Genomic DNA, 130,320 nt, shown 5'->3' on the forward strand with positions numbered 1-130,320 from the left:
TATATTTCTGATAGTTTGTTATCCAAAGTCTACAAAAAGTCTTAAAACTCAATAATAAAAAGACAATTAATTAAGAACTGGGCAAAGGATCTGAATACACATATCAACAAAACAGACATGCAAATAAGTCAATAAGCACACGAAATGATATTCAATACCATTAGTCATTAGGAAAATGCAAATTAAAACCACAACAATTATCTACTTAAAACAGACAACTGTAATGTATAGTTGAACTACACACACAATTTTGTTCTGTTATTTTCCAAGTCTCCTGTAAATGTGTTAACATATTTTCATAATTAAAAGAAAAGATAAAAAGAAAAAAAACATAAAGAGATGCCACTTCACTTTCAGTAGGATGGGCTATAATCAAAACGACAGACAATAACAAATGTTCGGAGGATGTAGGAAGTCAGAATTTTCAAAACTGCTGGTAGAAATGTAACATGGAGCAGTCACATTGGGAAACAATTTTTCAGGACTTCGAAAAGTTAATTAGAGAGCTATCTTATGATCCAGCACTCCTAGGTATATACCCAAGACAAATGAAAACAAATGTCCATACAAAAATCTGTACCTGAATGTTCATAGCAGCATTACTAATAGCTCCAAAGTAGAAACGACCTAATTGTCCACCGACTGATGAATGAATAAATAACAGGTAGTGATTCTATAACATGGAATATTATTTGGTGACAAAAAAGGAATGAAATGCTGATATATATGTGCTACAATATGAATAAAGGTTGAAAACATGCTAAATGAAAGCAATTGGATGCAAAGAGCCACAAATTATATGAAGTAATTATTGAATATGTAATAAGTAAATCCATGGAGACAGAAAAGAGATTAGTAATTGCCAGTGTCTGGGGACAAATAGGAATGAGGAACAGCTGCCAATGGGTATAAAGCTTCTTTTGGAGTGATGAAAAAATTTTCTGGAATTTGATAGTGGCAATAGTTACATAACCTTGTGAGTATGCTTTAAAAAAGTGAATCATACATTTTAAAAGAGTGGATTTTATGGTATGTGAATTACATCTCAACAAAAAAACATGGAGTCATAACAACTTCCCTAAAGCATTCTCTATATGCTTCCTGCAAACCACTGATACAATCTTCTGTCTCCTCACCCAGTCTTATAAGATCCTTAAAATTAGAATTTATTAGAAAGACTTTGTTTTCCCAGAGTCTAGCATAACACTTAGCGGAAAGTAGGCTTAAGGTATTTAAGCAACTGGAACGAATTTGTTGTTGCTGGAGTCAGGTGAAAGAAGAGAGGCCTGATCTGAAACCCTAGAGGTCGTCAGAGTCCAGAGAATGGCTGGGCATAACAGGAGGAGACGTCTGAACTTTGTCCTGCAGGTACTGGGGAACCCTTGAGAGTTTTTAAACTGGGGAATAAAATGATAACATTTGCATCTAGAAATAAATCCCTCTGAGGGCAGAAAGATGGCAACAAAATAGAGATGTTAAGTCAGGAGGCACTAGGTGACTATAGATGTGCAGTGAAGTGACAAAATAAGCCCATGTATCAAAAACCTTCCTCTACTCTCAGCCTCAAGCCAACTGAATTGACCAATGACAAAGAAAAATGTGTTTGTTTTCTAATTCACACTGGAACTAAGGGGTGATATTATCCATTTGTCACAACCTGCAGAGGGATACAAACTGGAAGGCACCAGGAGCCAATTGCTTTTAATGATAGTAAGAATGGGATATATGTTACAGTAGGTAGGTATAAAGAACTTCTGCAACTCAGAAACAAACAAACAAAAAAAACTCAATAAAAAATGGGCAAATTACTTGAATTGTCATTTCTCTAAAGAAGATCTACAAATAGCCAAAAAGCACATGAAAAGATGCTCAGCATCACTAATCATTAGGAAAATACAGATCAAAACTATGATAAAGTACCACTTCACACCCTTTAGGACAACTATAATTTAAAAAATCAGAAAATAACAAAAGTTGGTGAGGATGTAGATAAATTGGAACACTTGTACATTGCTGCTGGACATGTAAAATTGTGCATTGGCTATGAGAAATGGTATCACAAATTTAATTTTAAATTAACTTCTAAATTTTAATTTAAATTTAATTTCCTCCCAAATTAAACTTATAGTAACTACCTGATCCAGTGATTTCACTTGTGGGTATTGTACTCAAAAGAATCAGAGCAGGGACTTGGACAGGTATTGCATGCCCATGTTCACAGCAGTATTATTCACAACAGCCAAAAGGTAGAAGCAATCCAAATGTCCATCAACAGATGAATGGATAAACAAAATATAGTCTACATAAACAATGGAATAGCACACAACCTTAGGAAATTCTCACAACATGCAACAACGTGTATGAAGCTTGAAGACATTATGAGTGAAATAAGCTAGTCACAAAAGGACAAATGTTGTACAAGTCCACTTGTATGAAGTACCTAAAGTAGTCAGATTCACAGAGTCAGGAAACAGAAAAGCGGTTCCCAGGGGCTGGGAAGAGAAAGAATGGAGGCTTAGTGTTTATTAAATGGAGTTTCAGTTTGGAAGATGAAAAATTTCTCAAGATGGATGGATGGAGGTGATGGTTGTATAACAATGTGAGTGTACTTAATGCCACAGAACTGTACACTTAGAAATGATTAAAATGGTAAATTTTATGTTATGTATATTTTATCACAATGAAAAATACAACATATAGAAAAAGATAGAAAATTTATAATATGGAAAGAAAACATATAAGCCAGGAAACATAAGATGACAGAAGTCCAAAGCAGCAATTATGACAATAAATATCAGTGGATTAAACTCCCTATAGACTCTCATATGGAACACAATTATCTCAATTTTCTGCTGTTTTCAATAGGCACTGTAAATATGTAGTAGTCAAGCAAGAATCTTCATGTACCATTACTAATATTAAGAATAATGACATAAAGCATAAACTACTAGAAGTACAAAAAGAATTTGGCATAAACACAACTGTGATAGGAAGCTTTAACACACCTCTTTCAGTCCTTGGCAGATCAAGTAGGTAAAAATTAAAGTAGAAACATGAACGGTCTTATCAAATGCTCACAAAATATATGGAAAAATCATGATGAAGAGAATTTTCAATATTCTAAAAAGAAACTGTACTGACTACATCTTTTGACCAGCACAAAACAACAATAAAAAATAATGATTATATACAAAATAATTCCAACTACTTGGAAATTTTTAAAAAATAACTTAAAACAACAGAAACACAAAGACACTTCAGTTAATCTCATCAAATAAAAAGACAATTACAGGATGAAAATTTGAAATCAGAAAGATATAGTCACAGGTATAAAGAGATTATTCTTTTAAACCATATGCTAATTAATTCAACATCTGAAATAAAGTGGATGAAGTCCTAGAAGAAAATTAATGAGGAAAATCAACTCAAAAGAAGTAACAGCATTTTAAGGGCAACCACTATAGAAGAAATAATAAAATTGTTAAGAAGATGCCTGACTCCATTTACTGGTGACTCCAGGGACTATACAGTTCCCATAAATTTTTTCACAGTGCCAGGAAAACATAGAAAATACTTCTAGGTCCAAATATTCAGACTTTACAAATGAAAACATTTGTCACTTTTGCTACTTTTTTTTAAAGTGTAATTGATACAATAATTCTCATAAAATTGAAGTCTCCTCACTGACTGCCTTTCTCAAGCCCCATTCCCTCCCACCTACCTCCCTTCTTCCACTTTAACAATCCTGACCACGCATGAGTTCTGGATCCTTATAGACTGTTTTCTTTTTAAAGGGGAAGCTTTTAATCTGTGAGGATAACAGGAACCACTGAGATGAAAGAAAAATGCTCAGCTATTTAGGAAAAAAAAAATAATAATAAAGTCAGTTCCCTGTATCCCTTCACTGTGGTTTAGTCACTAAGTCTATCTGACTCTTTGCAACAGGGACCACAGACCTCCAGGCTCCTCCGCATAGGATATCCCAGGCAAGAATACTGGAGTGGGTGGCCATTTCCTTCTCCAGAAGATCTTCCTCACCTAGGGATTGAATCTGCATACCCGAGTTGCAGGCGGATTCTTTACCACTGAGCCGCTGGTGAAGCCCATATTCCTCATACACCAAAATAAATTCCAAGTAAATGAAAGAGTTACATACAAAAACAAATCACAAAAGGAACCAGAGGAAAAAGGAGGTAGGAGGTCAACATTTACCTAAACTTGGGTATATGAAGAACAGATGCTGAAGGTCCTGAAAACATCAAATAAAAATTCAAAACTTCAAAATTAGAAAACATAATTTCACAATGTGGGAAAAAGCAGAGAATCTGAGAAGACAATCCATAGAAGAAGAAATACAATTAATAAACAAAAAACTCCCAAACTGTTATTATATCTCTAGTTACAGAAACAGGCAAATTAGAGTCTAACAATGAGACAGTCTTTCATCTGGTCCCTCCCCTAGTTTGATAGTTTGGCAAAAATTAGAGAAAGGTAATAATGCTTAGAAACCGGTGGGGAATATGGCCCTGATATACTAACAACGGCAATGTAAACTGACAAAAAAATTGTTATCAAAATTTTTAAAAATCATGCCCACTAACTCAATGACTCTGCATCTTAAAATTTATATGACAGAAACTTGAAAGGTATGCCAACTCTCTGTATGCCTCATTTTTAACAGGAAACAATGGATACAAACTAAATAAAAATTGGACACTGGCTAATAAGTTATAATCATTTATATAATGGAAGACTTTGTGGCCTTTAAAATTATACAGTAAAGAATATTTAATAACAGGAAAATGCTTATTACATTATTGACAGAAAAAAGTAGGTCACAAAACATTACCCATGAAATAAAAGTGGTCTTCTCTGGGTGGTAGGAGTGCATCGAATTTTTACGTTAGATTTTTTTCCCATTGATTTTTTTTTTTTACAATTAACATACTTAAATTTTTATAATCAGAGAAAAGATATAAATACAATTCAGTAGAGTAGAGATTGCTCAGGAAGAGTATACACAGTGAAAAGGGAAAAGGGCAAAGAATAGAACTCATGTGAACAACTAGATACAAATGACTAGTAATATTTGCTTGTTTTCAAAACACTAAGACCTGTTCATCAGCCTTAAGTGTGGTCCACATATTGTAACTGAATTTGCTTCCTGTTCGTTCACCTAAGGCTCCCTTGAGTTTCAACGATTCAATCACAGATGACACTCCGACCAGATCACACTCTCTCTGAGTACACCTACAGACAGAAAGAATCCTCAAGAATCATTCTCCCTGTGACCCAGAGAATGGTGCAAGCAGCGTTCCTCTCCCCGGCTCCCTTGTGGAGCTCTAGGTGAGAAACACACACTTCCCAATTACTTCACTTTCCCAGTTACTTTTCTCCCACACTTACCCTTACAAGCTGCTTCCAAAAGGGAGAGAGAGAAGATCTGGAGTCCAAGGCTAGAAGAAATGGATTTTATAGTCCTTCCTCTCCTCCCACCGGAGGCTACTGTCTCCTCCCCAACCTGGGATTCCTCAGGAAAGTGGGAGGGGATAAGGGGAAGGACACTTCCAGATATTCAAGGAAGATAGAGAAAAAGGAAATGGTCTTACAAAAGTCTTATGTCCTCATTTACATGATTAGGTGGCAAATGAACTGGGCCAGATTGAAAATATGTTTTCTTGAAACATTCAATATAAATTTCATTTTGGAAAAAAAAAAATATGGCACCATGAGAGTTCACTTTCTTTAAAACATTTTTTGGGAATTTGGGGGCAGTCCCGAGGTTGGTTAGGACCTTGTGCTTCTTCTCCAGAGGGTGCGGGTTCGATCCCTGGTCAGGAACTAAGATCCCACAAGCCTCACAGTTTGGCCAAAAAAGTAAAATAAAACATGTTTTAAAAGGTGTGTATTAAATCCTTGTTCAAAAATCTTTGGCACTTTCTAGGTAGTAGAATTTACTGAAGCGCTCCTATTTGGCAGCTGGAGTTTTATATACATATTACTCAATAATCAGCACAGGGACACATGATATCTTAATATTTCATGTTAAAGAAGAGGAAAAGAAAATTTTAAAAAATCTGATTCTAAAGCTGTATTCTTGCAATACTGTGAAGATTTCAGAGGGTCCTTAAAATGTCTTTTGGGAGCATGTTGAACTACTCCAAAGTCATTAAGTTATCAAACAAAGAATTTTAAAGAGGAATATGAAAAAAAAAAAAAAAGATGGCAGTCCTGGTCTTTGCACAGGACTTTGAAATGTGGCTAATCTGATAAAGAGTATTTACAAGAGGAAATGTTTAGGTGTCTCTTTGCTGATAGCAGCAAGCTTACTCTCCTCAGATAACAGGCTGTATTTAACCTGTTAGTTGTTGGCATAATTAACCACTATCAAATGAAACCACTTGAAACCACTATCAAAAGTCTCAGCCTGAGACCTCACCTCTCAAGAATTTCTTCATTGAAAAAGAAATCCATTTCAGTCACCAGTCAGTTTCCCAAACTTGAATCCCAGAAGGTCTCTCAGTTTTACTAAGTTCTTTTCAACTTGTTGGACTTAAACGCCACCAATTAGGCCAAAGACTCTGGGAAGACTGACAGCTTAAGAAGCCCACCCCCACGATCTCTGACAGCTCTAAGCTTATGAAAGTGCCTGGTACACAGTAGGTACTCGGTGAATTTTTCTTGAATATATTTGGTGGAAAGGTAGCTTAATAGTTGCCCTAAAGTGAATAATGAAAGTAACCCCAAAGACTGTTCAGAAATGGAGAATTTTTCCATCTCCTCTATGAGATAACTGGATTTGATCCATTAATGAGCCATATGAATCTTAATGAGCTTCTCAATCCATATTTTTGACTGACAATTATATTCCTTTATTGATTTAATTCTGGAAAGGAAAAAAAAAAAACTTAATGGTTCTAAAATACATGGAGTTATCATTAACTAATTAGAATCCTTTAAATATTCTGCCTCCTCAAAGAGCCTAATCAAAATGTCTGGGCCTTGGCAAAATGCAATCTAGACCTAACAGTGGCTCTTACCAGCTGTGACCTTAAGAAAGTTACATAATGCCCCTAAACTTTGCTGTTGTCATCAACAGAGCAAGAAGTATACACCTACCTAATAGAATTGTTGTCAGAATTTTAAGACATAATCATAGACTGCATAGACATGGTGACATGATGTATGGTAGTCAATGTATAGTAGTTATAAATACCACCATCATTATCATCAAACAGTACATGGAAAATACAAGGTCTGCTAAAATTTAAGAACCCCTTTAGAATTGTAGCAGTATAGCTTAGTCACTTAAGAAGTGACTTCTGAAGTCAGATAATCCAGGTTTTGCCAACAATTAGTTGTCTGAGCTGGGGTCCTTAACTAGGGCCTCAGTTTTCTCATCTATAAAATGGGATCCATAGTATACATTCAATAGTTTTCTTCTGAAGATTGTATATACCAAGAAATATAAACTGTTTAGAATAATGCTCAATACATGTTCTCTTTAAACCCAGCACCAAGAATAGGACACAGCACACAGTAGGCACTCTAAATATTTTAGGAATAAATTATTTTCCCCTGTTACTTTTCCTCTTGAATATAAGAAACTAGTTAAGGAAATCTTTTGATATTTTGTGCACATCTTCCTAGGGTAATCTTGAAGCTATCTGGGGTGGTTTGAACGTAAACATGCAAAACCTAGATGGTCACTGTTTTCACTGGATGTCATTTTATGACACCTTTGTCAACGAAGCTTGTTAATGATTCTATACCTCTGCTTAACTTGGGCATTTTGTTCCATAAGACAAAACAACACTACCTTTGTTCTGTTTTTTTCCCCCAAATTCTCTCCTGTTGTCTAGGTCTTCCAACTTTTTACCTAGTCAATCTTAATCAGTTAAATCCTTATCAAGCCTCATCTCTCTCCTGATGGACTGGATTGGGAAGATAATAAATTCTTTTACTGTTGGAAATGCATCTTCTATGTTCTGACTTTTGATATTGGCAAATCAATCATTATAGAATTCTATAGCTCAACAGCATCTGACTGCATTTTCTGGCCTTGAATTCAAGATAGTTTGGAACCTACTTACCAATAATAAATAGTTTCTGCACATAGCAGAATGGAGAAGTAAATACAACTAGCCTAACTACCCAGCTTTCCCCTTGGGCTTTACTCTGAGATGTTTTCAGGTATTTTTGCATTCCTCTGATAAATTAAGGGAAACATAGACAACACCTGAGAGCCAGCTTCTGAATCACCTAGCAAACAGGAAAATCAAGACATTGACCCAATTCCTAATAACTTTTTTCTTAATGGGCTGAGCTCTCAAATGCCTGGAATCGAATTGACAGCATTTCTGAAATTTTTACACCTTGTTTCCATTAGATGAGTTATATTAGGAGAGCTGAATATTATACATTGATGGTTATACCAAAAACTTCCCCAAAGAATATCCTCTGGGAGAGGCCTCAGTGAGAAGAAAAGAATCACTAAATTGATTTATTCTACAACTCAGTAGGATGAATGGTGTTTTAGTAATAGATATATAAATACATGGTTGGGGGTGGGAGGGAGGCTTAAGAGGGAGAGGGTATATGTATAGTTATACACGATTCATGTTGTTGTAAAGCAGAAACTAATACAATATGGTAAAACAATTATATTCCAATAAATAAATACATGGATAAGATCATTATTTAATAATTAATCCCTTTTTGCTTACTTCTATTTTCAGGGTAGACATTTTAGACCTTGTTAAAAAGGGATCATTTCTCTCTTGAACATACTCTAATCCCAACTTTAACTTTGCTCACAATGGTGATTTAGGTAATAGGAAGGTTAATGTGGAATGAAAGTTTTTTTTTAAGTAACCTATAAGTAGCTTTTCAGAGCTAAACACTCTACAGACCTTCTTTTCAAACTGACCTTGGGGAAGAATATCCTGTTTGAGAACATTGGCTGATAGGTCAGTTAAACCAATCTTGAATCCCTTGTGTCTAGGTATTCACTCATTTAAAAATTTAATGAATGCCTACCATGTCCCCAATACTGTGCTAGTTCTTAGAGGTACTAAGATGAGTAAGATACAGCCTCTTTGGTTGCTTATGAGTTCAGTGTAGTGACAGAGCTCATAGTAAAGAGTGGTGAGGAATCCATGTATTTCTTCAAAAATACCTGTTTGCGATGGACATGTACAAAATGGATAACCAACAAGGACTAAGTGTATAGCACATGAAATCTGTTCGATGTTATGTGGCAGCCTGGATGGGAGTGGAGTTTGGGGGAGAAGGGATACATGCATATATATGGCTGAGCCCCTCTGCGGTTCACCAGAAACTACCACAATGCTGTTAATCAGCTATGTGTGCTAAGTCGCTTCAGCCATATCCAGCTCTTTGTGACCCTACCGACCATAACCCAGCAGGCTCCTCTGCCCATGGAATTCTCCAGGCAAGAATACTGGAGAGGGTTGCCATGCCTTCCTCCAGGAGATCTCCCCAACCCAGGGATCAAACCCACATCTCTTACATCTTCTGTGCTGGCAGGCAGGTTCTTTACCACTATTGCTACCTGGGCTATAATCGGCTATACTCCAATATAAAAAAAAAGTACCCGAATGCCTAATAACACTGGGTCCAGTGCTGCGGGCGGACATTTAGTAGGAAAAAAGACAGACATGTACCCTGTTTTCATACAGCTCATGACTTAATAGGGAAGTCATCATCATTTATTAGATTACTCAATAAATACTATAATTATGGAAAAGTACAAGATGCTTAAGAATATACAACAAAGGTAGAGATAACAACTGTTTTTGATAAGAAAACTAAGGGAAGTTAAGACACAGCAACAAATAAAACTCAAGAGACAAAGTCTTAGTAGGCTTAAATTCTTTTGTAAGTACTTTATTCTTTTAAACAATAACTGGGAGGCTTCAGGTTTAGCCAACTGTGTCTATAAACTCATTAATAAATGTAGATTTGCGGCTGTTGCCCATGGTCTGAGTCCAGCTTATCTTGATGATGACTAGGTTTTCCCATAAAACTTACAAGTATACACTGATGATGCCAGCAGGTCCTGTCCACTTAGAAAACTTCAGTGACATGCACTTAAGACACCCGTAATAAGCTGACTGCTGGCCCCCAAAGATATTCACATGCTAATCAGAACCTGTGAATGTTACCTTTTATGGCAAAAGGGACTTTGCAGATAAGGATCTTGAAATGGAGAAATGAGTTGGAATTATCTGGGAGGGCCTGATGTAGCCACAGAGGTACTAATAAGAAGGGGGCAGATCAGAGCAAGTAAAAGGCCATGTTAGACAACAGGAGCAGAGACTGGGGTGCTGTGGCCAGGCCCAAGGAATGCTGCACTGTCTAGAAGTTGCAGGAGACAAAGGAACAGATTTCCCCCTGAAAACTCAGGGGGAAAAACAGCCCTGCTGACATCTTCATTTTAACCCCTTAAAATTCACTTTGTCATCTTACTCCCAAATATGTAATAGAATAAATCTGTGTTGTCTAAAGTTTGTGATATTTTGTTACAGCAGCAATCGGAAACTAATACAGCATCCAATTACTTATGTAAACTAAAAAGGATCTTGGGGGCTTCCCTGCTGGCTCAGTGGTCAAGAATCTGCTGGCCAATGCAGGAGATACCAGTTCCATCCCTGATTTGGGAAGATTCCACATGCCATGGAGTCGACTAGCCCGTGGGCCACAACTACTGAGCCTGTCCTCTAGAGTTGGGGAGCCGTAGCTACTGAGGCTATGTGCTGCCACTACGAAGCCTGTGTGCCCGAGACCCTGCACTCCCATCAAGAGAAGCCACTACAATGAGACGCTCGAGCATTGCAACTGGAATGTAGCACCTGCTCGCCACAACCGGAGAAAAGTCCACACAGTGACAAAGACCCAGCACAGACAAATAAACAAAAAAAAATTTTTTTTAAAAGGAGTCTTGGGAATCTTTATGGAAAAATTAGTTTGATTGACATCTCCTAACCACCAGTGTATTCTGCTGCTATTCTACCTGTAGAAGCAAAATACTCTTTGTCTTCTCTCTTGGTTATAGTACACATTCAGAGAAAACTACAGTGGAAAACATAATGATAATACATAGTATGGGAAGAATTTTATTTGAAAGTGAATCGCTGCTGTTACAGTCCCTCCTCTGTTACATCCACACACATATAACTGGATCCTGCTATACAACGAAATGGATGCATGCCACCTGCTATAGCAAATAGCAATGCAAACATCCTATACATGGTGAAATGTACCTATAATAGTTAAAGGGGCTCTAGGAAGCAAATGAATCTATTGTATCATCACCAGCAAGCATATCGTAGCTTCTACAATTTAAAACCCATAATCTGGTGTGACAAATATTTACCAACTCTCAAATGTTTCCCAGTGCTGAACAGTTTACCTCTGTGGATCCAGTCCTCAACCTGTGCTGGGCCTAGGAGGCTGACCTGTGCAGACTGTATCAATGGGCTTCCTTCTGCATACTGCCTTCTCTTCTGTGGTTTCTGGAAGCTCTGCCCACATACTGGTAAATCATTCATTTATTATTAAATTCACCTCCAAGTTGAGTGTGCATCTTTACCTATCTTACACAATCATTTCACCCAGTTATATTTTGAAGCAAAGCAATTCCATCAGAATCTAGTCTATTCAAAATCAATTGTTCTGCAAGGTCCAGACTGAAGTTATTTTAATACTCATTTGGCTACATCTGCCCCTGATGTTTTTCAATAAATAACTAATCTCTTCTAAGATTTATATTACAGAGCTCTAGGGTCTCAGTTGAGAAGTGGTCTAAATGTTTTCACAGATGCAAAGCTCTTTTCCAAGAGAAATTCAGACGTGGAGGGAAGGGGGATAACTCTTCATTTGGGTAGGGATAATGGTGAGACTTGTATTTCTGCAACAGAACAACGACAGTCTTGACTGTAAAGTATGGCCTAAAAAGCATTTGGATCTCTTTAACTGGCAAATACTCCTGTCACTCTACTAAAGAATTTAACCATGAAATAACTTTGATCTAGAAAAGATTAGCTAACATTTGATTCAACATTGAACATCCATCCACCTCAGTGCATGGAAGTCCCAGGTTTAATTCCATTTCTGGAGAATATAAAATGGTATCCATACATTTCCCTACTGAAGGTATTTAATTTCATTGTTTCATTACAACTATAATGGACATCTCTGTACATGTCTACTTGCAGACAAGCACACTAGGCAAGTACTAAGGTAAATATGAAAGGTATTATGTTTCACTTCCTGCAACTGCATGCTTTTATCTGCTTATGAATTGTGAAATCATTTTTGTGTGTCTTCACCAATATTCATTTTAAAGCAAAATATAATAGCATAGAAAATACAATGCAATGCATCTAGTAATGGTATTATTGTATAAAAAATTATTGGTGATATATATGTACATATGGATATGGATATGTAGGTTTCTGTACTATGTGTGGCATGGTGTAAAACAATTTTCTTCAAAATATCTGAAAACTCTTCTATGACATATTAATAGATATAGAATTTCTGTATCACAGAACATTTACATTTTTCAACCTCACTGACTATTGACAATCTAGTTGATAAGTAAATTTATACTTCTATCAGAATGTAGAGAAATTCCTTCTTCTTTGTATCTTTAAAATGTTGTCTTAGAACTCTTCTTGTCTTCCAATCTAATGGATTTTGAATAACTTAACATTGTTTCAATTTGCATTTCTCTGATCCTCTACTGAGGCTGTAAATTACCTAAAAATATATTTTATAAGTTTCCTCCTTATTTTTCTTTCTGATCGGCACTAATTCTTTCTACATTCTGGATACTGATCTTTGTCTTTTACAGAAGTTGCCAATATTCTTTTCCTAATCTATTGCTTTGCTTTTAATTTTGTGGTGTGTCTAGTCATATAGAAAGAAGTTTTAAATTTAGATGTAGTGAAACATATCAACCTATCTTCTTTAAAATGATTTGTGATTTTTACTTTCTGTCTGAAAAATTCATCTATCCCTCAAGGTCATAAGAATATTCTCCTATATCATTTTATAATTTTTTTAAAAGTTTTGCCTTTTTCCATTAAGTTCTTCAACACATTTGGAACTTTTGTTATGGTGTGTAGAAAGGGTATAATTTTATTTTATTTTTTGATATGGAAACCCAATAGTTGCCACAACAATAATTGTTCAGTTTTTTCCCCACTGAGTTGTCATACCATCTTCAAAAAATGCCAAACCCGTTATATATCCTTTATCTTGTTCTGAGATTTTTATTATGTTTTACTGATCTGTTTATCTATTGTTACACTCATACCATAGCTTCAAAAAGTTTTAATATCTGGGAAGTCAAGTCTCTTGCTTGTCTTATGTTTTTGGGATCGTTGAGTATTTTTGAATCTTTACTTTTCCTTAACCAGAGTTATTTTTCCAGGTTCTGTGTTAAAAAAAAAAAAAAAAATCTTATTAAGGTTTTAATATGTGTTGCCCCTGACTGTCAACATCTCTGCTGAAACTGCCTCAGCAAAACCAAATGCCTCCATCTTTGTAAACCCCAGTAGGAAAAAATGATCCACCACAAGTACAGCCTCCACCTCACTCCCACATTCCCAATTCCATCTGAATCTGAGTGACAGAAACTTCATTGCACCTAGAAGCCTAGTTGCAAAGGGTGTTTGGGAAATGTACATCTTAGCTTTAAAGCCTCTGCAGTACAAGAAGACAGAGAAGAACCATGGATTTTTATGTTCTAGTAGGTCATGACATTGGTTTAGTGGATCACAAATGGCATTTTAAAAAACAAAATGGGACAGAATATAAGCTATCTTAAGAACAAACATGTTTCATGAAAGTTTTATATACATATTTTAAAGTATTTTAAACATTTTCATCTAGTAGGTATTTGTAAGGCAAGAAGAAAGAGAAACAGAAACAGAGATAGAGATTAGAAAGAGGTGGAAGAAGAGGGACGAGAAAGAATCCATTTCTTATTGTGGTCATTATCAATAAAGTCTGAAGGCCAAAGTTCTAGGAAGGTGACAAGATCTTATGTCTCAATTAACCTTATGTACTACAATACCCCTTATCCTGCGAAGGAAGTTTCCTTTTATTCCTTGACTGCTAGTAGCTTTTATTTTAAATAGGTGTTGAATTTTGTCAAGTAATCTTCATGTATCTATTGAGATGGGCTTCCCTGGTGGCTCAGATGGTAAGGAATCTGTCTGCAATGTGGGAGACCTGGGTTCAATCCCTGGGATGGGAAAATTCCCTGGAGGAGGACATGGCAACCCACTCCAGTATTCGTGCCTGGAGAAGCCCATGGACAGAGGAGCCTGGCAGTCTACCGTCCATGGGGTCGCAAGGAGTCGGACACGACTGAGCAACTAAGCACATACATTGAGGTAACCATAAGGTCTTTCCCTCTAATATACTACACAGATAAATTTTCTAACCATGCCCTATCTTTGCCTTTTTCTCCCTCTACATATATTTTTATAGTTATCTTCTGCATCCACCAACTCCCTAAACTTGCTATAGCCCCTGTCCCACACACCACCCATAGTTTCTAGCATATTCTATATTTGCTCAATTTGTCAAAGATGCTACTATATACACTCTGACATATTCTGTAAGAACAAAAGAAAAAGCCTGTTTTACAATTCTCTATCATATTCACAAGAGGCCAAAAATGCTGCATTTTATTTACCGAAAAAAATCCTTTATAGATGTCCAATTTAAGAACTAATGATCTAATAAAAAATTGTAATGGAGGAGTCAGTTCTATTAGAAAGCTGCATTTTAATTCTGGTTTAGTAGGGAGAATTACTGCAATGTTTTTGTTAAGAACATAAATCTATTAAAGTATCTTTATCAATTTGACCTCTATAAAAATACTTGTCCAGATCACATTTACTTGGGCAGTGTCCCAGGAAAATTTATTTGCTTCTTACTTATTATATTTGTGTTTATTTCTTTATTTTTAGATACTAAAGAATGTCTGTTATCACTTGAAATCAGCCAAATGACAAATACTGCATTTTCAATGGGCAGTGGTTTTTAACTCACTGATCAAAAAACTATAGCACAAAAAAAAAAAAAAAAAAACTACAGCATAGTTTCTTTCAAGACATCTGTGTGGTACTTAAGTTCTGGACAAGCTGTTGATAAGACCTTAGATCCTGGAAACCCTGGGATTTCTCATGTGTCTTACATTTTTCTTGTTGCTTTTTTGGAGAAAAGAAATTTAATTTTGAATACAATAAAGACATTTAAAAGGAAACCTTTTACAAATCATCTGAGCAAACAACATATGTTACCTATAAATTAAGAGTTTTCCAATAATTTAATCAACACAAATGTACTCCTGTGCACAATCTCCACAATCACTATTTTTCAACAGTTAACAGCAAAAGGAAACAAAATTTGTTTTTACAAAAGGCAAATTATTAAACTTTGCCAAAAGACCATTGAGAAAGAAACACTAAAGAAATTTAGTGACACATCTGACATGAGCAGCTGGTAGTCCAGCCTTAGCAACATGTATTCAAACTGTATTTCCTTCCCTCCCTTCTTCTATCCTAGAGTTGGAAGAAGGGAATACCCAGGGACAGAACTAATGGAGTCCTTATTTATCTAGTCAGAGGCAGAGGGAACCCCAGTGCCAACAAAAAAGATGGATTACCAGTTAGCCTTCAAAGAGAACAAAGCCACAGCACCGGCTGTCTCTGGGTATTGAGTCTATGAGTAATACATTTTTTTTAACTTCTAATTTCCACATTTTTTGATAATGGGGTTATTACTCTTATGATGCAAAGAGGCTGACAACTAGCCAAGAATCACCTATATGTTAGCTTGTTGGTTTACGTTTAACTTCACAACAAAGAGCTTCTAAGTGTCCTTGTAAGTTCTTCCTTTCTTCTTCTCTTGATGGTGGGCAGGGTCTCCATCTCCCAGAGAAAGATGCCAAGATTCCACAGTTTAGGGGTTTGGGTCAGATTCGCCTGTGATGGACAAAAACGATACTGGCAGGAGTTCTATAACTTCCTTGATGGCTAGAAACAGCAATACATGTTGTGTTCTGGGCACAGTGGAGAGAAATAAACAGTAGTAGAGATGCTTCCTATTTATAAAGAACCCAATACATAAGGGCATGAAGGATATAAAACACTTTAACAAATACATAGGTTCAGGCTAGTATAGTACAAACCAAGAGGTAACTGGAAGAAGACAGGAGAGGGTTGGAGCCAATCGAGGTGAGTCCTCCAAGATTTCCAGAAACAGACACAGTGATGACTTCTATTTCTAACGAAATTTCTTTTTCTCCAAGAGATTAGCAGAAATGGAAATTCTGAAAACACAGAAACGGTCCCAGTCGGGAAACTACCTAAAGCAATGCTGTCCAAGCTTGTTGACTCCAAGATAACACTTCTTTTTGAGGTAACACTCGAGTTTCACAGGAAACACTTCCAGCACATGATTTGAGGAAACAGAGTACGACAGATTTTATTTGAAAGCCAGTAGTACTTAATGAAAACCAACATTTCCTAGGAAATTCCTGTGCCTTCCATTCTAGCTAAGCTCAACAGGCTGGGGATGACCTAGGACTAAATGAGTTCAAGCCCTTAAAGGTTGCCCAAGTCCCTCCTTGCACAACACTGAAGACAAAACAAACATAACATTGTGAAAGGTAATTTTCTTTTCTTCCTTATTAAAAATGGCATCTTTTTCCTCCCCTTTAAACATCCAAGGGCTCAACATGTCACTTTTTAACTGCCCTTCCCCTTTATAAAATGTCATCATTTACTGGGCATGTCTGGAAGTTCTGCTGGTACTAGAATCTGAGATGGAAATTTGAGTATCAGAGGGAGCTGCTGAGGGGTTGGAGGGGGTGCAGCCACACCTTGGACTCTGAACGTTACTTTGGTGCAGCTGGATTTTTCTAGTGGGTCATCTGTCAGACTAACACAAGGAGCTGGAACCAATCACTGGACCAGGGACCAAGCTGAGGGCCCAGATTTCATCTCCTGGGCTAAAGCTGGAGGGCCTCAGGTCACACAAATGATTTCTCAATGCTTTTCTTCTGGCACAAAAATGAATGCAATGCTAACATCAACTTGCCTCCAAAGATTCCTGGTGAGGAGCAATCGCGAGAGGGGCAGATGTCAACTCTGGTATACAGATTCCATCTTAATGGTGAGAAGAAATTTTACATATTTGCCTTTAGGTCACAATGAAGTCGAAAGGCAACATAATCAAACTTCTAGAAACAACTGAGCTTACCACTCTGGCATGCAGAATTGAGCAATCTGGCCAAAGGTCATGATTCTGCACTATACCTCAATTGTAGGCAAATAATAGCTTTTCACTCAAGGCAGTGATGTCCTGTTCATGGAAATCTCTTCTCCAACTTCCTTGGTGCCTATAAAACATCAGGCCACACTGAGTACCTTCTGTTTGTTCAAGCCTTTCTTTCCACAGCTCTCTGCAATTACCCAGGAGCACCTGCCCTTGACAGAGGCACAGAAAATGATCCTCTGTTTCTGAGGAAGAACCTGGGGGCTCCTCACTTGATCATCTGAGTCTCTTCATCCGCATCATAAAACTCTTCCTCTTCGTCACTCTCGCTCCCTAAAGGGCTCTCCTTGTCCACAGACTAAAGCAGGAGAGAAGAAAAGGGCAGGGAAATAGTGTCATGACATTTCTAAAATAAATTACTGTCTAGCTTTCAACTGACAAAGGTACTCTGATGACACTTATTCCCCTAAGAATTAGTCCCTAAAGTGTTCTAAGAAAGCTAATGAATCATCTTTATTTTCCCAAAAATCAGCTGCAATTAGATTCCACCTTTGTTTTCCAGCATTTTTGCTCAGTTCTATTACTCTAACCAGGTGGCTTTCCAGGTGGCTCAGTGGTAAAGAATTTGCCTGCTAATGGAGGAGATGCAGCTTGGATCCCTGGGTTGGGAAAATCCCCTGGAGAAGGAAATGGCAACCAACTCCAGTATTCTTACCTGACAAATCCCAGTATTCTTGCCTGAGAAAGAGAGGAGCCTGGCGGGCTACAGCCCATGGGGCTGCAAAGTCTGTGTAACTGAGCACACACACATTACTCTAACCAGACATTCTTTCTTTTTATTCCCCCCAAAACTGTCATCATGCAGTAAACCAGAATAATTAAGAATAATTGTGTCATACCTGAGGGGGATCCAAGGTCTGCAAAGACAATGCTTCCTCCCCTAGCCTCCGATATGAGTATACTTGAAGGTCAGAAAATGTCTCCAGCAATGGGCTGTTAAGGGTTTCTGGCAATAATAAACTCAGGAGGCCTGAGGTCAGCCCTGTGGCTCCAAAGACAATGAAGGGTAAAGACCACTGCACATACTTCTATGGGGGCAGGGAGTGGAATGAAAACAAACAAAAACTCAGTGTTAGTTTCCTAGCAGATGACATCAGCAGTCTCATGACTGAGGACCTGCCCCGTTCACTGTCCAGGCCCTGCTTTCCCGCTAGAATATACCACGCAGCCCTCCTCTTCCCACAGAGAACTGCCGGGGAAACTGGAGCCAGTCCTCAGGCACAGAGACGCAACCGGGCAGACAAAAGGACTTCTGGTGTCCAGCAGAAGCAGCAGAGGGTGCTCAGGGTGGGGGCTGTGGGGCGGGGGCGACGCAGACACACGGCCAGGGCGCATGCTGAGCCACACACTCAGCTGCCACTTCAGCGAGTGGCCTGTGACACGGGGACCTCCACGTGCGGGCAACGTTGCAAATGAACTTTTAAAGTTCCCAACCCTGGAACTGGCCTAACAGTCTCATACACGAGTGCTGATTCCCTAAACACCAGAACGGAGAGGCTCAGGGGTCAAAGGTGCAAACACCCTTAAATATTCAGGACTGATTTCCTTTAGGAGGGACTGGCTGGATCTCCTTGCTGTTCAATGGACAAGAGTTTGAGTAAACTCCGGGAGTTGGGGATGGACAGGGAAGCCCGGCAGGCTGCAGTCCATGGGGTCGCAAAGAGTCGGACATGACTGAGAGTCTGAACTGAACTGAACACCCTGAAAAGGAAGAGAAAAGCCTAGAGAAACCTACGCAGATGGTTTCGATATGCTAGCAGGCTGATCCAAAAGACATTCTCAGGAAAATTTATATACAAACATATCATTTCAAAGATAACATCATGCTCCTTGCAGGACTTGGCGCCAGGGGATTCTTGAACTGATTATCATTCCTGAATTCCTGCATGGGAACCACCTAACTTTGTCATCTCTGGTTTGGGCTTCCAAATTCTGTGGCTAGTTAGAATGTCTGCTCCGGTCATCTTTTCCTGATTTTTCAAAGGTGACGACATAATGGGGGAGGAGAGGGAGGCATGGGGAGGAGAAGAGGGGGACTCCGACCCTCTGCATGCTAACACGAGTGACTGAACTCAGGGGAACACTCGCCTCTTCTCAACTTAGCAGGACTCAGGGGAAACACCATGTTGGGTTTTATAACGTTCTAGGACAGCCATCCAAAATTGGGCGTCTTTAATGATAAACACCTAATGTTGGACACATTTTGCAGAATGGAACTAGTAAAACCCGTAAGAAGGGTCTTGTGATCTAAAATTGAGTGTGAAACATGGAGAGATGTTTCAGGGAAGACTTAATTCTTACTTCATGTTGGATCTCCTTCTTTGACTTGCTTTTCATTGCTTTTGTCATTGCAATCATACATAATGGCCTGCCTCAGAGAACCTTGGGCTTCTCAGGTGGCGCTAGCCGTAAGGAACCTGCCTGCCAATGCAGAAGATATAAGAGACACAGGTTCGATCCCTGAGTCGGGGAGATCCCCTGGAGAAGGAAATGGCTACTCACTCCAGTGTTCTTGCCTGGAGAAATCTAAGGACAGAGAAGCCTGGTGGGCTACGGTCCACAGGGCCGCAAAGAGTCAGACAGGACTGAAGTGATTTAGCATGCATGTAGCATACAAAGAACCTTGCTCGAGGGTGAAAATGCCTTCACTCAACTCACAAAAAGATAATCTGACCCTGCCCACCTGTGAACTGCTGCAAGAAAGAAGAGATTAGCACATCCCATCTCCAGGCTGGCCATTCTGGGAGATATTTGCAAGATTAACAGCCTTTTTATTTTATTTCTTCATCTCCCCCGACTCTGTGTTCCATGAAAGAACCTAGCATTCAGACCCTGACAAGATGGTTCTATTGAGACATTAGCGGTTAATTGGCCTGTCACTCAGCCAGCAGAGAGAGCTTGGACTCAGTAACAGAGATACTCAGAAAAAGGAAGTGTGTCCTGCTTCCTCAAGAAAAGAAAAGGCCAAAATGGCACTTCAGAAATATCCTATTCTAGGGCACGGTGAATTGTAGCCTGAGTGATGAGTGGTTGTCTGTAGAACAGGCTCACAGCCTCACATCAAACCTAGTCACGTTTCGGCAAGTCTTGGCTGGGAAGGTCCTAGAGGAGACCAACAGAGATGTGCCCAGGGGGGCTCCATGGGATCTTTCGCAGAACATGGACATGTGAAGATGGGATGGAATTTACACTATTCATATCTCCCTTTCACACATTTCTCTTGTAACTTGCTTTTCCAAGTGGTATGCTGTGTTCTCCTCATTATTTAATTCAGGGTACCAATGCCTAGCATATAAAGTTATGGTGAAGACTGCATGAGATGATGTGTGTAGGAGGCTTAGCACAGAGCCCAGCATACAACAGAAACTTAGGAAATGCTCGCTAATCTGCTAACTTACAAATAGGGACAGGAAGGTTCAGGCTGGCATTAGCTGACTGCAATGAACACAGTCAATCCCTGGGAAGGGTCCATCTGCACTGACAGACCCTTCATCTAAAAGGCACAGGGTTCACATCTGCATCAGGCTGATCTTCAATGGCAGCTGTCTGCTGCCTCTTTCTACTCAAGAGCACAAACATTTACAAAGCAGAGAATCAAGAAAAACAAAACTAGGGGGTACAAACCAACCAGTGAGGGGATGAAGGGAGCAATGATCCCACCAACTCGGGAGAACATGGAGCAAGTTCCAAGCCCAACATTCCTGGAAGGTATAAGAAAAAGAAAAAAAGAAAAATCAGTAAGTTCTAGGGGGACAATTTTAAGACTCTAAGAGATAGTGGGCTCAGAATAACAAATCCCAAGCTGGAAGTACAGGATACTATAAGCAATACTGCCCATTAGAACTTTTTATGATGCTGAAAATGTCCTGTAAGTTCCCTGTCCAACATGGAAGCCCCCAGACACATGGAGCTACTCAATGCTCAATGTGAGTAAGAATGAGGAACTGAACTTTTAATTAATTTAAACTTACACAGCCACATGCAAGATTGGACAGTGCAGCTATAGAGGCTGGTGAAAATGTAAGCATGTGAATATTTCTTGTTAAATGTTCTCATGTTATAGGTCTCATATTAGTTCAACTAGTCAAAGAAAAGCCAGGGCTTTATGGTCTGAAAAGTCTGTTCATTCTTTTAAACTCAACTAATTAGCTACAGAAGGATCAGGCATATAGATAGGAATTGGCTGAACATATATTCTCAGGAAACCATAAACACCTTGGTTACCTTTTTGGGAGTGTGGGTATCAAGGAGAGGGGAGGAAATGAAAATGATAATGATTATAAGTAGCGTGATCATACAGCACCCTGTTATCCCAGCTGAATTGTTAACAAGTCCACTTGTACTCTAAAAACTGTCCCAGTTTGGAACCAAATGGCCATCCTAGTTTTATAGGCAATAACCAGAGAAAGCAGTTTCTGGGAATAACCAGCAAATGACAAGCCAATTGCGGATGATCTGATCTCTTACTGGGAAAAAGATAGACAGAACCATTGCGCTTCTTGCATGGATGAATGAAACAGAAGGATCCATTTGGAATGATCCTCAAAAAAGACTGGGAAAATGCTAAACGGGGAACCAAGACCCAGCACACAGAGCCAGTTCTGCAAAGACTAAGCTGCATCTCTTCCCTTCAAATTGGGTTTGGTTTCTTGTTTCCAAACTTATTTTATGAAGGGAAACTTGGAAAGAAATATGCTGAGGCTTTTCTCGGTTTGTTTTTGAATATGTTATTTTTGATATAAGCACGTCCTCGTTAAAAATTACTTTTAACATGAAAGTATAATATTCACTTATAACTATAAAGGATTATCTTTTTTGAAACATGTATATTTTGTGCCGAAATACAGACTCTATGCTAACAGGGACCTTGTTCTCTGGTCCACTGCGTGTCTGACACAGGAGGGAGGGGTGTCTGAGTAACTCAAGTGACTGAAATGAAAGCAACATACAAGCACCATCTGGGCGCTGGGATACGCTTAGTGCAGAGTCATTCTCTCACAAGATGGACAGGGGATTCAGCCAAAGATAAAGCAACATGTTCCTCAGCTAATAGGGCAAGACTGAGGCTCCACAGGCCCTGGGTTCATGACTGCTTAATGTGTTGCTGCTGGCCCGCACTGGCTGTGCTCTAGAAGTGAGGACCACGCCTCCGTCAATGCAAAAATCTACAACAGAACGCAGGAAATGGGGAGGAGGAGGCTGAGTGCCAGGCATACCTGATGACTGTGGGGTACAGCTCCGAGGTGTAGATATACACAATGTTGAAGGCAGCGCTGATGGTCAGCTTTCCCAGGAGGGACAAGGAATGGCTGTTCACCACGGCGAACACACCTGTGTCTGCGGAAGACAAGGGCCACACCTGTGAGGTCCTCGGGAGAATACTCCCTCTGAACCACACACTTAATTCTGGAGGAGCAAGAGACGTTCCTGGTGATCTCAAGCAGCAAAGAGGTCGTATAACTGGACACACATGCAAAAGGTTCAGTCATCACAAACAGCACACACACACAATTTCTCAGCATTTTGGCCAGCCCCAGGAAATCTTTCACAGTGGCTATCATGAGGGGTGATTAAACCTGCACAACCTAAATGTCCGTTGACAGATGAACGGATAAAGAAGATATGTGTGTGTGTGTGTGTGTGTGTGTGTGTGTGTTTACATATACAATGGAATATTAATTTGTTGTAAAAAAAAAAAGCCTTTGCAGCAATATGGGTGGGCCTAGAGACGATCATACTAAGTCAGACAAAGACAAACACGATATGATGTCACTTATATGTGGAATCTAAAATATGACACAAATGAACATATCTACGAAAGAAAAACAGACTCACATATATAGAAAACAGACGTGTGGTTTCCAAGGATGAGGCTGGGGGAGGGAAGAATTGGGAGTTTGGGATTGCATATGTGCTCTGTCTCTTAGCTGTGTTAGGGATTAGCAGATGCAGGCAATTATATACAGGATGGATAAACAACAAGGTCCTACTCTATAGCACAGGGAACTATGTTCAATATCCTGTGATAAACCATAATGGAAAAGAATATGAAAAAGAATATATATGTATAACTGAGTCACTTTGCTATACAGCAGAAATTAACACAACATTGTAAATCAACTATATGTTAATTAAATAAAAAAAAAAAACTGCACTCACTCCTGAAAGACAGAGCTCCCTGAAAATGTCTGTACTGGAGTCAAGTAAGCTCCACAGAAGTCGTAAGTTCCACCTATCTACAGGTATTACCTGCCTCTCCTTTCTTCCCAACCTCATTCAACAATCAATGATGTAAAAGGCTGATCAGCATGACAAGCCCTGATACATGACAGGAGTAAGTTCCCCCAAACTCCTATCTTCAGTTTGTATTCCTTGGCGTTCCACTGCAAAGGTAAGGAATAATCCCACTAAACTATTACCAGAAGATATACATTAATGATCCTTAAAGAGCAAGATTCTAAATATGGAACTACTTTTCATCCTTCCTCTTCCCCAACTTCTTACTTGGATTACTAATCAATAATGATATTTGAGTTTCCTAATGTAACTTTTTTTTAAACATACAATGCAAAAATATAGTTTATGCCAGTTCATTTCCCTATCAAAAATGCTATCAATTGTCCAGTGGTTCTTTCTTTTTATTAATACTATCTTCTCTGGGATCTTACAATGTAATTATTCCTCAAAAATATTTAACCTCTTCCCTTCAGCAACCCACTAGCCTCCACCTTCAAAATAACACTTTTCTCCTTCTACAAAAATACCAAAAATTCTCATTGGCTCCACTGCTCTTTTGCTCATTTCACAATCAAACATCTCCAATGAATGACTGACCATCCCTTTCCTTAAATGCATCTGCCTTGTGACACTACAGTGTGGCTTCTAATACCATCCTCTCCTGGAACTTCTATTCTTGAAGGTCAACAGCAATGTCCTGATCACCAAAGTAATTGCTTCTCATTCTCCTTGACATTTCTGCATAATAGAACATGCCTGTCCATTCCCTGGGACTGCATACGTGGCTCATCAAAACCACTCTTCCCTTAAATAACTCAAATGCAATATCCTCTCCTGCCCTTGACTTTCATGGTCCCTATTCCCCAACCCACACAACTGGCATGTTTCAGACACTCTTGTAGTTGCTTACTTTTCCATTTTGCCTGCCCCAAATATATTTTGACTTCTCTGAGGCTAAGGCTTTGTTTGTATCTGTTTCCTTCATGGCATCTCCCATAGTCTGATGCACAGAGGTGCTCACTAAATATTTAATAAATGGATAAGTGTAAAGACTATGACAGGGATTAATTTAAGTGAAGAGCATCTGTGTTCATGCTCTCTCAACATCTGAAGAGGGAGCACATAATACACCCCATTCCAAAATGCAAGTTTCACATTCCCAGTTTGATTATGAAATAAATCTTCATCTACTTTAAAGATGGCGTTCTAAAGATGATGTTCTGAATGCAGTGGCCCAGACACTGCCAAACTCGACCATCTGGGGCCTGCTTCTCTTCTGCCAGGCTATTTGGAAGACTATGTCAGCGATTTTAAGTGCTGAATATATTATTTCAAGCCATGAGGTGCTTGCTTCTGGAAAAAGAATCATGTTCAAGGTACAAGACTGGACTTTGATATCTAAAAAATTCAACTAAACCAATAATGAGGGCAAATTAAATTCATCAGTAATTTTTCAGGAAACTGGGCGAGTCAGGAAGTGGTCTTGAGTGGCACTGAAGCAAACAGAAATGTGCACATTTGCTTGATTACAAATGATCTTTGGGACTGTTTTCAACCCACACAGGATGGCATCTTTCAGAACAGTGCTGGAGACATTCTACAACATCTTTAAAACAGGTTAGGGAATTGTCATCCTGAAAATTAAATTCAAATAATATGTCTGTCGCAGAAGGCGACATCTAAACACCCACAAGATCCCAAGCTGGAAGACGTCTCCCTGGCAAGTATCAGGACACTTTCAGCCATGGTCCATCTGGGGAGCCCGGCTCCAGCCACATACCCACAGAGTGCTCCCATCAACCTGACTCCTCATCTGCTGCTTGAAACTTCCCCCCATGTTCCTGCCAATGGAGTCTGCAGTGGCCACTTGAGTGTGGGGAAGCTTACTTTCCCCAAGGTAGCCCACGTCAATTTGAGACAGCTCTGATTACTACAAAATGATTTCTTAGCCTTTTCCCTGTGGAGCTGCTGGGCTGTTGGTCATCATGAGTCAATGATGAGGGAGGCTTTGCAGCCACTGGGCTGGTTCCCTGGATTTCTGACCTTGGTTCTTTATCCGAAAATGAAATCATACATTATTGGCTATTTATGAATGTTCAAAGTGACTGTTGAGAAAAAAGAGTGTTTTAAAAGGAAAAATTGAGCTCAATTATCTTTGTGAGGGAAAAAAAAGAGAATTTTCAAAACATTTATATCCTTCAAAGTAATGAACTTAAAAGGCTTTAAGTTGATTCCAATGATGTAGCTACTAAGGATGTCATTTTCAGAACTAGTTATCTGAAGTTTTCTCAGAGTTCGTTGGGGTCACCAGAATGCATATCTCAGCATATTATAGTCACATTGCACTGACCCAAACAGTAAAAGTTCACATTTATCATACACTTCGTTCACTGGGTGATTACAGTAAATTTCTACTATTTGTGAATATGCTAAAAATCTATTTTGTGAATATATTAAAAATCTATCAGAGAGCTCCAATGCTTCTGAGATTCATCCACGACCCTGCATGTATCAGAAGGCTGTAGTTTCTTCCTTTGTTGTTGAGTAATTCATTGTATGGATATAACACAATTGGTTTACCCATTCCTCAGCTGGGGTACATCTGGGAACTATTATAGACTATGAACATTTTAATCAAAGTCCTTTCGTGGATCTATGCTTCTGCTTCTACTGGGTATATAGGAAGTCCTATACATTCACTCTTATGCCAATACCACACTTACTGTTTTTTTTTTGTTTTTTTTTTCTTTTTCTTGTTTTTAGGCCACACTCTGTGGTTTGTGCAATCTTAGTTCCCCAGCCAGGGGTTGAACCCTGGCTACTGAAGAGAAAGCGCTAAATCTTAACCACTGGACCACCGGGGAATCTCCCATGTTGTCTTGATTAATACAAGTTTGTAATAAGTTTCAAAATTAGGTAGGATAAAATCCTCCAACTTAATTTTTCTTGATAAAAAATTATTTTGGATATAATTTGCATTTCCATAGCAATTTTAGTATTAACTTGTCAATATGGACCAACAAAAAGAAGCCTAATAGAAATTTTACTCGGATTGTGCTGAAGATAGATTGATGCAGAGAGAACCTGACATCTTACACAGTATTTCCTGATCCTTGAGTACAGTAAACTTTTCATTTATTTTATTATTACCATTACCAGCAATTCATTTATTTAGTCTTCTTTAATTTCTCTCAGTTTTATATTTTATAGTTTTATATAGGTCTTATACAAATTTTAAAAATTTTATTCCTAAATATTTAATACTTTTATTTTTTCAAAATGGCATTGTTTTGTTTCAATTTTTTGTTTATTGCTGCTGCTAAGTTGCTTCAGTTGTGTCCGACTCTGCAACCCCATAGATGGCAGCCTACCAGGCTCCCCCGTCCCTGGGATTCTCCAGGCAAGAACACTGGACTGGGTTGCCCTATCCTTCTCCAATGCATGAAAGTGAAGAGTGAAAGTGAAGTCGCTCAGTCCTGTCCGACTCTTCACGACCCCATGGACTGCAGCCTACCAGGATCCTCTGCCCATGGGATTTTCCAGGCAAGAGTACTGGAGTGAGTGCCATTGCCTTCTCCGCCTGAAGACAACGCTGCTGCTGCTGCTGCTGCTAAGTCACTTTAGTCGTGTCCGACTCTGTGCGACCCCATAGACAGCAGCCCACCAGGCTCCCCTGTCCCTGGGATTCTCCAGGCAAGAACACTGGAGTGGGTTGCCATTTTCTTCTCCAATAAGTGAAAGTGAAAAGTGAAAGTGAAGTCGCTCAGTTGTGTCTGACTCTTAGCGACCCCATGGACTGCAGCCTACCAGGCTCCTCCATCCATGGGATTTTCCAGGCAAGAGTACTGGAGTGGGGTGCCATTGCCTTCTCCGTGTTTACTGCTAATATACAGAAATAAAACTGCACCAAAGACTGCTAAATTCATTTATTTATTCTAATAGATTCTTTTTCTAGGAATTTCTATGAAGATAATCTTTATGAATAAAGACAATTTTACTTCTTTCTTTTCAATTTGAATCCCCCTAATTTCTTTTTAATTGCCTCACTGTATTCACTAGCAATTTCCGTAATTTCAGTAAAATGCTCCAGAGAAGTGGCAATCCTTGCCTTGTTCCCTGACCTTAGGGAACAATAATTTAGCTTTTTACCATTAAGTGTGATGTTAGCTATAGGTTTTCTTTTATCAGGCTAAGGAAACTTCTAGTTTCTGTGAGTTTTTTTTCCCTTGCATTTGCACCATACTATTGTCTTTTTATTCATGTTTTAAAATCTTTAATTGGAGGATAACTGCTTTACAATGCTGTGTTGGTTTCTGTCTTACATCAACATAAATCAGCCATAGTATACATATGTCCCTTCCCTCCTGAGCCTCTCTCCCATGCCCCCATCCCACCCCATCCCACCCTTCTAGGTTGATTGCCACAGAGCACCATGTTGAGCTCCCTGCCTCATATGGCAAATTTCCACTCCAGAACTCCTGCCTGGAGAATCCCCAAGGACAGTGGAGCCTGGCAGGCTACAATCCATGGGGTGGCAAAGAGTCAGACACGACTGAGCACCTAAGCACAGCCCAGCACCTTTTTACATGCGGTAATGTCTACATGTCAACGCTACCCTCTCAGTATGTGCCACCCTCTCTTTCCCCTGCTATGTCCACAAGTCTGCTCTCTATGTTTGTGTCTCTACTGCTGCCCTCAAATAGGTTCATCAGTACCATTTTTTCTAGATTCTACATATAAGCATTAATATGATTTTTTTTCTCTTTTTGACTTACTTTATTCTGTATGACAGGATCTAGTTACATCCACCTCACTAGAGCTGACTCAAATTTGTCCCATCTTATGGCTGAGTAATATTCCATTGTATATATGTACCACAATTTCTTTATCCATTCATTTGTTGATGGACATCTAGGTTTCTTTCATGTCCTGGCTATTGTAAATAGCGCTGCAGTGAACACTGGACCTGGAGGAAGCACAAGCTGGAATCAAGATTGCCAGGAGAAATATCAATAACCTCAGATATGCAGATGACACCACCCTTATGGCAGAAAGTGAGGAAGAACTAAAGAGCTTCTTGATGAAAGTGAAAGAGGGGAGTGAAAAAGTTGGCTTAAAGCTCAACATTCAGAAAACTAAGATCATGGCATCCGGTTCCATCACTTCATGGCAGATAGATGGGGAAACAGTGGAAACAGTGGCTGACTTTATTTTTCTGGGCTCCAAAATCACTGCAGATGGTGACTGCAGCCATGAAATTAAGACACTTACTCCTTGGAAGGAAAATTATGACCCACCTAGACAGCATATTAAAAAGCAGAGACATTACTTTGCCAACAAAGGTCCATCTAGTCAAGGCTACAGTTTTTCCAGTGGTCATGTAGGATGTGAGAGTTGGACTATAAAGAAAGCTGAGCACCGAAGAATTGATGCTTTTGAACTGTGGTGTTGGAGAAGACTCTTGAGAGTCCCTTGCACTGCAAGGAGATCCAACCAGTCCAACCTAAAGGAGATCAGTCCTGGGAGTTCATTGGAAGGACTGGTGTTGAAGCTGAAACTCCAAAACTTTGGTCACCTGATGTGAAGAGCTGACTCATTGGAAAAGACCCTGATGCTGGGAAAGATTGAGGGCAGGAGGAGAAGGGGATGATGGAGGATGAGATTGTTGGATGGCATCACCGACTTGATGGACATGGGTTTGGGTGGACTCCAGTAGTTTGTGATGTACAGGGAGGCCTGGCGTGTTGTGGGTCATGGGGTCGCAAAGAGTTGGACATGACTGAGCAACTGGACTGAACTGAACTGAACACTGGGGTACATGTGTCTTTTAGAATTGTGGTTTTCTCAGGGTATATGTCCAGCAGTGGGAATGCTGGGTCATACAGTAGTTTTATTCCTAGTTTTTTAAAGAAATCTCCATACTGTTCTCCATTGTGGGTTTATCAATTAACATTCCCACCAACTATTCAAGAGGGTTTCCATTTGTCCACATCCTCTCCAATATTTACTGTTCATAGATTTTTTTGATGATGGCCATTTTGACCAGTGTGAGGTGATACCTCATTGTAGTTCTGATTTGCATTTCTCTAATAATAAATGATGTTGAGCATTTTTTTAATGTATTTATGAGCCATCTGTATGACTTCTTTGGAGAAATGTCTGTTTAGGTCTTCTGCCCATTTTTTGATTGGGTTGTTTGTTTTTCTGATATTAAGCTTCATGAGCTGCTTGTACATTTTGGAGATTAATCCTTTGTCAGTTGCTTCATTTGCAATTATCTTTTCCCATTCTGAGAGCTGTCTTTTCATCTTGTTTATGGTTTCCTTTGTTGTACAAAGGCTTTTATGTTTAAGTAGGTCCCATTTGTTTATTTTTGTTTTTATTTCCATATTGTAAAGAATGGGTGTTGAAGTCTGACAAGTGCTTTCCCTACTTGCATTGAAAGGATCATATGGTTTGTTTTTCCCTTTTGGTCTTTTAATATGGTGAATAACACTGATTAGCTTGTGAATGTTAAGCCAACATTGCATTTGTGGGATAAATCCTACTTGATCATAATGCATAACCCTTTTTATTTATTGCTGAATTGAATTTGCCAATATTTAGGTAATGATTCTTGTATCTACATTAATGAGAGATACTGATCTGTAGTTTTCTTACGTCTTTGGTTTTAGTATTAGGGTAATTGCTGGCCTCACATGCTGGGTTGGAGGAGTATTCTTTTTTTATTTTCTGAAAGAATGTGTAGAACTATATTATCTCTTCCTTATGTGTTTCATAATTTACCAGAGTTTATAATTATGTGTTTCATAATTCCAGCCATCTGGGCCTGGAATTCTCTTTGTGGAACTGTTTTAAACTACCAATTAGATATCTTTACTTGATAAAGTGGCTATTCAGCTTATCTTTGTTTCTGTACAATTTGGTAGTTTGCATCTTTCAAGGAATTTATCCATTTTGCCTAAGTTGAACTTATTGGCATAAAATGTTTATAATATCTCCTTATAAAAGCCTACAATTTCTATAGTGATGTTCCTCTTTCATTCCTGATGTTGGTAATTTGTGTCCTCTTTCTTTTTCCTTTAATAGTTTCAGTTCAGTTCAGTGGCTCAGTCATGTCTGACTCTTTGTGACCCCATGAACCACAACACGCCAGGCCTCCCTGTACATCACAAACTCCCAGAGTCCACCCAAACCCATGTCCATCAAGTCGGTGATGCCATCCAACCATCTCATCCTCCGTCGTCCCCTTCTCCTCCTTCCTTCAATCTTTCCCAGCATCAGAGTCTTTTCCAATGAGTCAGCTCTTCACATCAAGTGGCCAAGTATTGGAGTTTCAGCTTCAACACCACTCCTTCCAATGAACACCCAGGACTGATCTCCTTTAGGATGGACTGGTTGGATCTCCTTGCAGTCCAAGGGACTCTCAAGAGTCTTCTCCAACACCACAGTTCAAAAGCATCAATTCTTCGGTGCTCAGCTTTCTTTATAGTCCAACTTTCACATCCATACATGACCACTGGAAAAACCGTAGCCTTGACTAGATGGACCTTTGTTGGCAAAGTAATGTCTCTGCTTTTTAATATGCTGTCTAGGTGGGTCATAATTTTCCTTCCAAGGAGTAAGTGTCTTTTAATTTCATGGCTGCAGTCACCATCTGCAGTGATTTTGGAGCCCAGAAAAATAAAGTCAGTCACTGTTTCCACTGTTTCCCCATCTATCTGCCATGAAGTGATGGGACTGGACGCCATGATCTTAGTTTTCTGAATGTTGAGCTTTAAGCCAACTTTTTCACTCTCCTCTTTGACTTTCATCAAGAGGCTCTTTAGTTCTTCTTCACTTTCTGCCATAAGGGTGGTGTCATCTGCATATCTGATTTTTCTGCATATTGATATTTCTCCCAGCAGTCTTGATTCTAGCTTGTGCTTCATCCAGCCCAGTGTTTCTCATGATGCACTCTGCATATAAGTTAAATAAGCAGGGTGACAATATACAGCCTTGACATACTCCTTTTCCTACTTGGAACCAGTCTATTGTTCCATGTTCAGTTCTGTTTCTTCCTGACATGCACACAGGTTTCTCAAGAGGCAGGTCACGTGGTCTGGTATTCCCATCTCTTTCAGAATTTTCCACAGTTTATTGTGAGCCATGCAGTCAAAGGCTTTGGCACAGTCAGTAAAGCAGAAATAGATGTTTAGCTAAAGGTTTATTGATTTTATTTATCTCAAAAAATCAGCTTTTGGTTTCATTGGTTTTTCTCTATTATTCTCCTGTTTATATTTTATTGATTTTTACTTTTATATTTATTATTTCTTTCCTTTTACTTTCATTGTGTTTTTCAGTCTTTTTTTTTTAACTTGCCTTCTATTTTCTTAAGGGAGATGCTTAGATAACTGATTTGAAAACTTCCTTTTAAAAAATTTATTATTTTTGGCTGTGCTGGGTCTTCATTGCTGCATGTGCGCTTTCCCTACTTGCAGTGAGCCGGGATAACTCTTGGCTGGAGCATGGGCCGTAGGCACGCCAAGCTTTAGCTAGTTGTGGCACACGGGCTTAGTACCCCCGCGGTATGTGGGATCCTCCTGAACCAGGGATTGATCCCATGACTTCTGCATTGGCAGGCAGAATCTTAACCATTGGACCAAGAGGGAAGTCCCCTCTGATACATTTTTTAACTACACTAATTTCCCTCCAAATACTGCTTTACTGCACCCCACAAACTTGATACATTGTACTTTGATTGTTTATTTTAAAATATTTTCTAATTTCCTCTGTGATTTCTTCTTTGACCCATGTATTTTTTTTAAGAATAGTTTTTAAAATCCAAGGATTTGAGGATTTCCTGATATCTTTCTACTACTGACTTCTAGTTTAATTCCCCTTTGGTCAAAGAACTCATTTTTGTAAGAGCTCAATCCTTTTAAATTTACTGAAACTTGTTTCATGGCCCAGAACATAGTCTCTCTAGGTACTTGTTCTGGGTGCACTTCAGACAGAATGCATATTCTGCCGTTTTAGGGACGTGTGTTTGACAAATGTCAGTTCATGTTGGCTGTTTAAGTCTCCATATCCTAATTCTTTTCTGTCTACCTTTTCTATCAGTCACTGAGTCATTACAAATATCCAATTGTAATGTTGGATTTGTCTATTTCTCCTCCCAGTTCTGTCCATTTTGCTTCCTGAACTTTGATTCTGTTATCAGATGCACACACAATCAGGACTGTAACATCTTTCTGATGAACTGACCACTTTTTCACTAAGCATTTATAGTTCTCATCAAATCTGGAAAGTAGTAGACCATAATTTTTGCAAGTATCTTTTCTTTTTTTTTTTTCTAACTTTCTCCTTCTTAGGTTCCAATTGCACACATGCTGGGTTTGGTGTTGTCCTATAACTTTTATTTCATTGTGGAGTGTGTTTTGCTATGTCTTCCTCACTGATTTTTTAAAAAATTTAATTAGTTTATTTTTGGCTGCACTGGGTCATCATTGCGATACTTGGGCTCTCTTTAGTTGTGGTGAGCAGGCCTCTCATCGTGGCGGCTTCTCTGGCTGCAGAGCACGGGCTCTAGGTGTGTGGCTTCAGCAGTTGCAGCTCACGGGCTCAGTGGCTGTGGTATACGGGCTTAGTTGTTCTGCAGCATGTGGGAACTTCCCAGACCAGGGATTGAACCTGTGTCCCCTGCACTGGCAGACTCCTGACTGCTGGACCACCAGGGAAGTCCCCTCGTCATTCATCTTTTTTCTGTTTTTCATCTCAGTCACTGCTTTTATTTTCATATAACGTATGTTTCATCTCTAGATGTAACGTGCACCTCTTTTTCTGTCTTCTATTTCTCTGCCCATTAAGATCATGCTTTCTTCTGTCTTTGTAAACACATGGCATACACTTATAATGGCTGTTTAAAGGTTCCTGCCTTCTCATTCTGTTATCTGTGCCATTTTTGGTTCTGTGGGAGATACTTTCCTGCTTATTTGCACACCTGGTAAACACGGACTAATGCCATAGGTTATGAATGTTACACTGTTAAGTGCTAGATTATGTCATATTCCTTTACATACTGGTGCTCTTCTTCTTAGAATGCAGTTAAGTGACTTGGAATCACCTTATACTCTGAGTGTTTTAAGCACTTTTAGATCAGGCTCTGCTACAGCAGAATAGCCTATAATGTTGGGCTACTTTGACCCAGGAAGTCTCTACCCAATGCTCCACATTTGCCTAAAGAGAACACAAACCAGGCATGGCCCTATGTTCTAAGATTTGTTCTACTTGTCCGTTCTGATCCAGCTTCAGGTGCTTCCTCAAATGCATCCCAGACCAGAAAGCAGCCAAGGGCTCAGAGATCTTCTGCAGATCTCTGGGGTTCTCCCTAAATAGATCTTACTCCTCTCCAGGATTTGGCCCAGAAAATTCCAGCTATATTGGCCTTCCCAAGCTTTACTACCCATCTTCTCAATTTGGCTCCTGCTTGGCAGGCAGATTCTTTACTGTCTGAGCCACCAGGGAAACCCTTAATCAAGGATAGAGATCTGGTAAAATGTATGATGACCAGTCTGTGGAAGAAATTAGTAACTACTTGCTAACACTGCCCCCAGAGGAGGATATCTACTTAGAGGCAACCAGGGTGCAAATAGGTACTGAACAGACACTTCTGTCTAATGATGATCAACCGCAGGCTAAGGAATGCCAAGCAATCTATTTTCTAGCTTACTGGTTGTCTCTTCTATAGGCATACCTATGTCTGTGCCTCAGACACTGAGCACCACGATCATACGCAGATGCTAAAAAAGAGCTGGGAGGTAGAGGGCCACCTAAGTGGGCAGAAAGGAAAGAGTGAATGTATGCCTGAGAAGGAAAAGTGAGGGCAAATGAGCATAAAAGCAGTAAGACAGTGAGCGGTCACCAAGCTCATGCACAAGATGTTAACACAAGTTTTTGAACAGCCAGGTCTCTTTCTTCATATACGTTTACTGGAACTTTCATAACAGGTAGCCTAAACCTCGACCCTTTGAAAAAAACTGAGCTTTATAAGAAAGCCATCAGAATATTTTAAAGAGTAAATATGAAAGGTTCAAAGAAAGTTTAAAGAACAATTATTTTTAGCTCAAAGTAGAGAAGACTCAGGAATAGCTTAGATGACTCCCTGCAAAGACAGAAAGGATTATGCAAAAAAGGGGTGACCATATGTTCACTATCTCTAGTGATGAATAAAATGAAAGGAAATGGGCTCAGTTGTAGTGGAAGAGGCTCATTCTAACACTGTAATGGCTATTAAAAATAGAGACAATTTGCTAAGGAACATTACGGAAAGTCTTTCTCTGGAAATCTTCAAAAACAGACAACATCCACTTTTCTACGGATGTCAGAGGAATCCTATTCCCGGGGCACATCCGTGGGTGTGTGAGACTCTGGTGTGCTATGTTTGTTACTCAGCGTCCACCAAGGGCACGGTCCACGAGGGGCTCAGCTGCTCTCTCAGGACAGACAGGCGGTGAGCAGACAGTGATGACCAGTCTAACCCGGAGACCACAAACCTGCATTCCCTTTGGCTCTGTGTAGAAACGGCTGTGTGCAGAGTCCCACCGTGTGGGTTACCTGGAATTCAGATATGTGGGAGCGAGGAAAGACATGAAGTGGCCAGGCTTGCCAAAGGTGTGACAGCTTATAGATGCATTTAGAGTAACAGGGAAAAGTTTCTCTCTATAAGAGATGATTACAGGTAGAAAACACCTGAATTTCCAGGCTGCCTATGAGAAACAGAATCTGTTGAACTGAAAACTGCAATGATTTGAAGCCCATCAGTGTCTCATTCCAGACAAACAGAACTGGGCACTTAGTTCTCCAAGCTCAAGGCAGGGCAACGGTAGAGGAGTTTCTCCTTCTGCTAGCAGTAGCACAGGTGACAACTTTCTTAGAGGTGAGAAGTAGGCAAACTTATTGAATTCTCTAGTTTACAGGATTCCATGAAAATCACTATAAGGCTGTTCTAAACACTGAGTAAAATCCTAGCTAGAACCAACAGTGCTCTGGCTTTAAGGCACAGAACCTCAGGCAACAGCCAACAGCACAGCAGGTGCACCGGAGGCTACAGAACTAGGACTTCAGTGACCCTTGAAGAGAAGCCATCACCAAAGCAGCACTCAATACATGATATGCTCTGACAGGAAATGAATACTTCAGCTGCATTTCTAGCAGTTATCAAAACTTTGTCTTAGGGTGAGCCTGGATGGGAGAATGGATAGATGTATATGTATGTATGGCTGAGTCCCTTTGCCGTCCACCTGAAACTATCACAACTTTGTTAGTTATACTCCAATATAAAATAAAAATATTTTAAAAAATAAAATAAAATTACTTTCAAGCAACAACCACACAAAAAAGTTCAGGTTAGAGAGTTCCCTGGCAGTCCAGTGGTTAGGACTCAGAGCTTTCACTGTTGGTGCTTGTATACTAAGAGGCTTCGGTCGTGTCCGACTCTTTGCAACCCTATGGACTGGAGCCCTCCAGGCTCTTCTGTCCATAGGATTCTCCAGGAAATACTGGAGTGGGATGCCATGCCCTTCCTCAGGGGATCTTCCTGACCCAGGGATCGAACTCGTGTCTCCTATGACTCCTGCACTGCAGCAGATTCTTTACTGCTGAACCACGGGGAAAGCCCAACCTCCTGGGCCTGAGTTCATTTCCTGGTTGGGGAACTAAGACCCTATAAGCTGCCCAGCTTAGCACCCCCTTAAAAACATTTATGTTAAACCATTTCACAATGATTCTCACCTAAAGAACAAGCTCCATGATGGAGCCCTAACAAAATCCAAAAGCCTCTAAAACAGGGTTTTCATTGTACCCTATGCCCCAGAAGCAGAGAGCTCATTATGACCCATTTCTTATCTTTGAAAAAGATCAAACTGCTAAAAGAAAAAACTGCTAAAACCACAGTTTTTGATGCAATAGAGGGCATGCCTCAGGTGTGCTACTGCAGAAAAGAAATTGAGAAACAGCATTATCAATAGAATTTCTACAGAAGGGTAGAAATCATGTTAGAAATGAATGCCAAAGGGACTTTTCTTTAAAGCTGTGTTTACATAACAATGCGACAAATATAAAAATAGCGACATTTCCTAAGGATGTTTTATTCACACTTTTTACAAAAGGCTGAGAGAAGGTCAATCATCACCAATATTATTCTTGTTCTGCTCTTGCTATTATCAGGGTGTCTTGGAAGTACTGATGGAGACGCTGAGGGTGCCAGAACCACCGTGGAGGACCAGTGCCTCTCATCTCCAGTCTTGTGATTGGCTGGACCGAGGAGGGTAATCTGCAGCCTTGGACAGAGTTTCCTTCTGTGCAGAGCTAAATGGCCCTCATCATCATCAAATAAACAACTCTAACAACACCAGTACTGCAGTCCAGACACCCCAGATGGTAGCTTAATCGCCTGAAAGAATTAATAGTGCACCTCTAAGCACATTATTCACCCAGAGAATAGTTTAGGCAATGGAAAGAATCTGGCCCATTATACCCCACACAATTGCTAAATAATATGCAATCACAGAAATGAAGCATGGCATATGGTAATCTCTCCACTATATTGAGATTCATTGTAATAAAAGTGCTGTTCAAAACCCTCATGGAGAAATTGGAAAGGCATACCTTTCTTTTCTGGAAGAAACATGACAATAAGACAAGCCAGTCCTCCGAGGCATAGAAATGCTGCCAATGTCCGCTTCCGACCAAACCTAAATAAAACAAAGAAGTTCATGTTTCTCTCGAGAAACTTACACATTCATTTCCTCCATCCCCCTAACCTTCCTTTTTAAATGTCCCCACTTTTATTACATGTTCATCTTTTCTTAAGGAGTGGGTAGTAAATGTGACTGACCAAGACATGACTTAAGTAACCATCACAAAGCAATGGAAAACCAGCAGGATTAAATGATGTGTGCGGGACAAGAACAGAGAATCATCCCATCTACTTTTGTGAGTGCTTACTATGTTCTAGGTACTATTGGAAATGCTTTCTGTCTTTATCATCTTACTTAATGCTAATAATCAACCTTTAAGACATGTGCTTAAAGGTTCTCCATCTTCTAGAGAAGAAAACTGAAACACGGAGAATTTTAGCTCACTTATTCATTTTCTGGTTATTTACATCTTAAGCAGTTAAAATTTTATATACCTTTTTCTCTCTTAAAAAGACAAACAGAAGGAAATTTCTTGTTAGTGTATCAGAATTAAGTGATATTCATTGTGCACTTTCTCAAGGGAAATAATTTTCAAATAAGAGCTCTAGACTTGAAAGAAAGATATGACATTCATAAGCCTTCCTTTACTAGGCAATGTGCTAGGTCTTCTGTGGGGAGCTTCAACGTTACTTGGTACTTTTATGATAATTTTTCCAGGGGACTTTCATAATCCCTGGTTAAGGATAAATACATCGAGGAATGTTAACTTCTCAAAGTCATTAAATTAACACGTGGCTAGGACAGGTCTGCCTGACCCCCAATGCGGTGCTCCTTCCCTCTGCTTCAGGTTTAATCCTGATTCCAGTGGTGGTGGCTGGGGGACAGGGAAGGATGCTACTCTCCAGGTTACTGTGCTTAATTTAACGGTCAGTATCCAATGTCCCTCAAATGACAGGCATCATTCAAGGCAGGCATTAGGGATTCAAAGGCATACAGGACACCCCATGGATTATGTCCTTGTGACACTTTACAAGGTCGTCAGAGGGGGACACAGGAAGCTAACAACAGGAAGAACACCTGAGGGGGGTCTGGCCCCCTGAGGATGTTGGGACAGATTTCTGAATACGTTGCCTGACTCAGCCCTTGGACCATGATGTGAGGACAGTCAGTCATGAAGAGAGGGGTCAGCAGAGGCATCCTGGACCAATCCCCAGAGAAAAGCCCATCAACTGAATGGAATCTAAAACTGACCTTTAAACTAAGCTGACTGACGATGACAGCATCCAGTGCATGCTAAAGGAATGCTGTTTTTTAAATAAAAACAATGACTTCTAGAAAATGAGAAATGGTATAAGCTGATTGATTCTGAGCTCACAATTTCCAACTGACCTGGTCAGGGGTTCAGTAATAGAAGGAATCTGAGAAAGCCAAGGAATGAGTGCTTTATTAAAAAATATTTCAAAACTGTGCTGACTATGATTGGCAAAAGGAGGATCTATTCTTCCCGTCAACAAAGTCCGGTGGGACTTGAAAGAAAAGTCTTTCTTGTTCCTCCAGTTCTTTGTCTTGTGTGAGAGTTTCTAAATGACCATGACAGGGTCATGAAATTCTGATTGGGTCGTGGAGTTCTATATAGGTCAAGCTGATATTCCCATGTGTTGGGATGAATGAATTACACACAGCCTGCTCAAAAACAGTCAGGTGGTAACGTCTTTTAATATTGGATTAAAAAATCTAAGAAGACCTAAATAGACATTTCTCCAAAGAAGACGTGCGGATGGCCAATCAGTATAAGAAAAGATGCTCAACATTGCTAATTATTAGAGAAGTGCAAATAAAAACAACAAGATATCACCTCCCACCAGCCAGAATGTTCATCATCTAAATTCAACAAACAATAAATGCTGGAGAGGATGTGAAAAAAAGGGAACCCTCCACACTACTGGTGGGAATGTAAATTAGTATAAGCTGCTATGGAGAACATGTACAGAGGTTCCTTAAAAAGGTAAAACTAGAGATACCATATGATTCAGCAATCCTGGGCATATATCCGGAGAAAAACAGAAAAGATACCCTGCACTCCAATGTTCACAGAAGCACCATTTACAATAGGTAAGATATGGAAGGAACCTAAATGTCCATCAACAGATGAATGGATAAAGATGTGGTACATAAATACAATGGAATGCTACTCAGGTATAAAAAAGAATGAAATAATGCCATTTGCAGCAACATGGATGAACCTAGACATTATCACACTAAGTGAAGTCAAGTCACTTAGAGAAAGGCAAATATGATATCACTTATATGTGTAATCTAAAATATGATCCAAAGAACTTACTCATAAAATGTGAACCTAGATATTGTCATACTAAGTGAAGCCAGTTCCTTAGAGAAAGACAAATATCATATTACTTACATGTGGAATTTAAAATATGACACAAATGAATTTATCCACAAAACACAGACATAGAGAACAAACTTACTGTTACCAAAGAGGAAGGGTGGGGAGAGATAAATGAGAGGAGTTTGAGACTGGCAGACACAAACAACTAAATATAAAATAGATCAACAACAAGGTCCTACTGAGACAGTAACAGGCACGAAGGCTGCTGCTGCTGCTGCTGCTGCTGCTGCTAAGTCGCTTCAGTCGTGTCCGACTCTGTGCGACCCCATAGACAGCAGCCCACCAGGCTCCCCCGTCCCTGGGATTCTCCAGGCAAGAACACTGGAGTGGGTTGCCATTCCCTTCTTCAATGCATGAAAGTGAAAAGCGAAAGTGAAGTCGCTCAGTCGTGTCCGACTCTTAGCAACCCCATGGGCTGCAGCCTACCAGGCTCCTCCGTCCACGGGATTTTCCAGGCAAGAGTACTGGAGTGGGGTGCCATTGCCTTCTCCGGGCACCAAGGCTAGGGGTTTCCAAATGGAGGAAATAGGCTGCGAGTGTCAGATATATTTTATCTCTCTCTTAAGTGTCAGGAGGAAACAAACTACAAGTCTCAGATTTTTTCCCTTCTCTATACAAAATTAAAAAGAGGTTTCTCTTAAAATTCTGTGTTGCCATGATGACACCTGGTTCCACCTGAACTTAACATTTCTCAAACCTTGAGCTAACCTATGTGTTTTTCTTATGTAAATGTTTTTCTTAAGCTATGTCAATGAACTACATATTTACCCTAGACTCTGTCTTTCTCCAAGTCAGTTCTACTTAAGACTCAGAACAGATAAGAGCTCAACAAACCAGTATGTTTGACTCATACAATTATTCTCCTAATCTATGTTAATGAAACTATATGTTTGCTTGAAAACCTGCCTTTCTTCAAGATTCATATCAATCATTTTATGGCACGGGATGATTCACTTTGGTGTAGTCAATAAAGCAGAAGTAGATGTTTTTCTGGAACTCTCTTGCTTTTTCAATGATCCAGTGGATGTTGGCAATTTGATCTCTGGTTCCTCTACCTTTTCTAAATCCAGCTTGAAGTTCATGGTTCACATGTTGTTGAAGCCTGGCTTGGAGAATTTTAAGCATTACTTTGCTAGCGTGTGAGATGAGTGCAATTGTGCAGTAGTTTAAACATTCTTTGGCATTACCCTTCTTTGTAATTGTGATGAAACTGACCTTTTCCAGTCCTGTGGCCACTGCTAAGTTTTCCAAATTTGCTGGCATATTGAGTGCAGCACTTTGACAGCATCATCTTTCAGGATTTGAAAGAGCTCAACAGGAATTCCATCACCTCCACTAGCTTGTTCATAGTGATGATTCCTAAGGCCCACTTGACTTCACATTCCAGGATGTCTGGCTCTAGGTGAGTGATCATACCATCATGGTTATCTGGGTCATGAAGATCTTTTTTGTACAGTTCTTCTGTGTATTGTCGCCACCTCTTCTTATTATCTTCTGCTTCTGTTAGCTTCATACCATTTCTGTCCTTTATTGTGCCCATCTTTGCATGAAATGTTCCCTAGGTATTTCTAATTTTCTTGAAGAGATCTCGAGTCTTTCCCATTCTATTGTTTTCCTCTATTTCTTTGCACTGATCACTAAGGAAAACTTTCTTATCTTTCCTTGCTATTCTCTGGAATTCTATGTTCCAATGGGTATATCTTTCCTCTCCTCTTTTGCCTTTAGCTTCTCTTCTTTTCTCAGCTATTTGTAAGGCCTCCTCAGACAACCATTTTGCCTTTTTGCATTTCTTTTTCTTGGGGATGGTCTTGCTCCCTGTCTCCCGTACAATGTCACGAACCTCTGTCCACAGTTCTTCAGGCACTTTATCAGATCTAATTCCTTGAATATACTTGTCATTTCCACTGTATAATCATAAGGGCTTTGATTTAGGTCATACCTGAATGGTCTAATGGTTTTCCCTACTCTCTTCAATTTCAGTCTGAATTTGGCAATAAGGAGTCCACGATCTGAGCCACAGTCAGCACCTGGTCTGTTTTTGCTGACTGTAGAGAGCTTCTCCATCTTTGGCTTCAAAGAATATACTCAATCTGATTTCGGTACTGACCATCTGATGTCCATGTGTAGAGTATTCTCTTGTGTTGCTGGAAGAGGGTGTTGCTATGACCAGTGCGTTCTGTTGGCAAAACTCTGTTAGCCTTTGACCTGCTTCATTTTGTACTCCAAGGCCAAATTTGCCTGTTACTCCAGGTGTTTCTTGACTTCCTACTTTTGCATTCCACTCCCCTATAATGAAAAGGACATCTTTTGGGGGTGTTAGTTCTAAAAGGTCTTGTAGGTCTTCATAGAACCATTCAACTTCAGCTTCTTCAGCATTACTGGTTGGGGCATAGACTTGGATTACTGTGATGTTGAATGGTTTACCTTGGAAACGAACAGAGATCATTCTGTCATTTTTGAGACTGCATCCAAATACTGCATTTTGAACTCTTTTGTTGACTATGATGGCTACCCCATTTCTTCCAAGAGATTCTTGCTCACAGTAGTAGATATAATGGTCATCTGAGTTAAATTCCCCCATGCCAGTCCATTTTAGTTCACCAATTCCTAAAATGTCAATGTCCACTCTTGCCATCTCCTGTTTGATCACTTCCAATTTGCCTTGATTCATGGACCTAACATTCCAGGTTCCCATGCAATATTTCTCTTTACAGCATCAGACTTGACTTCCATCACCAGTCACATCCACAACTGGGTGCTGTTTTTGCTTTGGCTCCATCTCTTCATTCTTTCTGGAGTTATTTCTGCACGATCTCCAGGAGCATATTGGACACCTACTGACCTGGGGATTTCATCTTTCAGTGTTTCAGAAAAACATCTACTTCTGCTTTATTGACTATGACAAAGCCTTTGACTGTGTGGATCACAACAAACTGTGGAAAATTCTTAAAGATATGGGAACACCAGACCACCTGACCTGCCTCCTGAGAAATCTGTATGCAGGTCGAAAAGCAACAGTTAGATCTGGACATGGAACAGACTGGTTCCAAACCGGAAAAGGAGTACATCAAAGCTATATATTGTCACCCTGCTTATTTAACTTATAGGCAGAATACATCAGGCGAAATGCCAGGCTAGATGAAGTACAAGCTGGAATCAAGACTGCCAGGAGAAATATCAATAATCTCAGATATGCAGATGGCCCCACCCTTACGGCAGAAAGCAAAGAAGAACTAAAGAGCCTCTTGATGATACTGAAAGATGTCAGTGAAAATGCTGGCTTAAAATTCAACATTTAGAAAACTAAGAGCATGGCATCTGGTCCCATCACTTCATGGCAAATAGATGGGGAAACAATGGAAACAGTGACAGACTTTATTTTTCTGGGCTTCAAAATCACTGCAGATGGTAACTGCAGCCATGAAATTAAAAGACACTTGCTAGCCTTGGAAGAAAAGTTATGACCAAGCTAGGCAGCATAGTAAAAAGCAGAGACATTATTTTGCCAACAAAGGTCCATGTAGTCAAAGTTATGGTTTTTCCAGTAGTCATGTATGGATGTGAAAGTTGGACTATAAAGAAAGCTGAGTGCCAAAGAATTGATGCTTTTGAACTGTGGTGTTGGAGAAGACTCTTGAGAGTCCCTTGGACTGCAAGGAGATCAAACCAATCAATCCTAAAGGAAATCAGTCCTGAATATTCATTGGAAGGACTGATGCTGAAGCTGAAACTCCACTACTTTGACCACCTGATGCAAAGAACTGACTCACTAGAAAAGACCCTGACACTGGGCAAGATTGAAGGCAGGAGGAGAAGGGGACAACAGAGGATGAGATGGTTGGATGGCATCACTGACTCAATGGACATGAGTGTGAGTAAGCTCCAGGAGTTGGTGATGGACAGGGGAGCCTGGCATGCTGCAGTCCATGGGGTCGCAAAGAGTTGGACACAACTGAGGGACTGAACTGAACCGACTCACTTTGTGCCAATGTTATTTCAAAATGCATGTTGTGGGTGAGGGACCTGGTGCCACTCTGAGTTTTGAGACATTTCCTTTCTCTAATTAGCAGCCTGCGGATCGGTATATAACACACTACACTGCTAAAGGCTAGCAGGTGGGGCACTCTTTCTGCCCCCTTCTGATGTCTATGTCAGAAGCTTTGTCTTATCTCTTTTATACTTTAATAAAACTTTATCACACAAAAGCTCTAAGTGATCAAGCCTCGTCACTGGCCCCATATTGAATTCCTCTCCTCCAGAGGCCAAGAATCCTGGTGTCTTTCATGGCTCGGCAACAACCTTTCACTACTGTATAGCACATGGAACTATATTTGATATCTTGTAATAAGTTATAATAGAAAAAGTTATGAAAAAAATATATATGAAAAAAATATATGTATAATATATGTAATATATATACATGTATATGTATATATACAAATACACATATGTATATACATACATATATACATGTATATATGTGTATATGTGTGTATATATATAATATAATATATGTAATATGTAATGTAATATGTATAATATATGTAATATATATATGAAAAATATATATATATATGTATAACTGAGTGGCTTTGATATACACCAAAAACTAACACAACACTGTAAATCAAGTATATTTCAATTAAAAAAAATCTACACAATAACTTATAAACTTGAAACCCAAGGAATCACACGCTAAAAAATGAATTCTCACTGTGTTTGGTCTGAAAAGAATTCTAATCACCATGGAACACTTAGCAGATACTGCATATGGACAAAGGCAGTAATATTTAGGTATTCATGCACATTAGTGTATGTGTCCTCCACATGGTACATTTCATATCCACCCATACTCACCATCTTTGGTTAATCAAGTAGATGCAGACAGGGTAAGATGGAATCTCTATGAGGCCAGACAGGGCCAAGTTGGCATAAATGTTTCCACCTAGATCACCTGCACTCAGGGTGAGGCCATAATACACCAGGCTGCACACGAACCTGCAATTGGAGTGAAAGACAAGACAGAGATGGAAAAGTCCATAAGAATTTGCCAGAAAAGTTAAAATACTGGTTCAAATAATGCCCTCTCTCAAAAAGTAAATGTGACTCCCTCATTAGGTTTTCTATCCTAATATAATTTCTATACTAGGACAAAATTAAAAAAAAAAATAAAGGGGCCTTGGAAACGATGCGCTGCTGCTGCTGCTAAGTCGCTTCAGTCGTGTCCGACTCTATGCGACCCTATGGACAGCAGCCCTCCAGGCTCCTCTGTCCACAGGATTCTCCAGGCAAGAATACTGGAGTGGGTTGCCATTTCCTCCTCCCGGAAATGATGTGAGCTACGTCTAGATGCTCCATAAAGCAAATGAGTGGCCAGGTCCTGGCAGAAGAGATGTCATTAGTGCCCTCATTACACACTTCTGCATTTATTAGAAGACAAAGACTCTATTTTAAATTTATTTAATTCAACTATTTATAAACACTTGCCCTAAGCAGTCATTGTGATGTTATGAAAATGACTCTAGAAAAGAAACCCCAGGGAGCAAGCCAACAGGGGATGGTGTTGAGAACACATGCTAATAAGTGCCTGAGTTGCCAGTGGGTGGCCTGCAGGCCAGAGTGACAGGGACTCTAACACCAGGCCAGAGTCTCAACCCCTCGTGGCATTCAGCAGGTGCATATGCTGCAGACAGCCAGAACAGGGAAGAGAAAATGAGCCCATGGTAGAGGCAGGCTCCTCTAGGACTATCGAAGCCCGGCACTGATTTCTGCGCAGCGTTGCCGAAACATTGAGGCAGCATCCCTTGCATGGCAGATATTGTGCCGGGCATGGAGCCTATGTCTTACAGCCCTGAAGCTACGCAGGAGAAAGGGCCATCCTGAAACTCCAAACTGGGGAGTAATAGGAACTTCTTCCAGAGTGAAGGGAATACAGCACTCTCTGCTTATCCACAGGGGCTACATTCCAAGACTCCCAGTGGATGCCTGAAACCATCGATAGTATCAAACCCTTTATATACTATTTTTTGCCCTAGACATCCACCCCTATGATAAGGTTTAATTTCTAAATTAGGCCCAGTAAGAGAACATCTGAATTGCTGGCATCACTACTCTTACGCTTTGGGGTCATAATTAAGTAAAATAAGGGTGATGTGAACACAAGCACTGGGATACAGATAGTCGATCTGATAAGTAAGACAGTGACTAAGTGACTAACAAGCAGGATATGCTGGGCAAAGAGATGATTCATGTTTTAGGTGGGATGGAGTGGGAGGGTACGAGATTTCATCATACTACTTAGAATGTCATGCAATTTAAACTTACTTTCTGGAATTTTTCATTTAATATTTTCAGACTGCGGTTGACCTCAGGTAATTGAAACCACAGAAAACAAAACCTTTTGTGCCTAGGAAACTGCATTATTTAAAATAAAACGAACTAGAACAGAACATAAATAAACCCTGAAACTAGGCTTTGTTAAACATGAATGCGTTTTGTAAACCAAAAATTTCTACACAACAGTAAAACACTTGGGTTTTGGAAATTCATTAGTTTTTATGTTTATACAGTTCATTTTGACAAGTGTTAATTACGAGGAAACTCCCACTTGCATACCTTTTCCTTAGAAAAAGTCCAATAAGCTACAACTATGAGGAGATCAACAGGAAAGGGAAAGCTTTATTTCCATCTCTGCCAAAAAAGTAAGGGGGGCCAAGTGCCCCCCTTATTATTAAGAATGGGCCACAGGAACCAAGGAGAGGGCAGGCGAGGAAGAGAGGTCCCTGGACATGGCCTGCTTACTGACTCATCCCTCTCTGGCAAATGAGCTCCGGCAGCAGCTACTTCCCATTACTTCATCCTAGGTGGAGCTGTCACTCATAAACTATGGATGATGAGCAGAGTCACAGCTGGGAGATCACGGGTAAGGAGGCAAGGCAACAGTGAATTGTCTGTTTTCCCTGCCCACTAGTACTTTGCTGTGAGCAGCAAGCTATGCAAACTGAAATATTTTCCTAATTTTTTTTTCCTGCACCCCACACAGCCTGTGGGATCTCAGTTCCTCAACCAGGGATTGAACCTGTGCATCCTATATCAGAAGCACAGGGTTTTTTAACCACTGGACTGCCAAGGGAATCCCCTTCCTAAAATATTTTTAAAATCCTTTTCATCTGCAGTAGAGACCCTCTTACTTAAAGCTATTCCTAATGTATTTTTTGTATGTGTCGGTATGTATCTATTCTGCGTTTAAAATAGAAATCCTAGTGAAGTATTCCAGACACAGAAATACACATACACATATTTAATTCAGGCTGTGAAGGTAGTAAGAAGGGCACAAACAAACAAAGCCAGTTCAAGACACTAGAGGAGCTTAGTTACCAGCTTGTGGTAAGATAAAATGGGGAGAACAGGCAAGGAAAGCCTCTGGTCCAGAGACGGGTACTCCGCCTACAAATTTCCTTGATGGAAGAGTTGGTCATTTGGATGCATAATTACAGCTATTAAAATCATTTCAATCCTCTTTATGGGACGCAAACAAAAATTTTAAATGCTTGCATAATATTTAACAGTATACTTAGGGCACCAAGGAATTATTTAAAAAGGCACTACTGTGGGAAATAATCAAAGGAACAGATGTTAAACACAGAGGTATAATTTCATTCCCTAGTTAAGGCTTTCTTCAATGACAGATGCACAGAAAAGATTTTAGAATTTTATAGCATCTTCAAAAAGAATGGCACTATATGGAATGACACTGTCTCTGTTATCATGTATTTTAACATTCTGAGCCCTGAGGCAAGAAGTTTATTTGAGAAGAGCTCCTCTGGCTGTGTAAAAGATAAAATGAAACAGGAATATTCTCCCTGACTCTGGGTCTAGTTTGTCTTTTTTTTTTTTTTAATCTCCTGAAGTCCAGAACTACAAAGTTAATATTCTGGGAAAAAACCTTAAAAACTCTAAGTAAGTAACTCCTAAGAAAGTAGATGCTTCCTTCAAGGCAGAGGGTTTGACTGACTATCTACATGAAATGCAAATGTAGTTTTATGCAGCCTTAAGTATCTGAACATACTTTTTAAGTATTTCCTTTACAACTGATAGAACCTCAAATTAGTAGCTCCCAGGGAAGGACATAGAAATTGGCATACTGAGTGAAGTGAGTCAGAGAGAGAAAGATAAATATCATGTGATGTTGCTTATGTGTGGAATCAAAAAAAGGGTGCAAATAAACTTATCTACAAAACAGAGGGTTACAGATGTAGAAAACAAACACGGTTATCATGCGTGAGGGGGTGAGACAAATTGAGACTGGGATTGGCAGATACACGCTGTGTGTGTGTGTGTGTGTGTGTGTGTGTGTGTGTGTGTGTGTGTGTGTGTGTGTGTGTGTGTGTGTGTGTGTGTGTGTGTGTGTGTGTGTGTGTGTGTGTGTGTGTGTGTGTGTGTGTGTGTGTGTGTGTGTGTGTGTGTGTGTGTGTAGGTGGGGGGAGGGTGCAGTGTGTGCTCAAACTCATTTGGTAAGTCATGTCTGACTCTCTGTGACCCTATGTACTGTAGCCCTCCAGGTTCCTCTGTCAACAGGATTTTCCAGGCAAGAACACTGGAGTGGATTGCCATGGGATCTCCCCAACCCAGGGATCAAAGTGATGTCTCCTGCATTGGCAGGCAGGTTCTATACCACTACCACCACCTGGGAAGCCCCCATACATATAAAATAGATGACTAACAGTCCTTCTCTGTGCTACTATATAGCACAGGGAACTTTGCTCAAAACTCTACAATGGCCTATATGGGAAACGAATCTAAAAAAAAGGATATATGTATAAGCATGGCTGATTCACTTTGCTGCACGCCTGAAGCTAACACAACAGTGTAGACCAACTGTATACCAATAAAAATTTAACAGTAATTAATCGATTATTTAAAAAACAGGTTCCCTTACTCCCTTAATCCCCACGCCTCCAAGCTTGTGTCCTTCATTCAACATTTCCTACGCATCCAGGATATTCCAGCGGCAAACTGGCTCAGTGAGCTGGTGTGACCTGGCCCATAACCACAGAGGTGGTAGCCAGGGTTTGATTGGGTGGGCAAAGAGAATCGTGCTATAGAAAACTATCTTTGCAGCTGCTTATTCTCAATCTACTATTCTTTTTAGCTTTATATATATATGATTAACTTCATATAAAATGACTCACCTCTACTTCCCATGTGAAAAATACAAGTTTCTATGTAGCCTTTTTTTTGTTGTTTGTTTATTTTTTATTTACTTATTGTCATATCTTTTTTCTCATTTATTTTTATTAGTTGGAGGCTAATTACTTTACAATATTGTAATGGTTTTTGCCATACATTGACATGAATCAGCCGTGGATTTACATGTGTTCCCCATCCTGAACCCCCCTCCCACCTCCCTCCCCATCTATGTAGCCTTCTTGCCAAATACATGCAAACCACAGCACAATCATCCTTTAGGGCAGTAGATATGATGTTCGTGTCCAATCCTAGACCAAATTACACTTATGGCACTTTAACGGAATGAACAATATTAAAACACATGGGTACTCTACAAATTCAACGTATGGATTATCCATTTCTCCCTTTTCCACAATTTTATTCTTTCAATGGAACCATTCTGAACCATTCAGTGCAATCTACATTAATGCTAAGAACATTTTGAGGGCAGGTCAGTCCCAGCCAAACTAGAAAATCAGGTTTGGAAAGTGCTAACCCATTCACTCACTGACTGGCACCCAGGTTTTGAGGGTTTTTTGAGGCTGCCATGTGGCACCAGGACAGCCCGAGGATCTCATTCATAGGAGGGACGACAATCAGCTCACTTGCTGAGTCAGTGAGTGGGAATGTTCAATTAGAACGTGCTACCTGCCTGCGGCCAAAACCAAGGGGAGGTGCCTCCGAGTCCTCCTTAGAAACTCTTGTCCTTGGTGTGCCTGCTGCTTTCCTTCTTTTTTGGAGGAGGGTTGGGGGACTTAGGTCTGTCTGGTCAAGGCTATGGTTTTTCCAGTCATGTATGGATGCAAGAGTTGGATTATAAAGAAAGCTGAGTGCAGAAGAATTGATGCTTTTGAACTGCGGTGTTGGAGAAGACTCTTGAGACTTCCTTGGACTGCAAGGAGATCCAACCAGTCCATCCTAAAGGAGATCAGTCCTGGGTGTTCATTGGAAGGACTGATGTTGAAGCTGAAACTCTTAATACTTTGGCCACCTGATGCGGAGAACTGACTCACTGGAAAAGACCCTGATGCTGGGAAGAGTGAAGACAGGAGGAGAAGGGGACCACAGAGGATGGGATGGTTGGATGGAATCACCAACTCAATGGACATGAGTTTGGGTAAACTCTGGAGTTTGTGATGGACAGGGAGGCCTGGCGTGCTGTGGTTCATGGGGTCGCAAAGAGTTGGACACGACTGAGCGACTGAACTGGACTGAACTGGTGGATTTAAAATTTACATTAGATACTTCATAAGCAAAGATGTGTTTCTGACATCTATAAGTTAAGTAAACCTCCTGGCAGGCACCATTATTTCCTCCTTGAAAGAGAGGATGCTGAGAAAGCTCAGGTGAGTACAATGCCTAAGGGAGGCAGGGGAGGGTTGTTTTTTTGAAAAACAATCTCATGCTGAAAGAAAGAGTGAAATTTTCTGTAACCCTGAAGAAAGAAGAGATTATCAATAACCTGGGTTGCAGATCAATAGAAGAGCCCTTAGAGAGAATTACCAGATGAACATCAGGGTCAGAGTGTGCCCCAAGAGGACCCGGTAACGGAACAGGTCCAGGAAGCTGCCGGTCTCCTTGCAGCTCCTGTTGGCCGGGTGTGTTAGTGAGAAGGTGCACTTGAGCTGGCGGTTCCTCTTGGCGATGAGGTACAGAGCGGCTTCAGCCTCACGCAGTCGACCCTGGGAGTATAACCAACGAGGTGATTCAGGAATGAATCTGAAAGAGACGTCATCAAAGGCTGTATATTCGTATAGGTACATATGCACCAGAAGGAGACAGATCCCCCACGCAGTACATGGTCCCCAAACCACAAGTGGATTCCATGTTAGGTTTAAAGCTTGATTCTCCCAATGACATGTGGAAGAGAGAGAGGGCTACACAGGGCTGTTGTCAAGAGCTGCCAACATTAATAATGGCCTCTTTTATGAATGGAAACCAAAAACATGCTTCCAAAGCTGCAGCCAAAAAAGCAGACTATGCATTTACTTTTTTTCACTTATTTTTAATTGAAGGATAATTGCTTTACAGTATTGTGTTGGTTACTACCAAACATCAACATGATGCATTTACTTTTCAGCAAATTTTAATATATAAATAGCAATTTATAATTTACAAATTATATAAGTAATATATAAATAGCAATACAATACTGAGTAATTCGTCATAAAACATGCATCAGAGATGAGGCTCCAAATCATGGTCAAGTATTGTTAGAATAATATTAATAAACATAAGACAGAGTTTTTAAAGTTCTGAAAAAGCCTCACAAAGATTAAAATCTCTATTATACATCAGAAAAGAATTTTTAAAGTGTTTTTAACATAGTGATGCTATTTAAAAGGTAGAGATTATTTTAAGACTACATATAAAAATGAAAAAGAAGTGATCACATTTTAGCAGCTTTAGAGCTTTTAAAGCTTTAATATTCTCCAGTCAGCTGACACATGCACTTTAACATGTCCTGAGGATATTTCCTGATCTCCCAAGTCCTTCAAGTATCAAAGCTTACTTTCTGGTTAACTTTCATTTCCAAAAAACAAGTTATTTCTTACTGTAGCTATAAAGTATCGAACATTTCTATTGCCACAGCTCTCTCTCATCAGTTTCAAGACAGGTATTATGCATCTTTTCTCCTCTTCACAGCTCTGCATATTTTTAGGGGACCTTTCAAAAACCAAATGGGGGCAGGAACATGGACACCTTGTTTATAAAACACAGCATCAAACCTTTTGATCTAATTTGATATTATTTGACTAAAATGAAACTTGTATGCATTTACTTTTCTTTGATTTACTTGTTTTTTTTTTTTTTTTAGAAATGGTTTACTTGTTTTTAATTGAAGGATATTTAAAGTGCCTTTTAGAACTCTCCACACCTTTCAGTAAGGAGAGTGAAGGGCAACAAACCCCACACAATTTGTAACTTCATGGAGAGCCAGTTCGTCAATAACCATTTGAGCACGCTCATTTTGCATGAGCAATGTAATAGGCGCTGAGAGGAAAGACAATGGAAACGAAAAAAGGCAGGCATTTTCCCAGGAGTTCTGCTCTTGGGGAGAGACTATTCAGGCACAACATTCGGTTAACAACAAAAGCAGGAACAAAGGCCTCTATAACCTGAAAAAATTCCTTTATCCACTTTTTCACTGCTATCTGATTACTGTTACTAATACACAAGTAAATAATCAAGTAAAATGCCATTTTGTTGGATGTTAGGCCAGTCGATGATTATCATCAGATCAACCGGTCCTATCGACAGGGCCATATATGAGGTACAATGTAAAACTGTTCAAGCCTAAATACAAATAAAAAGAACATAAGACTGGGGGGGGGGGTGAATATGAAGAGTATACATGGGATAAAAATGACTGAAATAACAGAAAATCTATATATATTTTACTATATATTATAGTAAAAATTAAAACTGAGGAGGACTAAAGGAGTGGAAAAGGACCAACAAGGAAATAGTCAACATATTAGCAGTCACTATTATTATACCTTTGACTAATTTATTTCCCTCCTTCCTTTTAAGGTTCTCTGTGTTTTCAGAATTGTTCACAAGCAATAAAGTCACTTTTTAAACTTTATAAATCATGTTTAAAGATGGTATTTGAGAAATACTCAGGTTTTAGAAATTTGATTCTGTGTTAATAAAACTATTTCTACTTGGATTTATCTGGATGATTTAAATTTAGGACCTGACATTTCTCCACATTTTGAGAAGCCGATAAGCTTCTCAACAACGAAGCCCCACCCAGTTGCCAATGGACAGATTTAGGAATATGAGTTCTAATGCAGCTGATTATTCCCACAAAACCGTAGAGCATGTTTCTAAAAGGAAAAGGGGGCCCTTGAATATGCTGCCCTCTACACAGTGTCCTGATCACTTTTAGAAGCTATATTGCTAATTTAACACTGAGGCCTCTGCTCAAAAATGTCCTGTGAATTTCTTTCAAGATGGAAAACCTTTTTAAATTAAGGGGGCACTGATTTCTAAAATAAAACTGTTCTAATTCAAGTATTGTGAAAACGAGGAATTTTTGAGCTAAGTAACAAGGTCTCTAGTAAAACAAACAAGGTATGTCTCTAAAATGACATGACTGTTTCTGATGTTGCTGCTGGTTAATGAAGGCTAATTCTAAAGGTTTTTGTGCCAACATCTGTCCAATGGACAGGAGGCATCTGTTCTATGGAAGGGCCCAGGGCTTTGGTGCTGGGAAGTGCAACTGAGCAAAGAGTCAGGGCTGTTCAGAGCTCGTTTTATAAAGAGGTTAGGCTCCGTGTGAGGCAGAAATAAGGGACCACTGGAAGGGCACCAGGTAAGCACTGCAGGATTCAGACAAGAAAGTGAATGACTGGGTATCTGACCAGGAAAAGCTTGGAGCGGGTGGCAAACTGGGAAGGCTACTAATAAATATGAGAAATGTGAGAAGGGCCCTGAAGGAGCTGGCCATAGCACTGAGTAGGAGGCGCTGAGGCAGACCAACCTAAGGGGTAAACTGGAACAGTGAGCAGCTTAGTATGCTGATGGGAACACAAGATGGGACAGGAGATAAACTGGAGGCTGACTGCATGCAGCAAGCCTCACTTTCCAGGCTTGATGGAACACACACAGTGTGATTTTACGTGCTTTCTTCTGTTTCCCATTTTTCACAACCAGAATTAATCTCTCATCAAGTCAAAGTCCCCACCGAGCACTAAGCAGTAACAGAATATACATTCTGAAAACTACAAGAATGCCTCAGATCAACCAGTGAAGTCACTCTACTATAGAAGAGGGGGTGAGAACCAGCCTGGATTAAAAAGGATGCCTGCATGCTCATTCACTCAGTGGTGTTTGACTCTTTGCGACCCCGTGGTCTCTGCATCTCCTGCACTGGCAGGCAGATTCTGTACCAACTGTGCCACATGGAAAGCTCTAAGAAGTATGCAGTTCATTAAATATTTAAAAATAAAATTCATTTATTTACTAATACGAACAAGAATGCTTATTACTTCAAGGAATTCGTTTTTTCCCAAAAATTTACAATATACAGCATAATAAAATACGGCTAGCTTTCTTTTCTAATAAAATTATCTCACTCTAGTTCACATAACTGAATGCATTTCATAAATTTTACCTTTCTAATATAGGCTGGGGGCTTCCCTTGAGGCTCAGTGGTAAAGAATCTGCCTGTTAAGCAAGAGACATGGGTTCGATCCCTGGGTAGGGAAGATTCCCTGGAGAAGGAAATGGCAACCCCTCTAGCATTCTTGCCTGGGAAATCCCATGGACAGAGAAGCCTGGCGGGCTACAGTTCATGAGGTTGTAAAAGAATCAGATATGACTTAGAGACTAAACAACATCATCAATAAATATAGGTTAACTATTTCTACTATATTCATTTCTGCACTTAATAATTCTCCTAATTTCAAAGACAGAATGAAAACAGATTTCAGCTCAATCCCCACCAAATCTCAATTAGTAGAACTTATACAAAGAATTACTAAATCAAATTGCTACCTCAATGAAAATACTATTACAGGTATCTCACTTTACAGCACAGAAGAAAGCTGGCACCACTGGATGAAAACTGTATTTATTCCAAAGATTTTGATGTTTAGGATTAAAGGTCTGTTATCTGAGTGGAGAAAACCTTTCATAAGCAAAGTAAAACTTCTGGAGAAACAGGCCTAAGCTGGCGGCTCATCTTACAGCCGTAAGCGGAGCATGGTGTGATATCCTGCCGTGACCAGGGCATCATCCTTGTACTGCTTTGAATCCATGCACTCTAAGGATTTCTCCCATATCTGAGCATCTTCCTATGTCCACCTTTAGAGGCCCTGAGATGACAGTCATCTGTGGAATGAGGAGGTATCACTATATATTCAATGTACATAGACTGGTCTATGATATTAGACTTCGGTCACACCCCTAGTAGGTGATCTGATCCAGCCTGAAGATTTTTAAGCTTAAGGCATTAGGTTAAAAAAGAAACTGGTACCCTCCCTTGAGAATTTGAAGGTTAAAATGCAGAGGTTGAGAGGTTACTTTAAACAAGGGATACCTGCATTCTGAATTAATTAAGCATCTCTCTTCCCAGGAGCTGCCAAGCATTGGAGGGCTTGCGGAATTTAGTTCTTCACCAAAGTCAGTTCAGGCAAACTCCTGAAAGGGAATAATGCTGCTCATTGACCCGCATCCTCTTAAGACATTCCTTCTGCTTATTAAATTAAAAGTCTAAGAGGAAAAACTACTTACAAAGATAAGAGAAAGACCACTGTTCCCTGCAGGTTAACCAGTATGGCTAGGGTCCTCCAGGAACGGATGAAGTATCCCAACAGTGCATATTGGGCGATGCCGACCGCGAAGAAGAGGCCACCAATTGACCCTAATTCAGGAAGAGAGACTTGTTACTGGAAAAAGAACCATCTGCAACCCCATTTCCAACCCAGGTCATGGAACCAATCCTTTCTTTGTGAGATGTCAGCAGAAAGAAAAACCTACACAGATATCATCGAGGATCAGATGATAAAACCAGGAGAGGCCAGGAAATCAGTGGGAAAGGGAGGACGGATGAAAAATACAAACCACACGTGGTCAGGATAAATTTTAAGGGCTGCCCAAGTGCTTTCTGCATTGATGTTACACTGACATCTGCCTGAACTTGTGGCTGAGGTTTGGAAATATTGCTTGCTGCGTGGTGGGAGGTTTTTAGGTCCTGAGACTATGGCAGTGGTGGGGCTGCATCTCCATCACAGAGGCTGTCCCTGAAATCCTTATCCTGAATCACAGCCTACTCCCCAGTTCTCCATACTGTCCTTCCCCATTTACCACCACCAGATACCTGACATTTTATATTTGTTTCTTGTCTTTCTCTTCCAAGTAGAATGTAAGTTCCACGAAGCATGAATTGTTGTCAGCACACTGACAGTAAAAACATTAACCATGGGGTTGTTAAGGTCCTGTGATTTTTGAAATAAATAACGAATGAGTACAAACCCACTGTGCTGCCCAGTATACTTGCAAATTCTGTACCTCTGACATGCTTTCTATAACTGCTACTATTAGTAAGTCTATCACTATTTATCTATATAATATTATATAATTTATTTATATATAATAATATATAATACTATTTATTTATATAATATATATAATATATATTTATATATAAATATATAAAATTATATATTATTATATATATATTATTATATTATTATTATATATTATATATTTATATATAATTTAATATATAAAAATATTAAAATTTATATATATAATATAAATATATATTTATTTGTATAATATATATATTTTATATATATAATATAATCTAACTCCAATATCTGTTAAGTATTAGACTTTATAAACATTGCCCTATAAAGCCAGTACCACTATTAGCTATCTACAAAAGAAGGAAATAGCTCAGAGAAAGTTAGGTGCTGTGGTCTAAGACATGGGGCTGCCTGTGGCCCAACCAGGAGGCGCTGTCCCCCAGTCTGACTGGACAGCCTGCACTCGGTACCGTTCCTGCCCCCGTCACCTTTCTAGGGAAAGGTGGGCTCCTGTGGGCATCCCACAGAAACACGACTTTGTTACAGGAATTTTCTACAACAATTCTGCAAGACAAACATTTCTCTTATTGCTGTCCACAGATTATCAACCTATAACAAAACACAATGACTTGTTTGCCGTCTGCCCTAGTGAGGAAAAGGGGGATGCGGAAGGGAAGGCTAATGTGACAGTAAGTTCAGCACCAATAGAAAACCAGTCAGGGCATGTGGTCTGGTAAGTAAGGGAATGGGATTTCCATTCCCTGTGATTTCCCTGGAAACTTAGATAATCAATAGCTATTACAGATTCATTACAGTGCACCAAATAGCACCTGGTTTCCAAGAACAAGGCTTTCTGTCATCGCTCAGAACTGTTCCGAGTACTCGGTATCCATTGACAACAACATGGGTAAAAAGACAAAGGACCACAGGATGGGACCACTTCAGCCGGACCAAGTTCAGACCCCAGTTCTTCTATACACTGCCATGTGATTTTGGGAAGATCACTAAATATCTGAGTCTCTGTTTCCTCATAAATGAAAGGGAAATAATAATACCAACCTCAAAAAGTATAGTCATTAGTTTCAAATGAAACAATGCATGCTGTACAAATGTTAGTTATACGATCCTACTGTAAAAAGGGTATAGCCCCTTTATCTACTAACCTCCCCAAAAATGCCATCTGGAAGCCTCCTCTGGTGAGTGTCTGTTGTAAACTATTGCCTACTTAGCACTCCTTTCTAACTCCAAGAATCCTTTCCTTTTTTTGGAAAGATGACCTCCCCATATTTCATCCCTTGCAGTTCAAGGGGGAGATGTCAATCATGGTTCCCCCATGGTGACCCCAGCTGAGACAATCAGAGCTCCTACCAGTATTTCAGGATTTTCAAATACTGAACTTGGCCGTGAAACCAATGACCTGCTGGGCCTCATCCCTGACTGAGCAGAGGAAGTTTCTCAGAGACAACAGGAAACAGAAATGAGACGCATCTAACTTCCTGGTTCTAAGCATTGCCAAGGCCTGGCTCTTCTTGGTTTGGTTGTGTTAACAAAATGATTTCCCTTTGTATCTAAGCTCATCACAGTTGAATCTCTGTCACAGAAAGACCTGGTATCAACTGGATATGGTAAACAGGAGGAAAGAATTCAAAGTTTCTAGCTTCATGACTTAAATACCATGATGACATGGCTATAGATAGACGTCCCAAAAAGGATGCAGATTTTAGGTGAAAGAAAGCAATACCTTTAATTTGAGGGGTCAACAGACATCTGTATGTGATACCCAGCCAGAAGTTGCACACATATACCCGGAAATGACAACAGAAATGAGGTGAGGAGATAAAGATGCTCTAGGCTATTTGGTTAAAAAATTTAATTAAAAAAAATGAGCATTTCAAATCACCTCTGCCTGCCAATGCAAGAGACTCAGGAGACTCAGGTTCCAACCCTGGGTCGGGAAGATCTCCTGGAGGAGGAAATGGCAACCCACTCCAGTTTTCTTGCCTGGGAAATCCCATGGACAGAGGAGCCTGGCAGAGTCCATGGGGTCAGACACAACTGAGCACACACACACGCACCCATGGTCTTTAGTTATTTATGTCTATTTTTCAGATTTCTTTTCTGCTTATTTTTAATTAATTTCAAGTCTGCAACCCTTGGTCAGTTTGCACTAGTAAAAGTCAAATTTCAGCAGGTGAGAATATAATGGACAGTGATGACTTCATTTTTATAAGTAGCACCAATGATCCATCCAGCTTTCAAGCAGAAGGCCACGAAACCCCCTTGATTCCTTTTTATCTTGCCTTCTCTGCTGATTCTTCAGCAGGTCACCACGCACACTCTTTCCTCCTGTTCCACTACTCCCACTGGTGTAAAACATCTGCAGTTTCCACAGGGGTAACCGCACCAGCCTCCTGAATGGCCCCTCAATTTCTGCTCTTGCTTCTCTACGATCCATCCTGCATACACCTACCAGAGTAATCTTTCTGTAAGATTCTATGGCTCCTCTCTTTAATTCAGTCACTGGCTACTCACTGCATTTTGAGTTTAAAAAAAAATCCCTAATCTGGCCCATCATGCACCCTACATCACTCAGCCCGTCCAGTCTGATCTCAGCCCAGCCTCCTCCTGCCTTTCCACGCTGCATCTTTTAAGGTGCTCAGAGAAGCTCATTCCTCCCCTCAGGGGCCTGGTTCTTGCCACTCCATCTGCCTGGAATGTTTGCTCAGAAAATCACACCCCCTAAGTCTTCTGCATCATTCACATCTTTGATTAAATACCTACATCAAAGTTTTCTCTAACTATCCTATTTAATGTAACTGTCCCCTGCACTTACTGCCTACTCTATTATCTTGTTTAATTTTCCTCACTGCACTTAAGGTTTTCGGAAATTACTTCATATTGGTTATGCCTCTCCTGATTAAAACATAAGTTCCTTAAGAGCGAGGTCCCTCCCCCACCCAGGCCTGGCATGCTCACTCTTTTATCCCAATGTCTGTCTATAAAAGCAGTATCTGGATAACACTGACATATACACATACCATGTGTAAAATGGAGAGCTAGTGGGAAGCTGCTATATATATAGCACAGGGAGCTCATCTGGGTGCTTGTGATGACCTAGAGGGGTGGGGTGGGGGTGGGGGTGGGGGTGGGGGGAGGGCGGGGATATACGCATACAGGCAGCAGACTCAGTTGTATAACAGAAACTAGCACAACATCGTAAAGTAATCATATTCCAATAAAAAAATAATAAATGCGAAAGGCCAACTTAAGAGATTGGGATTGACAGACGACAGCTAACTAACAAGGACCTACTGTGTAGCACAGGGAACTTGACTCAGTCCTCTGCAACGGCCTAATGGGAAAAGAACCTAAAAAAGGAGTGGATATACGAACACATACAACTGATTGACTTTGCTGTCCACCTAAAACTAACACAACATTGTCAAGCAACTATATTCCCATGAAACGTTTTTTAAAAAGCAGTGTGTCTGGTCCACGGCAAGGTCTGTTTAATAAATGAATGCTGCAGAACAGATGTGCAAAGGAGAAGCTTTGGAAGGACACACAGCAATCTGTTTACAGTTGTGGTCTTTGGGTGAGCAGGAGTATTATGTGTTCTTTATGTTTCACGTCTATATGTTTCTTGATTTCTTTTACAATGAACATCAATAACTTTTGAAATAAGGTATTTATATAATAAAATTAAAAACAAATATATTAGTATGACATTTTTCATAGCTTTAGCATTTTACCTTTTCTACTCTCAATAATTTTCAATCAATTATACTTATTCTTGTTAAGCACTACACTGCAACTGGTTAAAAATGGATGTTTTCAGTTTGCACGTATATTTTTTTATATGTACTTTATTTAGTATCTTATACATACTGCAAATTTTATGTGTAATCAGGCACAATTTTTCAAAAAAATTTTTTTTACTGCTAAACAATCAGGGTGTCGTGCTGTGCTAAGACGCTTTAGTAGTGTGTGACTCTTTGCAACCCATGAACTGTATAGCCCGCCAGCCTCCTCTGTCCATGGGATTCCTCCAATTAACCCCCTATTGCTAACCATTTAGGTTTTTCCCTCTCAATTTCTTTCAGTCTGAGCGTATCTGAAGTTATAGGAGTATAAAAAATCGTGGAGAGCAACATGGATGGACCTAGAGAGCATCATACTGACTGAAGTCAGTCAGATAGAGGAGAAAGATCTTATGACATCCTTTATATGTGGAATCTAAAAAGAAATGATACAAATGAACTTACTTACAAAACATAAAGAGACTCACAGACTTACAGAACAAATGTCTGGCTGCTGGCGGGGGAGGGATAGTTAGGGAGTTTAGGATGGACAAGTACACACTGCTACATTTAAAACAGAAAACCAACAGGAATGTACCATATAGCATATGGAACACTGCTCAATGTTATGTGGCAGCCTGGATGGGAGGGGAGTTTGGGGGAGAATGGATACATGTATATGTATGACTGAGACTCTTTGCTGGTCACTTGAAGTTATCACAACACTGTTCATCAGCTAAACCTCAAAACAAAATAAAAAAGTGTTTTGTTTTGTTTCTTTTAATTGTGCTGGAGAGAACAGCCTGGAAAGAAAGGTGAAGGACAAAACTTTCGGGAAGACTACTCATGGGAGAGGGAAGGAGGAAGTTCCTCACAAAAGAGTTTTAGGAGCAGCAGAAACTTATTTCTGTCCTGGGTGCAGGTCAAGTGCACTGGCCTTCCAGGAACTCTCTCAAGCTCCTTCTGAATTTCATACTGAATTGAGAAACCATCTGGTACCACTGTTGCAGGTTTTTTTTTTTCCCCGTCTCCCTTTTCCCTTTGCTATAAAAATTTTAATAGCCTTACTTTAACTCAGCCTCAAGAACAAGAACAGAAGGGGGAAGTGCTTTAAGAGAAATCTTTTCACTGGAAAGGGAGCAAGAGACCAAGAGGTCTTTCTTTTTGCTGAAGATATGCAACAGGACAGGAATCATCCTAAAGAACTTGGTAGGATGGGGGAAATACACATGTCTTGTAAGAAAGCATCTTCTTCATGGAACAACTAGAGTCAAATGTGAATATTTTAATAGAGGAATGTGCCAGGAACATGAAAAACATGTACTCATGATGCTTTGCATAAGCAAGATTTTGGACTCAGGGAAACCAAAACCCCAGGAGAGGGTGCTTTTGTGTCTTCCCCTGGATAATGTGAGTGGTCATGAACACCATCATCACTCATTTCTGGCAAAATCCCAGCAAGTCTGAACCCATTACTTGCAAAAATGACTTTAAAAGTCTCAATTCAAACTGAAGACTCAAAGGATGTTTTCTCACTGATCCTAACTTAGGACCTGGGCTAGGGGGAAAAAAAAAAAAAAAAAGCCCATCTCTAAAGGCTTTTCTGAAAGCTATTATAGACAAAGTGAATTATGAAGCACGATGTGTAAGAGGCAGGGAAGAAGTCTATCCTGCAAGGATGGAGCTGGGGTCCCTCCTCCCCAGTTTAGTTCTAACTTGTCCAACCCTCTGTGTCCTTCAGCTTGGACAGCAGTTTGGTGGAAATATGAATACAGCAGAGCTTATTTTGCCTCTGTCTTCCAATTCAATACATTGCTGCTGATGCTGCTGCTAAGTCGCTTCAGTCGTGTCCAACTCTGTGCAACCCCATAGACAGCAGCCCACTAGGCTCCGCTGTCTCTAGGTCCTTTACCAACTCCGGAGACACGACAAGTGACAAAAAAAGGTCAGGCAACCAGTATTCATATGAGGTGACCCATGACAACACCCTAATGGCAAAAAGCAAAGAACTAAAGTGCCACGTGATGAAGGTGAAAGAGGAGACTGAAAAAGCTTGCTTAAAACTAAACATTCAAAAAAACTAAGATCATGGGATCCCATCACTTCATGGCAGATAAACGGGGAAACAATGGAAACAGTGACAGTTTTTATTTTCTTGGACTCCAAAATCACTGAGGACAATGACTGCAGCCATGAAATTAAAAACGCTTGCTTCTTGGAAGAAAGGCTGTGACAAACCAGACAGCATATTAAAAGGCAGAGACATCACTTTGCCGACAAAGGTCCGTCTAGTCAAGGCTATGGTTTTCCTAGTAGTCATGTATGGATGTGAGGGCTGGATCATAAAGAAGGCTGAGTGCTGAAGAACTGATGCTTTTTAACTGTGGTGTTGGAGAAGACTCTTGAGAGTCGCTTGGACTGCAAGGAAATCAAACCAGTCAGTCCTGAAGGAAATCCACCCTGAATATTAACTGGAAGGACTAATGGTAAAGCTGAAGCTCTAATACTGTGACCACCTGATATGAACAGCTGACTCATTAGAAAAAATCCTATACTGGGAAAGACTGAAGGCAGGAGGAGAAGGAAGCGACAGGTGATGAGATGCTTGGATGGCATCACAGACTCAAGGGACATGAGTTTGAGCAAACTCTGAGAGATGGTGAAGGACAGGGAAGCCTGGCATGCTGCAGTCCATGGAATCGCAAGAGTCGGACACGACTGAGTGACTAGACAACAACAAATGGAAGCTACAAGAGGGGAGTCCTCATGGAAAAGTGGGATGACGTGGGCCTGGCATCATCCTGGCCCTGTCAGTCATGAGCTGTGTGAAAACAGGCACACAACCTCTCCTTTTGTTAGGTGGAACACACTGACCAAAACCACCCACTCTGGCCAGGCACCAGTAACCATCTGCAGTATTTCATGACACGAGGTCCTAGTAAGGAACATGGAACTAACAAGCCACGACCAACCAGAAGAATTTGGGAAAGGTCGAAAGGAGACACCTTGTGTCCGACCACCTCCCAGAATTCTTCTCACTAGCATCCGTCTTGGCTGAGCAACGCACGTGTCATTAGGAAGGACCCCGAGTCAGAATGACTGGCCAAAGACGACCCGGAAACTAATCCCATCACCATAAAGCCGAGACTGCGAGCCACGTGGCAGAGCAGTTCTCCTGGATTCCCTGACTCTGCTGCTCTCCACCCGGGCACCCCTTCTCAAAAAAGTCTCTAGCTTTGTCCGCATGTGTGTCTCCTCCAACGGTTCACTTCTGAGTGTTAGACAAGAGTCCGTTCTCCGGTTCTAGAAGGGCTCCCCTTCCTGCAACATTTTCAGTGGTGAAGCGTCCTCATTTGTAAAATGAAGGTAGAAATTCTTAACTTTTGGTTCTGGGAAGATTAGAGGCATGGGCCAGATTGGTCCTGGTACATAACAGATGCTCAGCAAATGGTAGCTGGCACTCTTCTCACCTACATCCTCATGCAGACACATTTCTACAGTTGTACAATCAACTTGTTCCCATATTAGTATAAGAACATCTATAGTACTCAATAACTTTTAAATGAATGGAAAGCATAGCAAAGTTCTCACTGCAAACCTATAGTCCACAAAGTAGAATCTTTGTGCAATCGCCCTCCCAAGACATTAAGTCAAAGACGCTTTTAAAATCATTTATGGTTCTCGAGAAGATGATGGGATGATTAAAAATAATACAGAACATGGCCTCCATTTGGAAACTTAAACATCACTAAAGAAATACTATGGCAAACCTCACACAGCACAGGAGACCGTCAGCAAAATGGAAAGGCTGCCCACCAAATGGGGGGGAAATGTTCAAGTCACATGTCTGATAAGGGTTAATATCCAAAATATTAAAAAACTCAAATGGCTCAACAGGGAAAAAATCCATTTGAAAAATGGACAGAGGAACTAAATAGACATTTTCCCAAAGAAGACATACAAATGGTCAACAGATACATGAAAAGGTGCTCAACACCACTACCATCAGAAAAAGGTAAATCAAAGCCACAGTGAAATATTATTTCACATATTCTAGAATGACTATTTTTAAAAAGACAAGTTATAATAAGTGTTGATGAGGATACGGAGAAAAGGGAACCCTTGTGTTCTTTCAGCAGGAATAGAAAGTTGGTGCAGCCTCTATGGAAATTCCTCAAAAAATTTAAAATAGAACTGCCATATGACCCAGCATTACTTACATACTTTTGGGTATATATCCAAAGGTAATGAAAACATGACCTCAAAGAGATATCTGCATTCTCATGTTCAATGCAGAACATTATCCATAGTAATTATGTGGCCACGATATGGAAACAACTTAAGTGTTCTAAGGGCCCATCAACAGATGAAGAAAATGTACATGTATGCAATGGAATATCATTCAGCCATTATAAAGAAGGGAATCCTGTCCTTTGTAACAACATGGATGGACTTTGAGGGCATTATGTTAAGTGAGATAAGCTGGACATAGAACAATGCTTTATGCTATCTCTTACATGTGGAATAAAATGATGGTTACCCTGAGTTGAGGTTGGGGAAAGGAAAGATGTTGATCAAATTGGATGTTTCCAATTAAAAGGTGGCTAAGTTCTTGGGTTCTAATGTGAAGCATGGTGACTATAGTAATAATAGATAAAACATACTTGGGCTTCCTAGGTGGCGCTAGTGGTAAAGAACCCGCCTGCCAATGCAAGAGACCTAAGAAACACTGGTTTGATTCCTGGGTTGGGAAGATCCCCTGGAGGAGGGCATGGCAACCCACTCCAGTTTTCTTGCCTCGAGAATCCCATAGACAGAAGAGACTGGCAGGCTACAGTCCATAGGGTCACAAAGAGTCAGACACGACTGAAGCAACTTAGCACGCATGAAATATTTGAAAGTTGCCGGGAGGATAAATCCTAAATGTTCTCATCACACACACAGAAAATGGTAATTGTGTGAATAAAGGAGGTATTAGCTAAAAAAAAAAAAAAAAGAAATACTAAAGAGTACTACCTGTTGATTTGAAGAGAACATTATAAAGGTCTATGAGACAAAGATTTAATAAAATACAATGCCAAGGCACTGAGAAAGGAGTTTCCCGTATTTCCTCTGCACTATTTTTCACTTTATGGTAAAAAGCAATTAACAAATACCTTCAGGCAATCTGTGAGTTTAGGGACAAGGTCACTGTCTGTAGGCCACAGGGGAGACTACCAATAGGGGAATAGAAATAAAATGACTAATGACTCATTCAAGGCCACACAGAACTCAGGAAAGGAAATCTAGGGATTTCCCTGGCAGTCCCATGATGAAGACTATGCTTCCAAGGCAGGGGATGCAGGTTGGATCCCTGCTCAGGGAACTAAGAGCCCATATGGTCAAAAAATTAAAAAAAAAAAAAAAAGCCAGAAAGAAAGAAAGCAAATCTAGTATTTGGATAGAGCACCTCCAGTCTAGATGCATTTTTAGACTCGAGGGCTCTGGTTCCTGCATAGATCTCTGGAGCCCCTCCCCATCTCCAAGTCTGCGTGGATTGAAGCAGTACCTGCGAGTGCCCAGTAGGCGGTGCCCACACATTCGTTCAGCAGGACAAAGGCCACCAGCGACATCCCTCCGTTCATCATGCCCACCAGGAAGCGAGTTATTGCAAAGAACTCATATGAGGGGGAAAAGCCATTTGCGATAGCAAACAAGATGTCAAGAGCAAAACCTAGAAAGAGAAGAACAGTATGCAATAGTCCAGAGGCAAAACACACTTGATGAATGTAATATATGTGTTAATTTGTAAAGATAAATCTTTGTGAATTTAAATTGCCTAAGCTATGGTTTGTTTTTTTTAAAAATCAGTTTCTCTTAAAGATTATCAAGAAAAACTGAGGTTTTCTTTATTACAAGTTGATTTCTGTCCTCATGTGCAGTTTTCAACTATTCCCAATAATGCTGAAAATTGAAAAATCCTAGCTTGTACTCAAGCTTGTCAAGTGGACGATGCTGAGTCCTGTGGAGCTCATCTGAAATGAATCAACACACAAGGTATAAGGAAATGGATATAAGGAAATGGATCTAGCAAACTGCCTCAATCTTTGTTCTCCTCAGAAACATGGCATGAATTAAAATTCACAGATTGTAGAAGGCACCACTAGGAAATGCTTATAATGCAAATACCTGGCCTTCCTCAGGTATGTTTTAAAATGCTTGGCCAGAAGCATTTGGCCTCTCACCAGTGAAATAAAAATCAGTTCTGGGTCCACACGGCAATTTCCTGAGAAACTTAAGAAAATGGTCTCCTTACTATTTCTCTGGGAACCTTAGGAAAATAACTTCTCTTATTCAGTTCATGAACACTAACAGATTACCTGTGAGATAGACTTTTTTCCTCCCGAAGCGATCTGAGAGTTGACCAAAAGTAATAACTCCCACAAACACACCACTGAAGAAAAAAGAGCTTGCTGCGCTCACTTTGTAAGATCTGTTGGCAATTAAAAACCACTAGAGGAAGAAACAAACAAAGGGGAGACATTTAAGTCAGAGAAAAGATGGATGGATGGAGTTAGCTATTTAAAAAAAACAAATGTACAACAAAAACTTGTACACTAGAATTTCTCCACTGCATTACCACTGTTAATCAGAATTCAACAGAACATCCATCCAGGACAACACCCAAGGAGATTCTGTCTTCAGAAACCCCAGAAACTGTTACTGTAACATGCTCCCACAGTAGTCTACAAACATCCTGTTACAGCACTGAACACAGTACAGTATGTAATAGCTAATTACTTACCCATCTGTTGACTATGTCCTTCACTCCAAGTCCCCACATTTCTAGACAGGAAGAGCTGTATGCCATTAGTTTCCGTTTCTCTGACACCTAACGTACTACATGACATATATGAGGCCAAAAATGAACGGCCCTTTTCTCCAATAAATTAATGGATTTTAAATCCCTTGAATATTTTCCTTGAAAAATTATACACACAATAACAATTTGATTGGGCTTCTCAGGTGGCTCAATGCTAAGGAATCCTGCAGTGCAGAAGACTTGAGTTTGATCCCTAGGTCAGAAAGATTCCCCAGAGGAGGAACTGGTAACACACTCTAATATTCTTGCCTGGGAAATCTCACAGGCAGAGGAGACTGGCGGAGTCCACAGGGTTGCGAAGAGTTGGACATGACTTCACAATTAAATAAAAACAAACCATATGATACAGTGATTCTGAGTATAAACACAAAAGAACTGAAAGCAGGGATTCAAACATGTATTTGTGTGCTAAAGTTCATAGCAGCATTAGTTACAACACCCAAAAGGTGGAATGAACCCTAATGTTCATTCACAGATGAACAGATAAACAAAATGTGGTATATACATCCAATGGAATATTATGCAGCCTTAAAAAGGAATGAAATTCTAGCAAGCTACAACATGGATGAACTCTGACCTTATGCTAAGTGAAACAAACAGACAAAAAGAAAAAATATTGTATGATTTATGAGTGTGATACTGCAATTTATAATAAGAAATATATATTTGGTTTTCAACCATTGTTCCTATAACATAGCTCTTGAAGCCCTTGTAATTTCCTATGTAAGAATTAAAGAGGTATCTTTAAAAAAAGAAAACTTTGTATACTATATTGGAGTAGAGCCAATTAACAATGCTGTGTTAATTTCAAGTGAACAGCGAAGGGTCTCAGTAACACATGTGCATGTACCTATTCTCCCCTCCCGTCCAGGCTGTCATGTAACACCGAACAGTTCCACGTGCCATACAGTAGGTTCCTGTGGGTTACCCATTTTAAATATAGCCGTGTGCACATGTCTATTCTAAACTCCCGAACTTTCCCCTCAGGGGGTATATTTTTTTTTATAAGATTTATTTTTCCAGTTCCTGAAAAAGCTTCAGAGCAATAAAGCTAAAACAGGTGTCTTTTATTATTTATAACAAGCCCCTTTCAATGACACTGAGCTTATTATGTTAATGAGGTGACTTTTGGAAAGCCTCATAGATGGGGTGGAGAAGGCAATGGCAACCCACTCCAGTACTCTTGCCTGGAAAATCCCATGGATGGAGGAGACTGGTGGGCTGCAGTCCATGGGGTCGCAAAGAGTCGGACACGAACGAGCGACTTCCCTTTCACTTTTCACTTTCATGCATTAGAGAAGGAAATGGCAACCCACTCCAGTGTTCTTGCCGGGAGAATCCCAGGGATGGGGGAACCTGGTGGGCTGCAGTCTATGGGGTCGCGCAGAGTCGGACACGACTAAAGCAACTTAGCAGCAGCAGCACAGATGGGGGCTGGTTGCCAGGGGAGCCAACCATGTACACACAGGGTTGGAACTTTCAGCCCTTCCCTCCAGGCCTCTGGGCAGGGGAGAGCGATTGGAGGTTGAATCAACTGCCAAAGGCTTAATCAATCATGCCTTCATAATGAAGCTGCCAAAAAATCCAAAAAGATGTGGTTTGGAGAGCTTCCAGGTCACTGAACCTGTGCTGGTACTAGGAGGGCAGTTGAGCTCTGAGGGCATGGAAACTCTGTTCCCGTCCATCCATCTACACCTTGCCCTGTGCACCTCTTCCACCTGGCTGCTCTGGAGTTACAGCTTTTTATAATAAATCAGTAATCTAGTAAATAAAATGCTTGAGTTCCGTGAAATTCCCTAGCAAATTAATCCAACCAAAGGAGGAGGTCAGAGGACCCTCTGATTTACAATCAGCTCATCAGAAGCACAGGAAACAGCCTGAACTTGTGACTGGTGTCTGAAGGGGGCAGTGGGGGCAGTCCTGTGGGATGGAACCTTGACCTGTGGGACCTGATGTCAACTCAGGTAGACGGTATCAGACCTGAACCAAACTGTAGTACACCGTGCTGGTATGGCAGAACAGCCTGATGTGAGCCCTGCCCCGCCCCCAACTCCCACCCACACGTATCTGTCGGCAGAGGTGTCTGAAGGGAAGCAGCTGCCAGCAGAGGAGACGCTGGAGGAGTGTTTTTCCTTCGCCTGCACTAGTCAAATCCCCAGAGACAAAGTAAACAGTGGTTACCAGGGGCTGGGAGAATGAGGAGCTACCTATTAGTCTGGGATAATGACAGAGTTGTTGAGGTGGAGAGTGGTGATGTTTGCACAAGGATGTGAACGTATTTAATGTCCCTGTACTGTACCCTTTAAAATGACCCTTTATGCTATGTATGTTTTGTCACAATAAAAAAAATAATCCCTGGAGTACTGTATGTGTTAGTTGTTCAGTTGTGTCCGACTCTTTGTTACCTATGGACTGTAGCCCCCCAGGCTCCTTGGTCCATGGGATTTCCCAGGCAAGAATACTGGAGTGGGTTGCCATTTCCTTCTCCAAGGGATCTTCCCAACCCAGGGATTGAACCTGGGTCTCCTGCATTGCAGGCAGATTCTTTACCATTAGAGAAACTTACAAGCTCAAAGAGAAAGTAATCACCTTCTACTTAAAATGCCATTATCTTTAGACCTAGCTAGTGACGTGTTACAGTGACATTTGCTTACAGAGACGAAAGCCAACCTGTATCTCAGATGTGACCTCAGAGAACAAAAAGACTGCTCATCTCTCCCCTCCACAGCCCCTTTCCTGGGCTCAGCAAAGACAAGTTTAAGAAAGACCCTTTTCGAAAACTCGCATGGAGACACCCCTTACTTGTCCCTTATCTATCCTTCAAACTGCTCCTATCCCATGCTTTGACAACCCGTCGTTATGGCCCAAAGTATATCTAACTTCTCTCCTTCTCTTGTATTTCCTGCAAGAACAGATGGATAAAGATCTTGACAAGACATCTTTAGGCAACAACAACACACACAAACATTTAGGCACTGGAAAATAAACAAGGATGAAGCCCCTCACTAATACTGCGCTTTACTACTTCTGAGTTCTTCTATCCTTCACATGCAGTTCTTAACAAGATTAATTAACTATTTTCCTAGCCCTTCATGGATTAGAAACAATAGCCTAGGGTGCTACTGCCCTTAAAAATAGTAATCAGAAGGTTACTGCTCTCAGTGGCAGTCGTAATTTAAGTTAGAGACTGATGGAAGCTCTATGACCAAAAACTGAACTATATGCCAGGTTTTTTGGAAGCTCTCCAAACCACATCTTTTTGGATTTTTTGGCAGCTTCATTATTTGTATAATTAATAATATAATTATTATTATACAAATAATTAATAAGTATTTGATTAGTTTTTACTAGAGGTTAATAAAATTATTCTAAACACTGGGAATAGCTTCCCTAGTGACTCAGATGGTAAAGCGTCTGTCTGCAATGCAGGAGACTGGGGTTCGATCCCTGGGTTGGGAAGATTGCCTTGAGAAGGAAATGGCAGCCCACTCCAGTATTCTTGCCTAGAAAATCCCATGGACCGCGGAGCCTGGTGGCTACCATCCATGGGGTCACAAAGAGTCAGACACAACTGAGCGGCTTCACTTCACTTCCCTTCAAACACTGGGAATACAGATGCAAATGAGCTAGACTTGTCCCTGCCCCCATGGATTGTAAGTTCTAGTAGAGTGAGACATTAAACAAGTAAACATATAGGGACAGACTGGAAGAAAAATCTCTTTAAATAAGGTATCCAGGAAGGCTTCTCTGGAGAGGTGACATTTGTGACCTGAATGATGAGGAAGTGATCAACACCAAAAAGCTGTTTGGGGAACATGAGGATAAGTGCAATGGCCATAAGGTCCTTGAAGACACGCCAGAATGCCTTTTGCAGGGTGGGATGTAATGAGACCAGAGAGCTGGGCAGGCATCAGGTCATGCAGGCCCTTGAGTCACAGTAAGGAGCTGGGATTTCAGTCCCGTGCACAGGGAAGACATTCCATTCCTGGACTTACGTTTCTAAAGCTCAGCATTCACACTTCAAGAATGCAACACGACAGGGAAAAGTGGGAGCAGGGAACCTCCTACAATAGTCCAGGAGATGATGTGGGCTTGGATGGAAACAAGAGTGATGGAACTACATGAATAACAAGAATGTGGGCGGGATCTTGAAGGCAGAACCGGCAGGACTTGCTGATGAATGAGATGCGGAGCGGGGAGGAGAGAAAGGGAAAGTGAAGGATTTAACCCAGGATGTTAACTGTAGCCATTCAGTAGATGGTGGTGACATTTTTAAAATTTTTATTTTTTTATATTGAGGATATATATTTTTTTAATTGGAGGACAACTGCTTTACAGAGCTGGGTTAGTTTCTACTGTACAACAATGCGAATCAGCTGTAAGTATACATACATCCCCTCTCTCTTGAGCCTCCCTCCACTCCCATCCCACCCCTCGAGGTCCTACAAGTGCCGAGCTGAGCTCCCTGTGTTACACGGCAGCTTCCCACTAGCCATCTGTTTTACACACGGCAGTGTATACACGTCAAAGCTATTCTCTCAGTTCGTCCCACCCTCTCCATCCCCCACTATGTCCACAAGTCCGTTCTCTATGTCTGTGCCTCTTCTCCTGTCCTCCAAATAGGTTCATCAGTACCATATATATGTGTTAATATACAATATTTGTTTTTCTCTGACTTACTTCACTCTGTTTAATAGAGTCTAGGTTCATCCACATCACTATTAAATGACCCAATTCAGTTCTTTTGTGGCTGAGCAATATTCCATTGTATATATGTGGTGGTGACATTGTGCGGTAGAGGAAGCTGCAAAAGGGTTATCAGGTACATAGTGGGGAAGTAAGAGTTCTGTTTAGACACATTTTGAGGATGAGATGGAGATTGAGATGCCTATAAAAACATTCATACTGAAATGCTCATCAAGCATTTGGATGTGTCTTGAGCTCAAGGGAGAGGAAATGAGAGCTTATGAAAACAGAGATGAAGGAGGCGGCTCAGGACAGGAGCCCAGGACACGTTCACGTTTGGTGGCTGAGTAGAAAAGAACTACCACAGAAAACTCACTACTGGTAGGGGGTCAGCGGAGAAGGCAATGGCACCCCACTCCAGTGCTCTCGCCTGGAAAATCCCATGGACGGAGGAGCCTGGTAGGCTGCAGTCCATGGGGTCGCGAACAGTCGGACACGACTGAGCGACTTCACTTTCACTTTTCACTTTCATGCATTGGAGAAGGAAATGGCAACCCACTCCAGCGTTCTTGCCTGGAGAAGCCCAGGGACGGGGGAGCCTGATGGGCTGCTGTCTATGGGGTCACACAGAGTCGGACACGACTGAAGTGACTTAGCAGCAGCAGTAGGGGGTCAGAGAGAGCAAGAAACAGAGCGGAGGGTGGTGTCACAACCACTACAAGAAGAGATGTGACTGAAGGAGGAAGGGGGTAATCAAGTATATCCAATGTTGCTTTAGAGGTCAAGTTAAGATGAGGACAGAGGCGTGCAGTTATATTTGGAAACAAAATGGACACTTAAAAAACAGCAATTTCAGTAGAGTGCTAACGGCAGCTGGGTTGGAGAAGGTTGAAGAACTGGACAAGCTTAAGGAACTGCAGGCAGCAGATGTACACAGAATGGGTTCCATAAGTTTTGCTGTGAAGAAGAGTAAGGAAACAGGACAGTATTTGGACAGGGAGGTGGGGGTCAGAGAAAACTGACATGTGTGCGCATTAATGAGAGACAGTAGAGAAGATATCCTTGTAGGAAAGTACTTGGAAAAGCAAGAAGGAAGGGGCTTGAAGGTACAAAGTAGAGAGGGTGTGCTCAGTCATGGCTGACTCTTTGTGACCCCATGGACCATAGCCCACTAGGCTCCTCTGTCCATGAGATGCTCCAGGCATGGAAACTGGAGTGGGTTGCCATGCCCTCCTCCAGGGATCTTCCAGACCCAGGGATGGAACCCACATCTCTTCATGTCTCCTGCACTGGCAGGCAGGTTCTTTCCCACTGGCGCCACCTTCAGGAGAAACAAACCTGGAGAAGCAAAAGGAAGGGTCCTGAGTGCACAAAGTAGAGAAGGGAGCCTCTCACAGACCTGAGGGACTTCCATGCAAATGGGAGGAAGACAGAACGTGGATTCCAAAGCAGGCAGTAAAACAACCTTGCTGGATTGTTTCAGTTCTTTTTCACTGAAATCTCAAGTGAGGTTGACGGTTGAAGGGAGTGTGAGCGGAAGGGGAGCTTAAAGTTAAGGAGGAAGAAGACAGGCCCTTCTCAGAAGGGTACATGGCCCATTCAGAGGAAATGTCACAGGGCACGGTGACTGCACACTTGAGTTCTGTACTTACTCACTCTGTGCAGAGAAGGTGGGGAGGAGTCAGGGGTTTCCCAGGAGTATTACACAGGGAAGGAGGCACCAGGAAGTTGTGGGCATTTGCAAAGGAGTGTTTACTATAATAACAAAATCTATGCTGAGAAAAAGAAGACACAAGGGGATGGTGGGTGGTGAAACAATGTCCCACCTGCAGGAAATCCCCTACTTCTTTAACTCCTCTGAACTTTCCATTCTCGCTCTTACTGAACTTTGTCCACAGAGGAAATTCACTCACTGAACCTCTCAACTGGAGGCTACTTTTCCTTTTTACCCAAGGACCTGAGAACCTGAGATGAGAGCAAATAACTAAATTCCAAAATTATCAGCTTGTCCGAAGACCACATCATTAGACTGTAACCTACTAGCTTTCTGGGGCAGAGAATCTAGCCTTCTTTGAAACAGCCACTCTTCCTTTGTTTCATAGAAAGAGAATGCTTAGCTGGGCATATGGCTCCCCAGAATAAAGGCTAAATTTCCCAATCTCCCTTACAGTCAGGATGGCCACACTATCAAGTTCTGCACAATGAACATAATTGGAAGCATCACGCAGCTGTGTCCAGGAAATGGTCTCAAGAGATGGCTGATCTGTCCTCTCTCCCTTCTTTATTTCCACTAATCTACTTAGAATGTCTACTTGAAAGCTAGATCTCTAAAAAAACAAATGCAGAGTTATCATATTATCCCACAATCCCACTCGTGGGTATATATCTGGAGAAAACCATAATTTGAAAAGACAAGTGTACCCCAGTGTACACTGCAGCACTATTTACAATAACCAAGACAGGGAAGCAACCTAAATGTCCATTGACAGATGAATACATAAAGGAGATGTGTTATATAAGTACAATGGAATATTACTCAACCATAAAAAAGAATGAAGTAATGTCATTTGCAGCAACATGGATGGACCCAGAGATTATCACACCAAGTGAAGTAAGTTAACAAAGACAAATACCGTATGATGTCACTTATATGTGGAATCTGAAAGAAAAAAAAGAGATACAAATGAATTTATTTACAAAACAGAAATAGATTCACAGACATAGAAAACAAACTTATGGTAACCAAAGGGGAAGAAGAAAGCGTTAGTCGTTCAGTCGTGCCCAACTCTTTGCAACTCCATGGATTGCAGCCTGCCAGGCTCCTCTGTCCATGGGATTTTCCAGGCAAAAATACTGGAGTAGGTTGCCATGCCCCTTTCCAGGGGATCTTTCTGACCCATGGATAAAACCCGGGTCTCCCACATTGTAGGCAGATTCTTTACTGTTTGAGCTGCCAGGGAAGGGGGAGGGATAAATTCAGAAGATGGGACTAACATATATACACTACTGTATATAGAACAGATAACCAACAAGGATCCACTGTATGACACACCTGGAATGCTGCTCAATATTTTGTTATAACTATAAGGGAAAATAATCTAAAAATGTTCTTCCCCAACTGGAGATCAAATCCACATCTCTTATGCCTCCTACACTGGCAGTGGGTTCTTTACCACTAGCACCACCTAGAAAGCCCATATATATATAAAACTGAATCACAGTGCTGTATATTCCTGAAACTAACACAACAGTGTAAATCAACTATAATTAAAAAATAAAAATAAAAAAGGTAATGTGTCTATGTGAAAAAGAAAGGAAAGCTGGGGCTATACCTGAGTCCATGATGAAGAGGGTCGCATGTGAGTGATGGTAAAGTCAAAGGCTGAATCCCTGATGACACTGCGGTAGAGCCCAGGCACTGCATGTTTTTAAGTTCTCCAGATGATTCTCACAGGCAAGAATAGGTTAAGAAAACCCTAACCCCCTCATCTGGACCATGTCATCCTCAACAACAGCATCATCTCTAAAATCTTGATTATGCACATTCCACTCTCAGGCCACCATTCCCCAGACTCCCACCCACTTCCTCCAGGGCTCCTACTCCCAACATTATTCAACCTCTTCAAGACCTCCAGTTAACCAGATACTTCAGGAAGCATGGCCTGAGAGGTCAAAAAAAATTAAGTGATGCTAAGAAACTCTGATTTAAGGATCTGTAAGGAATGAGTAAATACATTTTAAACATCACATAAAATAGATTACAAGTTTTGGAATTTGAAGGAGAAATTCTGTTTTGTGAAAAATTAATTTGTTTTGAATGTATGGATAGTTCTGTGGTAGAACTCTCAACTTACAAGGAATGCATGGGGGGCAATTTTCAGGTTGAAAAATGAATCGAATATTAAATATTAGGTTGGTTTATTAGTGAAGAAAGGGCTGTATTTGTCACAGGGGTATATCCCTTCCCTTACAATGGCCAATAATAAACAAGTGCAGTCAGGTCTTGTTAACACCTTGGAGTTCAAACATGTGCTTTTATGTCTTTCATATGCTCGATGCTTGTTTTGGCGCTCTCATGCCTTTAAAATCTGGCCTGCGAGTTTAGCTTTGATTATCCAGCACTTCAATTCTGCTTTACATTCTGTTTACATGGCCAAGAGGTTCAGACTTGCATTGATCAGTTTTGCGTTTAATCAGTAAGGAGAGGCCAACATGGCTGCTCCATCACCAACTATCCTGTGAACCACATTTGCAGAACTTCTCAAACTCATCAAAAAGGCTGCAATACTAACCTTCCAGCCACTGGACAGCTATCAGATTGGATGGCAGTTTTAGGAAGACATGGCCCCAGGGATGTTTCACCAGCAAATTTCAAATTCTAATTCTCAGGCTGCTAGTTCTAAGTGTCAAAGTAATTTCTTGTAATTCTTCTTCAGGTCAATGCCGGCTGGGCTAATGTATCTTCCTACATCTCTGGAAAACAGTTAAGAACTGATAGAAAAATTGAAAAGCACTGCCAGATTTTTAAAAAGCAAATTAGAGAATGTGACAACTGGAACCTGGGAGACCCCACTGACAAATCTAGGTGAACTAGGGATGGCTGACTCAGGGATGCCAAGTCAAGTGCTTAGGAAAATGTGTTTACAAGTCAGTTTTCCACATTCCCTGTCCCCTGAACTTATGCAATTTTGGTTTGAATGTTTTGTCCTATTTTCAATATTAAAAACTTTCCAAATATAGTTTACATGCTTATCACATACCTACTATATAATCTAAAGAGTTTTATTTTGTCAAAGCGCAGACAAAATACACTGGGAGAGTGATCCCCACAGTATTTGAGAACATTTATCAGGAGATGACCATTTTCACAGTTTTGTTTATTTACTTGCTTTTGGCTGTGCCGGGTCTTTGCTGCTGTGCCGTCTTTCTCCAGCTGTGGAGGGTGGGGGCGCTTTTCAGTTGCGATGCTCGGGTTTCTCACTGTGCTGGCTGCCCCAGTGGAGCAGCGGCTCCGGCATGCCTGGGTTTCAGCAGCTGCGGCAGCGCCCCAGGAGTTGGGGCTCCTGGGCTCTAGGGCACGGGCTCAGCATTGTGGCACACGGGCTTAGCCGCTCTATGGCATGCAGGGTCTTCCCAGATCAGGGATGGAACCCATGTTTCCTACACTGGCAGGTGGATTCTTTACCACTGAGCCACAAAAGAAGCCCTTACAGTTTTAGAAAGAGGTCACCCACCAAGTTAGACTAAATTACCCAGGTGGATTCTTTACCACTGAGCCACAAAAGAAGCCCTTACAGGTTTAGAAAGAGGTCACCCACCAAGTTAGACTGAATTACCCACCAAGTTAGACTAAATTACTAAATAATTTTCTTGCCCTTTGGCCAATACTTAGTACCAGGGCAAAACCCAAACCAGGGTATCAGAAATTAAACGCTAAGAAACCTAAATATGATGACTGTGACTGTCTTGAAAAATGTGTTCTTTATGAGGCTTTAAATTTTAAAAATCATAAATTTATAAGTCACTCAAACCCTTAATTGGCTAGAGATTATAAGTGATGACTCTCCTCTCATTTTTAATGACAAGCCAAATTCTAAAGCTACAGAATATTCCTTTCTATACTAATTCATTTCAAATTGAAAAATCACTTGCAAATTGAAAAAGCAGGAAATCTACTTTTCTTTTCTCATACAGAAAAGGAAGAATGTAAAATTAACATATTTTCAGTTCATCAGTTTGACCTATCTATTTTCATTTCATAACCAACATCTGTATTTCTATTCATATGCTTACCACAATCACTGTATTGAGTTCTTAAGTTAATAATACTGTGTTCTTAAGCTAATAACACTGCATTTTCAGAAAGGATTTAAGGGGCCTGGCATTAACAGCACTGGTACAATCATTCATTCTACTAAAGAGGGCAGACCTGAGAGAAAACTGGGCACACCTGGGAACAGACCCCAATAGCAGGCATCTTGAAAGGAACAAAAATACAGTAAATAAGAGATTGAGTGCAGGGCCAGGTGGCAGGCAAGGCCTCCAGCTCTCAGAGGGTAAAGAGGCAGGTACACAGAAGTGAAGAGCTGAGACAAAACCACTGACTGGGTATTGGGAAGCAGCTGGGAGGTTTCTGTTTAATATTAGGATTCTCACTGATTAGACACTGAGAATGGCACCCTTCAAAAAGGGATAAAGTATTACTGTATGTCAAGAAAAGTTGAACTACTATTTACATACAGAATGGATAAATAGCAAGGTCCTACTATATATGGCACAGGGAACTATATTCAGTATCCTCTGAAAAACCATAATGGAAGAGAATATAAAGGAGAATATGCATGTTCTCCTTCATATTGAATCACTTTTGCTGTACAGCTGAAATTAACACAACTTTGTAAATAAACTATACTTCAAGAAAATAATTTTTTTTTTAAGTTGATTTAGCTGCAATCCAAAGAATGCAAGAGTGATAGTAAGTATGGGTATGGAAAGACCTGTCAAGGTCATTGCAGTGGTCCAGGCCAGTCTGGACAAGGTGGAGATCTCAGAGAAGAGAACAAATTCAAGCTGGAAATACTTAGGCTGACTCATCCGTGAACAAGTATTATCTCATCCATTAGTATGGATGAGATCAACCTCAAATTGAAAGGAACTAGAGATAAGTTTTAAAGGTGGTAACAAAATATGTTTTAAGAAATTCCCTTGAAATCAGCAAACCTTATGTCTTAAGGGACCATTACAAATCAAATCAATCGTTTTTTTTTTGACATGGCAGCAATATAATTTGAAAAAATAAATTATTACTTTAAAATGGATTGCATGCTTATATAATCCTAAAAACAAAATTAATACCTGAGTAATAAAAATATATATCAAAGCTATGTCACAGACATACAGATCAATGGAACAGAATGACAGCCCAGAAATAAATCCACAGGTATATGATCAGGTAATTTACGAAAGGAACCAAGAATGCATGATGGGGAAAGGACAGGCTCTTCAATAAATGTTGTTGAGAAAACCAGATACAAAAGAATGAAACTGGACCTCTATCTTACAACATATACAAAGATCTTTTAAAAAACCAAAACAGATTAAAGACTTAAACATAAGTAAAAATAAATAAATTGGACTATATCAAGCCAAAAAATTTCTGCATAGCAAAGGAAACAATCAACAAAATGAAAAAGCAATGTACTAGACAGGAGAAATTATTTGCAAAGCATATATCTGATAAAGGGTTAATATCCAGAATATATAAATAACTCATATAACCTAATAGCAAAACCCCCAAACAATCCAATTAAAAATTGGGCAGACGACCTGCCAAATTTCCAAAGAAGACAGACAGATAGCCAATAGGTATATTAAAAGGTGCTAGAAATGCAAATCAAAGCCACAATGAGCTATCATCTCATACCTGTTGGAATGGCTGTTATCAGGAAACAAGTGTTGGTGAGGATGTGAAGAAAAGGAAACCTTATGCACTATTGGTGGGAATATAAACTGGTACAGTCACTGTGGAGAACAGTGTGGTGGTTCTTCAAAAAATTAAAATCAGAACTATCATATGACCCAGTAATTCTAAGTATTTTTCTGAAGAAAATGAAAACACTAACTAGAAATCCCATGGACAGGGCAGCCTGGCAGGCTACGGTCCATGGGGTCACAAGAGTCAGACACGACTTAGTGACTAAACCACCACCAACTAGAAACAACATATGCACCCCCATATTCACTGTGGCATTATTTATAATAGCTAACGTACGGAAACAAGCTAAGATTCATCAATAGATGAACAGATAAAGGAAATCTTGTGTGTGTGTGTGTGTGTGTGTGTGTGTGTGAATATTATTTAGTTATGAGAAAGAAGGAAATTCTGCTATTTGCAACAACATGGATGGGACCTGAAGGTGTTACGCTAAGTGAAGTAAGTCAGACAGAGAAAGACAGACAAATACTGCATGATCTCATTTATATGCAGACTCTAAAAAATAAAAAAAGCTCATAGATACAGAGATTAAATTAGTGGTTGCAGAGAGGGCAGAGGAGGGGGGGTACAAAATGGGTGAAGGGAGTAAAAAAGCTCAAACTTCCAGTTATAAAATAGGTAAGTCATGGGATTGTAATATACAGCATGATGTCAATAGTTAATGCTAGACAGCATATTTGAAAGTTGCTGAGAATAGATTTTAAAAATTCTCATCACAAGAAAAAAAATTTTTTATAACTATATATGGTGAGGGATGCAAGCTAGACTTACTGTGGTTGTCTTTTCACAATATTATTGCATAAATATTGAATTATTACGTTGTACACTTGAAACTACTATGGTGTTGAATGTCAATTATACCTCAATTAAAAAAAGATGTATCAAATGGAGGTATGCTGCTTAGAACCAGATAATGAGTAACCGTCCAACTTTTATATAATATTCTCCTCTAATCTCAAATAACCACCTTTCAAAATAAGTATTTGCTATTTCCAATTTATAAATGACCCAACTGTAGCTCAGACACAATCTCATTAAAGAGGGCAGTGGATTATGGTCCTAATGCCAAGACATCTGCCTCAAAATCTTCCTTGAGCATTACATGCTCAAATTATTTAAAAGTTTTAGAATTCTGGAGCTAACTAGTGATAAAACGGTGTACTTGAGCGTGTTAAACGACAAGCACAGAGATTACAACATGCTGGGTGAAGGCTATTTTTTAGCATGTGTTCCATTCAGGAAACTATGGGAAAAAATTAACTGATCATTAGAAGGAATACTAGAAATAAGCAGGTCCTTGTGGCTTAGGGTAACAGCACCAGGGGTTGGCAGAAAGGAGAGGGAAAAGGTAGAAAAGGAAGATGGCATGTCAGATTTGGAGTAGAGGTTCTGTGGCCTGGCTACTTGGGAAATGATAAGAAGGCTGGGGGTGAGGAGATAGGAATAATTCATTTTAAAGTCAACTTCCAAGTTGGTTTTGTTTATTCATTTATTTTTTTAAGAGTAGATTTAGCTCCTTCTATAGTACATGTTTTAAATACAGATACTTAATAAAATTTCTAACTTTTAACTGAACTTTTATCCTTTACACACTGTCTGACACCCTGGTATAGCCACATGGATACAAACAAACCATCCCCAGGTTGCTTTCTTGTCTTCCCTCCTCTGAATATGGCTGTGCTGCCTTAACCTTCCTCACTGGCCTAGAATGCGATTATAAGAGATATTTCTTTAATTGGTTACACATATTAGGAAGACTTCTTTAGAGCAAGAAGGATCTTCAGACACACAACCAGCCTCTGCTCTGAGCGACTTCTCATTGGCTGTCTATGTCACGAGTTTGTCCGCCTCTGCTTCAGTTTCCTCCTGTGACCTGAGCTGCCCCTTTCTTCCCACTAATGTATGGTGACATTTCATGAAACAGGGTTGAGAAACGTGCTGTAACCACAGACCACTCTAATGGAAGGGGTGGTGCATGGTAAACAAAAACCCTTTCTCCTAAGCTTTCTGGAGCGTGAGTCATGTACCTCCCCGAGGAGGCTGTGACCTTCTGGTCCTCCTTGCTTTGGCCATCGGTGGGTGAATGACTCTGCATTAGCCACACATGAATAATGTAGGACCGAGCCTTGCAGGTGAGCTCCCCAAAGGAAAACAAACATTACTCACTCCACTGTTGCCGAGAAGCCTGCCACCTTAGAGAAACTGACTACCCTTAGGGCAGGCTGGGCCCCTGCCTCGCATACCCACCCCCAGCCCCACCTGGTCCCCCGGTGGGCTCCTATTCATCTCTCCTCCTCTCCTGGGAAGTCCTGCCTGACTTGTAGGAGCAGGGCTGACCACTCTAGTCCTTCTGCCATCTCTTTCCTATTTTTGCTTCTGTTCCATAGGGTCACAAAGAGTCATACACTGACTGAGGCAACTTAGCATAACAGACAGTACCAGCACAAATTAAGTATCTGATGAATTATCTATATGATAGGAGTTCATATACACTATCTCATGAAATGTTATAGTCTTACAGGCATCTTCACATACACTATCTCAAAGTCATGACTTCAAGTATCAAGTTGTAAGTTGATGGACAGGTGGGGGGAGCCACTGAATGGCTTTCTTGTATGAGAAAAGATTTGGTGTATGAGACAGATTTGGGATTTGAGGGGTTTTCTTTTCTCCTAGCACCAATCTGACACATGGAACATTCTGGTTCCAGCTCAGCCCTACATCAATGAGAGAGAAAGCTAAGGAGAAGTGTAAGTATGGCAGCGTACTGGCAACCTGGCTGAAAAAGCTGTCAAGGCAAACTCTGCCACTGAAACATCTACTTCCCAATGCCCCAGTGACTGAGCAGTATGGCCCTGAAAGCACCTTCCCTGGTTCACAGATACCCCTCTGAGAGAAGCACAAGGATCACACAGCCGTAAGGACAGTGCCGAATATAATACACAGAACATCAACGAGCCCACAAGCCAGGCAGGGGCCACAGCAGGACAGAAAGGCACTCAAGCCCCCCCACCTGCTGTGTCCCTTTCAAAAGGCACACTCGCTCACTGGCCCAGAGGAGATCACTAATCCAATGCAGCCTTCCCCAGAAAGGAAAATGAACCCATGGCTACTTGGGGACACAGCCTGCCTGACCTTAAAGAAAAACTAAGACTAAAGCAGCTTCCATGGGCTGACTGCGTGGCCAAACAAGACTGGGCATGTGTTACTGATTGAGCTCCTATCACCCAAAGTCCTGCTTTGGTGAAAACCAAGTCAGACATTGTATTAAAAAGCAGAGACATCACTTTGCTGACAAAGGTCCACAGAATCAAAGCTATGTTTTTTCCAGTAGTCATGTATGGATGTGAGAGATGGATCATAAAGAAGAGCACCGAGGAACTGATATTTTTGAACTGTGGTGCTGGAGAAGATTCTTGAGAGTCCCTTGGACAGCAAGGAGATCAACCCAGTCAATTCTAAAGGGAATCAACCCTGAATATTCATTGGAAGGACTGATGCTGAAGCTGAAGCTCCAACACTTTGGCCACCTGATGCAAAGAGCTGACTCACTGGAATAGACTCTGATGCTGGGAAAGACTGGAGGCAGGAGGAGAAGGGGGCAACAGAGGATGAGATGATTGGATGGCATTGCTGACTCAGTGGACATGAGTTTGAGCAAACTCTGGGAGATAGTGAAGGACAGGGAAGTCTGGTGTGGAGCAGTCCATGGGGTCATAAAAAGTTGGACACAGCCTAGCAACTGAACAACAACAACAAAGAAGTCAGATTACCAGCACCATAGCCCCATCCAGACTGGCTCCTCACTTGTCAGTACTTCCAGGCTCTGGGGCTGAATCAGACAGTGGCTTCCCCTACACCACTACAGCACGTCCCCCAGGGCTCGGCACAACTGGTGTGCTGGGTACTGTGCTGAGAAAAATTCTGAACGGTTCTGGTAACAATTCCAACCAAACTTCAGCCCTCCGCTGTCCTGTATATCCCACAAAAATATAATATTTACGGCTTTGTACACAGGAAGATCTCCCTTCAGTAGAAAGTCAGGTCCTCAGGGGCCTCCTGTGATTACAGAGTGCTTGGACAGGGTAGTTCAGGAACGGTTTCATGGTGATTAACTAACTTGCTTCACTTCAATGTAGTTGTCACTCTGAATTACCACTTAATGGGTGAAGTGTGTAGCCGATAACAATCAGTAGTACAGGCGTAAGGAAGCAAGACATTAAAAAAAAATTAGCCCCTAAAGCAATTATTGCAGTGAATTTTTCGAATAGTTTTAACACTCTGTCTTTTGACCCCAGGGTATGGCTTGGGGAAAATATATTAATCTCCAGATAATAATCAGTCAATTTCGGTTCTTCAATATCCACAATGATATTAGAGATTCCAACCTCACTCTTTCTGGCGGCAAACATTAATTAGGCATGATAATTGTGTGTCTCCGTGATATTTGGCGCTTTCTGAACGAGTCAGAGCTCGGGGAATAATCTGAATACAGCAGACAGCAATTTGCTACATAAATTCACCCCAATGGCTATTAGCTCATTTTAAAGTAGTCAAGACTTCTAGATTAGAGGGGGGTTTTTTTGCATTAATACCAAGTTAATCACATCTACATAACCTTTTATTCACCCTTCCTCAAAACCCTCCATGAATAACTTCTGCAAAGCCTGACCTGAATGTAATAAGGGTAGGAGTCTTCAAGTGAGTGTTTTTAAGACAATCTCCTTAAACTCGAGTTCTGCAGACTCTGCCTTGATATTTATCTTCAAGTATTTTATATGAGAAGACAAAAAGACGTTATACTTGCTTTTTTACATTTTTATTTATTTCTTTATTTGGCTGAGTTAGGTATCAGTTGAGGCACATGGGATGTTTGATCTTTGTTGCAGCATACAGGATCTTTAGCTGCGGCATGTGGGGTCTAGTTCCCTGACCAGGGATTGAACTGCGGGGGACCCTGCATTGGAAGCCCAGAGTCTTAGCCATTGGACTTAGCCGCCATAGAAGTCCCTCTACTTGCTTTTTTAACTCTCATTTTATACCAAATAATTTCAGTATGTACTACATATTGTCTACAAACACAGACTGTATACCAAGGGTATTTACCAACTTACTGGCAAAGTTTGGGTGCTGCTTTTACTATTACCACTTTGGAGTTTGGGAAGAATAACTGAAAAACCAGAGTAGTAATCAAAACTAAAGTAACTCTAAAGAGGGGGACTAAGATCCCACATGCCAAGTGGCAGTCAAGAAAAAAAAGGAATTTTAAGTCTTTATGTGGAATGCTAGGCTGGGGTTGCACTCCACCACTGTAACTGTGGATGAACCTCGGAGTGAGTGCAGAGAGCAGCAGTTTCTAAAGGATACTGGCTGAAGAGTGGCCACCACCACCATCCCTCCTGGCACCGCTGCCCCCTGATCATCATCTCATCGTTCTGCCCCTGCTGCTGTTGCTCTGCTAACTCTCATCACGCTGGTAGAGGCAGCAACAAAACTGGACGCCACCCACACCACCTGCTCCTGTTCCAAAACTTGGACACCCCCCCCAACTAGGGCTCCAGGGCCCAAGGCAGAAGTGGAGCCTGTGAACCCACATGGGACTCACACGCTGAGTGCTGGAGGTGAGAGTGCATGGGGGACACTTTCTTTGACCCTCGAAATAAATGACTTCAGGTAAAATAGGAGATTCTGCACTAAAATACACAGCAGACATGCCCCATCTTGGTACTCCATGGACACATGCAAAGAGATGGGGTGACCCTGTGAACACCAGGGCAGAGGCGCCGAGTTCTGAGTATGCAGGTGAACGGCGGAGCGGCACGGGGGCTATTGCTCATTTTAGTTGATTCTTCGTGATTTTTTGTTAGATCAGGACACCTGTAAGTTTATTGGGGCTTGACAATTATGAAGGCTGAATGGAATCATTACTACTTCTGTAGTACTTGTGTGATTTGTTTGTGTGGGACCACTCGCCAGGCTCCTCATGAACTAGATACAAACATCCTGATAGCCACATCACTTTAGACAAGACCAGAGCACGACAGATTCCTAAGTGGGCTGACTCCCTGCCTCTGTCACATGCCACTGGAGAAAGACCACAGAAGTCAGTGGCCACACACCTCCACTCGCCACTGTGACACTAAGTCCTCCTGCTACTCTGAACCTGTGCACTCTTACATTTTTAATTTGCCAGCCACAATACAAACATTACAATTGTTTGCTCTCTCCCCTAGAATTTACTCTGTCAGAAGCAATTTCAAGCAGGCGACTGGCAGCTGGGGGAGATGAGAATCTACATTGCTTTCAGTCCAATACGTGTGCACCCACGGTCCCCCCACGCATCTTCTCTCTCACCGCCCCACACACCCACACTCCCACCTCTCCTCCCAGACACAGCCAAGCTCCTGCCCTGTTCACCACTGCTGCAGCACTGGCAGGGCTGGCTGGCGGCGGCGGCAGAGTGTTGGGCCCTGGACTCTGCTCCTCTTCAATGCAACAGCACAGCACCCAGCTCTTTTCAATATTGAAATGTCAACTGAGATGCCATTCAAAACAAAAGCCTTCTGTTTTGTAAGAAAAAAAAAAAAAAAGGAGTCTGAAGACCACTGGTACAATGGGAAGAATATGGGCTGGCTCACTGAGTCCCATATCAGTGGCTTATTAAAAAGCGCTAATTTAAAAAACTCTTCATGTCAGTTGTTGAATGCACAGCGTGGGGCTGCTGGCAGGAGTAAGCAGGCAGCACACGGGAAGGCTCCTGGGGGAGAGCCTCTCCCAGGATCCGCCGGGAAGCAGTCGGGGTCATCTGCCTCTTGACTCCCCTCTACCGACTAAACCTTGTAAGACTCGTCATCTCACGCCCTGCAAAGCATGAACAGTCTTGCTGCAGCTGAGGAGCCTGTGGGGAGCGTGGACTTCTGTCTCACTGTGCAGTCAGAGGTGCCACCTGTGGTCTCCATCAGCAAGCGGGCAGGCCACAGCCACCCTTGAAAGCATCACAAACTCACACAGGCTAGGACCATAGGTTGAGCATCTGAGATGCTCTCGGAGAATTCATCCTAAACCATGACCCCACTGTCTCCACAGAACATCCCCTGGGAATCACACGGAGCGGTATATTGGTATCAACAAGCTGCGCAGCTGCCTAGATCTCCTGCCCCCCCCCCCCAATAGTTCTGGACCACCAGGTGGAGACTGAAGGTGACTTTCTGCACAGGGGATATTTGTGCCTTGAGACACATTTCTGAGGTGGAGAACTGTTCTGAGCTTCTGACAGCTTGGCAATAGCATGGGAACAAATATATGCCTCTATACCATGGGGGAAAGTACTGTGTATCTATAAATCTACAATGATATATGTATAATCAGGATGCATAACGGTATATGCAAGTATGTACATCTCAGTGTAGTTACATAGGTGGGAATGGGAAAGAGGACAGGTGAGTAACCAGGGAGAGGGAGAGAGGGCAGGGAAGAAAGAGTGAAAAAGGGGAAGACACATGGAGATACACACAGAGACATCAGAGAAAGAGACTGAAAGTCAAGTTTGAGACAGCCAGTGAGACAGAGACGCAGACAGACGCAGAGATGAAGAAATGGTATAAATACAGAGAGACAGAAACTGAGATGGGAAAGGCGGGGATAGAGACCCAGAGAGACAAAATGACAGAGACAGAGGGATAGAGGACACAGGAGAAAGAAAAGGAGAAGGGAAGGAAGGAAAGCAGGAAGCAGACAGAGTTACAGTGTGACAAAGACAGATGGCAGGAGAGGTGGGGACTCACAGACACAAGCAGTGACAAGAAGAGGAGGGACCTGAGGCTACCATCACCGGAAGGTGAGGTAAAGCGCCATCTCAGTCAGCTCTTGATCTCCTCTTTCTCCAAGCTGCTCTAAAGACCTTCGGCACTTGCTAGGGAAGATATTTAATTCCATTTCTCCTGCATCTACCAACTCTCTATTTTGGGAATAGCAGCCCTCTGGGGTCCCTTCCCTTCTTATTCAGTCTCTAGTCAAGCTGTGCTATAGGCGGGCTTCCCAAGAGCCAAGGTGCCAGCCACAGGAGACCAGCTGTTGACCAAGTGCCCACTGCTGCTGTCTCAGAGGACAGATCTAACAGTACTCTCCCCTTCTTTGTATCAAGGCTTCCTCTGGCATCAGGCATGCAGTGGTTGCTCAATGACATTTGCTAAGAATGGTGTCCCTCAAGTGATATCTAAAAGGGCTCCTAATTACAGATTTCCTAAGTATTAATTTTATTCAATCCCACTGAAATTTATTGTGTGTCTACGATGCTGAAGCATGGCGTCACTGTGTTATCTAATTCACTTTAAAGTATTATGCACATCCAGTGGGACGTTACGCATCAATATTACTTAGGTCAAGACTTCGCCCTGGTACCACAAACATTCTCATCAAGGTTGCATTGTCCAGTGGTGGTCAGCTGGCCTTCTCTTCAGAAAGCCCATTCTCCATTATTGTCTCTATCAACAAAGGGTGCTTTGCTTATTCTTGATTAAAATAGTGGCCTGCTGACTAGCAATGATGAATATAAAAAATGGGCCATCCCTAGTGAAATTAGACAGTCAAGATACACAGATGAGCTCAACATATTTGAAAGATACTCACACCTTCCATAAATTTTTCAGATAACCCAGTATGTTTTGTACTCTATAGAGGAGATGCCCTAGGTTAAAACCCCTGCTTGGTCTTGAGTCAATATGAACTCTGGGAAGTTCTCTGTGTTTGAAGCTGTGGGAAGGTAGGTATCTGTACTCTGACTATAGAAAATGGGGGTTTGCCTGTAGTGACCTGCCATGTAAGCAATGTACAGAACACCTATAAAACCAGAGTTTAGACTTCTAAAGCCTGAAAGAAAGATTATTTTGAACTTCTCTGAGAATAAGAATTGAGTTAATAAGTTAATAAGTTCATTTATACTTGTGGTGGAATCTGGTCTGAAATCTACTTTCACTATAATGTGGTTAATGGATTTGTTGGAGAGCAGACTTATGGCTTTGACCCATTTCAAAATCCTATGGGGGCAATAAACAGAACCAGAGCTTTTTAGAGAAATGCCTAGTCCCACAGTTAGAGTAGGAAGATGCAAGATAAACCCAGACTATCTTGTTATGCCAAAAAATTTTAAAGTGCTCATAAAAGAAAAAAAGGTGGGCATATCAAAAGGACACAGAATTTTCAGCTTCAGGAAGATGGAGTAAACATACAGTGATATCGTGATTTATAGGAAAAATATGTATTTGGTCATTCAGATGACCAATTCAGGTGTATTTGTCACATATATTCGGTCTTCATTCACAGTTCCTGGTTCACAGCTCCAACCCCTTGGAATTCCTGGGCTTAGGATAAAAGCAATGGAGTAATTGTCTCTTGTCCTTCATTCCCGAAAAATGCTTCAGGGAAAGTGACATTTGGGTCCCACCCTGGAGGAGGAAATGGCAACCCACTCCAGTATTCTTGCCTTGGAAATCCCATGGACAGAGGAACCTGGCAGGCTACAGTCCATCGGGTCGCAAAGAGTCGGACAGGACTAAGTGACTAATACACACATAAGGGTGGAGGCTGGTTACTGAGAGAACAAACCCTGTGGTTAAAGGGTTAGATCTTTTAGTCTCAACCCCTATCCCTCCTCCTAAACTCCAGGGAGAGGAGAGGGGATGAAATTTAAATTAATCACCAATAGCCAATGATTTAATTGGTCACGGTAACAAAGCCTCCAAAAATCCAAAGTAAACTAAAAGATACAATGAATGGGTTCAACAGCAGACTAGAGGAATAGAGGAGATAGAAGAAAGAATCAGTAAACTTGAAAACAGAACAATAGGAAACACCCAATGAAAACAAAACAGACTGAAAAAAACAAACAAAAATTCAGGGATCTCTGGGGCTAAAACAAAAGAACTAATATTTCTGTCACTGGAGTTCTAGAAGAAAAGGAGAAAGAAGGAAATATTAAAAAAAAAAAAAAGAAAGAAAGAAAAAGTACATGAATAAATAACAGCAGAAAACGTTCCAAGCTGTCAAGAGATAAAAATCTGAAGATCCAAGAAACTCAGTAAATCCTAAGTAAGGTAAGTATGAAGAAATCAATGTCAGGAAACATCACAGTCTAACTTTTAAATACTAAAGCCCCCAAAATAAAAAACCTTAAAGTATCAAGAGATACTTGCCAACAAAGGTCCATCTGGTCAAGGCTATGGTTTTTCCAGGAGTTATGTACGGATGTGAGAGTTGGACTATAAAGAAAGCTGAGCGCCAAAGAATTGATGCTTTTGAACTGCGGTGTTGGAGAAGACTCTTGAGAGTCCCTTGGACTGCAAGGAGATCCAACCAGTCCTTCCTAAAGGAGATCAGTTCTGGGTGTTCATTGGAAGGACTGATGCTGAAGCTAAAACTCCAATACTTTGGCCACCTGATGGGAAGAGCTGACTCATTGGAAAAGACCCTGATGCTGGGAAAGATTGAGGGCAGGAGGAGAAGGGGTCGACAGAGGATGAGATGGTTGGATGGCATCAGCGACTCAATGGACATGAGTTTGTGTAAATGGCTGGGAGTTGGTGATAGACAGGGAGGCCTGGCGTACTGTGGTCCATGGGGTTGCAAAGAGCCGGACACGACTGAACAACTGAACTGAACTGAATACAGGAGGGAAAAAATATAATTCAAATAATACCATATTTTTCATCACAAACCATAAAGGCTAGAAGGAAGTGGAACAGGAAATTTTAAATGCCAAAGAAAAAGATTCTAAACCAAGAGTTTTCTAATCAGTGAAAATAAGAGATGAAGAAGAAATCAAGACTGTCTTGAATAAGAGTAAAATGGAAACATTTACAGTAACATACATAAAATAGATAGCCAGTAGGAATTTGTTATATGACTCAGGGAACTCAAACCAGGGCTCTGTGACAACATAGAAGGGTAGGACTGGGTGGGAATGGGAAGGAGGTTCAAAGGTGGCGGCGGGGGGTGGGGGGGGTACAGATGTATACCTAGGGCTGACTCATGTTGATATACGGCAGAAACCAACACAATATTGTAAACCAATTATTCTTCAATTAAAAATAATAAATTTTTTTAAAAAGATAGTATTGGATAAAGAAAAACTAAAAAAAAAAAAAAAATCTGTCACCATCAGAACTACACTAAAACAATGGCTAATGGAAATTTTCTAAAAAGAAAAAAAAAAAGACAGAAAAGAAGGGATTCTGAAACATCAGGAAGAAAGAAAAACGTAATAAAAAATGGGGATAAATATAATAGACTTTTCTTCTCATCTTGAGTTTTCTAAATTATGTTTAATGGTTGAAGCAAAAATTATAAACTGTAATATGGTTCTAAAAATATATAGAAAAATATTTAAGACAATTATAAACGGGAGGGAAAAGGGATATAAGATGAGGTAAAGTTTCTGTTTGTTACTCATACTGGTGACTTGACATTAGTAGAATGTGATAAGTTTTTTATACACACATACACACACACACACAATGTAATGCAAACAGCAATCACTAAAATAGCTAGCCAAAGAGATACAGTCAAAAAAACTATAGATAAGTCGCCAGAATTCTAAAAAATGTTCAAGTAATCTACCAGAAGGCAGGAAAAATAAAAGAGAAAAATAAACAAAAACTCAGAGAACAAAATAATAATAAAGTGAAAGAGGTAAGCCCTAACATACAAAGAATTGCGTTAAATGTAAATTATTTAAATACACAAATAAAGACAGAGATTGACAACCTGGATTTTAAAACTTGATCCAGTTATATGCTATCTATAAGAAACTAATTTTATATATCATGATATAGGCAAACTGAAAGTAAAAGGAGGAAAAAATATATATCATACTAAAACTAATCAAAGAAAGCAGGAGTGGCTATAATAATATCAAATAAACCACATTTCAGAATAAGAAAATGATCAGGGGAATTATAAAATAATAAAAAGGTCAATCGTTCAGGTCAGGATTCAAGAAGACATAGCAATCATAAATCCACATACATACAACAAACAACAGAACTATAAAATATATGAAGCAAAAACTGAGAATAGTAAAAGAACTCAGCACATCCATAATTATAATTGAAGACATAAACACTCCTCTCTTGACAGTTTATAGAAAAACAGAACAGAAAATCAGCAGGGATACATAAGACTCAACAATACCATCAACCAACAGGATCTCAATAATATTCATAAAGTACTCCACCCCAAAGCAGCAGAATATACATTTGGTTCATGTGCCAATGGAACATACACCTGAGAGAGACCAAATCCCAGGCTATAAAAGAAACCTCAACAAATTTAAAAGAACTGAAATTATCCAGAGAGTGCCCTTTGACTATAAAGGAATCAAACTAGAAATAAAAAAAAGAAAGCTAACAAAAAAATCTCCAAACATTTAGGAAACTAAAGAGCATACTTCTAAATAATCATTGGGTCAAAGAAGAAATCTCAAGAAGAAAAAAAAACAAAACAACACATTGATCTAAATAAAAATGAAAATACAATACCAAAATTTGTGGGGCATAGCTAAAGCAGTCCTGAGAGGGAAATTTCCATTACTAATTGCCTATATTTGCAAAGAGGAAGACTCTCATCGATAGACTACCACCTTTAGAACCGAAAAAAGAGAAACTCAAAGCAAACAAGAGAACATACATTAATAAAAGTGAAAACGGAAAAAAATAATCAATAAAACAAAATGTTGGTTCTTTAAAAAGATCAATCAAATTGACAAAATCCTATCATGACAAGTAATTAAGAAAGGAGAGAAATCACCAGTACTGATATTTTGTTACCAATACTATAACAAAAGAGGATATCATTTCAGACTCTGCAGACATCAAAAGGATAATAAAGTAATACAATGAACAACTCTATACACATAAATTTGAAAACTTAGATGAAATGGATCAATTCTCTGAAAATCACAGACTGCCCCAACTCACAATACAATGTAGATCATTTAATTAGTCTTACATCTTTTGAGAAAACTGAATTCGTAATTTTAAAACTCCCCAAAAAGAAAACTAAATACCCAGATAATTTCACTGAAGAATTCTTCCGAATGCTTTAAGGACTACCACGATTTCTACACACTCACTTCCAGAAAAGAAAAAAGGAGAGAATGTGTTTCAATTCATTTTATGAAGCTTGTATTATCCTGATAGCAACACCAGACAAAGTATAAAACAAGAGAAAGCTAGAGACCAATATCCCTAATGAATACAGAAGCAAAAATCCTTAACAAATTACTAGCAGTTAAAATTCAGCAATACACAAAAAGAAGTACCTACCACGCAGAGATGTAAGGCTGGTTCAGTATTTGAAAATCAAACAGTGCAACCCACCACGTTACAAGGTGAAGAAGGAAAACCACATGATCACCACAACTTATTTAGAATGTTACAAAGTGGTATATTTGACAAAATTCAATACATGTTCATGATAAAAACTAATATAATATTGGAATGAAGGGGTTTCAACATAATAAAAAATATCTACAAACATGAACAGCTAACATTAAACTTAATGGTAAAAGGCTGCAGCCTCCCTGAAAGACTGGGAACAATGCACGGATGCCATATATCCAACAGAGTGCTAGAAGTTCTGGCGGAGCGATAAAGCAACAAAACAAAACACAAGAGCCATGCCGCCTGCAAAGGGAAAAATAAAACTGTCCTTATTTTTTATAAAATTATCTAGAAATTTCCAAAGAATCTTCAAAATATTCCTAGAATTAATGAGTTCATAACTACATAGATTAAACATGCAAAAATCAACTGTATTTCTACAAACCAGCAATGAACATACTAACACCAAAATTTAATATACAGTACCACTTGTCGCTCAACAACAAAAACAACAAAAAAAGAAGCATTTAGGATAAATCTAACAAAACATGTACAGGACTTAAAAGCTAAAGTCTACGAAACACTGAAATCAAAGAATCCCTAAATAATACATACAGTGTTCACGTATTGGAAGATGTAACAGAGTAAAGATGCCTTTTCTCCTCAAACTGATATACAGGTTTAATGCAGCTCCTATCAAAATTGCAAGATTTTCTGCAGATACAGAAAAAAAGTTATCCTACAATTTACATGGAAAGCAAAGGAACTAAAATAGCTAAAGCAATCTTGAAAAAGAATAAAGTGAGAGAAACCAATCTATCTGCATAAAAGACTTACCATATAACTAAAGTAATATAACTAAACCTAGATGAGTCTGCAGAGAAGTAAGCTGAGTGAAAAACAGCCAATCCTAAAAGGCCACATGCATGATTGCATTTTTATAATATTCTTGAAATGGGGACATTAAAGTATAGGAGAATAGATCAGTGGTTACCAGGGAAACTGGATAGCGTTTGGGAGAGTGGAAAGTGGGGATGTCTATATATAAATACACATGGCAACAGACTCTTGTGGTGACAGACATGTTCTGTGTCTTAGCCATATCAACATCATTATCCTGGTTGTGATATTGTATTATGATTTTAAAAGATGCTACCATTGGGAAAAACTGGGTAAAGCATTCATGGAATTTCTCCGTATTATTTACTGCAACTTCATGTAAATCTACAATTATCTCAAAACAAAAATTGTAATTACTAAAGAGCCAACTCAAAGAGGTTCCTACTGGTAAACTGGGAATAATTTGAGCACCAAAATAACTGAAGGCTATAATAAATTATAAATAGTTGAAAAGACTCCATGGGATTGCCAAGAGTTAGACATGACTGAGTGACTATCACTTTCTCTTTCTTTCAGGAAGCCGTTAGTATATACTAATGATAGAGAGAGAGAGAAATGGAGACAGGCAAGCAGTCAGATGGACAAGGAAGAAGAGAATGGCTCTTATTTACAGTAGAATCCAAAAAGATGAAAAACAAGAAACAAACCCAAGCTCCTAGACACAGAGAAGAGACTGGTGGTTGCCAGAGGTGGGAGGTGAGGGGCCACATGAAATAATAGAAGGGGTCAAAAGGTATACGCTTCTGATTATAAAATAAATAGGTCACGATGATGTTACATATAGCATGGTGATCACAGTTAACACCCTACTGCGCATTTGAAAGTTCCAAAGAGAATAGATCTTAAAAGTTCTCATCACAAGAAAAAAAATTTTTTCTGTAACCATGTATGGTGAGGAATGTTAACTAGATTTATGGTGATCTCACAATGATAGAAATAGTGAATCATTATGTTGTACACTTGAAACTAATATAATGTTAAATGTCAACTGTACCTCAATTTAAAAAAAACAAGTGGCAAAGATGGAAGAAGCACTAGAGTTAAGAATTTATCATTTTGTAACCATCACAGTCTAGCTTGGTTTATGAAGGTCGATCAACGGAGGCTAAATTGGATGGAGGGGGTTCTGATACACAATAGTAAATTAGCGTAATCTTAGTGACTCAACTCCCCATAGATTGCTTACTTCTTGAAATTAAAAACAAAACAAAACAAAAAAAACAGTAACTGTACAGGGGAGAAATCAGGTAATATCTGGCATGGATGGTCAAACTTAACATCACCCCAAAAGGGCAGATGAATATTGTGTATCTCTATACGTGATCCCCTGTGGACACAACATTACTTATGTGTTTTTCTAACTGTGGATGCATACCCTGAATGAGGAATCATCAGACAGTTTGAAAATGAAGAACACTCTAACTATTTAAAAGGAAGGTATCATGCATTCTTCAAAAGTATCAATATCATAAAACTGAAAGAAGGGCTGAAGATAAAAAGATACTAAACAGCTATGACAACTAAATGTAGTATGTGATCCTAAACTGAATTCAGTGGAAGAGGGGAAAACTAGTACTATCAAGGATATTACTGGGTCAAGTGGGAAAACTGGGTATGGATAGCAGATTTGATAAAACATCAGCGTTTAGATAGTAGATTTGATAAAACATCAGCGTCTATGTTAAACTTCTTGAAGTTGATAAGTGTATTATGGCTTTGAAAGAGAATGTCTTTATTTTTAGGAAATACACACTGAAGTTGTTGTTGTTTAATTGCTAAGTTGTATCTGCTATCCGACTCCTTTATGACCCCAGGGACTGAAGCCCACCAGGCTCCTCTGTCCAAGGGATTTTCCAGGCAAGAATACTGGAGGGGGCTGTCACTTCCCTCTCCAGGGATTGAACCTGTGTCTCCTGCACTGGCTGGCAGATTCTTCACCACTGAGCCACCTGGGAAGCCCACATACTGAAGCATTTGGTTGTAAAAAAACACCAATGCATGCAGCTTTCAAGTAGCTTTTAAAAATTAAGAAAAGCAGATAGCACCAATGAGGTAAAATTAGTGCTATCAACACCAACTAACAACAGAGGAAACTAAAGGATATAAGAGTAGTCTTTAAACTATTCTTGCAATTTCTGTCATTTTGAAATTATTTCCAAATAAAATAATTTTAAAGTCCTTCAGCTTTTGTTAACCAATCAAAAAGAAGTAAGATGTGGATACTAATTTAGATTGGATCAGTCAGTTTAGTCACTCAGTCGTGTCTGGCTCTTTGCGATCCCATGGACCACAGCACACCAGGCTTCCCTGTCCATCACCAACTCCCGGAGCTTGCTCAAACCCATGTCCATAGAATCAGTGATGCCATCCAACCATCTTATCCTCTGTCATCCCCCTCTCCTCCCACCTTCAATCCTGCCCAGCATCAGGGTCTTTTCAAATGAGTCAGCTCTTCGCATCAGGTGGCCGAAGTATTGGAGTTTCAGCTTCAGTATCAGTCCTTCCAATGAATATTCAGGACTGATTTCCTTTACGATGGACTGGTTGGATCTCCTTGCAGTCCAAGGGACTCTCAAGAGTCTGCTTCAACACCACAATTCAAAAGCATCAGTTCTTCAGCACTCAGCTTTCTTTACAGTCCAACTCTCACATCCATACATGACTACTGGAAAAACCATAGCTTTGACTAGCTGGATCTTTATTGGCAAAGTAATGTCTCTGCTTTTTAATATGCTGTCTAGGTTGGTCATAACTTTTCTTCCAAGGAGAAAGCGTCTTTTAATTTCATGGCTGCAGTCACCATATGCAGTGATTTAGATTGGATAGGCCCCTAGAAAGCACAATATTAAGAGCATAGGCTTCTGGGTTAAGACAAATTTGGGTTGAAATCCTAGCTCTGCCCTTGCTAGCTGACCTCAAGATGTCTCAATTTCTTCACCTATAAAATGGGAGAAATAATGCTTACTTCATAAACTGAGAGTTAAATGAAACAAGGGCTGTAAAATGTTACAATGCCTGGCCCACTGTTGTCACTGCACAAGGCTACTTGCTATTGTTATAGGTGAGTAGTGGTGATATGCATGGTGATGGCAGTCATTGCTGTGGTGGCGAGTAAGCCATGGAGACACAAAGGTGATCAAAATAAGGCTTCTGAGCTCAAAGGACTTAAAAATATAGAGTTGAACCATAAACTAGTTGTCACATAAGTGCAAACAAAATGTTACTGGAGCAGAAACAAAAATGCATTTACTTCTGGGCAGTTGGTCAGAAAAGACTTACCAGGGAAGGTGATGGCATGTGAGCAGGAGAGGATAAGTCAAGATGTCACCGGGCAGAGGAGTGCATGAATGGTGGGGTTGTGCTAATCGAGGTAAGAGGTACAGTCTGAGAGCTTGGGGCATGTGTGACAAGCAAGGGAGGCGGAGGGAAATACAGAATGCGGCCGGAAAGTATACTCAGCACCAAGCTGGGGAGGTTAAAGGCCCTGAATGCAACATATAAGGTTTCACTGTGTGTGGTGGGAGAATCACTGGAGGTTTTTGGGTAAGGGGTGCTGGACTGCTGTCATGAACACCCCACTGGGCCAGAGTGTCAGCAGGCAAATGGATAGCTTGTGGGGACCAGGCAAAGGACACTGAGGATTTCAACATTTTAACAACCAGCTGTGCAGGCCTCTTATTGCAGAGTTTCTCTGCACCAAAATGTGGGCTCAGTCGCTCAGGTGTGTCTGACTCTTCGCGCCTCATGGACTGTAGCCCACCAGGCTCCTCTGTCCATGGGGATTCTCCAGGCAAGAATGCTAGAGGGGGCTGTCATTTCCTTCTCCATATCTCTTGCATCTCCTGCATTGGCTGGGTGATTCTTTACCACTTAGTGCCACCAGGGAAGCCCTCACCAAACTATGTAGACTCAGGTTATTTACCTCAGGCTGGCCCAGATGGCGCTTTTGTTACCAGAACCTCCTGGCTACCAAAATCCCCTTGAAGGTAAGGCTTCCTGCCCACACTGGGTGGTACCATATCTATTTGATGTTGTACAGTCAAGGAGCCCCAGGTGTTCCACACACAGGACTGCACTTAAACATGAACTGCTGATGTTAAAGGTGAATCATTACACTTCTCTCTTTGTTGATTTTTGTTGATATAAGAAAAAGACATGAAAGTTTCAATTCACTTTTTTTTAAAGGACACGCTAGTCAAAATGGGGTTCTTCTAGAGTTCATGAGTGTGTATTCAGTCACTTCAGTCATATCCGACTCTTGGTGACCCTATGGACTGTAGCCTGCCAGGCTCCTCTGTCCATGGGGATTCTCCAGGCAAGCATACCGGGGTGGGCTGCCATGCCCTCCTCCAGGAAATCAAACCCACATCTCTTATGTCTCCTGCATTGGCAAGTGGGTTCTTCACCACCAGCGAGTGCCACCTGGGAGGCCCCTTCTGTTCATGTCTTATTTAATCTAACTAGTTTGGTTAGGACTCACGCTTCCCCCATTTGTAGTAAGAAGGAAGAAGAAAGTGTTTTTAAAGGATGTTCTTTAACTCTCCAATTCACTAGAAAGCGATTTGAAGATGGGCTAAAATTTAAATCAACCAGACCACACAGTGGCTCCTGGTGGACCATTCAGTGGTCACAAGGGCCTGTTCCCACCTCCTGCAGTTACCTCGGAGGCGATGGAAGTAAAGCTGCTACTGAAGTGCACGTGCTTGTGCATCTCGCTGCCGTTGGCCGTCAGGAGCCAGGCCCCAAGGGCCTGGTCTTCACCAGCCGACTGGTTGCTGTGACTCCGGTTGGGCAGGAGCTCCGCCAGGTCCCAGTGGTACGACGGTGTGGCCCCGACCAGCGCAATGAGGATGGCTTCCGTGGCCACGTAGAGCTGAAAGAGGAAACACACAGAACCATCTAGGCTGAGAATGCAATTAGCAAGCTTACAAACCTGGAATGAGCAGTCTTGCTTCTGTGTCTATAGGAGTTGCAGAAACGAGACACTTTAGAAAGAAAGGAGAAAATGGAAGGAAGCTTCCTGATCTACTACAAATGGAACCGCCAGCTATCCCATCTGTAAAGCACCCTGTACTTCCTCCAAGGGTTTTTTTCTGCATTTGAGATACATCAGATGCAAGGACACAGCATAGAATGGTTCCACACTCACAGGGAGGAGGGGAGGAGGGATATTACCTGCTCTGACTTAGACTAACATTCTAGTTATTTTCTCCTCAACACCACACATTAGTTCAGAGAAGCAGCTAAACAAGATTCATGATCTAAACAAGAAAACATGTTGTGGCATAGTTAATGTTCCCAAAAACAGTATATGTGTGTACATATATATAAATCAACAAGACCACACAGTGGCTCCAGGCGGATCGTATATATATACATGAGAGAGTTAACTCAGGTAGGCTGATAAGAAGTCCAAGTCTGAGGCCCCTTTAAGGAGGACGCAAACATTCTTTTGCCTTAGACAAGTAGGCCTCATGGGCAGCAGTATCTTTTGTTCAAGGAGATGCCTTTTTTTGGGCTTTGGATGTACGCTATGAGAAGGTCTGGGCAAAATTTTCACAGCCTTGAGGTACTTTTTTCCTATTCTCAGCAGCTACCAGAAAAGTACAGAAGGCTCCGCTTAAACTAGTGAGGCAGGTCCTCTCCTGCCCACTTCCAGGGCCTCTTACTGGAATCTTTCTCTATCCCTGTTACTTTAATCTGCACAAAGCTCTGAGTTATTGAGACTGCCTTTGGTTCCGGCGTTAAATCTTCTCCTTGGGAGACCATGAATCCGGCAGCACTGATCACCATTCACCATAAGCCATTGTCTGTGTGTGTGTGTATACACATACACACACATGGGGGAGAAGGACACATGCTCCATTAAAGCAGGGAAGCATTATATGCACTTGAGTAGGTACTAAAGTATCCTATACAGCTTACAAGATGTAAACAACTCAAAATCCTAGGTACTCACCCAGGCTTTTAGCTGTAATTGTTGCTTAATCTAAACATAGCTTCCCTCTAAAGAAAAAATATTTCATTCCTTCAATCAATGATTATTTATTGAGCATATATGAGATTTGTCACTGAATGTTTTGGGCTTTATGGCTATTCACAAAGCCATATTGGGTCTGTAAACTGTTGAGCCCTGTGCAACATTTTTATGCTATAGATCCATTTTATTTTTTCCATTTAACAACTTTTTATTTTATATTGGAGCATAACTGATTAACAGTGTTGTAATAGTTTCAGGTGGACAGGGATGAGACTCAGTCATACATATTCATCTATCCATTATCCCCCAAACGTCCCCCTATCCAGGAGACCACATAACATGGAGCAGAGTTCCTGTGCTACACAGTAGGACCTTGTTAGTTACACATTTTAAATATTGCAGCATGTACATGTCCATCCCAAACTCCCTAACTGTTCCTTCCCTCAGTCCTTCCCCCTGGCAACCATAAGTTCATTCTCTATGAGTCTCTTTCTGTTTTGTAAATAAGCTCATTTGTACCATTTCTTTTCAAATTCTGCATATAAGGATTGTCTTATATTTCTCCTTCTCTACCTGACTTACTATAGATCCATTTTATATTACTCTCGTGATGATTGTTTCAAGTTTAAATTTTATTAAGAAAATACAGGAAGCCTGTTCCATTGTGAAACAATCTTATTCTAGTAGAATACTACTAGAATAAGTAGTAATTATCACTATTTAAAAAAAGTTTAAGCTAAAAAATTATTGCTATTAACTTAGAACTTAAAGTCTTAAAATACCTTTAAACAGATTAAATGTTTAAAAAACAAAAGCGTGTGATTTCTGTATAGCACACAGTAACACCTAACTGGATGGATGAGTTGACCGAGGCATAAAAAGGTGGAGAGACTTGCTCACAGATTTATCTCCACTGCTAGGGAACTCCCAGCTCGTTCCACACCATTCTGGAGGGGCATATTCAGTTGTTAAGTGGATAAGCTGAAGCACCAAAGGCAGAGTAATTTATCACAAGCAGATGATGGAATTACTGTCAAGGAAAGAGAAAAGAAGTCATGACATTGTGTGTGCCATAACAGAAAGCTAAAACCCAAGATGTGATTTTTTCCCCTGCCTGCCAAGGCTGCGAGGATGCAAGCAGTCCCACCTTATTGTGAGTCCAATGACTGTGGGCCTCTGGAGATGCACAAAGGTCAGTCTGTGTGTGCCATTTACTGTAAAATGCAGAGGAAAACACGTTTCTAGACTTATGTTGCTTCTTGGCCTCTATTTGCATATTACTAAGGAAGTTTTCAGAGCAGGAGGCAATCAGCTTACAAAAATGAAAACCTTAATAATTGCAAGAACAGACAGATTACGCATTTAGCAGCAGCTATAATTACAAAGCCACTTGCACCCGTTTTAGTAACTGCCCTTTCTGATTACAACCTGCTGAAACTTAATTCATGGGTAAAGAAATAAGAAAAATACAGCAAAGGGAACTCAGGAGATGAGGCAAAACACATGTTCTGGTAATGCACAGCCTCCAATCCAGCAAAGCTAACTAATGGTATTTTCTCTCTAAATATGCTCTTTTCTGCTTTGATTTGTACCACTGACTTTTCCTGGAAAGCAGTTTCTCCTGCTGTCAATGTCTGAATCTTTCCCCACCTCTGAGATGTAACTCAGATACCCCTCCTCCACCCCACCTCCTACCACCTTCCCTCCAATCCCCTAGAAGCCTTCTCCTGCTTCCACTCACCCTGAAAACTCGATCGAGACCTTTCTTAGAACCCATATCATTTTCTTCACTGCACTATATATTTATGTATTTGCTTGCTTTAGTTTTTTCTATTGAAATACACTCTCTGAGGGCAGGATCTACATCAGATTCACCTTCAGGCTCCTGAAGCAAGAAACTAAGGGCCCAAATAGATGATATCACACATTCAACAAGTCAATGGATGAATGAATGACCAGAATGGGAACACTAATAAGAGCAGCAAGCACTTCTCTAACTATATAACAGGCACCGTTCTAAGTGCTTGTTGAAAATATATTAATGCATCTTATTTTTATCCAGATTATTCTAGGATAAGTAATGTTCCAGGTAAAGGAGGAAATCCTCCAAAGGGTCCTCTAATCTGAGGCATATTTCACTGTGGAGGCTATCATTCCTGGAAGAAACTACAATGTGTAGAAAAGAGTTAAAAAACAAAAGAGGTAGAGCAGATATGTAACAGGGATATAACACAGGGAGCAGTAAAACCTGGTTAATTGGTATTATCTGTATCATTCTTGCCATTCTGCAGGTTGATGAAATCCTTCCTCCTTTCTCACTTTCTCTGCCCTCCTTCTACCACTCCACCATGTTTTCATCACCCGCACACGCACACACACACCCACCTCAGGGAACACACAGGGCCATGGCTTTGTGTCCCCAGAGGGTCAGGAACACGCAGCTCTTCCTTCGGTGCCACTTCCTCCACCCCACCTCCTACCACCTTGTCTTCGCTCCAGTTCCTCCAGAAGCCCCCTCCTGCTTCTGCTCACCCGCTAAAGATCCATCTAGACCCTTCTTAGAACCCATATCATTTGCTTCACTGCACTATGCTTATGTATAACACGGTACCAGCCTTTCTGTCTTTGACCTGGCTTTGCTGAAGGTAAAAGAGTCCAAGTAGCCTGGCAGCTATGACACTGCATGATGCAGGCTAACTATGAAAGGTGATACAAGGATTAGGTAAAAGTGGAGATGCCTAAACTCTGCATGTAGATTACTGTTAGGTCCTCTACACCAGAGCCACAGACATGGGACACATGGTCCTAGGAAGGCAAAGATGGTTTAGCCCTTAGCTATTCAGAGGGATGTGCCACCTACACAAGAACACAGAGTGGTTTTCCTTGGTTTGCCTTCTTCAGCTGTGACAGTGTCCCAGAGCTCTCATCCTGCTTCTTCCCCAGAGGACAAACACTCTCCTGTCTTCCCTCTGCTGTGACACGGTGCACGTTCACCATATAGCCTTGTCTAGAGAGTCACAGCCATCTACATATGGGCCTTAAGCCATGATGAAAAACCACCATCCACTCTCCTTCGGAGTGGGACTAACAACATCTCAAATAAATCATTATCCTCACTAGTGCTACCTCCAGGGAAGGAAAACAAGTGCCACAGATGGCGGGATTGTTGTTTCCCTCTCAGTATAATTGTAATTAGAAAAGTGACTAAGATGCACTGGGGGATTGAAATTTTAAAAGTTTCAGAAAGTGAACGTTTTAGAAGTAATTTTATACTAACAGCATTATAAGCTTTTATCACGCTAAGGAAACAAAAAATGTCTCCCATAAATTATCTCATCACAATATCTTGTGATGTGATGTCATGGTAAATGTGATGTTTATGTTGTAAGTAGGAAAGATGAGCCACAGGACGATTATGTAACACACTAATGGGAAAACCAGGATGAGACTGGGAGCCACCCAACTTTGAGGCCAGAACTTTTTTCAGAGAAAAAGCTGGGAGAGGGGAAACAAAGGTGACTTCATGGTGGTCATCACTGTTAATATTTTATGCACTTAGTACTCAGTTATCTAATTGACTCCACCAAAAGCATTATACGAGCATGACCACATCACGAAGGCAGCATTAAATGCCCATGACCCAGCACAAAGTAGGTGTTCAATAAACATCTGTGGGGTGGCTTACTGATAATACTTTTTTTGGTTACACCACACAGCTTTGTGAGATCTTAGTTCCACAACCAAGGATCAAAACAGTACCCCCTGCACTGGAAGCAGAGAGTCATAAACAATGGACCACCAGGGAATTTCCTGATACTATTTTTTAAAATGTTTTATTTGTTTTATTTTTCGGCAGCACTGGGTCTTCATCGCTGCATGAGTGCTTCTCATTACGGCGGCTTCTCTTGCTGCAGAGTGTGGGCTCTAGAGCGCGGGCTCAGGAGTCGTGGGGCACCGGTTTAGCTGCCCTGAGGAATATGGGGTCCTCCCAGGCCAGGGGTGGAACCTGTGTCCCCTACAACGGCAGGCAGATTCTTAACCACTACACCACTAGGGAAGTCCCACTGACACTATTTTTTGTGTTTCAAAATTTTAATTATGCTCTAAATAACTGGTGTCGCTAAGTCCCATTTCTTCCCCAACTCTTATCTACATAATGCCACCAGATTGGTCTCCTCGACACAGTCCTCATGAAACTCTTCTGGTTAAATCATATTAATGGATAAATAATAGATGTCCTAGCATCCAGATCTCCACCACTTTGCACAATGGCTATCTTATCCACATTCGAGCTTTCTGAACTAGCCTGTTGAATTCCCCAAACAGGACTTTTCAGGGTGTGCTGTGAAAAGTATACGGAATCTGTACGCCTGAGTCTGAACTGCAGCTCTCGTAAATTTCCAGCAAATCAAAACCTTTCTAAACTTCATGTTTCCTTCTGGTAAGACTGGACACTGGCAGTACATCTTTATCTAACTCATTCATATCTAGCTAGCCCATTCTGAAGGTCAAAGGGGATATTTCTTTAGCCAACAATGTACAGTAAATCATATAGCTCCATCGAAATAGCACCTATCAGAGCCTCCCAAACTCTACCTTGCAGAGACTGATTCTGTAGGCCAGGAAAGGACCTGAGATTCTGTTTTTCTAACAAGCTCTGGTGACGTCAGTGTGGATGGCTTGGGCCACACCTTGTGTAAGTGGTCTAGGGGTCTAGGGTATGCCCTCTTCTATACTTTCTCCAATGCCATGTCTTCCCACCTGTAATGACCTTCCTGCTTCTCTCTAAACCCAACCTTCAAAGTTTAGCTTGAGCTCAGTCCTCCTTCTGAAGTTTCAACAAATCACTCTGGACCACACTGATGTCTTTTAATTAATTTATTTTTTAATTGAAGGATAATTGCTTTATAGAATTGTGTTGTTTTCTGCCAAACATCAACAAGAATTAGCCACAGGTATACATATGCCCCCTTATTTTTTTAATGTCTAAAGCATTCAATGGCTCTATTAGTTACTGGGAAAATATTATTTTGCATCATTATTTAAAAACGGTATAGATAGAGTTACATTTCCCTTTGCTAATGATTGATCATCTTCTGAAGAAAAGAAACCCTGACTTGTACTTCTATATCCTTTTAAGAAAACCAACACACTACTGTGTGTGTAACAGTCTAAGATATATTTTGTTAATGAAATCCTTGCATAATGTGGCATAGAAAATGACAGTGGGTTAAAAACCAGTAATTCTGGGACCAGCCACTAATTAAGATTTTGGACACATATTTGATATGCATCTGCTTCACTCTCAATCTCCCAAATTAAATGGAAATGCCACCTGACCATCTCCCTTCTGCTACTTTAGTTTACTTTTTAAAAAAATGTTAGTGAGCACCAATACTTCAAAACACAGTGTACCATGAGCCTTGGGTGATCACAATGATGAATAAGAAACAGTTGTTTTCTTCTGAGCACATACATTCAGGTGAGGACAACAAACATGCCCAAAAGTATAAATACAAGGCACATCTAGCAAATGCTCTATTAGCTAGAGTAGAAATGAAATTAATGAGAGCACAAAGAAAGCAGATGTGAGTTCTAACTCAGGGAATAAGAGAAAGGTTGCAAATGTGACATCTGAGCTAGGCAGGGAAAGACTGGGAGGGGTTTAGTCAAAACAAAAATCAAGGAAGAAGGATTCCCTGGTGGCTCAGTGGTAGAGAATCCACCTGCCAACGCAGGAGACACAGGTTCTATCCTTGATCCCGGAAGATCCGACATGCCTCAGAGCAGCTGAGACCAAGGGCCACAGCTCCTGAGCCCGTGCTCCAGAGCCTGGGAGCGACAACTCATAAGCCCACGTGCGGAAACTGGAGAAGGGCCCGAGCAGCAGTGAGGACCCAGCACAGCCAAGATGAAAAATAAAATTACTTTTTAGAAATCAGGGAAAGAATCCTTAAGCCAAAGAAGAAGTCCAATCAGAGCCAGGAAAATAAAGAACATATTCTTAGTGTTCTTTGAAGAAGTAGTACAGGGCAGGCTCAGCTTTTGCCTAACTCCAGTCATCTGACGAACCTCAGCTGCAAGAGTGCTACCTGACCATTTCTGTTTTTTATTATTTACTTAAGGGTCTGCTTTTAAATTGACTCTAATTTTTTAATTTAAGTAAACTCACAGAGAAACAAAATTGCATATCAATACAAATATAACCATCCAGACATTAACTATAAACACCCTGTTACAATGTAAGTGTTAGCTAGTATATTTTTATTTAAGGTAGGACACAAGGGATATTTGGGGGCAAGTGTTGGCAGGGAGGGGTGAAGGCAAAGGAGCAGCCATTGGTTTTCATGCTCAGAAGGTTGGGGCCAGTGCTTTTGTGCCTCACATCCACTGTCACGTCTTTGTTTGCCTCATCTGGACCTGCTTCTGATCTATACTCCCCTGGACCCTCCTTCAGCTGCTCTGATTCCTGGGCCAGACGTGTGTTTCGTTCCATGATAGCATTTGCTTCATCAAGGTTGCAGGCCGTGAGAATGACACTGATTCCAATCAATTCTGATGGGCTCCAGGCTGCCTTCCCCGCAGACTTCAAGCTCCAGCTTCAAACGCAGAGACAACAGCCTTACAGAGACTGCCAAATCAGCTCCCACAATGGTATACGGTCAAATCCTGAGAACGAATTATTCACTGATACATATGTAATCGTATACATATATACAACACAGACACACGCATATATACCAACATATATCCCTATTTAGGAGTTCTGTTTCCTGTTTCTCTGGTTGAACTATGACCAGCACAACCTTAGACAAACATGGCAAAATACAGGCATTTACTAAACCTGAAAGTACGTATACGTGTGTTCGTGATATTATTCTCTGTATTCCATTTGAAATGTTTCATAATTTTTAATTTTTTTTAAAAAAAAAATGAGTAATAGAAGAGTTCCCAGGTTGCCTAGTGGCTAAGATCCTAAGCTTTCACTGCTGTGGCCTGGGTTCAATACCTGATGGGAATCTGAGATCCTGCAAGCCACATGGCATAGCCAAAAAAAGAAAATGAATAATAAATGCAATAAAAAGAGAATAATGCTCTACAATCCTAACTAGGTAATGTTTTTATACAAAGTCTGAAGGTTTCTTAATTCTGGTTCAGTCCCTTTGTTAAAAGAGGTATTTGCTAATGTTTTGAGAAGTGCTAGCACTTTATTCTTAAATAAACAAAAAAGGATTCAAAAGGGAGTTACCCTCTTATTTTATGCGTTAATGCTATTTAATAATATTTCCATATACCACCTAAATCTACCATGCAGTCCATTCCTTGGGATGTCAGAGAAGGCAGAAAGCTGGAAGATCAGAAATAAAGGATACAGCGGTTGCCAGGGCTTAGGAAGGAGAAATAGGCAGAGCACAAAGGATTTTTAAGGCAGTAGAAAGACTAAATATGATACTATAATAGTAGATACATGTCATTATAAATTTGTCCAAGCTCATAGAATGTACATCACCAAGAGGGAAACCTAAAGTAAACTGGAGACACTGGGTGAGGATGTATCAGTTTAGTTTCAGCAGTTGTAACAAATGTACCACTCTGATGGGGGATGCTGATAATGGAAAAGGCTGTGTATGTTCAGGTCTTCCCTTGTGGCTGAGACTGTAAGGAATCCGCCCGCAGTGCAGGAGACCTGAGTTCAATCCCTGGGTTGGGAAGACCCCTAGAGAAGGGAATGGCTATGGCAACCCACTCCAGTATTCTTGCCTGGAGATATAGGGGAAACCTTTGTACCTTCTGCTCAACTTTGCTGTGAACCTAACACTTCTCTAAAAAATAAAGTCTACATAATTCTTTGCTAAAAAAAATAACTGATGTAGAGTAATATAGAATCAAGAACAGAAGTGAGAGGATATCCCTGAAAAGAAGGCAGAGGTATGTTTTCCTCTTGGACACTGTGGAGAAACATAGACAAGAATAAAAAATTAATTCTGAAGTTAAAGGAAAGGATGCTTAGGAAGTTTACACCCGTAACCTCCATCTCATCCATCAAGCTGAGACAAAGAACATCTGGGGGAAATGAGAGGAACCAAATCATCAGAAATTTGGGCTTAAAAAGAGTGGTAAAACTGACTGGAAGAAGTGAAGGCCTGAGTCAAAGGATGACCCAAAAGTCATGAGTTCCAGAACACTGAAAAAGGAAACCAACCAATCTACATTTACAACAAAAGAGAACTGAATAAGCAAATTATGACATGGCCACACATTGGGACACCATGCTGAAGCCATTAAAAAATACGGGGTTGCTCATCTGTGAGTGCAGCAAGATATTCACAACATTATCGAGAGATGAAATCAGGTCCAGATAAAAATTTTTGCACAAAAGACAAATGTACATGTTTTTATAATACAAAGTCGGGGAGCTCATCTATATGCCAAAGGGTAAGCATATTTTACTTCTGGGTGGCAGAAGTTCTGGTAATTTTTTTCCTACATTTTCTCTTTTTTCTACAGCCACTATATACTATTTGTTGAGCACCATACAATTCCCATTAGTGCAGACGTTAGTTTCCGCTTAAGTGTTTGGTCAAGGAAATGAGAAAGGAGATTTCTGAGCTGTGTGTGTCTTTGGATTTGATGGCTCCTTCTTCTAAGGCTGGAGATGGAAATGGCAATCCACTCCGGTATTCTTGCCTGGAGAGTCCCATGGACGGAGGAGCCTGGCAGGCTACAGTCCACGGGGTCGCAAAGAGTCGGACACAACTAAGCTACTTCACTTCACTTCACTTCTTCTAAGGCAGCCTCTAGCTGTGGGGATGAATCAAGCCAGTACTCTGACAATCCCAAAGTCAACACTAACACAAAGCCAACTAATTGATGGGCACAGGACAATTTTAAGAGATTCTGACCTTGCAAAACAAATGAATTAAACTTTCATGATCCAGCCATTTCCAAGAGCACAAGGAAAGCTGAGGGTCAACGGCATGAGTTGACTCAGCCACCCCTCAGCAGTGTCACAGCCTTCAAGTCTAGTGTTTATACTGTCATATTCACATTGCCTGGCTTCATATTTTAAATGACTTTTCTGTGCTGTCTTAGAGTGTACCTTCTCTCAGGGCGTCTATCAATCAGCTGCAAGCAGCCCTGGCCAGCAAGCTGCTGGGGGCTTGGGTGCTACAATGATGTCAGTTGCTTCCCAAGGCGCATCCTAGCTCTTGAGATGCTCCAGGCTCTAAGGAGTTCCCTTGGGAAGTTCCCCTGGGGAAGGGATAGCTACCCACTCCAGTATTCTTGGGCTTCCCTTGTGTCTCAGCTGGTAAAGAATCCGCCTGCAATGCAGGAGACCTGGTTTCGATCCCTGGATTGGGAAGGTACCCTGGAGAAAGGAAAGGTTGCCCACTCCAGTATTCTGGTCTGGAGAATTCCATGGACTTTATAGTCCATGGGGTAGCAAAGAGTGGACACAGTTGAGTGATTTTCACTTTCACACCTTCTGGAGGCCTCCTGGTATCTCCATATCCTCCCCAAATGGAAACAAGAGGGTCTGATAATCGGCAGCTTCCTCTGCTTTACACCAGGGGGCAGTGTCTGTCTGTAGACAAGTTTTTCTGAGCTCATACTGGGGACAAGAGTAACCACGGTCTCCTTGACCTACCGTCACCCATTCACCTAAGCTGATGGAAGGAACACCAGGCAAAGTTCCCTAGATTATCATCCAAGCTCTCAGCCATTGTCTCAAGGCAGACAGAACTAAATTCGAGGGTAAGTGTGGCATAAACTGACTCAGACTAGCAGAGATCTCTGGTAGATGGTCCCATGTCTTAGGAGTCCTGACAAAAGCTCTAATGCCACAGGTTCTCATCATGGCTGAACACCAGGACATGGTGAGAATTCCTTGGGGCCTGAGGGAGGATCTTAGTGATTGCAGTCCAGTAAGGTCTTCACTGAGGTTTATGACGTGGACTGTATCACTCACTTATGATTGAGAGGTTAGAACCATAAGCTATCCACCTCAGTGACACCTCATGGAAAGGCAGTCTTCCTATGAGTCTCCTGGGGAGAAGGGACATAAAGTTAAATACTAGCAGGTAGGAGCCATGAGATGGGATGATGTTCTACACAAAGTTCAATAAAGCATCCTGAACAAAACCCACTGTTCCTCCTGAGTATTTACTTTCTGCTCAGTTGCTTTAGTCACATCAGACTATTTTGTGACCCCACAGACTGCAGCCCACCAGGTTCCTCTGTCCATGGGATTCTCTAGGTAAGAATACTGGAGTGGGTTGCCCTGCCCTCCTCCAAAGGATCTTCTTGACTCAGGGATCGAACTCGGGTCTCCTGCACTGCAGGCAGACTCTTTTACCACTGAGCCACAGGGGAAGCCCCACTCCTGAGTAGTAAATGACCACAACTCACAGTCATAATGGGTTAAAGGAAGAGCAATAAAAGAGTGAATTGTTATTCTCATATTGCAGCATCCTCTCCTAGGTATGCAGATCTTCTTTTACCATTTTAATTAAAAAAAAAAAATTTTAACACAGAAAAGTGGAACAAATAAAAATGATTCATGAACCCACCACCACAATTAACTAGTGGCAATTTATCATATTTGTCTTAGATTCTAATAATACAATATTACAGATACAGAGGATATCTCCTTTGTATCCATCCCTTCTCACATCCCCTCCCTTCCTTCCCAAGAGGGAAGGAATTGTGTCTTGATCTTTCTACTTCATGTTTATGCTTCTACATTGTTCATATACATTCATAAGCCACATAGAGTATTGTTTCCTAATTTTTAAAAATTTGTTATGAGAGTATGTTTCACATTGTATATATCACACTGGTTGTTTTTTTTTTTTCATTTCACATTGTGCTTTAAAAGATTCATCCAAAAAATAAATAAATAAAAGATTCATGTGGCCATGTGTAGACCTAGTGTGTTCATTTTAACTGTTATATTCTATCAAATTTATATCACATTTTAATTATCCAGTTCCTTTTGGGGAATCATTTAGAAAGAAAAGAAAGAAAGTGAAGTCGCTCAGTCGTGTCCAACTCTTTGAGACCCCGTGGACTATAGCCTACCAGGCTCCTACACCCATGGGATTCTCCAGGCAAGAATACTGGAGTGGGTTGCCATTTCCTTCTCCAGGGGATCTTCCTGACCAAGGGATTGAACCCAGGTCTCCCGCATCGCAGGCAGATGCTTTACCCTCTGAGCCACCAATCACTTAGGTGGTTACTAGTTTTCATCATTACAAACAGTGCTGCAATAAACATCCTACACATATCTGCTTATGCACAAGCTCAAGAGATATTATCACACATATACCAAGGAGTCCAACGTTGGTTGTAATTTTACTAAACAGAGCCAAATTGTTCTCTAAGTGGGATACTTTCTACTTCTCATTTTCATCACACTTGTATTGTTAGATTATTAAATACTTGCTAACCTGATAAATGTGAAATCATATTTTATATTTATTTTAATATGCCTGTCCCAGATGACCTCTGAAGGTAGACATCTTTTTATGTGTTGACTATTATAGTTTCCTCTTCTGCAAAATATCTGTTCGGTCATTCCACTTTCTAAAGCACCATGAAAAGATATTTACTGTATGAATGATATGAAAATACTGGCAGCTTTAGGAGCTGAAAGTATCGTTGAGGTTATCAAGAGTTTATATAAAAATAATGCACTCCAAAACACCAGAGTACTGTATCTCAAGCTGAAGTTCACAGCAGCATCTCAATTCTGCAGGTGAAAGGAAGGCTTATTACAGGTTACATGTTCCTGTTGATTAAGGGGTGTTTTAAATTCTGTGCAAATTATACCACAACCTATGATTCATAATCCTGAGCAAAATGAGGGAGCTGAAATCTCTGACTCAGAACAAAGAAGTAGGGTCCTTTTCTACTTTATGTCCAAAGGGATCAAGAAGCAAAGATTTGTATTCCAACATTCCTCCAAATGGTCTGGCAAATAAGCACACGCAAACACAAAACAGTGATGACAACACCAACTTTGAATTATGATTAGAAAATAGAAATGGTAATAAAGTAAATAGAATTACTCATATTTTAATATTACAAATATTTACTGCCTACCCAAAGGAGGGCAAGGCTTCCTACATGGCACAGTGGTAAAGAATCCAGCTGCCAATACAGGAGATATAAGAGACCCAGCTTGGATTCGGAAGAGCCCCTGGGGTAGGAAATAGCAACCCACTCCAGTATTCTTGCCAGGAAAATCCCATGGACAGAGGAGCCTGGCGGGTTACAGTCCATGGGGTCACAAGGAGTTGGACACGACTGAGCGCACACAAAGGAGGGTTTGTATATTTCGGGGGTGGGTAAGAATTTTTCTAGCTAAAAAAGTAGAAATCTCATTGCTTGTTTATAACACAACTAGTTTCACAAAAAGCAATTTTTCTCCTCTAGATTTCTGCTTATGAAAAAGTGGGCTTCCCCGATGGCTCAGAGGGTAAAGATTCCATCTGCAATGCAGGAGACACTAAAACTAAGTATCCTTATTGTGACAGGGCATGTGATCCCATCATGATGATAAGAAATCTACAAAATCTGCATTTATTCTCTATGTATTGGACAGTTGACCACTATGCGGATTCCAGAGATTGTGTTTGCAAAGCCAGTGAAGGTAGGTCTCCCAGTCAGAGGAAATTGGATATTGAGAAAATGTTTGAGGAGTTACATGATGGTATCTACAATCTAAGAAAACAGTTAACCTAAAGACCTTTAGAGGTGGTTTATAATTTGGTTTTGTCCTCTCAGTTTTAACTTGGATGTGTTTGAAGTACAGGGAGTTCATTTAAAAAAAAAAAAAAAAGATCCTAGAAAGAAGAAAATGCAAAAGGATCTGCAAGGTTTCCATCTTTGTCCCTCTAGCTTGGGGTTTCTTGGATGGAGCTGGTCATGACCAAACCACAGACACAGAAAAGACTCCTGTTGAGGCAGTGGTCCTCTCCCCAACCCCACCCTAGTCCCTCTCCCTGACAGTCCACAATATGCAGTCTTCATGTGCAGGACTCCCCGTCTCGGGCAGGGCTGCTAAACCATTGGTCTGTACCCTCGCTGAGCACCAGAAGACAAGGGCTTCAGTTTTAAAAGCAGACAAGCCATCAGCCTCCTTCCATTAAAGTCAATCAACTCTAAAAATGGCTACTTTTCCCTCTGGTAGAGACAGCGACCCCCACATGAATAATGAAAGCATCGCATTACAACTGTGTTATGGGGCTCTCCAGTTCTCACACTCTGCAGGCCAGCTCCCCTATCCCAAATCATCAAGTCTGCCAACTAGACTTGGTAGAATGGGCTCTGGGAAGCTCCACTCTCATACCCAGGATAGCTATGAGTGACCCTAGGACCATTTGGATGATATAGCTCTATGGGTAGTTAAGTCCTCACAAACAGGTAACAGCTGTGAAGAGTTCACTTTTGCTTGGATGGGCATCTAATGTCTTTTGGGATCAGCACAGCTACAGGGTACCTTCCCAGCCCATACCCACAAGATAAACAGGTACTCATGCCTAACACTCTAAGAGCTAGTTCTTCTATGATGAATGCTGACCACACAACAAGTAGGGTTCAATGAACAGTCATGGGCTTAGATCACTCTGATACCAAACTCTAACCACCTGGGTCAACCATTAAAAAAAAGGTTTAAGTGAAGTTGCTCAGTCATGTCTGACTCTGCAACCCCCATGGACTGTAGCCTGCAAGGCGCCTCTGTCCATGGGTTTTTACAGGCAAGAATACTGGAGTGGGTTGCCATTTCCTTCTCCAGGGGATCTTCTCGACCCAGGGATCAAACCCAGGTCTCCTGCATTGCAGGCAGACTCTTTACCGTCTGAGCCACCAGGGAATCCCTCCAAAAAAGGTAAGTAGTAGAAATTAAACAGGTCCTGAACACAAAATAATGGCTTTTTTAGTGCCACACTCCACTCAAGACAAAGTTATTCAAGGTCAGTGAATACCTGGCTAGTCAAGTGAGAAGATAATGACACAGGAGGTAGGGTGCAGGGATGGGGAGGTAAGGTTACTCAGAGAGGGGGTCATGTTCCTGAAATTCCTGATTAGAATAGGAAAAGAATTTTCTCAAAGAGAAAATATTATACTGGATTTTTCCACAAGTTGCTATGAAAAACCTGAACAAGCTTTTTGGTCAACCCAGTAAGCACCCATCAGGCATCATGCTTACAATTCTGTTTTTGGCATTAAATACTCTTTTATGATTTAGCACAAACACTTTTTCTCCACAGTAAACTGCATTTAAACCTAAAACAACATACTTAAAGGAACTTCAGAAAATTGCGTATTTGTGAACTGAGAACTTGTTTTGCTAGAGAAAGAACTGATTTAATCTATGAGGGCATCATTTAGATGGTTCTACTACCTGATGATGAAATCAACTGAACTTTCAAACATTTTAGTGGAAAAGAGAATCACTTAAGTCAATCCTCACCTCTAACCCTCCCAATCTTCCTGCTGAGCAGTTGACTTATGCAAGGTTTAAGCAACTGGTGGACTGGTACTTATATCCATGACCACCCTGTCCTTACCTCAGATAACTAATTCCATTAATCATCACAGGTTAATTGGAATTATTTAACTGCCTGCCTTCTGTGGGAGACATGAAAAAAGGGGGTCCAATCTCTGGGTGGAGAAGATGCCCTGGAGGAGGGCATGGGAACCCACTCCAGTATTCTTGCCAGGAAAATCTCATGGACAGAGGTGTCTGGCGGGCTACAGTTCATGGGGTCACAAAGAGTGGGCCGCGACTGAAGCAACTTAGCACACACTACTTCACCCCACCGCCACAAGAATGCAAACTTCACAGGAAAGAGACTTCGATTTATAAACACTGCAGCCCCTGCTAAGCACACAGTAGGCTCACTAAATATATGCTAAATGAAGGCAAAACCAAAGTGGCCGACTCATAGTAGATACTAAAAAGGATCTATGAATAAAATGCCACTAGAATAAAAGTAGTAATTAATGTCAAACGGGTCATTTAAGAAAGAAAAGAAGAGTAATTTATGCATGGTAAAGTGTATTTGTAGTGACCTTGAGCATACAGAACTCACATTTCTAGGATGGGGTGTGCAGGCAGTCTGGAAGAAATCTGTACCATGAAGAACTGATTCCCTTTTTCACCACCCGTTGTAGATGGTACTATGGACTTAAAATAGTGTCAAGCCCAAAGTGGCTCTGGGCAGAATGACCCAGCAGAACTTAAACCAGAAAGAAAGAAACCCAATGCATTGAAAGCCCCTGGAACAGGAAGCCCGCTCAAATCTAGGAAAAGATAGTAAGTCGACACCAGAATCTAAAGGATGCGCCCTTCGGTAAGCGGGTGATCAGGGCCCCCTCTCTGTTCAAGATTTCAAGGGGACAGCGCCACAGGTTAGAAATTCCCTTTCCGTAATCACAGCGTATTCCAGCTAACAAGGGTATTTTGCATCTCTTACTAACCAGCTCGCCAGATGAAGCATTCATTCCCCACACATTCCTTCTCTGCTCCAGGTGAGGGGAGCAGGGCGCCCAAGGGGTGAGGATCCGAGGCTTGGGCGGGGACAAAGCTTGACAGGCCGGCCAGCGACCTTGGCTTTCCCGGGCGCAGGCCAAAGCGTGGCGTCTAGCCCAACGCCGCCCTGGCGCGGGGCGGAGGTGGAGGCGGGGGAGGCTCGCCACACCTGGGGGTGTACAGAGCCTTGGCATCTGGGCCGGGCTTCGGGGAGCCGGGGGCGGGGGGTGCGCCTCGCCCAAGCTGGGTGGTCAGGAGGAGGGAGCGGGGGGAGCTGCGGCAGACTCACCTGCAGCAGCACGGCCAGCAGGAAGCACAGGTACATCTGGTAGATGCCCATCTCGCCCACCGCCTGGAACGCCTCCTCCACCTCCATGGCGGGCCGAGCGTTTGGCCCCGGCCCAGCACCCAGCTGGATCCCGGCAGCGGCCCCGGCCCGCCCTCCACCACCCCCGCTCCGGCGTGGCCCGGCGCGGCCCTCCCCGGCCGGCCCGGTGCGCCAGGCACTCGCTCGGCCCAGCCGGCGAGCCCCGAGGAGCGGCGTGAGAGCGCGGGCAGGGCGGGGCGGGCGGCGCGTGGGCGCGGGCGGGGCCGAGGGCCGCGTGAGCTCGCCAGTCTGGGGCGGGATGCCGGTTCCCCGGGCTATCTGTTAATTTCCTGCTGAGAGGGTGGGTTAAAACGGAGGTTAAAGCGGTTTAAACGAGAGGAAAGAGGAAGTGGGTTCCGGTGTAGACATCCTCTCTGATGGAGAAATAAGGCGAAGGGCGGCCTCCTCGTCTAAGCCACGGCCTGCCCGCCCCCCGCTTCGGGGGCTCTGGGGCGCAATGACGGTTGGGAGACCCGGTGACCGCTGGTAAAATTTGTCCTTTTGTACAAATCGTTTAAATACAGGAAGTGGAAGTGGGTTTTAGATCCTTCGGAGAAGAGTGCTGTTTAACATTTCTTTCCTCCTGCTCCCTGCTAGCTATGTGGTCAGGCCACAGGTAACCAAATTCTTGCAAAACCCTGAGATAAACTTGGTTAAGTAAAAAGGCACGAGGTTTAAAATATGAAAGCTTCGTTTGTGGGACAGGACGTGATGGCTGCTAAAATGTTTGAAGGATAAACAGCGATTTGAAAGGCTGGCAATGGAGAAAAATGCAGCAGGACCTAGAGACGCTGGCCACCTGGCTTAAGTCCCCTCATTTCCCCACCTCCCTAGGTTGGTTTTAACAACTGCATAGTATTCCACTCTGCAGGCCATGCCGCCCAATATGATATTGAACAGAAAAGGTGACTAGATAATGCTTTATCTAGAATTTTACACATAAGAGAGTGAGATAGGCCTATCGTTTTCTTGTTACAGTTCTTGTCTAGGTTTGGCTGGAAGATTATCGTAGCCTAGTAAAATGAGTTGCAACTGTTTGGTAAAATTCTTCAAGCCATCTAAGCTTGGCTTGTTTTGCAGGGGGAGCCTCTTTATTACAGAGATGGATAAAGATATAGAGAGATTTTTGTCCCATATGTTTTAGACTTTTGTTTTTGAATCACTTTTAGTTTTTTCTAGAAGTGTTACTGTTTTATCTACTTTTCTATTGTTTTGGGAATAAACTTGTTCATCTTGTTTTCATAGGGTTTTTAATTATGCTCTAGCTGTATTTATGCCCTGTTTTATTATTACTCATTTTTATTGTCCTTTTCTTATGGGTCTTGCTAGAAGTTTGTCTACTTTATTATTTTCTGAAGAACCAGTTTTTATTTTGTGATTTTTTTAAAATTTATGTGTTTTCTGTTTTATGGGTTATATGAATTATTTTTGTTACTTATTTTTGCTAGTCTATAATTCTTTTACTGCCCATGTGACTTGAAAGTTTAGCTTTTTGCCTTCAATTTTCCTTTTATAGGAATAATTATACATAAGACTTAACCATTTCTCTCTCAGTACTACTTTGCTCTATCCCACAACTTTGTCATGTGGTACTTTCATTGTCTTTAGCTTTATATACTCCATGACATTGTAATGTCCTCTCTAACCAATGAACTATTTGTTAGTTCATATTTCTTTAGTTTCCAGTTAAAGGTTGTTGCTCTTTTTTAACCATCTTTTTATTGTTGATTACTAATATAAATGCTTTGTGTATGAAGATGATCTGAAATCTTGGAAATTGATTTTTCTTGTGACCTAGACATTATCATTTTTGAGTTTTTATCAAGTTGTCTTTTTATTTGTGAAAGTTTATAAAAGTACCAATTGAATTATTCCTGTTAAATCATAATAAAATACCTCTTTTTACTTTTAATGCTTTTTGTCTTAAGTTTTTTGTTTAGTGTTAAAATTGCTGTATCAGGGTTTTGTTGTTATTTACCTTGTAATCCTTTTATTTATTTCATATTTGCAGTTTTATATTCTAGACATGTTTATGAAAGGAAAGCTTTTTCAATTTGTTTATACAATTTTGTGATCTTTGTCTTTTAACAGGTAAGTTAAATCTATGTATATTTATTGTGAATGATACATTTGGACTCATTTCTAGTATTTCCTGTTTAATGTTTACCATCTTCTTTCTTTTTGCTTCCTGGCCATCTGTTGGAGTCTTAAAGACATTTTTATATGATCCTTCTCTCTTTCTGCTACTTTTGGGAGCTACAGATTGCACTGTTATTGTTATTATTTTCGTAGTTACTCAACATTTTAACATCTACAGAACTGAAATACTGTTCTACCATGTTGATAGTTGTTTAATATATCTGTTCTCTTTTTAAACTACCCGAGATTCCAAGAATGGTTTATCTGAGAAAACATAGGAGACATAAAATGTTATGTTCTGGAAAACTTTGTTAGGTGACTCAAGAAGTAACTATTGTGGTGCCAAAACACTGATAAAGAAGACTAATGTGAAGTGTTTGTATTTTAATTAAAAAAAGCTATTGTTAAGGAAAATTATCCTGCATTCAGAAATAATAAGAAAGCAAGAAGAGAACTACATGTCCCTTCAGTGCAGTAATGAAGCATTATTTGACAAGCCCACCCCCAGAATTATTTAAGTAGGAAAATTTAATTCAGTAGGAAAATTTACCTGTATTTAACCTGGCTATTAGCTATGAATTTGACTCTATGTAACCTCATGGACTGTAGCCCACCAGGCTCCTCTGTCCATGGGATTTACCAGGCAAGAATACTGGAGTGGGTTGCCATCTCCTTCTCCAAGATACTGTGCAGTTACATGTAAATTTGTAGATTTTTGTTTGGTAGAGATGTAAATAACTATGTTTAATAGGAAAGATAATAATCTATTATATTTTAAATGAGTCAGAAACTTTTCTATATATTCAGTGTTAATTCACATTATACTGGAACATATATGCTAAAAGCAATTGGTTATTGTGAGGAAAGAAGATACAACCTAGGGAGCATCAGAAATGAGGTCTGTGGGTTAATAGAGACCAGGTATGCAGTACTAAGGAGCTTTAACTTTTTCCTACAAGTGATGGGCACCACTGAAGTGTTCTTTAAGGTTGAGTGGTGTGACTTTTAAAAGATGACTTGGCAGCAGTGGAAAATGCACAGAACACCAGTGGGGAACACAGAACACCATTACTGTAGTGACGCCCCAGAGACTTGCCTGGTGGCTCAGCGGTAAAGAATCCTCCTGCAATGTAGGAGACACTGGAGATGTGGGTTCGATTGCTGGATTGGGAAGATCTCCTGGAGGAGGGCATGGCAACCCACTCCAGTAGTCTTGCCTGGAGAATCACATGGACAGAGGAGCCTGGCGGGCTAAGTCCGTGGGCTCACAATGAGTCAGACACGACTGAAGCCATTTAGCACGCATGCAGTAAAGGCCCAGGCAGGACCCAGTGATCACAGTGATTGAGAAGTGAAGTCAAACTTAAGGGAAAATCTGCAAAAATTGATATTCATTTTGCAGACTCGTGAGCGAGCAATCAGCAATGATTCTTATATTTTTGAAGTCAATAACTGGGAAAATGGAGGTAGTATTATTAACTGAGGTAGGGAAAACAGAAGGTGGAGTCCAACAGAGGTGATAGGTCTAAGGGCCTCAGGCAAATGGTGGGGCCAAGAGGCATTGCTCGTTTAAATGGCCATTGCCCCTTTAAGATCCTGCCCTTCCCCCGCGTTAACCCACCAAGGCCCCTGCTGGATTTCCTTGCCCTAATTTACAGTCTGTGCCAGAGCTTCTGAGCATGCGCTGAAGGAAGAGCTGGCCTAATTAAGGCTCTCCTGAGGCTCAAGGTATTGCATCTGTGGCTCTTAGCAAAGAGTTCCATTTTGAGAGCATATTTTCCCCATCTGACCATTCTTTACTCATTTTTCTTTTTCTCAAGTTCTTTTCTACCATAATTTTATGTAGTACCTGCATTTCCTTTTATAACTCAGAAGTAATGAACATCTGGGGGTTTTTTAATAATAAAAAATTAAAATAATGTTTAAAATACTGTGTCTATCAAATATACACTTGTTGGGATGTGAGGAAGAAAGGTAACTTATCTGGTAAATTATAGAAAGCCTTGAAGCAAATATACCCAGATATTATTATCTTCTTTCTTTTGTTACACTTAACCACTGTGTCATGGCTTTTGCTTCCTTGGTAATTTGATGTCCCAGAAGACTACTAAAATTTGCTTTGCAAGATAGTAGGCTTCAGGTGTGTTAAGCGTTGCTTCCAATCCTTGGTATCAGTGTTGCCAGCCTAATGTTTACCAGCCCAAATGTACCCAGAATGAGTCTTTTAAAAATCTGAAGAACATTTTTCCTTTTACATAGACCTTCATGCTGGATAACTACAGTTAGTATTGCACAGCAACATTCCTTAATAAAGATAGCCAAAGGGCAAATACCTCTGTCAACATTAAGTTGGTATAAACACAGCGAATGTGATGGGAGTGACCAGATCACAAGTAATCCAGATTTTGAGGGCAGTTGTCTAGGAGGAAGGAGCAAGAAGACAAAGGGAGGAAAAGCAAAAAGAAAACGGAATTAGCAGTGAGATGGACGTGTCTCTGTCATCTGGCCTCCCAAACCGAGAGCTATCATTCAAAAACCATCCATAAGTGGGTGAAAGCGTATAGTAAAATAGATCTAAATTTAATATGGAGGAGTTGGCCATTTCCATGTCTCAAACCTTAGCAATAAAAGAATATGAATAGAATTAGGACTAAAATTCAGGAGGTTACAGCAGAGAAAGATGAAATATGAGGGAAATTAGCCATTAATTATGTTTAAATTTAGATCGTAGAGTGTTTTGCTTGCTGAGAGTCTAATTTTATATGCTGTCCCAAGAGGCACTGAGCTTAGATAATAGGACATTCATTTAATTCAACAGATTCATTCCTGAGTGCCCAACTCTAATGAAAATGTCAGGGTTGTTGTTGCTGTTATTGTCGCTGTGCTACTTACATAGGAGAGTTCTACAGCAAGGCAATACAGACTGAAATGATGAATTTGCCATACTCATGGGGATCGATCAGTTGAGGCTATGATTCAGTAGGTGGGATAAAAATTTGCCAGTTGCCCCAAAGTTCTCCAGGATTGAAACCTGGATGCTATTGGAATTGCCTGAAACACTAGAGTTAATTGAATATCACAAAAACATGATGGTAACCTGTAGATTAACAGCCTGAACCCCCAACCGGGCTTTCTAAATTAAAACCAGAAATTTACATTGTTTTCAAAAAGTAGGAAGCCAAGGTAGATTTCAGAGAATCAAGTTTGATCCACTGAATCTACTCAGTCTCAGAAAGAAGTCACCAATCCTGAAACCATTCTGAAAATTGTTAAGCATGAGAATTCATTCAACAAATGCGTTCTGAACAACCACTGTGTATTGGGCACATTGTTCAAGGTGTGAGGAATACAGTGTGAAACCAACAAAGCCTCTCCCTCTCCCTAGTGGCCCTTGCCTTCTCGTGGAGACTTTATTCTTGGCTGCTGTACTGGATGGGATGGGTGGGGTGAGAGTAAGGAGGAGGAATTGTAGTCTATGGAAATTGAATCCTTGCTTTACTATCTGATCATGAGATGGACTTCAAATCAAATGATAACAATGTGAACCAAATAGATTATAAAGAATGATGGCATTCATTATGTCTTCTTCAGTCTAAAGGCTCTTCGCCCTATGTTTATCTGCCTTAAGAAGAATTAGCCAAATCTTATTATCTCCCTACAGTAGTGAAAGTCACTTAGAAAGTTACATTAGTGCATAAATTCACATGATTTTCAGAACCAAGTGAATCCTTAAATTACTGGCATCTAGCTATTTGAGCCAGAAGATCATATTGCATCTTAAATTATATGAATAACTCTTCATCAGCTTTCATTTGAATGAGATGAGTATATTATTCTCAGCCAAACAGAGCAAATCAAATCCTCCTGTTAATTATCTGTTCCGGCACAAGATTTTGAGTATTGTCAGTTTTATTTGCCCCTCTCACTAGCCCTGGGATTCTTCCTTCACCTTTAAAAAAAAAAGAAAAATTATTTGTTTGGCTGAGCTGGGTCTTTGCTGCTGCACAGGCTTTACCTGGTTGTGGAGAGAAGGGACTACTCTCCAGCTGCGGTGCATGAGTTTCTCATTGCCCTGGCTTCTCTTGTTGCAGAGCACAGTCTAGGCACACAGGCTTCAGGAGGTGTAGCCTGCAGGCTTTGTGGTTGTGGCACGTGGGTTGTAGAGCACAGGCTCAGTAGTTGTGGCGAATGGGCTTAGTTGCTCCGCAGCATGTGGGCTCTTCCTGGATCAGGGATCAAACCTGTGTCTTCTGCATTGGCAGGTGGATTCTTCAACTAAGGAAGCCCCCTTCACCTTTCTTTTTTTAATAAACTTTAAAATTGAATTATAATTTATTTACAATTTTATGTTAGTTTCAGGGGTACAACAAAATGACTCATATATATATATATGTTCTTTTTCAGATTCTTTTCCATTATAGGCTATTATATGATATTAAATATAGTTCCCTGTGCTATACAGTAGTCTTTGTTGTTTATCTGTTTTCTATTCAGTAGTATGTATCTATTAATCTCAAATTCCTAATTGATCTCTCCCCAGCACCTTTTCCACTTTGGTAACTATACATTTGTTTTCTATGTCTGTGAGTCTGTTTTCGTTCTGTAAATACGTTCATTTATGTCATATTTTAGATTCCACATATAAGCAATATGACACAGTGTTTGTCTTTTTCTGTCTGAGTCACTTTACTTAGTATGATAATCTCTGAGCCAATCCATGTTGCTGCAAATAGCATTATTTTATTCTTTTCCCTTTACCTTTTTTTAGTCATAGGACCTTGTATAAACCCAATGAAATTAATGGTTTTTCTCAGGAAAATGAGAGTACTGGAGAAGGTATACTCTCACACACACACACACACACACACACACACACACACATTTTGAAAGTCATTTTTTAGAAATCACTGAGCCCACTCCCCACGTTATAAAAATGTTAAATTAGGGCTGTGGGAAGTTAAATAATAGGTTTAAGATGGTTCAGGGACACAGTGAAAGTCACATAGTTGGCACAGCAGGACGTGAAACAAAGTTCTCCAAAGTTAGTGGGTTATTTTTTTGGTTTTGTTTTTTGTTTGTTTTTATTCACAGAAACTGTTCTCTGGTACAGGTGCCATCTCAGAACCACTTTTTTCTTACCTGGAAATGTTAATACAGAACAATATTATCTTTGTTAACACATTTGCACTCTGATTCCTTTGTAAACAGAATAAATGTGTCCCTGGATCCACAATTTTAAGGCTGGGACTTTAACTGAATAGGGCCCTCCCTCCCTGTCTCCGAGGCCAGACACTCTAGTTGGGCATAGATAATAACTCAGCAACGTGATTGCAATCTCTAACATGTGCAAAAGGAGTTCTCATCTGTTGTGTTTGAAGCCAGAGAATGGAATAGCGCCGTAACTTTCCTTAGTGGATTATTCCTTACTCAACAACCACTTTGCTTTTAACCTGAAAAACTGGGCCACAGAGATCTTACACCATCAGGCATCTCTCTTATTGGGCTGTGAAAGTCTAGCATATGGCTAATTACAATTTACACCTCCTTAAGTGCTCTAACAATCCGCTAAAGGATGTTTTGTCTCTTTGGTTTACTATTTGGAGCACTTTTTGCAGACAAAGCAGTAAACAGTTCCTTTGGAGGTACTTTTTAATTTCACGTGATGATGAAAGATGATGATCTTCTGTCTGGGTTCTTAATGATGTATTCTCGGCCTGGTCTGTTACATGACTGTGTTCCTAATGATGTGTCATTGCCATTTACAGCATCCCAGTGACCAGCTTGCCTTCTCACTATCTTCTTCCCAGGGTGGAGGCATGAGTTATGTCCGTTGAGGATTAAATGATGAACTAAAGTAAGTGAAAGAAGAGATTTTAGGAGCAAAATGTCTTTATGGTATAAAATAATATAATGGACAATAAAGATATTTGATAAAAAATACCTGAGTTGTTTTGTGTTTATGTTTTTGGGTTTGTTTTTTTTTGGGGGGGGTTGCTTTTTAATTAAAGAAGCAGTGTTGTGCAGCATATGGGATCTTAGTTCCCTGACCACGGATCAAACCTGTGCCTCCTGAATTATAAGTGCAGAGTCTTAACCACTGGACCGCCAGGGAAGTCCCTAAGTTTTTATTTTTTATCATTGCTCTTTTCAGCTGTGTGTATGTTTGTGATATAAAAACACTCTCTGTTGCAAGGGTGTCTCTTGAAATAACATATAATGGAAAGTTATTGCACCAGACTGAAAACTTTAGTTTTTAGTTTGTTGGATATCAAAATACAAGCTGATAATGAGACATCACTTAAGCAGAGTAGTTTTCTGTTCAATAAAGTGATTTGCACACAGAGAAGATGTGCTGATGGATATGTTTTATTTGACGCTGGATATAGAAGGTAAGGATGGGTTTAGTCCTGGAGTTTTCTTCTGGCCCTGCCAGCAAGTGACCAGCTGGCTCAGTCACTCAGTCATATCCAACTCTTTGCGACCCCACAGACTGTAGCCCACCAGGCTTCTCTGTCCCTGGGCTTCTCCAGGCAAGAATACTGGAGTGAATTGCCATTCCCTTCTTCAGGGCATCTTCCTGACCCAGGGATCGAACCCAGGTCTCCTGCATTGGCAGGTAGACTCTTTACCACTGAGTTAACTGTGTGTTTTCTCAACCCCAGAATTTTTTCAAGCTCCAGACTCCCAGACTCCTCACTACCAATCACTTCTTATCTTGAATATTTCAAACATATTCTGTTCTAAAGTGACCGTGTGATTCCAGCCCATTGCTCTGCACCTGCTTCTCTCCCAAGGTTCCTGCCTCATTGAAAGGCACCATCTGGTTTCTTGTGCAAAAAAAAAAATCTAGGAGTCATTCTTGAAGCCTCTTTCTCAATGTATATAAATCATTAGGTACAAACAATTTTCCTTCTAAATATCTTTCGAATATGTTCCCAATAGCTAACAAGAAACGATCGGTCCTGGACACTAAGCATGACTCTAGAGCAGAAGAGAGATACGTGGCATGTTAATGTAGCAGGACCGAGATGGCCTCTGAGTGTTGTCCACAGCCAGATTGTTTGGGAAGAAGCAGAACATTATCCCTTGGAGAACAGTTTAGACACATGTAAGAATCAGTGGACATAAGGAGGTATCAGTATGGGACAAAGATGGGAGGGAGGCCCGAGAGGAAGGGAAATAAGTGTACTTATGGCTGATTCATGTTGTACAGCAGAAACCAACACGACATTGCAAAGTGATACGGACATGAGGGTGCAGCAGAAGCCTGGGTGAACCTCTGACCATAGGTCAGATGAGACCAAGGATGTGTCGGTGGGTCTCAGAGCAGAACATAATCAAGGGGACAAGACTGTTCACCTGTGCAAGATTTCAGCATACCATCCCCCCACGTTCAGATCCATACCAAAGAAGAGATGGCGAGACCCCCTAAAGTGACTGAAGTAAAACTTACAAATTCTATAAGAATGCAGCTTGAAACTGAAATTAACTTCACTTATATAAAAATATTATGCTACTTCTTTGCAAAGGAATAAAAGTTTTACTCAGTATCTGGCTAACTTCATTGATAAAGACGATATTTAATGTAAATTATAAATAAGTGTAAATGCAAAGATTAAGTAGGCTCTGCAATTACGAAATTTTTATCCTCATCCAAGCCACTATCATTTCTTGCCTAAAGGCCAGTGATCACCTTCTGAGTGTTCTGTCATTTTCACTCTTATTTACTTCCAATCCCTCTCTCTACACCAAAACATGGATGATCTTTTTGAAATGCAAACTTGAGCCTATGACTCCTCTGTTTATGACCCATTAACAACTTCTCTTTGTTTTTAGGGTAGAGTCCAAATTCATTTACCAGGGCCTCCAAGATTACTACCCATGTGGTCCTCTCTCCTTTAGCCTCACTTTTAAAAAAAATGTTTATATATATATATATCTGCTCCCAGGTCTTAGTTGCAGCATACAGGATCTTTAATTGCACCTGTGAACCCTTTGTTATAACACTATGGGATCTAGTTCCCTGACCAGGGATCCAACCTGAGCCCCCTGCATTCAGAGCTCAGAGTCTTAGCCACTGGACTACCAGGGAACTTCCCAATCCTCATTTTCAACCTCTGTGCACTGAATTTCTCATAGTTCCTCTAGCATGCTAATTCTACAGGACTCTAGACAGACCTGGAATACACCTCTTCAGTTCCTCCCTATATACACACTAACTGGCCAACTCGTATTTCTCCTTCAGTTTCCTGCCTAAGTGCCACCTCCTCCCTAAAGCCTACTTCTTTTGCCCAGATCATTCTGGGGAATCCTATGAACCACTCTTGTTTGCTCCCTGTGATTTTCCCTCACAGCACTTTACCACTACTGTGCTCCAAGAGGGCAGGGATAGGCTCTCCCCCTTCCTCCACACACATGTAGCACGCTGAGCAGAGCTGTCTGGCACAAGAAGGCAATGAAAGAAATGAATGAAAGAAACAAGTCCGGAAAACTTATTCCAACCACCAACTCAATGCCTATGAATTTGAGTAAACTCTGGGAGATAGTGAAGGACAGGGAAGCCTGGCATGATGCAGTCTGTGGGGTTGCAAAGGCTCAGACACAACTTAGTGATGGAACAACAACAAAAACAACAACTGAAGTATTCATTGATAATGGTTTAAAAATGCTTCCTGGAGGATGGAAGATTTCACACTAAATTTCCGAAAGGAATGTATCTCTACTGTTAAGGCTTCGATTACTGGCATATGTCTTAGCTAGAGGCTTTCTACCTCCCGATACTTCCTGGCTGTTCACCAGGAGAAAAGGGACCAGTTATATCTGCCATTACCCTTGAATCCCTAGGTCATCTGTCCCCTGCTGACATCACTCCGGTCTCTGCTTCTGTGGTCACATTACTTTCTCTTTTGTGATCAGCTCTCCCTGTTTATCTCTTGTAAGGACACTTGTGACTACATTAGGTGCTGTCTGAATAATCCAGAATCATCTCCCTAGCTCAGGAGCCTTACTTACTCACACCTGCAAAGTCCCTCTCGCAATATAAGGCCGTGTTTCCAGCTTCCAGGGAATAGGATGCTTGTCTCTCTGAGGGCCATTACTCAGTCTGTCACGTGTGCTTGTGTGCGGTCACTTTAGTTGTGTCCAGCTCTTTGTGACCCCATGGACTGTAGCCCGCCAGGCTCCTCCATCCATGGGATTCTCCAGGCAAGAATACTGCAGTGGGTTGTCATGCCCTCCTCCTGGCATCTTCCTGACCCAGGGATCAAACTCGCATCTCTTACATCTCCTGCATTGGCAGGCAGGTTGTTTACTACCAGTGCCTCCTGGGAAGCCCAGTCTCTCCTGGGTCCACTTCAAATTTGAATTTTTTATCATGTTATCTCTTTAAAAAAACAAGTGCTTTATTTGTTTGTTTGAGTTGCTTTATTTTTATAACTCAGGCTCTTCATAATCGTCCTTTTCTTCATTTCTCATAGACCAAAACTTTGTTTCTGTAAGAAAGAGGAAGTATATCCGAAACCAAAAAAACACTTCAGCTTTGTTTTCTGTCAGGTATTTCTTTTGAAAGGCACTTCCAGTGAAACCACACTTAAATAAATATTTATCTGATTAAAGGTTTGTTTTAGACAGGACAAAAAAGAAAACTTCCAGAGATTTCTGTTAGGCAAAGTCCTGAGCAACATAGGTTTTAATGTTTCTGCTCTTAACAGATCTAGTCCCACCTATTTAAAATGGAGAAATTTATGGTAGGGACGTTTTTGCTATTCTGTTTTGACTTCACCGTTGCGGTGCTTAAAAAGCAGCTTAAGTGGAATTTACCCTTTAGGTCACTATCTCATAACCCTGAATATCTGTTCAACCAGATATCCCCAGGTTAAGTCAAGTTTCTAATGGAAATAGTTTTAATTATAGCTCCCTGAAGGCACATAATTTGAGCGCCTGCATGCAGAGCCTGGAGTTGCTCTCTGATGGAGGCCCTTAGTTTCAGACCTAGATCAGGTAAGGCGGAAGCTATCCCTAGAAAGAATGCAACTTCTCAGCTCAGTTGCCATGGACATGAATTAGTTACTTCCAGCCCAGTGCTGTCCAAATAGAAATATAATACATTCTATTTAAATATGTAGTTGACATTTTTCTAGCAGCTATGTTAAAAACAGCACAAAGTAAGTGAAATTAATTTTAATGATACAGTTTACTTAACCCAATATACCAAAATATCATTTTAATACCAATCAATAAAATAAATAATTATTACAAAATTTTACATTCTTTTAACTTTTTTTTTTTTCATATTAGATCTTAATTCTGGTGTATATTTCACACCTCTGAAGCATCTCAGCTTGAACCAGCCCCGTTTCAAGTGTTCAGCAGTCAATATGCTCAGCAGCTACTATGTGGGTTAGATAGTCTTTCTGGATGACTAACAAAACCTTGGGTTTGCCAGGTGGCTCATTGCTGAAGAATCCACCTACCAATACAGGAGACATGAGTTTGATCCCTGGGTCTGGAAGATCTCCTGGAGAAGGAAATGGCAACCCACTCCAGTGTTCTTGCCTGGAAAATCCCATGGACAGAGGAGCCTGGCAGGTCACAGTCCATGCAGTGGCAAAGAGCCAGACACGACTTAGCAACTGAACAACAAAACAAGTCAGTAGTGGCTCTTTGCCATCAACGACATGCTCTTTTACTCCTTTATATACATCTCTGATTTTGTTGTAGTTTTGCTTATTGGTTTTCTTATTAGCTGTAAATCTTTGTTTTTAAAAAACAAAACTTTGTTTCTAGAGATTAAAAAAAAAAAAATGTGTGTTTTTTCCCCCCCAGTGGGAATCAAGAACTTCTTAATGAAAGTCGGAGGATATCCCATAGGATAACCCCTATGTTGCTCAGGACTTTGCCTAACAGAAATCTCTGGAAGTTTTCTTTTTTGTCCTGTCTAAAACAAACCTTTAACCAAATAAATATTTATTTAAGTTTAGTTTCACTGGAGGTGCCTTTCAAAAGTAGTAAAAATGAGATAAAATGATTTTTATTTCCCTGGTTAGCTTCACAGATGCTCTGAGTCCTTCAAAATATCTCCTCCAAGACTTAGAATGTGACCTTGGTCTGAAAGACGCACATGGGAAATGGTGATGGAGCCATATCACAGCTGCTCTAGCAAACCCTACATGCTTCCCAGGATGGCAGTAACATCTTTTCAGCATAGGGTCAGGACCAGACTGTGAAATAAACTTGTTACATCTGGGATTCCTCCATCAACTTAAAAAACAGTTGCAACCTGAAAGTTGAGAGTTAAGTTTTGTTCAGTGGAAAGTTTTAGGACTTAGCCTGGGAGACAGCATCTCAAGTCGCCTTTAGAGAACTGCTCCAAGGAGCCGAGGGAAGGAGGTAGGTTATATAGAAGTCTTACAACAAAGGGCAGGTAGTCTGAACATCAAAAGATTATTGTCAGTTGAAGAAATCTAGATATCTAAAGTTAAGGAATTTAGCACTTTTCTATGAATCCAGTTCAGTCGCTCAGTCAAGTCTGACTCCTTGCGTCCCTATGGACTGCAGCACTCCAGGATTCCCTGTCCATCACTAGCTCCCGGAGCTTGCTCAGACTCGTGTCCATCGAGTCGGTGATGCCATCCAACCATATCATACTCTGCTGTCCCCTTCTCCTCCTGCCTTCAATCTTTCCCAGCATAGGGATCTTTTCCAATGAGTCATTTCTTTGCATCAGGTGGCCAAAGTATTGGAGTTTCAACTCCTGAGTTTCTGTGTATGGGAAGATGCTAGAGTCTGGGCTCACTGTAATCATTCCTTTCATATGCATCTCAGCTGCCTGGGGCCAGTATCTCACATTTTTTCACATCCTGAGTTCCTCAGCGTTTACCATAGGGAGTGGCTGCAGCCTTGTGGCTGCCAGATGGGAGGTATTGTTCTCCATCCCAGGTGCCCTCAGTGCTCAGAAATTCACATTTGGAGGGCTGGAATCACTGATGACTATGGCATCCTTGCTTACTGATATGGCAGGAAAAACTCCATTTCTCACCTCAATCTCTGCTTAAAGAAAAAGCCCTGAATTGAGATTGGACATTTCTCTTTCTTGGCTATTGGGAGACCTTGGAAAACACTTAAATTCTCTGAGTCTCGGGACACTCATTAGTAAACTGGGGGAGTCAGAATAGATCAGTGGTTTTCTAACACTAAGCAGTGAACGCATTTTCCAAATAAAACTTTACAAATCCTGGTACATTGAACAGATCCAAGTGAAGCTGCTCTGATGGCTGTCAGGGCAGGGAGTTGTAGGAGATGGAGGTTCAAAAGCAGGGTGAATCAGAGCCCTACTCTCTCAACCTTTCTTTTGCATCTGAGGCACAGTTTGAAAATCTGAATAGATGGTCTCCTCTGTAGTTTTCAGCATTAAATATTCTAATTCTCTGTTATTCTCCATTGTGCTCTATCAGCCAGTGGTCTCAATCAACAAGCTGTAAACTAAAACCAAAGTAGGTGGAAGTCCATTTCCAAGAGGTTCAAGACTAACTTAAGTACTAAGTACTTTTCCTTTGGAGCCCCACTACCCTACTTCATAGCATATCAAGCACACAATTTTCTTTTGGTATTTGAGAGACAATTTTTTTTTTCAGGTCTCAAGCACTTCTGAAAGTCCATAAAAAACTCAGAAGCTGAAGGTAGAATGCTTTCAGTGCTTGATGGATAAGTAGCCCAGAGGAAGGCATCTCAATGTCCTGTCTCCACAGGTCCAATTTTATTTATTTCCAATGATAGAATGTGATGGAGCAAAACTGGTTGATGTGCAACACTGTCCATTTCTTTCAGAAAAAAACTCTTTTTAACCCTAAATACTCCCTATCATGGCCTTTCCCAGTGGTAAAGGCTCAGCAGTAAAGACTTCACCTGCAAAGCAGGAGATGCAAGAGACGAGGGTTCCTGGACCAGGAAAATCCCCAGGATGAGGAAATGGTAACCCATTCCAGTATTCTTGTCAGGAGAATCCCAAGGACAGAGGAGCCTGGTTGGCTACAGTCCATAGGGTACAAAGAGTCAGACGTGACTGAGTGACTGAACACATACACAATCCCTACCTTGTGGCTAGGATATTAAAAGAACTAGTCTAGTACATCAAAACTGTGAACCAATGAATGAAGGGAAATGGGAGCTATGGAAAAATTGCAGTAAAACTGAAGCTCAGTAC

At 40.8% G+C, this 130,320-nt stretch overlaps 1 protein-coding gene across 7 annotated transcripts; it reads right to left on the minus strand.

Moving 5' to 3' along the window:
- Positions 1–12,355: 12,355 nt before the first annotated feature.
- Positions 12,356–115,043, minus strand: SLC22A15 (solute carrier family 22 member 15). Of its 7 annotated transcripts, none has more exons than XR_010659114.1 (14): positions 114,903–115,043; positions 97,753–97,965; positions 66,133–66,265; positions 65,322–65,486; positions 55,177–55,306; positions 50,437–50,652; positions 44,563–44,703; positions 37,267–37,352; positions 22,599–22,719; positions 21,011–21,083; positions 18,222–18,410; positions 17,595–17,680; positions 17,308–17,446; positions 12,356–16,028 (listed from the first exon to the last, which is right to left on the minus strand). XR_010659114.1 is itself a non-coding variant. In XM_065906316.1 (14 exons), the coding sequence occupies exons 1-13, from the start codon at positions 114,987–114,989 to the stop codon at positions 17,365–17,367; spliced, it is 1,722 nt and encodes a 573-aa protein (XP_065762388.1). In that variant the 5' UTR covers positions 114,990–115,043; the 3' UTR covers positions 12,356–16,028; position 17,364. The 7 variants fall into 7 exon arrangements, 3 of the variants coding, with proteins under 3 accessions (XP_065762388.1, XP_065762373.1, XP_065762392.1); XR_010659111.1 differs by having other exon boundaries at positions 12,356–17,213; XR_010659110.1 differs by having other exon boundaries at positions 16,412–17,446.
- Positions 115,044–130,320: the final 15,277 nt, after the last annotated feature.

Source organism: Muntiacus reevesi, chromosome 1 (genome assembly GCF_963930625.1).
Source record: "Muntiacus reevesi chromosome 1, mMunRee1.1, whole genome shotgun sequence".
Lineage (NCBI taxonomy): Eukaryota > Metazoa > Chordata > Mammalia > Artiodactyla > Cervidae > Muntiacus > Muntiacus reevesi.

What these genes read in the sequence shown, in the direction of transcription:
- SLC22A15 (XM_065906316.1), bottom strand. Translation starts at nt 114,989, where the DNA reads ATGGAGGTGGAGGAGGCGTTCCAGGCGGTGGGCGAGATGGGCATCTAC. An exon ending in GAAAAAAGTCTATCTCACAG is followed by an intron (nt 65,487 to 66,132) that starts GTAATCTGTTAG and finishes TTCTCTTTCTAG; the next exon opens with GTTTTGCTCTTGACATCTTG. An exon ending in GTGGTCTTTCTCTTATCTTT is followed by an intron (nt 50,653 to 55,176) that starts GTAAGTAGTTTT and finishes CGTCTCTTTCAG; the next exon opens with ATTCATTCCTGAATCACCTC.